The 140,651-nt window shown below is 36.5% G+C and overlaps 4 protein-coding genes across 5 annotated transcripts; 2 read left to right on the top strand and 2 right to left on the bottom strand.

The window, feature by feature from the left end:
• Positions 1-21,792: 21,792 nt before the first annotated feature.
• LOC133327960 (putative transcription factor SOX-15) lies at positions 21,793-69,955 on the top strand. Its single transcript, XM_061536506.1, has 4 exons — positions 21,793-21,967; positions 65,728-66,109; positions 66,215-66,701; positions 68,138-69,955. Exons 1-4 carry the CDS (start codon positions 21,867-21,869, stop codon positions 69,952-69,954), a joined length of 2,787 nt encoding a protein of 928 aa, XP_061392490.1. The 5' UTR covers positions 21,793-21,866; the 3' UTR covers position 69,955.
• Positions 69,956-78,051: 8,096 nt separating this feature from the next.
• Positions 78,052-84,885, top strand: LOC133327963 (vesicular inhibitory amino acid transporter). Of its 2 annotated transcripts, XM_061536510.1 has the most exons (4): positions 78,052-78,142; positions 79,069-79,212; positions 79,285-79,432; positions 83,579-84,885. In XM_061536510.1, the coding sequence occupies exons 2-4, from the start codon at positions 79,092-79,094 to the stop codon at positions 84,873-84,875; spliced, it is 1,566 nt and encodes a 521-aa protein (XP_061392494.1). In that variant the 5' UTR covers positions 78,052-78,142; positions 79,069-79,091; the 3' UTR covers positions 84,876-84,885. The 2 variants fall into 2 exon arrangements, with proteins under 2 accessions (XP_061392494.1, XP_061392493.1); XM_061536509.1 differs by lacking the exon at positions 78,052-78,142 and having other exon boundaries at positions 78,965-79,212.
• A 7,752-nt stretch (positions 84,886-92,637) lies between these two features.
• LOC133327959 (titin) lies at positions 92,638-113,508 on the bottom strand. The gene is made up of 10 exons (XM_061536505.1): positions 113,038-113,508; positions 103,583-103,858; positions 103,453-103,517; positions 103,316-103,383; positions 101,899-103,247; positions 100,683-101,811; positions 98,649-100,622; positions 98,214-98,561; positions 95,644-98,126; positions 92,638-95,472 (listed from the first exon to the last, which is right to left on the bottom strand). The coding sequence occupies exons 2-10, from the start codon at positions 103,700-103,702 to the stop codon at positions 92,638-92,640; spliced, it is 10,371 nt and encodes a 3,456-aa protein (XP_061392489.1). The 5' UTR covers positions 103,703-103,858; positions 113,038-113,508.
• Positions 113,509-113,522: 14 nt separating this feature from the next.
• On the bottom strand, positions 113,523-114,594 carry LOC133327958 (putative uncharacterized protein DDB_G0277255). Its single transcript, XM_061536504.1, has 2 exons — positions 113,577-114,594; positions 113,523-113,533 (listed from the first exon to the last, which is right to left on the bottom strand). Exons 1-2 carry the CDS (start codon positions 114,550-114,552, stop codon positions 113,523-113,525), a joined length of 987 nt encoding a protein of 328 aa, XP_061392488.1. The 5' UTR covers positions 114,553-114,594.
• Between the last annotated feature and the right edge of the window lie 26,057 nt (positions 114,595-140,651).

The raw sequence follows: 140,651 nt of genomic DNA, 5'->3' as shown, positions 1-140,651 counted from the left end.
AGGTCGGGTCTTTTTCCAGAAAGGAGAAGGGTGTCTGGCATTCTTTCATTGAAATTCAGAAGGTCGAACCTTCTTCCACGAAGGATCAGAAGATGTGGTCATATTCCTTAGAAGAGCAGAAGGTCTGGTCATCTTCCATAGAAGAAGGTCTGGTATTCTTCCATGGAAGAGCAGAAAGTCTGGCCTTCTTCCATAGAATAGCAGAATGGTGGCCTTCTATCGGAGAAGAAGAGCAGAAAGTCTGGCATTCTTCCATAGGGCTTCATCCATAATCCACAGTCTGGTCCTCTTCTTTAGGAGGCCTGGTCGTTTTCTATGGAATAACATATGGTCTGGTCTTCTTCCATGGATGATCAGAGGGTCCGGTATTCTTCTAGAGAAGAGCTGAAGTTCTGGCCTACTTCTATAGAGAAGCAAATGTTTTGATCTTCTTTCATAGAAGAGCAGAAGGTCGGGTCTTTTTCCAGAAAGGAGCAGGAGGTCTGACATTCTTTCATTGAAGATCAGAAGGTCGGACCTTCTTCCATAGAAGAGCAAAAAGTTGTGGTCTTCTTAAATTAAGGAGCAGAAGATGTGGCCATATTCCTTAGAAGAGCAGAACGTCTGGTCATATTGATTAGAAGAGCAGAAGGTCTGGTCATCTTCCATAGAAGAAGGTCTGGTATTCTTCAATAGAAGAGCAGAAAATCTGGCCTTCTTCCATAGAATAGCAGAATGTCTGGCATTCTTCCATAGGGATTCATCCATAATCAACTGTCTGGTCCTCTTCTTCAGGAGGCCTGGTCGTTTTCTATGGAATAACATATGGTCTGGTCTTCTTCCATGGATGATCAGAGGGTCTGGTTTTCTTCCACAGAAGAGCAGTAGTTCTGGCCTACTTCTATAGAAAAGCAAATGTTTTGGTCTTCTTTCATAGAAGAGCAGAAGGTCGGGTCTTCCAGAAGGAGCAGGAGGTCTGACATTCTGGTTCTGGTCTGGTTTTCTTCCACAGAAGAGCAGTAGTTCTGGCCTACTTCTATAGAGAAGCAAATGTTTTGGTCTTCTTTCATAGAAGAGCAGAAGGTCGGATCTTCCAGAAGGAGCAGGAGGTCTGACATTCTTTCATTGAAGATCAGAAGGTCGGACCTTCTTCCATAGAAGAGCAAAAGATCTGGTCTTCTTCCATTAAGGAGCAGAAGATGTGGCCATATTCCTTAGAAGAGCAGAACGTCTGGTCATATTCATCAGAAGAATAGAAGGTCTGGTTATCTTCAATAGAAGAAGGTCCGGTATTCTTCAAGAGAAGAGCAGAAAATTTGGCCTTCTTCCATAGAATAGCAGAATGGTGGACTTCTATCGGAGAAGAAGAGCAGAAAGTCTGGCCTTCTTCCATAGAATAGCAGAATGGTGGTCTTCTATCGGATAAGAGTAGAAGGTCTGGCATTTTTCTATAGAATATCAAAAGGCCTGGCCTGTATCCAGAGAAGAGCAGAAGGTCTGTCCTTATCTAGAGATGAACAGATGGCTTGGTCTTTTTCATAGGTCTATTCTATAGAAGAACAGAATGTTTTGTCTTCTACTATAGAAGGACCAAAGTTCTGGTATCTTCTATAGAAGAGTCAATGTCTTGGTCTTGTTGTATAGAATAGCTGAATGTCTGGTATTCTTTAATAGAGGATTGTCTTCTTTTGAAAAAGTGCTGACAATCTGGTATTCAGCCGTAGAAGAGATGAAGATCCAGCCTGGTCAAGGTTTGGTACTCATCAACAAAATCAAAAGGTCTGATCTTCTTCTATAAAATATCAGACTGTTCAAAAAGTCTGACCATTTTCTAGAAAACAAAAATTTCATTTTCTAGAAAAGAAAAATCTCCTCTTCTTATATAGAAGAGCAGAAGATCTGGTTTTTTTTCCTGACGAAAAAACGAAAGACATCATGTCCCTCAACAAAAGTAGTTCTGAAGATGTTTCTTTTCAAAAGCTGGCTAAACAAACATCCTTCCCAAAAAGTGTCAACACTCCGTTAAATCGATGCACCTCCACATAACAGAAATTGCAGCCTATAACAGCCTTGTATAGGTGTGGTGCTCCAGCACCATAAAAAGGCAGGAACCAAAAAGACAAAAATGATATGAATATTCATGATAAACCACTACAAACACAGCAATTGAACCCCCTGTATGTTAATATATGTGAGAGTGTGTATGTACTTATGGCTCCAACCAATTGGGAGCTGTTTGCTCTATACAAGTGCGATTGTAGACAAGCAACAACAACAACGGATATTTTCACAACAACCCGTTCTTCTTTACAAACAAACGGTTTGTGGGGTTATGGAAGGAGAGGTGAGCAGTTAACTTGTTTCACACTCATTGCACTAAATTGATTGTTGTTGTTGTTCTTGCAGTGGTGTTTTAGGTAGTGGGGAGCTTTGTGGGCACACCTAGCTAACTACACACACATGACAGTATCGAGATGTTGGGACTCTATTATTGGTTCCCGATTTATGAGTTATAAAATAGAGAAGACAACAAATGAGAAATAAGTGTTGAGGTGAGAGATTGAGAAAATTGAATAGTGTTATATTGGGAATACGGGTAGTGAGAGTGTAAATGAGAGATAGCATCAATAAGATTTACATCAAAATCCTTTGATTTGATGTAAATTAAAAAGGAGAAATAATATTAAATAATGTAAATGCAGGAAAAATATCGTACGTGATCAAATTTCATATGGATTAAGTAATATACATTTCATGTTTTACTCTAGGGAGTCCACAATGTTAAGGTACCAAATATTAAGTATTAATATATACCTTTCGTTAACACTGAAAAGTTTAATTGTGTAAAAGGTATCCCTTGTATGGAGGCTATGTGAAACCCTGGATGGACCTTTTGATTTTGTGATGTTGCTTGGCAGCCTTCTATCGTGCTGAACTGTCACTACTGATATAGTTGTATAAAATCAACTTATAATTCGAGAAATCACTGATTTATTCATGGAATATTTTTCCGATATCATATTCTGAGAAAAAATATTTTCACACTCACTAGTAAATAGCTGTTTTACAGTAGTACTGTATTTGTGTCTAGCCGTTTTTATATATTTTTTGGCAGTATTTGACTTAAAACTGAAATATAACAATTGAAAATTGTGTAGAAACCAAAAAAATAGTAATTATAACGGTAAAAATAACTAAAATTTTGAGCTCATCTGTTTGTACTTTAGTTTTGTCCAAGAAAAAATTAAGACAATTCCCAAGTTATGCGCATTTGTTAACCTTGCAATTTAAGTTGCTTTAGTTTTGGAAACCAGTGTATATACGCGATGCAAATTTAACAAAAATGTGTTTGGTCCATTTCACACTCTATATATTAACCGATTATCGTCACATGCAAAATTTCGAGACGGTTTGTTCTCTAAGACCTGTACTGTGTTTACAAATCAAAATGGACAGACGGGCGTACGAACGGACACACATGTCTAGATCGACTCAGCTAGTCGTGGTATGACGATCTTTATATGAAAAGGTGGGTCTAGAATCAATATTTCGCGGCGTTACAAACTATTGGGGCCACACAAAGCTGCAATACCTTTACAACATGAGGGACGGAGTGTGGTTGCTTCGCTGGTGCGATATGAACATTATTCGGACCTGGTTCCCTGCCTCCTTACATACATTTCCACAGCATGAACACAGAATGACTAATTAAAGCCTTTCAAAATGGAGTAAATTGGGCTGAACATTTATGTGGGACTATAACAATATATGAACCGATACCACTAATTATAGGAGTGATACCAATATACATATGTGCAAAATTGAAATATTTTTTATTTTAAAACTTTATGAACAAATGCGAAGATGAATAGTTTTTGGAACAAAAATTTTATTAATCATTTCTTAGCTTCCCAAAGAACCAAATTTACACTTACAACAGGATATTTATTTTGTTCATGGGCTATAGCATGAATTTGGGAATTTGTGGGAATTTTATGTTGACAAAAATTTTCCTCAAGGCTCTCCAAAAAAATTTCTGCAAAAAAAAAGAGATTTGTTGCGTAGGCGAAAATCTTTAATTGCAGCGAATATTTGCCACCCACTTCTATTTCTTCAGGTTTAGAAAGCAATATGTAGAAGAAATTTTGATTGTATAAGAAATTCAGTTGCATATCTTGTATTAGAATCTGTCGATGGTGAAGTTGTTTGCCGAGATCCGGCCAACCACCTCAATTTTATATTCAGATGGGTAGGTTCCAAGTGAAGTTGTCCCCAAGATCCGAACAATCACCTCAATTTGATATTTGGAAGGGCAGCTTTGGAAGCCGATTTTCGGGTAGTACGGACTTTCTTGAAAAATATGTATGGTTGTTATCACGAAATCGGCGGCAATATAAAAAACAATGGCGTTTCCGACCAGGATGGACATTTTTAAGGGCATTTATTTTCTATTTTCGATATAATTTTCTTTAATTGTACAACTTTTGTCAAAATAATTTATTTCTTTTTGTTTTTGTAAAATCCGACGAGGCGCACAAAATGGCAAAATGTTTTGTGTACGGCCGTATTACCCAAATACGTGGAATCCATATGTTTAAGCAAATAATGCAAACCGCAAAACAAAATTGAAAATGTATTAAATTAATCCACGTATTTTTAGTTTCGATTCGAAATTTAAAATTTCCAGAATGATTTGTTTTTGTTTTCAACAAAAGAAGAAAATGAAAAATACGTTCTGTCAAAGTTGAAATTGTTCAACATGAAATTTTGTACGTTCGACGTATTTCGGTAACATTCATATAAATCAGGCATGCTTACCCATATACGCTACCGTAACTGAGGGTCGATGGGTAAACACATTTTCTCTTTCTTTCTCCTTACGTCAGCCGTTCTAAATGGCGAATTCTCAGTTACGCTCGCACACACTTGCTCTCAATTTAATTTTGCCCAACACTGATATAAATGCATGTGTTCTACTATTGTGGTGAAAAACGTCGAACGAGCTAGTTGAATTTTAGGTAAGGCTGTAAAATGTTCGTTGTTGTAGCTGATGCATACACCTTATTAAATACACCTTGTTCTTTCGTATATAAAAAAACCAGGAAGCGGAGCAGTACACAACAAAATTGCCACTGAATTTCAACTTTCTGTGGATTATCAAATATTCCAAGCCTGGAAAATTTTGCGTCATATTTAAACCCTCTTCACCGATCAGAGGTCAAAAACTTCTCTGTTTTGAATCGTGTTTGTACAGAGTGAACGCCATAAGATTAAAATGTTGTTATTTTACACATACAAATATTGGTTCATTTGATCTTTATCAATGCTGTCATTCTAATTATTTGGCCAGATCCCATTCCGCGGGAAAAATTGTGTAATTGTAACGTTTATGCGACTTGAAAATCAGAATAGCATCCTATCATCACCGAAAATATAAGCCGTCATCCTTGACCTTAACCAGAACTTCATGTAATGGTAATACCAAACAATATCAGACCGGATAGACCCCGGTATATATTTACGATTTACATCCGAGTATATACACCAATATAATTTAAAGGTCAACCACTCCACTTGGATAGTCTGTCAACTTCTCCGGTATATGTCCTTAAGGAGTAAATATATGCGCCATTGAATGCAAAATTTGCATTTTTTTTAAAGGATCGGTCCATTTGACCCGATATGTATTGATCGGTTAACCTTCCCCGTACAAAATTTTGTGGTGGTTCGGCCATAAAGCGACCAGAAAAACAGATAAAAATATAGGTTTTTGGTCCATTTCATTTTAATATTTACGGATCATTACCAAAAACAATAGATCTTCTTCGGTCCGAACCGAACCTGCATTCAAAATTTTGTGATGAATGGTTCATAACTGCGACCTGTATCGGGTTTAGCGATTATACTGGATGCGATACAAACTCTTGGCCATCACAAAATATTACCAAAGTATAAGTTGTGGGCAAAAATAAAAGAAAGAAAATTACCAAAGTCCGAAAAAGTCTGCGAGAAAACATATAAAATGCAATAGGTTGGATCGAAAATGGTGGTAATTTTTTTTTAATAGTTGAATTAATACGGCATTTACATTAGAACTTTTTACCGGGTTAACCTACTTTATGAGGATTTATTTGACATATATTCAAAGGAATTGAAAATTTAAACCCACTCGGCTAACCAAATCTGGTTAAATGTAAACGACCTTTAATCGAATTATTTTTGAACAGATTACAAATGTGAAATCATATTCTGAAAATCAAATACAATGAAACCAAAATGGCGGATCAAACATATGAACAAAGTCAAATATTTTTTTTAACAGCATGAAATCGTTGATTTATGTATTATGAGCATAAATCTATGGCACAACTTAATTTCAAATAGTAACGATTTTGTTGAAAACCCTAATCAAAACTTACAAAGTACCGAATAATGGGTAGTCCGTTTATATGGTACCCGGAAACATAAGTCAATATTAATAGTTTTTGGTACGAAGATTTCACATCCAATGTGAATTCAAAATACTAATGAAAATATTGAAATATTGGTGGTACTTTTTTTGTGGGCTAACCTAAAAAATATACCAAAATTGATTATTTTTGTAGAAAGATTTCCTACCCAATAATAACCCAAAATACCAAATTACAACCAATTTGATTGAAGGAGAGAGTCTATTTTAAATATTTTTTTATTCAATTTTTACACGCAATTTTCAATGACTATTTTCATATTATCGGTAATAACTCTTAAGCTTATGAATGGTCGCAAATTCTAGACAGATTGGTGGCCTAACCATTGGTGCTCTAACCATCAGTTCATGATAATATTTTGACGCATGTCAATGTTATGTAACATTAAAAAAAATACAAAAATATGAATTTTTGACTTTGACGTCAGGTCAGTTGAAAACTGTGACGCACAACGTTATACAATTTTACTGGTGTCTCAAGACTTTAAATATACAACATTTTATCGGCTCTTGTTGTATTGGATTTTGGATTCCTGATCCAATTGATAGCTATCCGGCACAATTTGAAGAAATTGATGAAGTCGTTTTGTATTCTTAAGTAAATAATTGTAATTAAAACTATATTTTTGTATGATATCCTATACAAAAATACATTTTATATAATATTATTTAGTTACCTATAACACTAAATTTATGTCTATTTCGCATCCAATTAAAATAATTTACAATAGAAAAAAAAACACACACATATACAACTTGAAAATGCATTTAATTTGAATATTTGTTGCTGTTTCCTAATAGCAACAACAACAACAAAACTCAAAATAATTAATTTTTGTTGTCATTAATTAATGGCTTTAATTGTAATGCAAAATTGTTTGCTATGTAAATCTATTAACACAATCACACATACTTACATCACTGAGAGTTTTTTTTTTAATTTTGTTTTCAATATTGAACGCTGGTCGACTGGCATACCTTCCAAATCAGATCCATGTGATTTTGCTATGCCCCTTCTCACACGGTTTACATACGCACCGAATTGGTTTTTGTTGTTTCAATTCATTTGCCATGTGTATGTTTGCTAGTGATTTGTTTGTTTGCCGTTGATGTTGTTGTTATTACAAAAAAAAAAAAAAAATATTGTAACAACGGATTTCCCTTTTGGAAAACTGCAAACTACGCACGAACCGGAGAGGGGAACAAAGGTAAAGTTACTGTCAGTCACGCTTTAATGATCTCCAGTGGGGGTTCTTAACGTTTTTTCGGAGATTTTTTCAAGTTGAAAAGTTAAGTGCAAAATGTGAGTGGCAATGAGAAGAGAGGGAGGTCACAGATTTAGTGAGCAAGGGAGTACTCTCAGAGAAGTTCAATTGGAAAATATCAAGTTTATTAAAATTGAGTACTGAAATGAGAGAAGCAGATAGATGCAATGTGTGGGAAAATAGCAATCTTAATGGTTGCCAAATTGTTTTTTTTTGGAGTCGAACGAATACACGTGACAGATGTTTTTTACTTGAAAATTGAAAAACAACCGAAATCTGAAAACTTATCAGTAGAAACCCCCTAGCTGGGTTTGAATTATTAGCTAAGATTTTTGTTTCACCCTGGTTTTAAATTATTCAACTTGTGGTGGATTTTCAGACAATGTGTAAGAAATAACGTTGAATTATTTGGCAACGATCAAGGTCATTTAGACAGTGAACTAATTTTTTAAAACTTAATGATGCATTTATTCAGTATGGATCTGTTATAATACAGTCTGGTTTTGATGCGGGATCGCTGATTACGAATCTGTAAGAAACAAATATACATTCAATAGGGCGGATCGAAACTTTTTAAAAATTTAATTAATAAATTAAATTAATGAATATGTTTAGTGTAGCTATGGTCCCTGATTTTGAAAATCCTGTAAAATTAAACCAAAGTAGCGAATCAAACATAAGAAAAAAACTAAACATTTCATTTCATGGCAGTATTTAACATCAGAATAGCATTTTTATATCCTACACAACTATGTTGTCAGGGTATTATAGCTTTGTGCAGCCCCAAAAGTTTGTAATGCCGCGAAATATTGGTCCTGGACCCACCATTAAGTATACCGATCGTCATATCTCGATTAGCTGAGTCGATCTAGACATGTGTGTCCGTCCGTCCGTCTGTCCATTATAATTTGTAAACACGATACAGGCCACAGTTATGGACCAATCTTCACGAAATTTTGCATGTAGGATGGGCTCTGGCCAATGAAGACTCCTATTGTTTTTGGTAAGGATCGGTTAATATTTAGGGGATGAAATGTACCAAATACTAAATTTTTGTAGGTTTTTTCTGACCGCTTCAGAGGCCGCAGTTATGGTCCGAACATCGCGAAATTTTGCATGGAGAAGGGAATCGGGCCTAAGAATAAGCATGCCTGTTTTGATAAAGATCGGTCAATATTTAGCGGGTCAAATGGACCCTGACTTTTGTGTGAAAAATTAAAAAAATTTTATTCTGGAGAAGTTGATAGTATATCCAAGAGGAGTTGTTGACCTTCAAATTGATACCAATTATATGGCTGTATGTACTCTGATGCGGGAGTTATACGTAATTAGGTAAAGGTTACTATGTGCATAGTATTACTATTAATCCATTAGAGGACGGAAATGTCGAACTGATCGCTTTGAAATTGTACATGAATTTCCGATTATGGTCAAGGGCGACGCCTATAGTTTTTGGCGATGTTGAGATTTCATTCAGGGGGTGCAATGAACGGAAAACTTTAATTTTGTCAGATTTTCTAGTCGCTCTAGAGGCAATTATTAGTATATGCAGAACATCACATATTTTACAAGGTGAAGGGAATCTGACCAAATACTTAGAGCGACTGTTTAGATGATGATCGGTCAATTTTCCGAGGGTCAAATCAACCGAAACCTAAAGTGACCATATTTTTTTATGGCGTAAAAATTCACTTCAAGAAAAAACATTTTGGATGTGCGAATATTCTTCAAAAGTCCCACTTTAAAGATCCCACTTAATTTTTGTCCCTGGTTTCTAGCCTATTTTTGCAATCTTAGTGTCTGTGATATGATATTTAATTTTCTATGAGTATAAACACCCAACTAAAAGACTATTTACAATCTCATTATCTCCATATAAAGGTCCTCACTTTTTAAAGACAATTTTAATGCACACCACAAGGTGTTGTAAGGTGGTAAGTTCGGCTAGGCGGTAAAAAACTCCGAATTATCACGCCCTTACCCACCAACCCTATTATATATTAATCATACGGCCAATCTATCCGAAAGGAATATTTTTAAGTGGACCGCCCTACATTCTCGGTTTCAAACCAGTTAGGAAAGTAGTAAAGTCGGACGGGCCAACTATATGATACCCTTCACCACTTTGGGTATATTCAACAGATGAATTCTAACAGACGTCGAAATGGATGGATTTTGTAGCAAATGGGTTAACTTTGGGTCTTTGGTGCGCTTTTTATTTATAGTAACTTCAGTACGTAGTGCAAAATTTTGTGCCGACTGAACCTACCATTGTGAATCATTTATATCCAACTGCTAGGTTACACTAACTTCAGTACGATGTGCAAAATTTGTGTCAATTTTGAGTAAAATCGGATGAAAATGTATATGTGGAAGCTATATCAACTACAGTTCATTGTACAAAATTGTGTGGCAATCGGACAAACTTTGGGTCTTTATTGCACAATTTAAATAAAATCGTAAAAAATATATATAGGAGCTATATCTAAATCTGGACCGATTTTCGGGAAACTTAACACACATCATTCCAGACCTAATTCATTACGCTGTGCCAAATTTCTTTCAAATCAAAATATATATAGGGACTTTGGTACACCATTTACATTAAATCGGACGAAAATATAGCATATCGAAAGATATTGAGGGACTTTGGTACATCATTTACCTGAAATCGGACGAAAATATCTATGGGAGCTAAATCTAAATCTGGACCGATTTTCAGGAAACTTATTACACATAATTCTAGACCTAATTCAGTACGCTGTACTTAATTTCGTGCAAATCGAAAGATATTACATTAAATCGAAAGAAATTATATATGGGAGCTATATCTAAATCTGAACCGATTTTCAGAAAACTTATTACACATCATTCTAGACATAATTCAATACGCTGTGCCAAATTTCGTGCAAATCGAAAGATATATAGTGACTTTGGTACACCATTTACATTAAATCGGACGAAAATATATATGGGAGCTATATCTAAATCTGAAACGATTTTTCTCAATTTCAATAGGGTTCGTCCATGGGCCAAATAAGTGACCTATGCAAAATTTCATCCAATTCGGATCATAAATGCGACCTGTATTTTGTTTACAATTTAACATGGACAGACAGACGGACATGCATAAATCGAGTGATTTATGCATATTCTCAAAAGGAACCATGCGCCTTTCTCGTTTCCTTTTGCCTGTTACAAACATATGCACAAAGACATAATACCCTGTACAAAGTTGGGGGGTACCCTTATATGTGGGCTACCTGCAAAAATGGACCTATATTTATAATTTATAGAGGAGAGATTTGCTAACTAATAAGAACTCGTCGAACTAAATTACAGTCAATTCGGTCGAAAAATATGATCAGAACCCCCAAAATACCAAAAATTTGGGGGTACCGTTATATGGGGACTACCAGAAAAACTAGATCTATATTTATAATTGTTAGTGGTGTTACCCTTTGGCACCGATTGAATTGTTTTGTCTTCTTTGGGGCACTTCCTGCAGTTTCAGTGCATTGTTTGGATTGTTCATTTGTCTCTGGAGTATAGTGGTCCATTGGATCAATTAAATGTACAAATTCGAGAAAAACGTCCTGGCTTACAACACAAAAAAATAATTTTTCATCAGGACAATGCACCAGCGCACAAGAGAACTATAGTTGACCCTTTCTGGGGGAGAACTTGATTAAGCTTTCTATAGATAATAGATTGTGCAAAGTTTGGTTCAATCGGTTTGGTTTTAATCTGATAGTCTGTTGGCATGAAATTATAATTTAGACCATTTGATGGGAGAGGTACCTGAAGCAGTGGACCAATGGGTATCATCATCGGACTTGATCCAGGCTTGATAAAGATAATAAGTTGTGCAAGGTTTGGTTCAGATCCATTCTCCTGAAATTACGTTTATAAATATTGAAAAATTGCACCCTTTGTGGAAGAGGTACCAGAAGGATGGACCAATGGGTCCCACCATCCTACTTGATCTAGACTTGGTAAAGAGAATAGTTTGTACTAATCGGATACTCCGTTCGCATGAAATTATAAAATTAATTTTTGACCATTTTGTGGGGAGTCCCACCATCCTACAATGGGTCCCACCATCCTACTTGATCTAGACTTGGTAAAGAGAATAGTTTGTACTAATCGGATACTCCGTTCGCATGAAATTATAAAATTAATTTTTGACCATTTTGTGGGGAGGTACCAGAAGGAGTAACCTATATTCTCCATCTTCGAACTTAAGAACTAAGTTGAAAATAAATATTACGACGTGAAAAGTTTGGATGAGATTGGTTACTCCATTCGACAGTTGTCGTACGCACCAGTCAGCCAGACGGATATTTGTAAATCGACTCAAAATTTTCTGAAACGGATTCGGTCCAAAAAACATGTGGTCTATTACCAATATTTCGATGAGGCAAATTTTCACCGTATCAGAGTGTTTATACCATCATTAGTCATAAGGCTGAGAGTATAAAATCTCAACATTACCTCACCATTACCAATCAACACAAATCCTCTTCTATTATAATCTACACCACACTGTGGTACAGGTTATTATGTTACTCTTGAGGATATGCATAGAATCACTGAGTCGACTTATTCATGCCCGTATGTCCATATAAAATTGTAAACAAAGTAAACAAAAGTAAGATTTATAATCCGAATGGGATGTAGTATGGTAATGCTCATAGGGATTCGCCTGAGGACTATCCCTATTGAATTTGGAGAAAGTCGGTTCAGATTTAGATCTATCTCCCATATATAGTATAGTGCGAATTTTTTCACAGCCTTTAAAATTGAGTCTAGAATAACTTGTGTTAAGTTTTATTTAAATCGATCAAGTTTTAAATATAGCTCCCATATATATTTACGTCGTATTTTATGTAAACGATTGACCAAAGAGCCTATATTTGTCCGATTTACCATTCATTTTGCATATCGTATTGAATTGTGTTTAGAATATCGTGTGTGTAAGGTTTGTTGAAATCTGGTCAGATTTACATATATTTTTGGCCGATTTCACTTAAATAATGCTCTAAATATCCAACAATCGGTCAAATAACCAACGGTTCCTCCGATTTAATAAAATTGCGGACCCAATCAACTGAGGAGAACATTTTAAATACGTTCTAATTTTTGTACAAACCTCATTCCATTCTGTTATGAGAACACTATGTTTTGGCAACCCTATAACCCACCAAGTGTATTTACTGAGAATGGCTTTAAAAGAGACTTGATGTGGGAGAGTGAGAGAGGTCACATTTATTATTCCTACTTGTTGCCTCAAAAATTGTTGAGCCAAAAAGAGATTGTTTTTGGCCAAAACACTTGTGTGTGACTACATTGCCAACAATTGAACGCTTGTATGTGTGTGATACACACATACTGAAACATTAACCATGACTGTTTGTGCATGGGGTTGGTTGGTCGGTCGCTCGCTCGGTTGGTTTGATCGTTCGACCTCTGTGGATCAGTCAAGTCAAGTTAACCAAATGAGACGACTCTCTGTTATACGATGACGGTACGGTCGAACGGTCGTGTTTTTTAGAACATTGAGACGGATGAGTGCTAAAAATTGAATTTCGAAAAACGAAAATTATTCTCAAAAGTGAATTCGTTTATTTTGGTGTAATGAAAAAAACCCACCACCATCAATACCACTGATCCTACCATTAGAACAAAAGTAGAGCTGCATTAAAATTAACAACAACAAATTCCGTTTTTCTTAAAGACCTCGTATCTGAAGACAGAAAATAAGATAGAAAAAAACCTTAAAATTAAAATAAAAATTCAAAGTGTTGCATTGTTTATGGTTGAGGGTCTGTGTGTGTGTGGTTGTTGTTTTTCTTTTTTCATGCAAAGTTAGTGTTGTGTATGGGCTTTTTTCCCAAGAGTATAGAGATACTCGTGCTGGGCCGTTGGTTTGCTGCAACCACCACCACCAACAACAAAAATATTGTCAGCAGCAAGACAAGCGACCAGCAACACCAACCACCATCACCGCCAACAACAACCAAAAGGCAGGCATGTAAATTGCAGAGCCCTTGATTTTAAGCACCAGATACGTTCATTAAGTCTGTGCAAGACGTTCCGCAATCTGAAAACGCGTTTCTTAAAGTCGCGTCTGCCCCGATTGCTTGACTTTTTTGAAGTTTGTGTGTGTGTGTCTCTGATTTTTTCGTCAGTATCTCCATCATCGTATTCTTCAATCGATCGTTCGTTTTGTTCACTCGCTCGCTCGCAACACTCGCAGTGCATTGTCGGTTTTTGGTTTGTCTTCCAGTGCCGTTGTTGTCGTTGTCATTGTCGTCGTCGTCGTCGTGCCACCCAAAAAGTGATTTCGAAAATTCCGTCCAAATGGCAATAAAGTATTCAAATTAAAGGAAAATAAAAGATCAGATGAGATTGTTAAACGCAAATTGCTTTGCAAATTAAATTGCCTGACACGAAAAAAAAAAGAAAATAAAAATAAATAACATCAGCAAGAAATGTTAAGAAGATTCTATGCAATAATTGTGGTGAAAAAATAAAATTGTCATACAAAGGAGAGTGCATAAAATGTGTACAAGTGTGAACAAAAAATAATTAACAAACATCTACAACAAATTATACACCCCGAAAAAATGGTCCATTTCATATAAAGTGATATTGAAAAGAAAACGTATTTTACAATACCAAAATGTAAGAATAAATTTCGAAACAAAAATACTTACGGCTTCAGGCGATAATTGATCTAACTGATATATCAGATTTTTGGAATTGATAGGAGGAAGTAATTAATCCAGTGAAAAACATTTGAATTTTCCTGTATTCAAATACAAGGCAATGCAATTAAAGACTTAAGAAACAAACATTAAAAGTTGAAAACCATAGCTATGGTTTGTTTCCTAAGTCTTTTGTTTCCAATAACACACGATACAAATATGACATAGCGGAGTTATGCTTACATATATAAAAAAATAAAACGGAATAGATATTATTGATACAAAAATGGAAAGGAAATAACAAAATACAGATGTGAAAATTTTTTCAAAATGTTTATCCAATTGTTTAAATATTTGTTTCGATATTCTTAAGAAAGATTACGCGAATGTTTTCTTAGACCACTTCAAGAAATAGAATTGTAAATATTGAAATAAACGACTGAAAATGCAGCCACAAATGACATGGACCTAGCATATTCGAAGTATTGCGAACATATATCTTTTTTGTCCGGGGTCGGAGACGAGTAATTTTTTTTCCAAATCAGACATCGACCGATTATCATCAATTTCAAGAATGTTAGCCAAAAAAAATCAATTTTTGTAATTTTTTATACATACTTTTATTATTAAAGTAGTCTTTCCGTTTATAAAACCGCGAAATAATCGTCGGAGTCCACTTAAAGTATATTATATTCTGATCAGAAAAAAAATCCATGTCCGTCTGCCCAAAATTGAGCTCTGAAATTGCTTAGACGTTCAGACTTAGTATGTTTGATATTGTAGGATGTTTGATATTGTAAATGGGTTATATTGGTCCAATGCTGGCCACGTTGTTCAATGGAATTGGCTGTAATTTTCTGTTTTAGGTTCCGAAAGCTAAGCAAATTTCAATGTTGACCAAAGTCTCGAAGTAGTCCCCATATAACGGCGTTTCCGATATTTTCGTTATTTTTTTGGATTTTGGACAAAAAACAAAAAAATCGGTATTTTGGGCAAGTTGTTTTTAACGAAGTTTTTACTTATTTTCTAAAATATACATCGAAAAATCAAAATAAAACCAGTTAGCGTATCAGTATAGTCGGACACGGCCGACCATACGATATCCTACACAACTACCACAGAACTCTATCTCTCTTTTTGCGGATTTTTTTAGTGATACTTGCACCCTCTTGCCCGACAGACATATTTTGCAAATATTACCAATATTCAGTACAGCTCTTCTAATTACTTGTTCAGATTCCCTTCATCGTGGGTTGTGTTGTGATGTTCGGCTTATAATTGTGGCCTATAGATCGACTCGAAAAAAAACACATAAAAATTACGTTTTCGGTCCCCTTCATTCCAATATTATTATCTGATCACCACCGAAGATTATGGGCATAGTCCTTGACCCTAACTGGAACCTCAGGAAACGGTTCAAAGCAATCAGCGCTATATTTCCGCCCTCTAATGTGGTAATGGGTTACTAAATAATATCTGAATACGTAAGCACCTGTAAATATTTACGTATAACTGCCGCATCCGAGTACATAGAACAATATGATTATTATCAAGTTAAAGGTCAACCAATCCTCTTGGATATACTATCAACTTCTCGGGTATATGTCCTGCAGGGACAAATATATAGGCCATATAATAATAAGTTTGTTATTTTTCACACAAAAGTCTGGGGCCATTTGACTTAATATTGACCGATCTTTATCAAAGCAGGCATGCTTATTCTTTGCCCCAATCCCCTTATCCATGTAAAAATTAAGTATTTGGGCCATTTCATCCCCTAAATATTAACCGATCTTTACCAAATACAATATGGGTCTTCATTGGCCAGAACCCATCCTACATGTAAAATTTCGTGAAGAGTGGTCCATAACTGCGGCCTGTATCGTGTTTACAAATTATAATGGACGGACGGACGGACGGACACACATGTCTAGATCGACTCAGCTAGTCAAAATATGACGATCGGTATACTTAAAGGTGGGTCTATGACCAATATTTCGCGGCGTTGCAAACTTTTGGGGCTGCACAAAGCTATAATACCCTGACAACATAGTTGTGTAGGGTATAAAAAAAAAACATTTTTGTTGCGAATAAAATTTACACTAGTGTTACTCTTAACAAACATTTGCAACATATTATATGTATATATTCAATTCTGATTTATTATTTTATTTATATTTTTATTATAACTAATTTCATAAATCAGCGTATGGCGGAGTTTTTATATTATGGATGACAGAAGTCGTATTCGTATAGAGTAGGGTTTGGGGTCAGGAATTCCCGTCCCGGGTGTTCCCGGGATTTCTCGATTTTTTGACATCGATATTCCCGGGATTTCCCGATAGTATTTTCCGGGAAAATGGGAATTTACATTTCTAAATAAATATTAATTCGGAATTCAGTAGTGTTTGGCTGGTTATTTGGGATACCATTTGTATTTTGTTTTTGCAAAATAGTCAGGCATAATCACAGTTTGTTGTTTTTATAAAAAAAACAACTATTTATTAGTGGGGAATGTATGGCATTGTCCGCCGAGGGGTAAGGCAGGGAAGACTATAGTTTTGGATCTCGCCACTGATCCTCATCAGTTCCCTTAGTTTTTTGTTGGGATATTCTCCCCAGAAGCTATTAATAGCTTCTTTGCAAAAAACCTTTCAAACCCAAATGTCTCTTGTGACAATTCGAAGTTCTTATGTTACCAGCGATACGACCCCAATGAGAAGTTCGTTTCGTTGGCGCCTGACTTCGTGTGGACCACCCCCCCCACATCTAAGAAAATATGTCAATGCTGCCTTGATAAATGTTTTCCTAATTAGTGAAAACAAACATCAAACTTGGTTTTTAATAAATAATAGCAATTTTGAAAATGTAGTAGTAAAAAATGTAGCTCTCATTGTAAAAGTGTGTTTTTGAGCATGTTTTAGCACAATAGTCGAACGCTTTTGGAAAATAGTCGAAAACTTTGTTTTTCTCGAATATAAAGAAGTTATGTGGTTTTCTGGTTTTCTTTAATAAAAATATACGTTCACGCTGCAATTAAAATCGGTGATTTTTAATTTTTATTCATTTTTGAAGCCGATAATTATTTTTAAATAAAAATATTCAATGTCGGGTAATGTGGACCACTATAAAAATTGGGACCTTTACATGATGACGAGGTCGAAACATGGGCGCATTTAATATGCGAGGAGGTATTCTATGCTCTGAAAACTCGATATGCGAAATTTCCGGTGCTTCTCTTGGATAACGAAGCAAGGACCTTACAAATACAGGAAATGGGACGGTACCCTTAAACGGGGGCTATTTCAAAACATGATCCCATATATTTTTGCATTCATTGTTACCCAAGAGTGCAATAAATTGAAAGTTATCACAAACAATCCACAACCTACCTTTAACATACTGATCCTCATTACCAACACATGCTGGTCCACATTACCAGCCAAGTTATTTTTATACGCAGTTTAGAGTTTTTTGAAATATAATGCAATAACATGTTTATAGACAAATATATGTAATGTTTGACCTGGAATATGTTTAGACAACAAATCTACTATGTTGAGAAAACAATTTGTTTTTTATAAGTGTAAAAACTTTTTACGCCCACAATATCAAAAAAAGAAAATGGTGGTCCACATTACTCAAAGTTACTCTACAGTTGAGTACGAAATGGTACATCTCCATTTGATTTTCATTTTTAAGGGTGCCTAATTTTTCAATAGTAGTAATTATTAATATAGGTTCACATTCTGGTCCCAATTATTGCTAAATGTTGCTTGAAGATAAGTAAAAACCTTTTTAAGTTCCGTCGGACAGAACTTTTTATACCCTTCATCATGATATTAATCATTTGTTTTGTAGTAGTAGATGTGACACCAAAATAAAATAAAATATGAAATACGTTCCCAAACTCCCCAAAATACTGAAAATTGAACGGTACCGTTAAAAGGGAACTACTTTAAAAAGTTGGCCAATATTGATAGTTTTCAAAAACTACCTAAATACAGATACAAAATTACAACCAATACGATCGAACATATTGAATATTAGGGGTAGGTAAGATCTGATTACTGATTGTTCAGTATTGAAATTGTTTTATTTTAATTTCTGATCTTATTTGTCTTTAAAATTTAAAATTTCTTACAGAAATTTATTTCTCGAATAGTTATATTCCGGCTGAATCGTTGCGTCGAAAAACAAAATTCAGTTGGTTCCACTATAAAGGGAGTTATGCTGAAGCGTTGGTTAATATACCCAACACAACTATGTTGTAAGGGGATTAAAGCTATGTGTGGTTTCCAAAGATTGTAGCGCCGTGAAATATTGGCACCTCCACTAGCTGAGTCGATAATTTGTAAATTGAAAATTTTAACAGTAAAGGGCTCAGAGCATTGCATAAGCTGGGCTCTTTTCATGGTTTAAAACAGTTTTAATCGACCATAAAACTGTTTTAAACCATTTACAATTAACCAGAAACGGCTAGAATTGGCCAACAGGAGAGGTGTCATGTTCCACCAGGACAACGCTGGGCCAAACACATCTACCGTGACTCGCCAGAAACTTCAGGAGCTAGGTTGGGAAGTTTTAATGCATCCGCCATACAGTCCGGACTTGGCACCAAGCGATTATTCTTAAATGATAAAAAATTGGTGGCTAGGGAGGATTGTGAAAAATCGACTACTAGAGTTTTTTGCAAATAGAGAGCAGGACTTCGATGAGAGAGGCATTATGAAGTTACCTTTAAAATGGCAACAAATCATAAAAAACGGTGCATATTTGTCCTAAATCAGACATTCCGAAGCATGTTAAATAAAGTTCTATAGTTCATATAAAAATAATGAATTTCTTTTTCCCCAACCTAATATTTAGGAGTCATATGGAGTCAGACTTTTGTGTGAAAAATGGCAAAATTTGCATTCTATGGAGTATATATCTACTCCTGGAGGGCATAGATCCGAGAAGTTGATTGTATATCCAAGAGGAGTTATTGACCTTTAACTAAACTGAACCAAGTCTTTTGTGTGTAAAATAACTAAGTTTCAATCGTAAGGCGTTTAATCCCGACAAAATGATTTTGAAAATATGCCAGGGTAAGAAAGAGTAGCTGTTAACCTCTAATCGATTAGGAGGATGCAAATATCGTGGCCCAGACTCGGAATATAGAATATGGCCGGCCCCTTCCGACTGCTCCGCTCTCTGGTTATGAATAATAATAAGTGTGAACAACACATACAAGTATTGATTGTCAAACATAAGTCCTGATTTAGATTAGGCAAGTTTAATTGCGGCAATTTTTATCGTTCTCTTTTGAAATTGCTTCATGCGTCTATACAAGGCAATTCGGTTTCAAAACAATTTTTTTTTTGATATTTTGTGCATGTTTTGTTATGTTCGAAAATGTTTTGGATTGGTATTTCAAATTACTGACACTACAAACAAAATACACAAAACGAATTGCCAGAAAATTGTCGGTACGAGCAATTTTTTTCCATTTCTATTCCCCTTGCCCCTCTCTCCAGCAAACAAAAACTTGCCGCAAGTAAACTCGCCTAATCTAAATTGGGACTAACAATAATTCGGAAAACATTAGATTGTACAATTTTTTTATACATGGGAATTATTGGGAATAACGAATTATTGGCATGTTAACCAATCAATGGGTAGTTCTTTCCAATAACGTTTAACCTCCCCTTAAATATATTACAGATTCTCCATTTCCTGGTGTATTAAAAATTGCTATCTTAGTTATGGAAGCATTTTACAATTATGCAATTATGAAAACTTCTTTCATACCTTTGGTCTATATATGCAATTGTATATAATAATGATATACAAAACACATACATATGTTTAAAATCGTTAGAGTAAATATGTTAATTATATTGTGTTTCTACACATTTTTTATGTAACAAACCACAAAAGTATCTCGTTATACATTTGTAATAAAATTGGGTCAAAGAATATGTCGCTTAAAAAAAAAAGAAAATTAAATAAAATCGCTATTTGCATAGTTTTGAAATATTTATGACAGCTATATCTAAATCTGAAGCGATTCTTCCAAAAAATACAACTGCTCATGGGTCAAAGGGCAAGATTCCAATGATATGAGAATCCTTTGGTGCTACCTTATTGTCATGAGTGATGTTGAAGTTGGAATGAATTCAACATTTATTAAAAAATGCCAACCTTCTATTTAGTATATGTTTCAAATATACTTCATTATGGTGTCTCGGGATTACACATTTAATGTTTAAACATGTTTGCCCTAAATTAGATATCACCAAACAAAAGACTTAAGAAACAAACACAAAAGATAAATCCCAGCAAATTTAAAAAATTATCTAAATTAAAACTAAAATTTTCATTTCAAATTAAAAAAATGTTTAATTTAGCGAATTAGTCATGCACAGGAAACCGTTTAAAATAATACATGACACACATTGTACGCTGGCAGCAAGCCAGTCTGTGCGCCAGCCAAACCCTACAATGGGGGTTTTTAGTCAGTAAACAAATTTTCATCATTGCCTGTGGCCGTAATTGTGTAGTAAAAAAAAACTTAATAACTGAGAAAATCTCAACTACCAAAAAAATAAAAAAAAGAAATAACCTACAAAAATAAAAATAAGTTATAATTTTGTTGTTTTGTTCCAGTTAAGAAAATTTGAAAACACAGTGCAACAGTAGCAGTAAGAAAAGGGAAAAATAAAAGTAAAAAAAAAACTAATTTTAAGAAATCTCATAAAAAAGTGTTTGCGTGTACCTACATATGTATATAAAAAGTGGGTGTGTGTTAGTGTGTGAGAAAATAAAAACTAACAAGAAAAATTTTAAGAAAAACAGAAACGCTCGTTTTGCTGATGAAGGGAAAATCTAACGGAAAAATGCAACATTGAACAAAATGCTTTTGGCCCTAAAGCAACAGCAACAACATCAAGTACTACTTTGGCCACCACCACCACCATCACAATTTTCATCATCGTCATTATTATTATTATTACTATCATCATCATCATCATCATCGGCATTAACATCATTATTAGTGGCATTAGTAAGGCAACCAAGTTCCAACAACAACCACAACAAACACCAACAGCAGCTACAGCAGCTACCACAACAACAACAAATACATTTTAGCAAAGAAAATTTAATTTTAAAAACACAAAGTTTTCATAGTGATCTTAAAGTTGCTGTTGTTGTTATTGTTTTATTACCGTCGCTGTTGCCGTGTCCACATTGCCACCGCTTCCACCACCACCATCGCCACTATCACAACGGACTTTGTTGCTTCCACCACCACCACCGCCACCACGATCACCACCTGTAGTAGTACTGCTATACCTCAAACCTCCACCTCCACCTCAGCGTGTTGCAAAGTCAAAGCCGCCAAATAAAGTGACGAAGACCAACAACGAAATCTACGGTGACGACGTCGACCAACGTAAAATGGAACCCTCATATGATCACGAACATCAACATCATTCTCATCAACAGTCGCAGCCCCAGCCGCAGCAGCAACAACAACAACATCTACTAACAAATTACAAGTAATACAATATTTACATTTTTCCCATGACAAAGTTTTTTTTTCCCTTTATTTTCTACTTTAAGTTTTTTCTTTTGTTTTTCTTTATTTTTATTCTCCTTCATTATTATTACTTATTTTTACTCTCCCGTACTTAACTATTAAACTTGCATACATGCACGCACACATACGGCGTTGAAGCATGCATACCCCCCACATGGTGTGTATGTATGTAAGATGGTATTAACGGGGACTGCCTATTTGTGGATTTATTTAGAAACCTTTGAATGTGAAGTACCTTTGAATCTGATAATTGCATTAATATACTGAAGATGTACTGTGGGCCTAGTTGGTGGTGCCTATTTGTAAGTTTTATAGTTCAAAATAGTGTACATGTAACATAATAGTAAGGTGGCATGCGTTCAAAATTTTGTTCTATTATTATACCCTTCACCATATTATGGCACAGGGTAGTATGTCTTTGTGCATAGGAATCGAGATAGACCCATGGTTCGTTTTGAGAATATGCATAGAATCACTTTCTGAGTCGATTTATGCATTTCCGTCCGACCCTCTGTCCATGTATTTTTGTGAACAAAGTACAGGTCGCATTTCGAACCCTATTGAATGTTTTCCGATTGAGACAAACTTTTGCATACCGTATTACTACAGGTTGACATCCGTAAAGTTTTGTTGAAATAGGTTCAGATTTAAATATTGCTCTTATATATATTTTCGTCCGATTTTTGTTCTATATTCACGAAATTTCGAGGGTATGGTATTTATTCTAGAATGCTTTGGTTAAGTTTTGTCCGATTTTATGGTGCAAATGGTGGAGCCTATGTCTGTTCGCTTTACGTGAAATATTGCATATCGTATTGGATTGAAGTCGTTTTAGGTTTAGATATAGCTTCCATATATATATATATATATTCATCCGATTTAATGTACCAAGTAACAAAAGTGTGGTCGGATTGGGCCCTTCCCTACCCTTCACCACTTTGCGTATATTCTACATATGTACCCTAACAGACGACGCGTTTTTGTTATATATCTATATCTGAACCGATTTCAGGAAAACTTCCCAGAAACTAATATATATTACTTCAGTACCTTGTGTCCATCGACCTAGCTATGGATCTTTTCACGAAGCTTGCCAACATCATTCTACACTTAATTCAGTATCCATACCAAAATCCGTGCAAATCGAAAAATATATAGGGACTTTGGTGCACCAGTTTCATAAAATCGGACAAAAATATGTATGGAAGCTATATCTAAATCTGAACCGATTTTCACTAAACTAACTTAGCACACGTCATTCTAGCCTTAATTCAGTACGCTATGCCGAAATTCGTGCAAATGAAAAGATTTCCAGGGACTTTGGTGCATCAGTTACCTAAAATCGGGCGAAACTATATATGGAAGCTATATCTAAATCTGAACCGATTTCCATGAAACCTAGCACACATAATAATAGACGCAAATCAGTACGCTATGCCGAATTTCGTGCAAATCGAAAGATAAATAGGGTCTTTGGTGCACCAATTACCTTAAATCGGATGAAAATATATATGGGAGCTATATCTAAATCTGAACCGATTGTCACGAAACTTTGCACACATCATTCTAGACCTTATTCTTTACACTGTGCCAAATTTCGTGCAAATCGAAAGATATATATGGACTTTGGTACACAATTTACCTTAAATCTAACGAAGATGTATATGGGACCTATATCTTAATCTGAACCGATTTTCATGAAACTTAGCACACATCATTTTAGACTTAATTTAGTACGATATGCCAAATTTCGTACAAATCAAAAGATATATATGGACGTTGGTACACAATATACCTTAAATCGGACGAATATGGGAGCTATATCTAAATCTGAACCGATTTTCACGAAACTTGGCAGACACCGTTCTAAACCTTATTCATTACGCTGTGCCAAATTTCGTGCAAATCGAAAGATATATAGGGACTTTAGTGGACTATATTCATTAAATCGGACTAAAATATATATAGGAGCTATATCTAAATCTGAACCGATTTTTCCCAATTTCAATAGAGTTCGTCCTTGGGCCAAACAAATGAGCTGTGCCAAATTTCATCCAATTCGGATCATAAATGCAACCTGTACTTTGTTTGCAATTTAACACCAATAGACGGACGGACATGCATAAATCGACTCAGAAAGTGATTTTATACATATTCTCAAAAGGAACCATGGGTCTATCTCGATTATTTTTGCCTGTTACAAACATAGGCACAAAGACATAATACCCTGTACCACAGTGTGGTGAAGGGTATAAAAAGCTTATAACATGGCCAACAATTTGATTTTTTTTATATTTTTCTTTTGATATGTGTCGTCCATAATCTGGTCTTAACATATGCAATCCAAATAATATACATCTACTAGCTACGTATTAAAAATAAGCTCTAAAACATTTTATGCCTGTGGGCAACATTGGGCCACAAAGGGTTAAGTAAAACCAAAAGTTTGCCCCAAAATTTTGCACCACGTACTGAAGTTAGTTCAGTACTACTTAAAGTGGTGAAGGGTCGAAGCCAACTTCGACATATTTTGGTGTATGTTTGCGGAGTTTGCGGGAGTCAAAAATCAGGGTTTTATAATGGCCAATACAAGATATCAGATATTTACCCTATATGAAAATATTTTGAGTATCATGGATTACAAAATCAAAAGAGTTTCACAAACAAACAGACATAACCTCTTCTAAAGGTTCGGGATGTAATCGACAGCATAGTAATCGACAGCATAACCAATATTTTTCATTACGTCAGCACACCTACGTGGCATTGAATCATATTCTATGGAAAACTAAATTGACCCAATTTTTGCTTGGTCAAAACTAAAGCAACTTTTTGATTTGTTCTTATAAATAAGTAAATATTGCTAGTAATTCAAAGCGCAACCATTATTTTTGATTACGGCAATACTCCTACGCGGCAATAAAGCTATAAGATTTGATCCTTGGGTATACTACTCTTCGAATCCTAAACCGGTGGGAAGAGATTATGTGTGTTTCTTTGTGAATCTCTTTTGATTTTCCTATCTATGATACTACAAAAATGTTTCTAAACGGTGGAGATCTGATGATTGTGATGGCCATTGTAAAAGCCTGATTTTTGACTCCCGCAACCAATCGTTGACCTGTTTCGATGTATGTTCGAAGTGATTGCCATGCTGAGATATCCAGTGATATATTTTCTTCAGCGAAGGGGACTGTAGCGTTTTCAAACCCATTTGTATAAACTATCCGATCCATTATAACACAAATCTCGTAAGTATATCGAACTTTTTAAATTGAAAAAATCCCATACTATTGTTGAACCAAGAACCCTTGCAATACTGTGGCTTGAGCCTTTAATTATTTTATCTTCTCACGTTAATTGTGTTCATGTCTGAGTCTCTAAGATTTAATTTTAATTCATCCGAAAAAAATAATATTTCTCCACTTAGTCGGATTCCAATTAATATGAGGTAATCTAGCATTCCGATTTTAGCAAAAATAATATGGCTTTCTTGATCGTTTCCGGGCATGTAACCTGCTACCATAGCTCGTCCACGCTTTGTTCTTGAGGTTATATCCAACGATAACCCTCTCACCAATTCCGTTGGAGTCTTAAATATGGCAAACTGTTGATCAGTACGAACTGATGTTATTTTGCTGCCTTCCATCGTGATGAACGTTCATTACCGATTTAGCTGCATAAACCCGACTTATAAATCAAGAAATTACGGATTTATTTATTGAATACTTCACCAAAATATATTTTGAGATACAATTTTTACATTATTTTTTGGCAGTAAGTCAAAATTGAAATCCAGACACATTTTATTGTAATAAAATCCATATAAAAATGATCTATAAGAATCGCAATAGGTGTAGAAACCGAAACAAGGTAGTTATTTCGCCGTTATAAATAACTAAATTTTTAGAGATAATCTGTTTGTACTGTGGAGTTGCTTTAGTTTTGTCCAAGCAAAAATTGAGACAATTCCGTTATTCGTAAATTATAATTTATTTCATAATGAATAAAGTATTCGATTTAAAAGTGAAAAAAAACAACACTTTTAAAAAGGTTATGTGGCATATATTAACCTTGCAATTTGAGTTGCTTTAGTTTTGGTCACAAGTGTATGTGACCATACACCGATTTCAACAAAACTCAATATACGTCATTCTAGGCTAAATTCGGCTCATCATGAAACCTGATACAACTGAACTATATTCAAATCTGAACCCATTTCAATAGGGTTCGTCCTTATATATGAGCTGTGCCAAATTTCATATCATTCGGATAATAAATGCGATCATAACTTTGTTTATAATAATATATGAATAGCAGACGGGAGGACGGACGGAATGCATACACTGCTATATTGCGATAACTAGCTTGATTTTAACAGAAAATTGGACATGGCTACATCAACATACAATTTTATTATGATCAAGAATATATCTCCTATATGAGTTATCCGACATTGCAAACTGAATGACATTTATATAATATTCAAGGCGTATTTATACCCTTCAGAACACTGTTGTTCAGGGTATTATGTCTTTGTGCATATGTTTGTAACAGGCAAAAGGAAACGAGATAGAAACGTGGTTCCTTTTGAGAATATGCATAGAATCACTTTGTGAGTCGTTTACGCATGTCCGTTCGTCCGTCTGCCTGTCCATGTTAAATTGATTCGCATTGCATTTTGATTCGAATTGGATGGCATTTTGCACAGCTCATTTATTTGGGCCAAGGACGAAACTCAGATTTAGATATCGCTTCGATTTGCACGAAATTTGGCATAGCGTACTGAATTAGGTCTAGAAAGATGTTTGTTAAATTTCGTAAAAATCGGTTCAAATTTAGATATAGCTCCCATATATATTTTCGTCCGATTTTAGGTAAATGGTGCACCACAGTCACTATATATCCTTTGGTTTGCACGAAATTTGGCAAAGCGTACTGAAATGAGTCTAGAAATATGTGTGTTTTTCTTTGACAAAAGCGAAAATACAAGCCAACCGGCTAAAACTGTGAATGGTATTTATGGTTCCGAATCTGTAACAGTCAATTATGTGCAATTTAGGTTTCGCAGATTCCGTCCAGAAAATGTTGATGTTAAGCATGCTCCTCGCACAGGTAGTGAGCGGAGCCGTATAGTCGGACGGGGCCGACCATATGGTACCCTACACAACTACCACTTAACTCTAACTTTCTGCGGATGTGTATTCCGAGCTTGGGCAATATATCGTGATATTTGCTCCCTCTACCCCGATTAGAGGTCAACAGCACCTCTTCCTTACACTGAAATATTTTCCGAATATCACTCATATTCAGTACAGGGCTTCTAGTTAATTTCCCTGATTCCCTTCACCGTGGGTTGTGTTGTGATTTTTGGCTTATTACTGGCATCGACTCGAAAAAACACAAAAAAAAAAATTAAGTATTCGGTCCACTTCATAAGTATAATCTGACCTTCACCAAAAGTTATATGCGTTGTCCTTGACCATAACTAGAACATCATGGGAAATTGCAAAGCGATCAGCGCTATATTTCCGCCCTCTAATGTTGTAATGGGTTACTAAATAATATCTGAATACGTAAGCACCTGTAAATATTTACGTGTAAGTCCCACATCCGAGTACGTACGACAATATAATTGGTATCAATTTAAAGGTCAACCACTCCTCTTGGATATAGTATCAACTTCTCGGGTCTATGTCCTTCAGGGGTAAATATATACGCCATAGAATACAAATTTTGTAATTTTTCACACAAAAGTCAGGGTCCATTTGACCCGCTAAATATTGGCCGATCTCTATCAAAGTAGGCATATTTATTCTTTAGCCCGATTCCCTTCTCCATGTAAAATTTCGGACTATAATTGCGGCCTCTAGAGCGACCAGCAAAACCGACAAAAATTAAGTATTTGGTCCATTTCATCCCCTAAATATTAACCGATCTTTACCAAAAACAATAGGGGTCTTCATTGGCCAGAACCCATCCTACATGCAAAATTTCATGAAGATTGATCCATAACTGTGGCCTGTATCGTGTTTACAAATTATAATGGACAGACGGACAGACACACATGTCTAGATCGACTCAGCTAGTCGAGATATGACGATCGGTATACTTAAAGGACCAATATTTCGCGGCGTTACAAACTTTTGGGACTGCACAAAGCTATAATACCTTGACAACATAGTTGTGTAGGGTATAAAAATCATTTTTTATACCCTTCACCACACTGTAGTACAGGGTATTATGTCTTTGTGCATATGTTTGTAACAGGCAAAAGGAAACGAGATAGACACATGGTTCCTTTTGAGAATATGCATAGAATCACTTTTTAAGTCGATTTATGCATGTCTGTCCGTCCGTCTGTCTGTCCATTGTAAATTGTAAACAAAGTACAGGTCGCATATATGATCCGAATTGGATGAAATTTTTCATAGGTGACTTATTAGGCCCAAGAACAAACCCTATTGAAATTGAGAAAAATCGGTTCAAATTTAGATATAGCTCCCATATATATTTTCGTCCGATTTAACGTAAATGGTGTACCAAAGTCCCTATATATCTTTCGATTTGCACGAAATTTGACATTGCGTAATGAATTAGGTCTAGACTGATGTGTGTCAAGTTTCCTGAAAATCGGTTCAGATTTAGATATAGCTCCCATATATATTTTCGTCCGATTTAATGTAAATGGCGTACCAAAGTCCATATATATCTTTCGATTTGCACGAAATTTGTCATAGCGTAATGAATTAGGTCTAGAATGATATGTGTAGAGTTTCCTGAATATCGGTCCAGATTTAGATATAGCTCCCATATATATTTTCGTCCGATTTAATGTAAATGGTGTACCAAAGTTCCTATATATATTTCGATTTGCACGAAATTTAGAATAGCGTAATGAATTAGGTCTAGACTGATGTGTATTAAGTTTCCTGAATATCAGTCCAGATTTAGATATAGCTCCCATATATATTTTCGTCCGATTTAATGTAAATGGTGTACCAAAGTTCCTATATATATTTCGATTTGCACGAAATTTGGCATAGCGTAGTGAATTAGGTCTAGACTGGTTAGTGTCAAGTTTTCTGAATATCAGTCCATATTTAGATATAGCTCCCATATATATTTTCGTCCGATTTAATGTAAATCGTGTATCAAAGTTCCTATATATCTTTCGATTTGCACGAAATTTGGCATAGCGTAATGAATTATGTCTAGACTGATGTGTGTCAAGTTTCCTGAAAATCGGTCCACATTTAGATATAGCTCCCATATATATTTTCGTCCGATTTAAGGTAAATGGTGTACCAAAGTCTCTATATATCTTTCGATTTGCACGAAATTTGGCATAGCGTAATGAATTAGGTCCAGACTAATGTGTGTCAAGTTTCCTGAAAATCGGTTCAGATATAGATATAGCTCCTATATATATTTTCTTCCGATTTTATGTAAATTGTGCACTAAAGACCCAAAGTTTGTCACACAATTTTGTACAATGAACTGTAGTTAATATAAGTTAATCTCTGGCAAGTCGCATTGAAATCGGTTCATATTATGTATATATACTATATCTATAGCAACTCTATATCTGACCAAATGAAAAATTTAATATAGGTTGCAGAATGTCATGTTTATGGATCCACTTTTGTGTTTATGGTCCTTCAACGTCTGTTAGGATACATATTTTTGTTGAATATATAAAAAGTGGTGAAGGGTATCATATAGTCGGCCCCGTCCGACTTTACTACTTTCCTTACTGGTTTTGTAAATTGTTAGTGACAATCCACACCTTTTTTCCTATAAAATATTTTTTAGAGGTCATTTAAAAGGTGTACTTTTAACAAAGAAGTATTTTTGTTTTGACCAACCCTAATATATTCCATTCCTGGCATTGACAATTTTTTTTTCATATCAACTATGTTGTTTTTGTAAAACAAATGCAAAATTTACATTCCGACTGCAACCGTTTCTTCTAAACTTTAATGAATCAATCTGTCAGTTATTCGTCACTCTTAATTTTTATTGAATAGATTAATAATCACGGTGCACAGTGTTTACATTTTTTATATAAAAAAAATGAATTTCTATATTTGTAACTTTATTTTTAAATTTATAGTAAAAATTATCTTAACTTATTATAGTAGTTGTTGTTGTGTAGATACAATTTATTTTGTTGCTATTTTTCTGCTTGCGGCCGTTTGATGACGTTGTTGTTGTTGTTGTTGCAGTTTTTTTATCGTTGTTTGTCTTTTTAATTATATCCAAGTGAAGCGTAGATACATATCTTTTAGATAATAACCATAATAAATAGAGGTGTACAGGCGTAGTAGCTATATATGTGTGTGTGTATGTATTCGATCTTACTATGGCTAAGCAAGATCTCTGTTATGTGTGAGTGTGTGTTTGTCGGTGTACGACAACTTGTAGATGTTTTTTCCCAATGCAACTGCAATGGCAACAACGACAACAGCTGCAACTGCAGCAAAACAACAACAACAGCCGAGTGTTTCCGATTTATTCGTTATGCCGTTACCTTTACTTAAGTTGTGTATGTATGTATGTCTGTTTGTATGTACAATTTTACATTTTCAAGTAATTACTGACTTACAGAGAGACACTTGACGTTATGCAGATTTTTATATTTAGAATTTCAGTTAAGTTCACTTGCTTGGTTGTTGTTATTGTTGTTAGAAATAGTATTTTTTGTCATAGCACAGTTCTATTCGGTCCGAATGAGAACGAGTGCAAGTTGCTTTTGTGTCAAAAGTAACCTTTCCAAAGACCGTAACACCGCATGACTCAACATGTTTATTGAATTTGATTTTTGCCTTTTATCATTTTGTTATGGTGTTTTAGTTTTTTTTTATAAATTGAATTATACACTATGTACCCGGGGGAATAGAAGCACATATGTTGATGAATAAATATTGACGAATACACTTCCTTGAAATAATACATAAAGTGCATTATTGGAATACTAGTAGATTTAAAATATCTACTCTGAGTTAGATGATGATAGACAGATGACGTTTATAATATAAAACAAGTGAAAAAGCGTTAAGTTCGGCCGGGCCGATCTTTGGATGCCCTCCACCATAGATATACTGATAGGTACTTGAAATGAAAATATAGGGAAAATACCAAAAAAGGTGGACTCATACCGATATTTCTACAAACCGATTATGTAAACCATGATACAATTTTCAGAAATTTTTAATGTATAATTATACCTTCAGTCATATGGCTAATGAGGGTGTATACACTTTGACACGGCTAAAATGAGCCTCATCGAAATATTGGTTCTAGGGGTTTCTTTGGACCATTTTTTTTTCAGAAAATTTTGATTTCATCCAAACTTTGCCCATCTTATTATTTCTTCCAAACTTAGTTCAAGTTCGAAGATGGGGAATATCGGTTCACTCCATTTGGTACCTCCTACAGAGGGGCTAGGCCTAAATGCGGGTTATAGTTCATATATAGTTCATATATAGTTCATTCTCGAACCTTACGTTCCAATTTTTTATCTCGATATCCTCAGCAGGTAAAATTATTGCATCAGTGTCTTAGAAACAAACCCAAAACGCGGAACAAATTAGATAACTATTTTAATATATAATAATTCCTCCAGAAGATAGCGTGATTACAACAGACGAACAGACCGACGGACATGGCTAGGTTGGGTCGGAAATGATGATTAAATAATTTTTGGTGTAGAGATTTGTTACCATATACGACTACAAGATAACAAGCAACAGCAAATTTGGATAAAAAACGCGCTCAAGCTCCCCAAAATACCGAAAATTGGGGGTACCCTTATATATGGGCTATCCGAGCTATCGGTTCAACCACAATTCAAATTGTACTAAATTTAGTACATAGCAGTACCAATTTCGAAAAATTTCTACATACCCCAATCCTACACCTTCACAGTAATGCAAAAAATTCAGGATTCCGACTCTATCGGTTCACCCATAATTTAAATTGTACCAAATTTAGTACACATTATTACAAATTTCTAAAACTTCGTACATATCTCAATCTTACACCTCCACAGTGATCCTGACTCCACATATCATGATTCCAACTCTATCGGTTCGCACACAATTCAAAATTTGGTACACAGTAGTACAAATTGTACTAAATTTGGTACATAGCAGTACCAATTTCCAAAATATTTCTACATACTCCAATCCTACACCTTCACAGTAATCCAGAAATTTCAGGATTCCGACATTATCGGTTCACCCACAATTTAAATTGTACAAATTTAGTACACATTATTACAAATTTCTAAAACTTCGTACATATCTCAATCTTACACCTCCACAGTGATCCTGAATCCACATATCATGATTCCATCTCTATCGGTTCGCCCACAATTCAAATTGTACCAAATTTAGTACACAGTAGTACGATACACTATATGATACACTACACAACTACCACGGAACTCTAACTTTCTGCGGATGTTTATTCCGAGCCTGGGCAATATTTCGTGATATTTGCACCCTCTTGCCCGATTAGAGGTCAACAGCACCTCTTTGTTATATTGCCATATTTTCCGAATATTACTAATATACAGTACAGCTCAATACGACTGACTATGTCGATGTCCGCGTATAAATTGTAAAGCTCATGGTTCATTCGACGCCGATATTCACCGTCGACGCAGATCGGCCTGTAGATCTTTCGGAGAATTTTTCTTTCAAACACCCCAAGAGCTGCCTCAAGCTGCCTTGCGCAAGTATCCATGCTTCTGATCCATATAATAATCAGCGTCTTGTAAAGTGTGAGTTTGGTCTGGCGGGAGTTGGCCTTGTTTCTAAACTGCTTACTTAGACCATAGTAGCATCTGTTGGCCATCACAATCCTTCTCCGAATTTCAAAACTGATGTCATTCGTTTTATTTATGGCTGTACCAAGGTATATAAAGTCTTTAACTACCTCGAAGCTGTAGTTCTCTAGTTCCACAGTTGGTCCGAGTCTACTGACGTCTTGCGCGTTGATACCATCGGCTCCTTGGCAGACTCCTTTTCAATTTGTTCAAAGGTGGCTGTTACAGCTCGCAATATTCGACCCATTATATCGATGTCATCGGCGTAGGCGAGTAAAATGTGGTGTTTGGTGTACAGAGTGTCATTTCTGTTCACATTTGCGTCTCGTATAACCTTTTCCAGCAGGATGTTAAGAAGATCGCACTACAAACTGTCACCTTGTCTGAATCCTCGTTCGGTATTGAAGGGCTTCGATAGGTCCTTTCCTACTTTAACTGCTGACCTTGTGCCACTTAAAGTTATCCTGCATAGCCGTATTAATTTTGCAGGACTGCCGAACGTAGACATGGCTTTAAACACCCCTGAACGGATAGGGCTGTCGAAAGTGGCTTTATAGAGGACAAATTGGAACCTCAGCCAAATTGTACTAATCAGCTGGTGCATGCTCCTGACCAGCATCTGGCCACCAGTCTTGAATAGTTCGGCTGGTCAACCATCTGCTGCTTTGTTGTTCTTGAGCCGATTAATTGCTTTTATCATCTCATCTTGGCTAGGTGGTATACACTCTATACCATCATCTCTTATTGGTTCTGGGGTATCTTCTTCAACGCCACTATTTCATACCAGAAGTTTTTCAAACTGCTCCTTCCAGATCCTGAGCACGCTGTCTGTATCTGTCACCAGGTTTCCTTCTTCATCTCTACAGGAGGATGTGCCTGCACCAAAGCCTTCGGTTTGGTGTTTTAATCGTTGGTAAAATTCCCGGACTTCATTCTGACTCCTGTACATCTCGATTTGCTCACGTTCACGTTTTTCTTGTTCTTTCTTTTTTTCTGAAAACACGTTTTTCCTCTCTCCTTTTCTCCCGATAATTCTCCATCACGTTACGTGTTGCTACTGTCTGCAGGTTTGCCCTATACGCTGCATTTTTCACATCAGTAGCATTACGACACTCCTGATAGTACCATGGGTTTCTTGGTGGCGGTTTTTGGTACCTAAGTGATGCTTTTGCTGCAGTTTGTAGGGAGTGGGCAATTCGTTGCCATTGTGCTTCTATACTATTATCGGGACCAGAAGTGCTTTCTTCAAGCAGATGGATAAGTTGGGCGTAGTAGGCCTCGGTTACCTGTTGTGTTTGCAGCTTTTTGACGTCGAGTTTCCGTGTTGTGTTAGATCGGACGGGTGCCTACTTTGGCTGCCACAAGATAATGGTCCGAATCGATATTCGCTCCTCGGATCGATCGGACGTCTAAAATACTGGATGAATGCCTTCCGTCTATCACAACATGATCAATTTGATTTCTCGTCTTTGTACTTCTTGAGTACATCCGTCAAAGCGAATGCGCCTGTTCTGTACAACGTGCGCACATTCCAAGTGCAGATTCGCAGATCGTGGTCCTTTATACGTTTGCGGGGGTCGTCAACATTAGTGGGGTTTGGTTTTCTTTTTCTTAGCTTTTTCATAGTAGGTTGGGTTTTCCGAGAGTGGGCAACTAAACCGACGCCTCAACCCTTTTTTTCTAGTTCTTATGGGTGAACTCGCGGCACATATTAGCTCACTATTTCATCGGGTGATGAGAATAGCTCCCCAGGTAGCACAGCGGGAAGGTCAGTGTCCACAATTGAGATGAAAGAGCCTGGACCAAGCCAAGATAAGCCTGGACCAAGCCAAGATAAGCCTGGACTTCGCCATGTTAAAGTCAATTAGAGCCGTTGCTTGGTATCTATCATCCCCTACGCCACCCACAAAAATTGGTTAATCAAATTATGGCCAAATATGGGTTATCAGGCCCATAGAGCATCATTGCTATATTGCGACGTATGAGTAATGTGAAATATTTACAATTGATATATTATTCATACTTATGGATGTTGTTACGTTAAAATGATCCCTAATTATCTTAATACAAATGTTCAGAAATTGAAACTTGGGTCAATATAATATGCTATACAATGAGAACCCAAAATTCCAAATGAGAACCCAAAAATTCCCAATTTAGTTGAATAACGTATCCAAAATGGCCAAAATTCCGAATATTGTGAGTATCGTTATGTGGGTAGCCGTTATCAGGGTAGCCCTGAAACATTGATCTATATTGTTCATTTTAGTTAGGTACGGAGTTGTGTTATACAATGTGAACCCAAAATACCAAATTACAGCCATTTCGGTTAAAACCCGTATTTAAAATCCGCAAAATTCGGTTCACGATATGACTGAAACGTTGCAATTTTTATTTGGACAATCTATATATGTATATAAAATAAAAAAAAATTGTTTGTTTGTTTGTTACCGATAGACGCCAAAACCGCTGAACAGATCTAAATGAGATTTACACTGTACGTCGGGGCATGTCCTGAAAGTAACATAGGCTATATAAACTTTTAACATTCCGCGTGGATGCAGAGTTATAGCATCAATAGTAAACATACCTCAAATTTTCTGAACATCTAATATGCGTTTATCTTAAAAACGGTTACAGATAACGCCTTCAAAATTTATCTGTATATCGTATGTGTGAATAAACATTAATCATAAAAAATGAGCGAGATAAGATCGGTGGAAATGCACTCTCTGTTACACTTAAATAATCTACATGTAGGAAATAAAAAATGTTTGGTTTCTGGACACAAAACCGTTGAACAGATTTTACTGAGATTTTTACCGCACATCATGCCATCCGAGGGAAATAATATTGGCTTTATAAACTTCCAAAATTTCCCGTGGATGTAGAGTTATCGCATCGAAAGTAATTGTACATCTGAACTAATATTCATTTTCTAAGCTTATATCTTAAGAAGGGTTATAGATTCCCACTTCAAAATTTGTCTGAGTACCTTGGTAGCAAATACGCATCATCCCTATAAAAATTGGCGTGGTACAATAGAGGAAAATGGACTCCTCACTGCATTTATTTAATCCAAATGGAGAAAATGGAAACTCTTTTTTTTTTGACACAAAAACCGCTAAATAGATTTTACTGAAATTTTCGCAGTAAGTCATGCCAACACATGTAAGTAAGATAGGCAATATAAACTTTGAAAATTCCGAGATGACGAAGAATTATAGCATCAACAGTAATCATAACTCTGGACTAATATTAATTTTCTATGGATATATTTGAATATCTTAAATAAATAGGCCCATACAAATTTGTATGATACGCAGATAGCTACATACTAATCTTAAGTGACCAGGAATTAACAAAATTGGTCCAAATCGATAATGTTCGACTCATCATTTTTGGTGCTTTTATGTTATTATCAGTAATGATAAAAACCACCAGATCAGTTATTCCGCTAACGTCTGCTGTTTTTCATCTCTCCATTTCTACATATTGGAATAAAATTTGTGTAAAATGAAAAATTTTTGACATTCTAATTTTTACATTTTGTCAATTTGTGAAAAAAATAAAATTTTGGATTTTTTAATTTTAAAAATTGAACTACCATTGAAGAAAAAGACTATGAATTCAATATGGGAGATATCCAAAAGAGAAATGCTGATTGTGGAATAAAATTTATAAAAGTCCGAAATCTGTGGTGGCTTATCATTATAGCTGATATATTTCGAGGAAGTATAGAGGAAATGACTAACTCAAATGTCACAAATCCTATCTTCGGACTTGATCCTGGTTTCTTAAGAATAACAAAACTTTATCTAGGTTCGGTAAAAATATTATGATGAGATAATGCATTATTGAGAATTTTTGTTGGCAATGAAACAATTAAAAATACACAACTCAAACTTAACCAGGATCATACGTCAGGCATCTAAGCGATATTAATCGGAGTGAGAAAGGGATCCCAATCATATCAAGGTTAAATAGTTGAGAATACAGACATAAAAAATTGCTGTAATGTAAATGAAAGTTTGTAGTTGTCTTGGAACGAATAATGAAAAACATGTAAATATTGGAGAGAATATATTTGTGTATGGCAGAGATGACCTGTCAGAAACAGTGACGTAAATGACATACATTTCCGACGTATAATACATACGTCGGAAACCTACCTAAATCCATTAGGTTTTTGACAAAATAGCTATTTACATTAATCAATTTGGGAATTACGCATGCTTTACTCAAATCGATATAAAATTTCAAAATTTTCATCTCAAAAAAATTTAGAAATTTTTATCAGTTCTAGCTGGGAATAGTCAGATATATGTAAAAATAATATATATTCTTGAAAATAACTGTATATGCTGATAATATTGATATAAATGACGTTTATTACATTTTATACAGGTATATGACGTTTTCGACGTTTACACCTTTTTGAAAGTCGAAAACCTAAACATTCGTCACACGGACCATCCCTGGTGTATGGTACTATTACAACTGATTAGAAAAGTCAAGCTAAATTTGTTTTTAAAATTACCACCGTTTTTCAAAGATTATTTATTTTTTTTATAAAAACAACAAACTGGGTTTCAGCCTGACTATTTTGCAAAAAAAAAAGATTATTTAAAAATGTATTTGTAATCTATTGAATAGAATCAAATATACTAATACATAGACCGGCTGATACAAAATTATTACTAATACACTACGAAAAACCTACAAATAGTTTTCGACGTTAACTATCCAACGTTAATAACTTTAGTAGGGGCAGCGAAGCGCCACGGGTTCAGCTAGTCTTATATAATTTAAGAACAAATTTATTTTTCTGCATCTTTGAAATGAGAAAAAATAATAGATTAATCACATTTTTTCTCATATAATTTTTAAATATTTTGTACGAAATTTGTGGAACTTGATATCAGTTTTACTAAATTATCCACAATTTTTTGTTGCGCGAAAAAAAACATCACAGCAAACGGCATAGTGACCTAATAAAGATGATTTATGTTTTTGGCCACTTATAAATTTTGTTTTGGTGCCAATGCTGCTAGTGTCATTATTTTTATTTTTTATTTTTGCTATTTTAAAAATTTCCTTGAAATTATTTTTAGAAACAAAATAATTAATTCACTTGGTCTGATCTTAATGATGTCTCTTTCGACTCCAAAAGAACTTCAATTTTCATTGTAAAGAGGATTTTATGTTGAAGAATTTATGTATTTTTTTGTGTGGTGAAAGTATTAAAACGTCTGGCGGGTCTGAAAAGAGAGTTGGAGGAGATGTTGGATTATTCGCTTAGCCCAAATATGAATGAAAATAAAGCAGCAGCAACGGCAAGAGTAACCCTCAGTCAGACAGAAATGTCTAAAGCGTGATGATTTATTTACGTTTTTGGTTTCATTTTTTTCTCCGGCTTCTTCTTGGGGTTAGGGTGGAGGTTTTCATCATCATAACATCATTTCGTCGGGTACAAATTTGGAACGTCAATTCATCTGTACATATTTGGATGGAATTTTTTTGTTTTGTCTGTAGACCGCCAGCCAGCCAGCCAGCCAGTATGTAGGTCTACTGCTGTTAGTCCATACTAATGTTTTTAGTATGCACTACATACTTACATAAAACTTAAGTATGTACTTAAATACATATTCATGCTTAGATGTGGAGGTGAAACAAAACACAGCAGGCAGTCGTATGACAGGCCAAAGTGTGTGTATGTGTGTCTATTTGTGTATGGCTATATGCTGCTGTGCATACATATTTATAAGCGTATGTATGTCATGGTTCGTGTAGTAAATGATAAATACATTAATTTAGTATTTCATGATCTGAACTACAGCAAGTGGTTGTTGTTGTTGCTGCTGTTGCTTTGGCTGTGGTGGCTGGCTATATTCACTTGCCACAGCTTGCTGCTGGGTCTTTTGCCAAAGTTGGCAAAGCCAAGCGCGCGCGTTTTACTTTTCTATGTCGCTGGCTTGTGACTGCTTAGTTGGAGTGTGGTGTGGTGTATTTTCTAGGCAAGCTGTTATTTCGCTTCTATTTTTTATGATCATTTTCTTGTTGTTGATGTTGTTGTTGCTGCTGCTGTTGTTTTTCCAAGATTTTCCAAGATCTTAAATATGCGACTAAGCATGGTGCTGTGAGAATTAGGTCTACTGCGTTGCCATTAACTGAAAGAAATATTACAGAAAAGCACAACACAGCAAAGCACAGCAATCAACGGACACAGAAAAACACACAGCCACACACACACATACACGAACATATCTGGCTATTTGGCTACTAAACAAGCGACAGTCTGCACATCACCCACAAAAGAGAAAATATATATTCATGAGAAACGCAACAAGAAACAACAACTAACAACAGCAGCAATAACAACATCATGTCATGTATCCTCGATAAATAAACTAAAAAGAAAACAACAAAAACAACGGCAGCAACAATAAACAACCATATAAGAAGGCCCTCATGAACAAACCAAAACCATAACAACAACAACAAACTAAATGAACCAACAAAACTGCTTCATGTGGCCAAGAAACGACTGAACGAACAAACGAACGAATGAGAAATCACAACAATTGCCTTCGTCCCCATATGCGAACGCTGTATTGGCTCAATTACGCACACACATTTTCACATAACTCACACACAGCATCCCAGCATGATGAACGCATTGCGTCGTTGTTCATTGATTGTGAATTCTCTTGATCTCCATCTCTCTCTCTATCTCGTGCTCTTTTAATTATCTTAATTACTGTGGGGATGCTTTGGTTGGTTAATTCACACTCACTAACACTCTCATCAAAGATGTGTTAACTGAGATTTCGTCTCCTTCGTAAAGAACAAGAAAGACTTAAAATTGTTGTTGGTTGCTTACGGATGCTGTAGTTGGATGTGGATTCTTATTGGTTGATTTTAATTTGATGAAGGTAACAACAACGATATGTAGTACAAGAACAACTAAGGCTAGAAATAAAATGGTTTCACTTTATGGGGATTTAAGAGCACAGTGTTGTGAAGCTGTTTATTTGATGAAATTAATTTGTTTGTATTTACAATAAGTTAGATATCTCTTGTCAATTATCCTTTCTTGTTGGTACGTAACATGTTATGGTTAAATTTTGAACACAATGTGGACCTACATTGCCAAATGATTAAGATGTTACAAATTTGATTAAAATCGAAATATCAAACTAAAATTAGCCTAAAAAACATATCTCTCACAATACTGGTGAAAATACTCACATAAAGTTGATGTTTATATACTTTTAACTGATAGTACGTTTACATTGTACGGGATTTTGTTAACCCAGTGGGTTTCAATTGTCAATTCCATTGTATTTATGTCAAATTAATCCTCACAAAAAGGATTAATTCTCATTAAATATTTGAGAATTATAGCTCATAACACATAAGGGGCGTAATTTCAATTTATTAAAACAAAAAATCGTTTGTTCAACCTGATTTTTTACCCTCCCCATGCTATGAAGGGTATATAAATTTTTTCCGTTTGTAAGTCATCTAGCCGTCCTAGAGATGGTATTTACCGGGTATATACACGAGGGTGGGTAAATACCCATTTGCGGTTATTTATTTAGGTATTTACTATATCGAACACTATATCTGGTTCAACTCAAATGATTGTGAATTGGTCAATACTTTGAAACTGCTTTTGCGGACGACTTCAGAAAAAACTTTATTTAAATACAAGGAATCCAAACTCTGTCTATGATTTTGAGCCACAAATAAAAAATGGAAAAAACATTTCTAATAAACTGATTCAGTGGGGTCTAAGTTTCAATGTCAAGAAGGATTGCTACGTAAACTTACAGGTGAAGGTCTTATAACGCAAAATGACGTTCTCTTTGTAAACTTTTTACTCGAGAGATTTGGTCGAGTGAAAATGGTAAACAGGAATGCCTACTTCTGATTGGCTGTTATGTTGATTTTGAAGTATTGCCATCATCGTTCCGTCTCTACTTGTGACATCAGTCAATCCAAGAAATGGGAATCAAAAAATATAAAATTACAGCCAACTTGTTTAAAAAACGTGCCCAAACGTCCCTTAATACCGAAATTTCGGAGGTTATAAAGTTGACCAATATCGATAGTTTCTGGTAGGAAGATTTGCTACCAAATTAAAACCTAAAATTTGGTGAAGCTAGCATGTTGGGATATATTTTATGCCGCTAAAATCGCGATTTCAGCCATAGTGCAATGGGACAAAATTATGAAAAACAAATTTAAAGCAAATATCAATCGGAAACCCGTTGATTATTTGAATAGATATCTGAAAATATCTGTGCAAAATTTTGTGCCAATCGGACCCACCTGGGGAGTTTGGTGCAGCATTCATATCTAACTTCTAGGTTATACTAACTTCAGTACGTTGTGCAAAATTTTGTGTAAAATCGGACGAAACTATATACGTAGAAGCTATATCTAAATCTGAAGCGATTTCAACGAGACTTGCCAGAAATGAATTTATATTAACTCCAGTTCATTGTGTGGCAATTGGACAAACTTTGGGTCTTTAGTGCACAATTTATATAAAATCGTAGAACATATATATAGGAGATATATCTAAGTCTGAACCGTTTTTCACGAACACATCATTCCAGACTTAATTCAGTGGGCTATGCCAAATTGTGTGCAAATCGAAAAATATGTAGGGACTTTGGTACACCATTTACATTAAATCGGACGAACAAAACTTAACAAACACCATTCTAGACCTATTTAAGTACACTATGCTAAATTTCTAAATCTGAACCGATTTTTCCCAATTTCAAAAGGGTTCGTCCTTGGGCGAAATGAGTGACATATGCCAAATTTCATATAATTCGGATCATAAATGTGACCTGTACAATTTAAAATAGACAGACAGACGGATGGACGGACATTCTCAAAAGGAGCCATGTGTCTGTCTCGTTTCCTTTAAATAATAATAATTTCCTTTAAATAATAATTTTTAATTACTTTTATAAAAATATGATTTCTAATTAACTACTGCCTTAAAGGGACCCCCCATTCTCGGTTTCAAAAAATTTAATTTTGTATTTTGATTTAATTCGAACCTACACTAATTCAAGAATGTCCCTATAAATTTTCAAGAGAAAATCTCAACAATTTTTGAAGATATAGCCGATTTATTTTGATGGCATCAAGTGACGGCAAGAGGGCTTTCAAACTTAAAACGCATTTTTCTTCAAACAGCGTTTTTGCGAATGGCTAAACTAATAATTCGATCGATTCCAAATTTTGGGACATTTCTCTGTGAGTGTAGCTATCGTATGAACTAGGATAAAGCCAGTCGGCGAAGATCTTCCTTATTATACCGTACACAACAATGTTGCCATGGTATTATAGCTTTGTGCAGCCCCAAGAGTTTTAATGCCGCGAAATATTGGTCCTAGACCCACTTTTAAGTATACTGATCATCATATCTCGAGTAGCTGAGTCGATCTAGATATGTGTGTCCGTCCGTCAGTCTGTCCATTATGATTTGAAACACGATACAGGCCACAAGTATGGACCAATCGTCACGAAATTTTTGATGTAGGGTACTGGCCAATGAAGACCCCTATTGGTGAAAATTGTTTAATATTTAGGTGATGAAATGGACCAAATACTTAATTTTTGTAGGTTTTTCTGGTCGCTCCAGAGGAAGGGGATTGTGGCAAAGAATAAGCATGTCAGTTTTGATAAAGATCGGTCGATATTAAGCGGGTCAAATGAACCCAGACTTTTGTGTGAAAAATGAAAAATTTTATATTCCCGAGATGTTGATAATATATCCAAGAGGTGTTGTGGACCTTTAAATTGATACAATTTATCTTGCCGTATATACCCGGATGTGGGAGTTACACTTAAGTATTTACAGGTACTTAAGTATTCATATATTATTTAGTAACCCATTACCACGCTAAAGGGCGAAAATAAAGCGCTGATCGTTTTGAAAATTTCCATGAGGATTCAGGTATGGTCAAGGACAAAGCCTATTATTTTCGGTGATGATCGGACAATTATTTGGAGATGAAGTGGTCCGGAAACTTATTATTTTTGTGTTTTACGAGTCGAGTCACAACTCAACCTACGGTAAAGGGAATCTGGAGAAGTAATAAGAAGGGCTGTACTGAATATTCGGAAAATATGTCAGTGTAAAACGAGGTGATGTTAACCCCTAATCTGACAAAAGGCTGCCAATTTTATGAAATATTGCCCAGGCTTGGTATATACATCCGCAGAATGTTAGAGTTCCGTGGTAGTTGTGTAGGGTATCATATGGTCGGCCCCGTCCGACTATACTGCTCCGCTCACTGGTTTTTTAACTTAGATTGTGGTCAAAAATAGGCGATTTTCCAAAAGCTATTTGATACGTGTTTTGGGGTTGTTCCCATATGTGTTTGTGGGCATGTTAAGTTCAATATCGATCCACATTTCTATATATCTACCCAAAATTTGAATGTTCTAGCAACATTTCCCAAACTACTTTCTGTAATTTGTTTAATCGAAATTGATGCAACTTTAGAAAATCCCCCAAATATATATTTTCCCTAGCCGTTGCCACTAGTCCCTCTTTAAAGAAACACATAGGAGACTCTTTATATTATGTACAGACATGTTGACAATATATCGGTACAGTCTATGACACATCTGTTCCTTGATAGGCGAAAATAGGAGTATGTTATAAAATGCAGATAAGTTCTTCGAAAAATATAGTGGCAGTTGTATATTACCCATTGAGAACTGTAAATTTTAAAATGTAGTTAGGACCCTGAATCAGTTTGAAATTGTTTATTATAATAAAGACTATGTGGAAACGGCAACCTATTGTAATTTGATGAAAGAATTACTACAAACATGGAAACTGAATTTTCCTATTACAGCAAAGATGGATTGAAAACGTAAAATGTATATCAAATAGAGAGCTATCGTCTTATAAGGGGTTTTACGACAATGTGTACCTGTATAGAAGGTTATTATGTCTTTGTGCATATGTTTGTAACAGGCAAAAGGAATCGAGATAGACCCATGGTTCCTTTTGAGAATATGCATAGAACCACTTTCTGAGTCGATTTATGCATATCCGTCCGTCTGTCTGTTGATGTTAAATTGTAAACAAAGTACAGGTCGCATTTATGATCCGATTTGGATGAAATTTGGCACAGCTCACTTATTTGGCCCAAGGACGAACCCTATTGAAATTTGTAAAAATCGGTTCAGATTTAGATATAGCTCCCATATACATTTTCGTCCGATTTAAGTTAAATTGTGTACCAAAGTCCTCACATATCTTTCGATTTGCACGAAATTTGGCATAGCCTACTGAATTAGGTCTAGAATAATGTGTGCTAAGTTTCGTGAAAATCGGTTCAGATTTAGATATAGCTCCCATATATATTTTTGTCCGATTTACGGACTATAGTCCCTGCAAATCATTCGATTTACAAGAACTTTTGCATAGCGTACTGAATTAAGTCTAGAATGATATGTGCTAAGTTTCGTGAAAATCGGTTCAGATTTAGATATAGCTCCCATATATAGTTTCGCCCGATATTAGGAAAATGGAGCACTAAAGTCCCCGAAAATCTTTCGATTTGCACGAATTTTAGCATAGCGTACAGAATTAAGTCCAGAAAGACGTGTGCTAAGTTTTGTGAAAATCGGTTCAGATTTAGATATAGCTCCCATATACATTTTCGTCCGATTTAAGTTAAATTGTGTACCAAAGTCCTCACATATCTTTCGATTTGCACGAAATTTGGCATAGCCTACTGAATTAGGTCTAGAATAATGTGTGCTAAGTTTCGTGAAAATCGGTTCAGATTTAGATATAGCTCCTATATATAGGTTCCCTCCCTTAAAATCTTTCGATTTACACGAATTTTGGTATAGCGTACTGAATTTAGTCTAGAATAATGTGTGCTAAGTTTCGTGAAAATCGGTTCAGATTTACATACAACTCTATATTTCCATCCGATTTTAAGTAAATGGTGCACTAAAGATCCATAGCTAGGCCGATTGACACAACGTAATGAAGTTAATATAAATTAATCTCTGATAAGTTTCCTTGAAATCAGTTCAGATATAGATATAGCATAGCTTCCATATAATTTCGGCTTTAGGATACATATGCTGAATATACCCAAAGTGGTGAAGGGTATCATATAGTCGGTCCAGTCCGACTTTACTACTTTCCTTACTGATTATATATAGAGATTGAGACACGACACATTTGGCGGGACAGCACTAACAGTTAATTTATTCAACTGAAATATTTGTTAAAGAATTATTTTGAGATGATTTTTTTCCTTAATTTTTATAAACCATTCTCGTAGTTAAGGACAAATATTTTTAAATGGAAAATGAAACCAAAAGGGCAACATTGAATCCCGGCACATGCACGTGCATAAGTATGTCCATATAAAGGAAATATTGGCTCATTGCTGGTATATAACCATATTGCCGGGCGTGTAGCAACATATGGCCAAATGAACATAACCATTGAATATATCTCTATATAAACAAAATCCCATATATGTATGTAGTTATTCATGTATGGGTGCTAATGGACAATGGACACTCGTGTTCAATTCTCCATATTTACTGTGGCATTTGGTAAACCCAAAAACAACACCAACTCCATATTAGCTCCAATCGAGTAATATGTGTTGGCTGTTGGGTGGCTAGTTTTGTGGTAATGTGAGTGTGTGTGTGTGATCCAACCAGCCAGCCGCAAAACACCACATACCAGATTGACTGGTTTTGAGGTTTTGTTTGGTTTTACAGATTTGTGTGTGAGTGTGTGTGTGTGTGTCGATATGTAAACAATGCTTAAAGAGCCACTCTCCAAGTCAATTTAAAAATAACACTCTGTGCGAGGTGAGCATTTGTAAGCCAGAGGCCTCCATCGAGGGGCAACCAATGATGTGCAACTCTAGAATCACAGTTTGCTCTTCGATTATTGGTTGGACACACCCCCTACCAGAAAGGCAAATAAAAACCAAAATGGTTTCCGTTATGTGAGCGAAAAGAAAGACAACAAAGGCGACGATGATGATGATAATGCCGTTGATCGTCATGATGATGACGATGATGGTGGTGGTGGCGGCGAAGTGTGATGGTAATCGATATTCTCGTTACAAATCCCCCATAAGCCATATCTATCAATATACATAGTAGATATGGATATACAGGCATACCTACACATATATGTGGGTAGCTGTATGTAAAAAGTATTACAACAATAACAATACTCGCCGTTGAACGTGATTCACTGCCACCAGCATTCAACACCACCAACAACGCGGCATCATCACCTTGTTTTAACATTTTTTTCAATTGTTTTTATTTTTTTCGGTTTCCTCGTTGTTGTCGTTGTTATTGTTTGTGCCCCAGCAGAGGTCTAAACTGTTTTTGTTGCTTCTGTAGTTGTTGTTGTTATTATTGCAGTACGTAGTTACTGGCGCTGCCTGAGAGTATAACAAAACAAATTGCAAGACAAATTGTTGTAAATTTCATATTTGTCAGCCACCCGGCCGGCCAGTCAACTAACCAACCAACCAGCCAGGCGGGCAGTGATTGTTTAGCTGCTTTCAAGTATTGATTGTTTAGTTCGTTTGTCTTCTTTTGTTATTGCCATTGTTGCTGCTGTTGTTGTCGTTGCATTTGGTAGTGAAATTTTCAATTGAATTTCAATAGGAGGAATTGTCATACGGCTGTAAGTAGTCAGTATGTAACTCATATTAGAATAGAGAATTGGTGAAGTAAATTTGTTTCGAATATTGAATTTTAGATGAGGAGAAGAGCAGGCAGGAAGGAAATCAATGGAGCACCCATTTAAATGGGCGAATGTGTGAAGTGTTCGCTGCCCTCAATAGAGGAAGTTGCAAACATAACAAAATGCGGTAGTTAAGCGGCCATTAACATAAATTAGACCATGTTCGAAAATCGTGATTTGTATTGTCAAGGTTAATAGTCTGACTTCACCTTAATATATCACAAACATAACTGGAAAATGAAAAGGTTAAACTGTTTGCCATAAGACACATATGTAGTATATGATAGTGAATTATAGTTTCTATCTGTTTCATATATGCGGAGCTTAATACTCTTAAAATTAATTTTGAATAAATTTTTATAAAAAATTGCTCCTATTCAAATTTATGTATCGGGGTAATTCCCAAAAGACCTCATAAATGGGAGGAAGGGGCGTCCCCTTATATTTGATATGTATGCTCTAATTCTGGCCCACAGTGAGTCATCGTAAAACTCTTTAAAAATCGATCACTTAATACTGTTTAAAAATTCCACCTTTATTAAAAGACTCTCAGGACGACTTGTAGGTGATTTTTTAATAATATTTAAAAGTAAAGTGTGTATTTGTGTGTGAATTTTAAGGAGAAGATTGAAGGACTTGTATGTATATGTTTAAAGAGTTTTTTTAAAGGAGTAACTATGTTGGTTCCTAAAAAAAAGCTATGGAAGGATCCAGACGTATACAATTTAAACAGTTTCAAGTGTAAGATTTTTAAAGAGTTTTAGAAGAGCTGTGATCCACACTTTTGTTCTGCCGACATCAGAATCTGATTAAAGAAATAAAGTCCATCAACACCATAAAATACATAGGTATATACTGTCTACCTAAATCTCAAAAAATCAAATCCTCTGCATAATTTCGATATATTTCTTACGATAATGTTTGTATTCGATACGTTGTTATTGCCTTCCAAAGCATTACAATTGACCACATTAGTTGGCCGATCTTAGGAACCCAATGTGGAAATCTTCTTTGCACATTTTCCAGGAGCCATTTTCGCCTAGTTCGGAAATGTAGCCCATTTGGGTATTATTCCGTCCCCTTAAACTATTTAATTTATTTAAAAAAATCCACATGTAGTTTAAAATTGACTTTTTATTTCCCCTCACAATTCTTTGAAAATCCACGTTTTTGCTGTTTGTATTATTAAAAAGACTTAAGCTACAAACTTTTTCTTACTTTAAAGAGGGAGAGAGAGAGATTGAAGCGATGCTCTTGTGTCTTAAGTCTTTTGTTTATTTTTTATCACAGAAAATTTAAATTTTGTTAGTATTCATGGAATTTGAAGTTTTTGAAGCCCCCTTAACTCCGAATTGAATGAATGATTTTAATTCCAATACGGAATTTTGCATAGAGAACTAAATGAAGCAATAATTTGCCCATCTTTGAATACTAAATAGAATATTTCGATTCAAAAAATATATCTGAAAAAAAAATCTGTCTAATTGTTTTCAATAAAAGAGGAAAAGGTAATTAAAAGCAGTGAGCGGAGCAGTAAAGTCGGACGGGACCGACCATACGATACCCTACACAACTACCACGAAAAGCACACTTTCGGTGGTTCTATATTCTGAGCCTGGGCAATATTTCGTGATATTTGCACCCTTTTTACCGATTATAGATCAACAACTCCTCTTTCGAAGTCTTGCATATTTTCCAAAATGTTTTTTCTTGAAGTGAATTTTTACGCAATAAAATAAAAAAAATGGTCACTTTAGGTTTTGGTTGATTTGACCCTCGGAAAATTGACCGATCATCATCTAAACAGCCGCTCTAAGTATTTGGTCAGACCCCTTTCTATGTGATATCTGATGTTCTGCATATAATAATTGCCCCTAGAGCGACTAAAAAATCTGACAAAATTAAAGTTTTCGGTTCATTGCACCCCCTGAATGAAATCTCAACTTCATCGAAAACTACAAGCGTCGTCCTTGACCATAATCGTAACTTCATGTACAATTTCAAAGCGATCAGCGCGACATTTCCGTCCTCTAATGGAGTAATAGTAATAATATGCATATAGTCACCTTTACTTAATTATGTATAACTCCCGCATCGGAGTACATACAGCCATATAATTGGTATCAATTTGAAGGTCAACAACTCATCTTGGACAAACTATCAACATCTCGCGTATATGTCCTTCAGAATAAAAATTTAGCCCTAGAATAAAATTTTTGTAATATTTCACACAAAAGTCAGGGTCCATTTGACCCGCTAAATATTGACCGATCTTTATCAAAACAGGCAAAACAGGATCTTAGGTCCGATCCCCTTCTCCATGTAAAATTTCGCGATGTTCGGACCATAATTGCGGCATCTAGAGCGACCAGAAAAACCGACAAAAAATAAGTATTTGGTCCATGTCATCCTCTAAATATTAACCGATCTTTATCAAAAACAATAGGGGCCTTCATTGGCCAGAACCCATCCTACATGCAAAATTTCGTGAAGATTGGTCCATAACTGTGGCCTATATCGTGTTTACAAATTGTAATGGACAGACGAACGGACGGACACACATGTCCAGATCGATTCAGCTATTCGAGATATGACGATCGGTATACTTAAAGGTTGGTCTCGGACCAATACTTCGCGGCTTTACAAACTCGTGGGGCTGCACAAAGCTATAATACCCTGACAACATAATTGTGTAGGGTATAATAAAATTTAAAAAAATGTTGTAAAAATGTTTTTTTATACCCTACACAACTATGTTGTCAGGGTATTATAGCTTTGTGCAGCCCCAAAAGTTTGTAAAGCCGCGAAATATTGGTCCTAGACCCACCTTTAAGTATACCAATCGTCATATCTTGACTAGCTGAGTCGATCTAGACATGTGTGTCCGTCCGTCCGTCTGTCCATTATAATTTGTAAACACAGTTATGGACCAATCTTCACGAATTTTTGCATGTGGGATGGGTTCTGGCCAATGAAGGCCCCTATTGTTTTTGATAAAGATCGGTTAATATTAAGGGGATGAAATGGACCAAATACTAAATTTTTGTCGGTTTTTCTGGTCGCTCCAGAGGCCGCAGTTATGGTCTGAAATTTTACATGGAGAAGGGGATCGGGGCTAAGAATAAGCATGCCTGTTTTGATAAAGATTGGTCAATATTTAGCGGGTCAAATGGACCCTGACTTTTGTGTGAAAAATTACAAAATTTTTATTCTGTCCAATATGAGTTGTTGACCTTCAAATTGATACCAATTATATGGCTGTATGTACTCCGACGCGGGAGTTATACGTAATTAAGTAAAGGTGACTATGTGCATATTATTACTATTACTCCATTAGAGGACGGAAATGTAGCGCTGACCGCTTTGAAATTGTACATGAAGTTCCGATTATGGTCAAGGACAACGCCTATAGTTTTCGGTGAAGGTTAGATTTCATTCAGGGGGTGCAATGAACCGAAAACTTTAATTTTGTCAGATTTTATAGTCGCTTTAGAGGCAATTATTATATACAGAACATCATATTTTTTACAAGGTGAAGGGGATCTGACCAAATACTTAGAGCGGCTGTTTAGATGATGATCGGTCAATTTTCCGAGGGTCAAATCAACCAAAACCTAAAGTGACAAATTTTTTATTGTATGGCGTAAAAATTCTCTTCAAGAAAAAAACATTTTGGAAAATATGCAGGACTTAGAAATAGGAGTTGTTGATCTATAATCGGTAAAAAGGTTGCAAATATCACGAAATATTGCCCAGGCTCGGAATATAGAACCGCCGAAAGTGTGCTTTTCGTATCATATGGTCGGCCTCGTCCGACTAAAGTGCTCCGCTCACTGGTTTTTTCTTTAATTTGTTGATGCAAATTGGGAAAAATCGGTTCAGACTTAGATCTAGCTTTCATATATATATATATATATTCGTCCGATTTAATGTATATGGTGTACCAAAGTCCCTATATTTTTTCCATTTGCACGAAATTTGACACAGCGTACTGAATTAGGTCTAGAATGATGTGTGTTAAGTTTCCTGAAAATTGGTCCAGATTTATATATAGCTCCCATATATATTTTCGTCCGATTTTATGTAAATGGTATACAAAAGTCCCTATATTTCTTTCGATTTGCACGAAATTTGGCATAGCGTAATGAATTAGCTCTAGAATGATGTGTGTTAAGTTTCCTGAAAATCGATCCAGATTTAGATATAGCTCCCAAATTTTTTTTCGTCCGATTTAATGTAAATGGTGTACCAAAGTCCCTATATAACTTGCGATTTGCACGAAATTTGGCACAGCGTACTAAATTATGTCTAGAATGATCTGTATTAGGTTTCGTGAAAATCGGTCCAGATTTAGATATAGCTCCCATATATATTTTCCTTGTGATTCTCTTCACCACTAGGGGTATATTAAAAATATGCATCCTAAATCTGAACCGATTTTCACGAAACTTAACCCACATCGTTCTAGGGTTTATTCGATGGATATATAGGGACGCCATTTACATTAAATCGGTCAAACATATATATGGGATCTGAACCGATTTTCAAAAAAAATTACACACATCATTCTAGTCTCAATTCAGTGCACTTGCCAAATGTCATTGAAATCGAAAGATATATGGGGACTTTGGTGAACCATTTACATTAAATTAGTCGAACATATATATGGGAGCTATATCTGTATCTGAACCGATTTTCAAGAAAATTTACACACATCATTATAGTCTCAATTCGGTACGCTATGCCAAATTTCGTGGAGCTATATCTAAATCTGAACCGATTTTCCCAATTTCAATATGGTTCGTCTTTGGGCCAAATAGACGAGCTGTGCCAAATTTCATCCAATTCGGATCATAAATGCGACCTGTACTTTGTTTACATTTTTACAAAAGGAACCATGTGTCTATTTCGTTTCCATTTGTCTGTTACAAACATATGCACAAAGACATAATACCCTGTACCACAGTGTGGTGAAGGGTATTAATATACGAAAAAAATCATTTCAAATTATTCTCTGTATTCTGTTTTAAAAGAATCAAAAATAATTCTGATGACAGAATTCGTACATTTCGGATACGAAGCAATTTAAATAATTTGGACTGTATACACAAATTAGTACTGTACACATTTTTGCCCTCTTCTTTATATTGAAAAGCTGATAACTTTACCAAAAATTGGAATTTTTTAAATTTTTCTCTTGATATGTGTCGTCCATAATCAGGTCTTGACGTATGAAATCCAAAAAATATTTATATCTACTAGCTACGTATTAAATATAAGCTCCAAAACAATTTGTTGCCTGTGGGCAATATTGGGCCACAAAGGGTTAAATATTTTCTAATGAGGCTCACTTCGTAAATCTAATGTTATACCAAGCATTTATTATTTTTACGATGGGGCTTATTGGCCCGGCCCTTCTAGTATTTCCCCTAAAAGTCAAAATTCGAAGAAATTACAAATATCGTGTGAAACAAATGAAATGTCCAATTCGATTCATAATTTTACCAAACCTAGTTCAAGTCTGAAGATGAGGTCCATCGGCTTATTTATGTATTTCCCTCATTAATAAAAATTTTGAAAATTTGCAAATCCAATATCAACCAAATGGAGCGTTCGAGTTGATCCAAACCTTGATACATCCAAATATGATACGAAAGGAGTATCAGCTTTACTTCACATTAGTCATAAATTAATTACAACTATCGGCTATAAGGCCCATTATGAACACCACCAACTGACACTTTCTTACTTGTTGAAATATCTTTATTCGGAGTATATTGTTTTTTTTTTTCGCCCAGAGCTTTGGTGGTCAGTTTTTATTGTACAGAATATATTTGCCCTCTTATTTTCATTAGTTCAAAAACGTATCTCCTCAAAGTACATAAGCAAAGTAAGTCAATTCTTACGAATCGCGCTATTTGTTTCTATAATTATTTGAACACTTTTGCAATGTCATCGATATATGCATGTATCGTACATAGTATGTGTGGTTGTGGGTTCGCTCGCATTAATATTTATAAGTCCATTTGGACGTTTTTATCATATTTTGCCAAGAAACGAATCGTTCCAATTATTGAAATTTATTTATACTCTCCTGAAAATAATGACAAAAAACGTATCGTTACAAAAATGCCATTATTGGCGGTGATATAAATCTCTTTTGCCACTGTGTGTTTGTTTGTTCGTTTGTTGGTTTTGGGCTATGACAACGAAGACGAGGAGATCCGCATAAAGTAAACAAAACGAATGCAACCCAGCAACAAAAACAACTACAACAGCAGCACCAACATCAGCCGAAGACGTAAATGACGATGTTCTTCTACTGTGCTCTGTTTCTGGTTGTAGTTGGGAGATATATGATCCAGGTTAAGAAGCAGCCGCCACAACCGAAAAAAAACAGCAACAATAACAACAACGTCAACATGAACAACACCGCCACCACGAGTATCACCCCAATACTAGTTAGGCCCAACAACACTGCAGTATCTCTCCGCCAATAACACCAACATCGGCACAAAGATGCAAAGCCAGAGCAACAAGAATTAATCCTCCTAGTGTTCGTTCGAGCATGGATGCTGGGATATGGCGGGCTGTCTTCTCGGGCTGACTGGCTGGCTGAATGAGTTTTTTTTCTTTTTTACTAACGAATCGGAAAGTAAAAAGGGACGTGTTAAAGCCACTTCTCATGAAATATGCTAAAGCCTTGACACTTTTCTACCGGTTTTCCATACCAGCGAACATACGGCATACGGTGTGGAGGATGGCTTGCTTGCATACGTTTTTTGTTTGTATTTCTTGGCCATAAACAAAATCCATTTTATACGGGACGATATTGTTGTTGTTGTTGTCGTTGTTGGTGATATGATGACATTGCTGTTGTTGTTGTTATTTTACCATAAAGTGTGGCATCTTGATGTCTCCAACCAATAATTTTAAATGTTTTGTATGAATTTTCGGTTGCACCAAAAACTTTACGTTTTTGCTAGCAACAAAGTCAGAACAAGAACATAAAGCAACAAAACAACAACAACAACTATAATCATTACAAAATCATAAAACGAAGAAAAACTTAATTTTGACTGCAAAATATGAATCATAAAAAATAGTACATATGATTCACATAATGAAAAAAAATCAAAACTTTCATGATGTTAAAGCTCTTATTTGAGATTATATGTAGAAACTAGTAGCGGTGGACTGTAATTGACATTACGGTGGCGAAACAGAATTTTCAAAACAGCAAATTCTCGATAATTCGGATTATTTGGTAATCCGGGCTGCATTTCACAACTCATTGCGCATTCTATAATCCTGATGTAGAATTCGATGTAGAATAATTTTGTCTTTGACGAAATATTCTTAAAATATAGTCTTATTGCAGGTTTTTTATACATTTCTGCAAGGTGTTTACTAAAGCCAAAAAATAATTTATTCCCAAAATCGTTAATTTTATTCTGTAAATTTCCAAATATATATATATATTGAATTGAAATATAGTTTGTTTTGAGACTCATATGCCATGTACAGACGAACGTTGTCCACACTCACATTCGTTGTTCGACCCTTAATTATGAAGTAATTACTTAATTCCCCATACAACATTTTCTGAGCGAACACCAACTTTTGTACATTGTTCAATTCGAATCACTCTCTGAATAACCAAGAAATTTGTCCCATCCCTAACAATTGAGAGTATTTATCGAAAATATATTAATTTTGACAGCATGAAAATATTTATAAAATTTTAAAAATGTTTCTGTAGAAAAAAGTAAAATATTGTCTAGTTTTTATATGCAGAAGGACGTAAAATTTGTTATCTACATAATGCAATATGCATTACTTTCCCTTTGGATCTAGTTAGTGTACAAAACAAGAAATAAACGTGTAGAAACCCAAACAAAAATTCTAAAATTGTTTATAGGTGACATTTGAATTGAGAAAATATAAAAATGTATTCAAAATAACAATATTTTCAGAAAAATAATACGTTTACATTGTAGAGGATTTTGTTAACCCGGTGTAGCGGATTTAGTTAACCCTTACCAAATATATGCTTCAAATGACATGTCGTTTAAAATGAGTTTTAATATTTTGACGTTTAGGCTGATTTTCTAGTTTTGGTCTATAGTTAAACTTTATGGCCGAGTTTACAATCATTCCTGGAATAAGAGGTCGATATGGTCCCTTCAGATAGTCGACTGAGCTGTATTAGACAAAAATATACCTCGCATTTATATCAGTAATATTGTCAAATACACCATATATTTAAACTGCAAGGATGATTTGTCGAAACATAATCCGAATATTTTCAAATGTCTTGGAAATGAGAAATATTGCCCCTCGTTTTTAGGTAACATCCCGATGTAAACCTTCAAAATACCGACTCACGTAATTTTCTGGAATTACGCGATAATTATCAAAAAATTGACATTTGGTGAACAGCGTTATAAAAGTAAATGTTTTCTTTATCAGTGTAAAAATTGTACCTTTTATTTATTAATAAAATAATACAAATATAGTAATAAAAATGTAAACCAAATTAAAAACATCGATAATTCGAATTAGGGTCTGCAATTAATTGCCTGGATTTTAATTTTCTGGACCTTCTGATTCCTCATATTATTGTAGCTGACAAAGTTTTGACCCATTCATACCCAAAGACATTTTCCGAGGTATTTGTAGAAAAATTGAAACAGGAGCAATGTGTTAAGTTCGTTCTCATTTTATTTTTATTTTGTATGTTCTAAAGGGCTTCTAAAGCAATAGTACTGATACTGATAACATTTAATAAAAAGACCCATACACATGTTTATACTACTTTCTCTTAAATAATTATGCTGGGTCTGAAAAACTGTATGACTAGAAATATTCAGCCTATTCTGAATTTAGTATGCTATTTTGGGATCTAGGGGATATGCCTCTATTGTCTAGTGATGGTATTATAAGATTATGTACCGTTTATGTACCCGTTTAATAGTCGGCATAGTTTATTATGGCTTTGTGCATATGTTTGTAACAGGCAAAAGGAAACGAAATAGACACATGGTTCCTTTTGAGAATATGCATAGAATCACTTTCTGGGTCGATTTACGCATGTTCGTCCATGTATTTTTGTGAACAAAGTACAGGTTGATTTTATGATCCGATTTGGATGCAATTTAGCATAGGTCACTTATTTGGCCGGTTCAGATTTATATATAGCTCCCATATATATTTTCGTCCGCTTTAATGTAATTGGTGCACCAAATATATCTTTCGATTTGCACGAAATTTGGTCTAGAATGATGTGTGTTAAGTTTCCTGAAAATCGGTTCAGATTTAGATATAGCTTCTATATCTGACCAAATGAAAAATTTATTATCGGTTGCAGAATGACATGTTAATTGTTGAAATTTCATTTTACTGGTTCTTTACAAATGCGACGTCTGTTAGGATTCATCTGTTGAATATACCCAAAGTGGTGAAGGGTATCATCCGGTATCGGCCCCGTCCGACTTTACAACTTCCCTTACTGGTTTTTCATATATTGTAGGTCTGTCGGTCGCACTTCTGGCAAGTATATTTCCCATATTGTTTCCTATTATTCTTATATGCCCATATGATCGTATGAGACCATGCCGCGAAAAATTATTTATGGTTTTTATACAATGCAATGAGGTTATAGTTTTTTATGGCTTGTTTACTGTCTGTCAGAGGCACTCCGTTATAGCCTGAACCTCCGCCGGTAAGATCATATTGTGATCTGGTCGGCAAAATCAGATTTCGATTCTCAGATCTTCTATGAATAATCCCATTTCCGACTTCCTAGCTAGTTGGGAGCCATCTGTGTAGTTAAGTTGCCAGGGGTCATGGTAACTAGTGTTCCACTATCCCATTAATCCCTGTCTGGTATCATAGTTTCACATGATGTGACTATTCTTATTTCTGGTATTCGGTCCGACTCAAAATTACAAATTGAGGATCCGATCATATATTTTGATGCGGTCTATTGCGTCCGATGTCGATCCACTCGTTCCTAGCCTTTACTCTTAAAGCTGCGTCCACCGCTTCATATCTTATTTGGATGTTAAATGGATGTATATATAATAAAGTTTCTTGTCGGTCTTGTCCTCTTTGCCCCGCATATACCTAGGCAGCATGTTCTCTGGACTTTCTTGACAATTTTACATTAATTTTTTCCAATGTTCCTTAGACCCATTCTTGGTAGAATAGATACCGATTATCATCTTCTGCAGAAGGACCAGCATCCATGGGATTTATCTACCCGGTCCTCTATGTGGTATTTTCATTTCTTTCGCCCAATGTTTTGAATATTCATAGTTTATTCATATTCGAAAAAAATGATTCCCAATTGGAGAAGCTGGTTTAAATTTCCAAAACTAAAAAAATAAGACCAAACCTCGCAAAATATAAACAGGCCGGCCAATGGACAGACAGACCGACAAGCAAGACATGCTAGTTAAGGTAATGTTTTTGGTGTGGTGCTGTTGTTGTATATTAAACAGTCACCAAAGCAACAACAAAAACAACAAACAAACAGCCAAGGCAGAGTAACATGCTGCCGCATTGACTGCTGTTGGACCAGATTTTAGAATATGCAACATTTCTTAAAGATGTTGACATTTTACAGCTCAGCAAAAATATACCGACTTTGTTCGGCAGTTTGATTGTCTTTGTTCTTTTCTTGTTGCTTTAGTCAAATGTTGGTTGCACCAACAGACAGACAACTTCAGCCAATGTTATGAGTGCTGACTGAGTACAACATTGGCTGGCGGTTTGTCTCCAAAAATTTAGTTTGCGAATTTTTGATACTTCACTACTGTTTTGTGTTTTTCCAAGCGCAGACTAGAGTAGAAGCAAGGTCTCCTTATTGTTGTTCGTGGATGTTTGAAGTGATCACAGATCCATAATCCATACATTCGACGATGTGTAGACGTTTGAAATATTCAGTTGCGGCGTACCTACCCACATCTATTCAAAGAAACATTTTAATGTATGGCTAAGTTTTAAATAAGAATGTTTATGTATGCAATAATGTACACTGCAGGACATTTTAATAAGTTACAAATATACATCGGTTCTAATGTAATGATATCATGTTGAAAATCTAATTCAGCTGGGCAAAATTGAAATTTTCCTTTATAAAATATAATTCAGCAGTGCGGAACTAAAATTTTTTTGATAGAAAATATATTTCAGCAGAATTAGTTTTTTTATAGAAAATTTCTTGTTCAGCTGCGCGGAATTGAAATTTTCCTCTAAAAAATTTAATACAGCTGCTCGGATTTGAAATTTTCGTATAGGCAGAATTAAAATTATCCTATAAAAATATAATTTAGCTGGGCAGAATTAGAATTTTCCTATAGAATATATAATTCAGGAGGGCGGAATGGAAATTTTCCTATAGAAAATATAATTCAGGTGGGCGGAATGGAAATTTTCCTAGAGAAAAGATAGTTCAGCGGGGCTGAATTTAAGTTTTGCTTTAGGAAACCAAATTCCTATAGGCTGAATTAAAGTTTTCCTATAGGAAACCAAATTCCTATAGGCTGAATTAAAGTTTTCCTTTAGGAAACACAATTCAGCGTGGCTGAATTTAAGTTTTCCTATAGAAAACACAATTCAGCATGGCTGAATTAAAGTTTTCCTATAGAAAACACAATTCAGCGTGGCTGAATTTAGGTTTTCCTATAGGAAACACAATTCAGTGTGGCTGAATTAAAGTTTTCCTATAGGAAACACAATTCAGCGTAGCTGAATTAAAGTTTTCCTATAGAAAACAAAATTCCATTAAGCCGACTAAAGGTTTTTCTTAAAAAAAAAAAAAAAAAATAATGCAGCTGTGGTTAACTTGATTGTTGACTTGATGCTGCTATATTCATATTACCCACACTGTAGTTTGTCAATGACGTTTTGGTTCTTGTTGTTTCTTCTTACATAGCATATGTGAAATATGTCTGTATGTATGTCACATTATGCGCGGTAGCTCGTTGCCCTATTTTAAATCAGACACAAAGTACCCCAGTAAAAGAGTTTCTCAAATAAGGAGCCCATTGGCATTGCCGAATTCATTTCAGAATAACTGCCGGCAATGCCGTCACGGTGATCAGCACATAGCCGCATATATTTGCAGCACCAACACCAATAAATATGAGTTCTGTTACGGTCACTATGGACTGTGACACTGTTGTTTTTCGGCCGTGGTTTATTTTTTGCAATATCTGAGGCCTGCATTATGCCAAGTAATGCTGAATAAAGCTAAGAACTTACCACATAAATAAATATATTCTTTATCATATGTAATGCAACGGGAGAACAGTGGTTTGCAATAATTCAGCTGGGCTGAATTGAATTTTTCCTTTAGAAAACATAATTCAGCTGGGCTGAATTGAAGTTTTCCAGTGGACAATTTTATTTAGCTGGGTTGAACTAAAGTTTTCCTATTGAAATCATAATTCAGCTGGGCTGATTTGAAATTTTCCTATGAAAACATAATTTAGTTGGGCTGAATTGAAGTTTTCCTATAGAAAACCCAATTTAACTGGGCTGAATTAAATTTTTCCTATGAGAACCATAATTCAGCTGGGCTGAATTAAAGTTTTCCTATAGAAAACATAATTCAGCTGGGCTGAATTAAAGTTTTCCTATAGAAGACATAATTCAGCTGGGCTGAATTAAAGTTTTCCTATGGAATACATAATTCAGCAGGGCTGAATTGCAGTTTTCCTTTGGAAACCATAATTCAGCTAGGCTGAATTGGAGTTTTCCTATGGAAAACATAACTTAGCTGGGCTGACTTAAAGTTTTCCTATAGAATACATAATTCAGCAGGGCTGAATTGAAGTTTTCCTTTGGAAACCATAATTCAGCTAGGCTGAATTGGAGTTTTCATATGGAAAACGTAATTCAGCTAGGATGAGTTGAAGTTTTTCTGTGAAAACCACAATTCAGCTGGTTTGAATTTAATTTTTCTTTTTGCAAACACAATTTAGCTGAACCTTATATAAAGATTTCCGAAGAAATATTTAGCTTCCTATGGAAAACACAATCCAGCTGGGCTAAATTTAAGGAAAAGGTTATTGAGTGAACTTGTCATATTCAGCTAAGTTGAATGGCTTTTTATGTAGAAGTGTCTGCATAACCACTGTGTTTTAGTTCACAAATCCCCTTCAACAAATCATCGATACCCTTCCAATAAAATGTCACAAAGTCTTCAATAAATTATCCGAATCTGGCTCATATCCTTCTGCGTCGAATAGCTTTTCAATAGTTGCCCTTAAGAATCCCTTTTTCTGGTTTGTTAGAACAGTTACCAAAGCCAACAACAACAATAACCATAGCTTATCTCCTCGAATTCAGCAACAAATAAATGACAGCTTCTTCAAAACAAAAAACTCCCAAACAATAGGCGAAAATCCCCAAAGGCAATGTGTCAATTCTAAGACGAGTCCTAGTTTCATATTTCGTAATAGATTTCCGAAACAACAACAACAACTACAAGAACACCCCGAACAATAAATGGCAGTTTTATTTCATTGTCGATCTGTAAAAATTCTTCAACTAAAAAGAAATGTGTTGAAAGGACATACCAACGGGAATGCCAATCGTCGTGTCTGTCACAACCGAAAACTATCCCATAAATACCGTATTAGCCATGTGGGACATAGCCGGCTAGCCGCCTAGCAGTGGCCGAGTGTCATCGTCACATTGCGCATTTCACATTTTCGGTGCTATGAATTCGCTCCGACAGTCACATTGGCGTATTCGAGGACGAGTATTTGCAGATTTGGAATTGCGGCTACATTTTATTTTGGCAAATTCCAAGAAGGCCGAATTTACTACGAAATGTGTCGCAAAAGGCAAACAAGAAGAGAAGAAGGAGGACAGTACGAAAGAAGGCTAAGGCCGAAGTAGAAGAAGAAGAAGATGTGTCGCATAAATGTTGATGCCGCCACCGCTGCTAGTAACTGCTGTGGATGCCGGCTATTCAAATGCTTTTGAATTCAGAAAAAAAAATAAAAATAAAAAATAAACCAGCACCCTCCCTGTTCAATTCAAATACACTTAGAAACTAGGGAATTGGATAACTTCAATTCCGCCTGGCTGAATAGAGTTTTCAATAGGAAAACTTCATATTCAGCCTGGCTGAATAGTGTTTTCAATAGGAAAACTTCATATTCAGCCTGGCTGAATAGTGTTTTCAATAGGAAAACTTCATATTCAGCCTGGCTGAATAGTGTTTTCTATAGGAAAACTTCATATTCAGCCTGGCTGAATAGTGTTTTCTATAGGAAAACTTCATATTCAGCCTGGCTGAATAGTGTTTTCTATAGGAAAACTTCATATTCAGCCTGGCTGAATAGTGTTTTCTATAGGAAAACTTCATATTCAGCCTGGCTGAATAGTGTTTTCTATAGGAAAACTTCATATTCAGCCTGGCTGAATAGTGTTTTCTATAGGAAAACTTCATATTCAGCCTGGCTGAATAGTGTTTTCTATAGGAAAACTTCATATTCAGCCTGGCTGAATAGTGTTTTCTATAGGAAAACTTCATATTCAGCCTGGCTGAATAGTGTTTTCTATAGGAAAACTTCATATTCAGCCCGGCTGAATAGTGTTTTTTATAGGAAAACTTCATATTCAGCCTGGCTGAATAGTGTTTTCTATAGGAAAACTTCATATTCAGCCTGGCTGAATAGTGTTTTCTATAGGAAAACTTCATATTCAGCCTGGCTGAATAGTGTTTTCTATAGGAAAACTTCATATTCAGCCTGGCTGAATAGTGTTTTCTATAGGAAAACTTCATATTCAGCCTGGCTGAATAGTGTTTTCTATAGGAAAACTTCATATTCAGCCTGGCTGAATAGTGTTTTCTATAGGAAAACTTCATATTCAGCCTGGCTGAATAGTGTTTTCTATAGGAAAACTTCATATTCAGCCTGGCTGAATAGTGTTTTCTATAGGAAATACTTCATATTCAGCCTGGCTGAATAGTGTTTTCTATAGGAAATACTTCATATTCAGCCTGGCTGAATAGTGTTTTCTATAGGAAATACTTCATATTCAGCCTGGCTGAATAGTGTTTTCTATAGGAAATACTTCATATTCAGCCTGGCTGAATAGTGTTTTCTATAGGAAATACTTCATATTTAGCCTGGCTGAATAGTGTTTTCTATAGGAAATACTTCATATTCAGCCTGGCTGAATAGTGTTTTCTATAGGAAAACTTCATATTCAGCCTGGCTGAATAGTGTTTTCTATAGGAAAACTTCATATTCAGCCTGGCAGAATAGTGTTTTCTATAGGAAAACTTCATATTCAGCCTGGCTGAATAGTGTTTTCTATAGGAAAACTTCATATTCAGCCTGGCTGAATAGTGTTTTCTATAGGAAAACTTCATATTCAGCCTGGCTGAATAGTGTTTTCTGTAGGAAAACTTAATTTTCAGCCTGGTTGAATAGTGTTTTCTTTAGGAAAACTTCATATTCAGCCTGGCTGAATAGTGTTTTCTATAGGAAAACTTCATATTCAGCCTGGCTGAATAGAGTTTTCGATAGGAAAACTTCATATTCAGCCTGGCTGAATAGAGTTTTCGATAGGAAAACTTCATATTCAGCCTGGCTGAATAGTGTTTTCTATAAGAAAACATCATTTTTAGCCTGGCTGAATAGTGTTTTGTATAGGAACACTTCATATTCAGCCTGGCTGAATGGTGTTTTCTGTAGGAAAACTTAAATTCAGGCTGGCTAAATACAGTTTTCTTTATTAAAACTTCAATTCAGCCTGGCTGAATAAGGTTTTTTTATAGGAAAAATTCAAATCAATTTAATTTTTTTCTCTCACTGTCGACCATTCTGCATACGAGGTTTATCCCATCATCATTGGTTGCTTTATGTTTCTTTCATTTCCACCGTAGATCCGTTTATCCGCTTGGCAGTATGTCTGTCTGTCCGTCCTTCCTTATCCCAACCAACCAGCCGTCTGTCCATTCATTGAACGTCTGTCCTTTTGTGTTTTGTTTGTTCGTTTTTTTTTTTGTTTCATCTGAAAGGAGTTTAGTTTTTTGGAGAAGTATGTGTTGATCGGCAAATACCGTTGCGGTATCCACTTTGATGATGACAATAGCTGCACGCGCCCAATTTACATTTACGAGTATGTCTACCGAAAACCAATGTTAAGCGAATTTTTCATTGAGCTGGGTAATATATATTTTTGTTAGCTGACTGGCTGTTCGGCCGGCTGACTGGCTGTTCGGATGGTTGGTTGGTTTGTTGGTTAGCAGCATAACAAGAACAACATGACCAGAACACAACAACAATCAATGGATATTTTTCTGGAGGATTTTTCTTTTAAACTGGGCAATCAAAACAGTCAACAAAAGTTATGCTGTTGGTGTTGTTGTTGCTGTAAACAAAACTAAACGACCAACAACAAAAATCGTCAACCTACCATTTCGTAGCCAAATATCAAGCAGTAGCCACCTTAGTACCATGAAAAAGTGATGCAGTACTGTGATGTTAAACTTAAACGTTTTGCTAGTACTTGCGACTGCTGTTAAGCTGTTGTTGTTGTTGGTGGTGGTGCTGCTGCTGATGGTGGCGGTTGTGGTCTGGGTGACCAAAAGAGCCCAGTTAAAGCACGACACTTGAATTTGTTTCTGGGTTTTTTTTGGCATGGGGTACCTTTTGCTTTGCATTGTCTCTCTGTCCGTCCGTCCGCCTGTTCGGCTGACTGGCTGGGTGACTGTGTTGGGGGGAATTTTTCTCGTTCAATTTCAATATTTAAGGATAAACTGTCAATATGTCTACTTTAAATACATATATTTAGTGAACCTATAAATCGTTAACTGTCGTCAGTTGCCACGGTTTTTAGATTCTTTCTTCTGTGTGTGCCGTTTTTTTTACCAACTACCTACCTACTTTTTTCGGTGGCATTGGCGTAGTCGTTTTTTTTCGTAGAGGAATTTAGTTTGTTTTTTGTTTGATTTGATGGGGATTCCAGTCAATGTGTATCGAATATTTGCATATTTTGTTTGGCATAAACCAGTAAGCGGAGCAGTATAGTCGGATGTGGCCGACCATATGATACCCTATACAACTACCACTGAACTCTTTTCGTTCGGTACAGCTGTCGCTGGGTTGACAATCCCTGGCCGAGTCGAACCCGGAGCGTAGATCCGATTGTCGTGGGAACGCAGGAACCACCTGAACGGACCATTGTGAAATAGGCCTTAAATATATCGGTTTGATAGGGTCGATCATTCCGAGCTAATATCCGAAATCAGAAATTCTACCCTTCCGAGTGATATCAAGCGTTGACTTGCCAAGGTAGTTGGCAAGCCTTCGTTGAGTTCCGTGGCTCAAAAAACCAAACATCTCAAGATCAAAACGGGAGTAACGCAAGGCGGTGTCATATCTCACATTTCTTGCGAAACTCCGCATTCCTCCACCAGATGTTTCTGTGGTGTCGTACAGTTATTTCGTCCAACGTTAACATTGTCGACGTAAGTGCAAAAATTGCCAACTCTTTAACCACCATTACCAACTTCATCCGGGAGCGCAATCGAAAATTATCCACTGCAAAGTCTACTGTGTCACTTTTCACTTCAGGACGTGAGAAGTCAATTTAGAACTCGGCATTTCCCCACCGTCCATTATCCGAAAATCCTTGGGGGTGGTATTCGATAATCTCCTTCATTTCTCCTCGCATTCTAACTACATCGACCACAAGGTAAAAGCTGGGAATAAAGTACTGAAAGCTTTGGCTAGCACCTCCTGGGGCAAGGATAAAGAAACTTTGGAAACGGCATTGAAGGCCATTGGTCGTTCCATCCTTAAATAGACTATCCCAGTCTGGACTTCTTCCATCCTTAATTATGCAGCCCCAGTCTGGCGGCACACAATGGAGATCCTTGCAAACAGCACAAAATAATGCACTCCGAATTGCAAACGACTGTGTCCAGATGTCGAGCGTCGATCACCACTATGAGTAAACAACCACTATGAGTAGACCTAGTGACACACAGTTATGGCAGATACACCTCCGCGACACATCCATCAGGACTTGAGCGCTATTGTCATTCCATCGGACGTCAACAGATTGTTGATAGCGAACGCGATGAAATCCGTGCGTCAACTGGTGGTCTCCGAAGCCATTTTACCCTCTTGATATTAACCGGTCATTATCAAAACGAACACTCTAATAAGTTGGCCCTATCCCCGTGTAAAAGCTTATAATAGTGGTCTCTAAAGCGACTAGAAAACCAGACAAAAATAAAGTTTTCATTTCACCTTCTAAGTATATCTGCCACAACCACTCCACTTGGATATCCTGCCAACTTCTCCGGTCTATGTCCTATAGAAGTAAATATATATGCCATAGAATGCTCATTTTGCCATTTTCCTCACAAAAGTCTGGGTTCGTTTGATCCGCTAAATATTGACTGATTATCATGAAAAGAGACATGTTTGTTTCTTGGTCAGATCCTCTTTCCTATGTAAAATTTCATGAGGTTCAGGTCATAACTTTGATCTATAGAGCGATCAGGAATACAGGAAAAAAATTTGCTACATTTTCTCTCTAAATATTACTGAACTTTACTCCTAATGCAAAATTCCGTGATGATTCGTCCATAACTGTAGCCTGTATCGTGTTTAAAAGTTATAATGGACAGACGGACGGATGGACACATATGTCGGTATATTTGAAGGTGGATCTGGAAGCAATATTTCTCGACGTAACAAACTCTTAGGGACACACAAAGCTACAATACCTTTACAAAAATAGATTTAAAACTTACCGCTTGTTCCATTACTCTTTATTCACATTTGTCCATCACTTTTAACCCCAACCTGTCTACGGCTCTGTCCATTAGTGGAAAAAAACGTTCTACATTGCTCTTCTGTCTGCCAAAGCGACATTTACTAAATTTATATTTAAAACTTAAGAAACACACTTTCCTCATGCACTGTCAACCATCTACCGACGACCGAAGTTAACTTCAACTCCTGTACTTACCGCTTTGTTTTGTTATACTTGTTGTTGTTGTTGCTATTTAAAACTGAACTCTTTTTCGTCTTCTTCTTTCTATTTTTAGTTCGAAAAAATACAATTCACCCATAAATCGTACCCCCGAATACAACAACAGCAGCAGCAACACGGTCACTACCGGTGGCAGCGGTAATGGCGCTGAACTTCACGAAACAACAACAACAGCGGCGACAACACTGCTTGCCGACGGTCGTTTAAGTTCGCTACATGAAACGAACGCTGGCAATAATAGCTCCGACATTGCCTATCAATATCGGCATGGTAGTGAACATTCCTCGTCTAGCCTACACTCACCGGTAGTACATCATCATTCCACCTCAAGGTCTACACCTACGCACAATAACAGTTATGATGGTGATCCTCACAATGCCGGAGATCCAAATGTGGTAGCTGTGTCCTTACCTTTGACCTCACAGTGTCATAATTCGGTAATCATGTCCAATTCGTATATGGTAGCATCAACACCTTCGCCAGTTTCACATACACATCAACAGCACCTACAACAACAACAACAGCAGCATCACCAACAACATCAGCAGCAACAACAACATCACAATTCATCACAGCATTTAATTGGTTCCAGCATACCCTCGATGTTGTCCAATGCGAATTCTGCATCCTCTGCCACAATGTTGAATAAATATTTAACACATCCGAATATGATGTCGATTGCAATGTCTTCGGATACCGAAGATTATGCCGGGCATATGGGTACGGCTGCCGCATCATCTGTGGGCGTTGGTGGTAATGTTGTTTCGGGTACAATAATGGATAGCCCAATGTGGGCCTACGATTACAAGGGTGAATTGTGTGCCGCCAATGCCAGCTATCTGGATCAACGACACAAATTAGTCAACGAAGTTAAGTTTCGTGCTGTTGCCAACAGCCAGTCTAAATGTGCCAAAGAAGCTAGAATCCGAAGACCGATGAATGCGTTTATGGTCTGGGCGAAAATCGAACGTAAAAAATTGGCCGATGAAAATCCGGATTTGCATAATGCGGATTTGAGTAAAATGTTGGGTAAGTTTTTGGCTGAATAATGTTCTTATAAGAACTTACACCTAAGGCTCTGATAGTCCTTCAAATGATTTCCTTAAAAAAACTCACGCCTGAAGATCTGATAGTCCTTCAAATAATTTCTTAAAAAAATCACGCCTGAAGATCTGATAGTCTTTCAAATAATTTCTTGAAAACCCACGCCTGAAGATCTGATAGTCCTTCAAATAAATTTTATAAAACCCCAGACCTAAGACCATGATAGTCCTTCGAATAATTTTTTTAGAAAACTCATGCCTAAGGCTCTGATAGTCCTGCAAATAAATTTCTTAAAAAATCTACGCCCAAGGTTCTGAAAGTCCTTCAAGTAATTTTCTTAAAAACCCCACACCTGAGGATCTGATAGTCCTTCAAATATTTTCCTTAAAAAACCTGATAGTCCTTCAAATAATTTCCTTAAGAAACCCTCGCCTTAGGATCTGAAAGTCCTTCAAATAATTTAAAAACTCCAAGCCTAAGGCTCTGATAGTCCTTCAAATAGTTTTCTATATAAACCTACGCCTTAAAAAAATCGCGCCTGAAGATCTGATAGTCCTTCAAATAGTTTTCTATATAAACCTACGCCTTAAAAAAATCGCGCCTGAAGATCTGATAGTCCTTCAAATAGTTTTCTATATAAACCTACGCCTTAAAAAAATCGCGCCTGAAGATCTGATAGTCCTTAAAATAGTTTTCTATATAAACCTACGCCTTAAAAAAATCGCGCCTGAAGATCTGATAGACCCTCAAAAATTCTTCTTAAAAAACCCACGCCTAAGGCTCTGATAGACCTTCAAATAATTTCCTTAAAAAACCACGCCTATGGCTCTGATAGTCCTTCAAATAATTTTCTTAAAAACTCCAAGCCTAAGGCTCTGATAGTCCTTCAAATAGTTTTCTATATAAACCTACGCCTTAAAAAAATCGCGCCTGAAGATCTGATAGTCCCTCAAAATTTTTTCTTAAAAACCCACGCCTAAGGCTCTGACACACCTTCAAATAATTTTCTGAAAAAACCACGACTAAGGCTTTGATAGACCTTCAAATAATTTTCATAAAATACCTACGACCCACACCTTAGGCTCTGATAGTCCTTCAAATAATGTTCTTAAAACCCCACACCTAAGGCCATGATATTCCTTCAAATATTTTTTTTAACTCATGCCTAAGGCCTAATTATAGTCCTTCAAATAATTTCCTTTAAAAAAACACCCCTAAGGGTTTGATAATTCTTCAAATAATTTCACTAAAAACCACTTCAAATAAGGTTCTGATAGACCTTCTAAAAATATTCTTTAAAAACCCACGCCTAAAGCTCTGATAGTCCTTCAAAATCTCTTATACTCCTTCTTTAAAAACTCTGATAATATTCTTTTTGTCGTTATTAAAAATATCCACATGTTTGTTGTTTCTCTGTACAGGTAAAAAATGGCGATCGCTAACACCTCAAGATCGACGACCCTATGTCGAAGAAGCTGAACGTCTCAGGGTTATACATATGACCGAACATCCCAATTATAAATATCGACCCCGACGAAGGAAACAATCAAAAATGCGTTCGCTACAAACAAATGGAGTGGCAAAGGAGGCGAATGGCTCCGCCACAGCCGGCAATCAATCTCCGAATAAAACTGCAAATAATCAACAAAAATCCGCCGGAACACCACCCTCAAATTCAATGTCTTCGGGGACGTATGAAACAAATTCAAATCAAAGAAATTCAACACCACAAATACAATTGCCACCGACAAGTGGTGCTGTCACGAGCAGTCTTTATGAACAGACCTTGAGATCGAATTATTCGCCCAGCTCGTTAGATTGTTACAGTAATCCCGATTTGACAAGCGGAGATAATGGGGAATATTTGAATTGTGCCGCTTCATCGGGCGCCACGCAGACTATTGAAATGAGTTCCGTCAGAACAGGAAGTAATTACGGCATAGAAGAATCTAATGTGAATGGTACAGCATCTCCCAATTCTACAGCGGCATATAAGAAAATTGGTTCCCGCAACTCGAGCATTGTGGGGACACCGAAGAGCCACAGCAGAAATCGTTCAGTAACCAATTCTACGCAAAAACACACAAAAGAGTCACAGAAACAAAGTAAAGAAAGCGACGCTGCTGTCGCATCCCACACATATCCCCTCAGTGCCACCTCAATGTCAGTGGTGGCAGGACGTGGCATGTATGTGACCTGTACAAATCGTGGTCTCTTAGATCATGGGCATTCGGTTAAGGGCACATTTTATCCACCAGTCTCAAGCCTGGATGAGGATAAACATCACTTGAGTAGCCATACAACGGCAATGAGCCATGCCAATCACTCCGCCGGCAGTGGTGGCATGCATTTGGGGTATGGGTCACAACATTTGCATCAGAGCGATATTAATTTTTCCGCCCTGGACTCATCACGTTTGGCTCAGACAGGAGTGACATCTTCAGGAGATTATCTTGTGGCCTCCAATGCCTACAACGTTAGTCCCAATGTTACCTATGAGGACTATTTGCGATACACGTCCAGTGCCCATGCTGCCGCTGCCCATGGTTCGCAATTTGTGGACAGTGATTATGTTTCAGCCTCAAGTGAAAATAATGCCGCCACAATTGAAGATGACACCCTGAAAAGTATTAACGCCCTGAAGCAAGCCAAGTATCCGGATACCAATCACAATTACGATAGCTATGAGACCTTTAATCCCATGGTAGTATCTACCTCAAGTGGTAGTTATTATAGTCAGTTACCTTACTCCTTGGCTGGACAATCTTTCCCTCTCCAATTGGCCTTACCTTTGCAGCAAAGTTCCCTGGCAGGAGGAGTATACGGCCAGGTGGCATCACAACATCAAAATCAAAGTTATCTCCACTATAATCACTACAGTCCCCAGATATCGTCACAAATGTCTCACATTGCCGATAGTGGTAATAATTCACCCTCCCACCTTAGTTCCACCGGACTCAATATGACACAAACAACATCGAGTGCTGCAACAACGCCCTCTTTACCCACCAGCCTTGTACAGTCATCCACCACGTCTTCCTATGCCAGCCATCCGCACAATCATCATCACCACCACCACCACCATCATCATCCTCCACCTCATGCCCCCGTATTTGGAGCGGTACCAAATTCCGCCGGCTCTGTTTTGGGGGTGGGAGAAATGCTGATCGAATCGAGGCGTGATGAAGAAATTAGTAATATTTTAGCTGGTGTACGTAAAACCTGCTACAGTAATTAACTGTATTGAGGCCGAGGGGGGAGTTACCATCCCCCATAAATATTCGTTGGACCACAATATCCCGCGTTATATATATACATTTTTTTATCATATTCTACTTTTATTTACTTTTCTTCTTTTTTATTTATAAATTCAATAATTCATTTATTTTTCTCATGTGTAGTAGTACCAATAGTAGTTGTAGTTGTATTATTTTTTGTATGTGTGTAGCAAGTTTTGTTTGTACCATTCCACTCGTTCATCAGATATCCATCCCAGTATTGCATCTTGTTAAAAAAAACATTTTATTATTGATAAATTAAATTTTGTAAATAAAATCAAATGAAATTGAAAAAGTAAAGAAATTGTGAATTTTTTATTTGCACAGGAAGGAAACTACGAAAACCACTCAGGGAAACTCAAAATTTCTGGAAATATAAAAAATGTATGGAGTGTAATTATATTTCAGTCTGAAGTGAAAACAAGTGAAAAAGCGTTAAGTTCGGCCGGGCCGAACTTTGGATACCCAGCACCATATAGATATACTGACAGGTAATAGAAATGAAAATATAGGGAGCATACCAAAAAGTGGACCTATACCGACATTTCTAACAACGGATTATGTAAACCATAATACAAATTTGAGAAATTTTTAATGGATAATTATACCTTCAGCCTTATGGCGAATAAGAGTGTATACACTTTAACACGGTGAAAATGTGTCTCATCGAAATATTGGTTCTAGACCCCATGTTCATCTTTGGACCAAATCCGTTTCAGAAAATTAAGATTTCATCCAAACTTTGTCCATATTATTATTTCTTCCAAACCTAGTTCAAATTCGAAGATGGGGAATATCGGTCCACTCCTTCTGGAACCCCCACACAGGGGCTAGGTCTAAATGCAGCTATAGTTCATTATCGAACCTTTCGTTACAATATTTTATGTCGCTATCCTCCGCAGGTGAAATGATTACAACAGAGTCTTAGAACAAAACTCAAAACGCGGAACAAATCAAATAACTATTTTAATCTCTATATATATAAAAATTACGTGTATGTTCGTGATCGATAAACTCAAAAACTACTGCACCGATTTGGACCAAATTGTATGTACACGCTCTATGGGACGTGAGGAGTGTTTCTGTGTAGTTTGAAGTTCATCCGACAGATGGCGCAATATTTAGTTTTTTTTTGGTTTTTTACTATAATTCAAGAACTAATGCACCGATTTTGACCAAACTTTACGTATATGTCCTTTGGGGCGTGAGTAGTGTTTTTGTGTTTAATTTTAAGTTCGTCCGACAGATGGCGCGATATATAGCTTCTTTGTGTTTTGCCCGATTAGAGCTTGGGTGCTTAATCGGTGTGTGCTGACGCTAAGTATTCCGACACCGACTCATACATAACCTGTTTTCGTGAAAAACGCGAAAAATGAATAACTTATCAAATTGAGGTAAAATTAATTTAAATCTAATTATAAAAATGATTTCAAACCGTATAGTAACTCATCAATTGAGAACGCCGGCAACGTTTTGACTCAAAATTTCTTTCACTTGCCAGTAATTGAAGAGGGGAGGCTTTTATGCAAGAACATTTTGAGAAAAATCTGCGAAAATTTTGCAAAAAATATTTCGAAGAAACGGCTGGACCGATATGCCTGCCATTATGTGGGAAATACCATAAAGTGATACTATACCGACAATTTACTGAGAAGTTCCTTATCCTACATGAAATACCGAATAAAAGGCAATGTATACGGTATTTGTTACTACGTTCAAAGTACATAAAATAGTACTATGCCAAAATATGGACAAATATAATTAAACCTCATTACTATAATTGTGAGCCAATTTTTTAACTTATAAAACCAACACATGACATATATCCCACACTATATCTGAATCATTGGCTGAAACTTGAACGTATTCTAAATAGGAAAAAACCGGCTTTATTTGTGAAAAATGTCAATACGTATACATAGGATATACCAAAATGTCCATTACAAATACCTCAACAATTTAGCTAGATATGGAAGGTATTATTGTCAATTTATTATATTCAGGAAGTATATATATAAATATGAATCCTACATGGAGACAACTGCGCATTAGATGCTCTAGGTGTCTATCTTATATGTGTCTTTATGGTCCCTCAAATGTATTATTCATGATGTGATTGTTCTTCGATTGTTTTTAATTGCATTGGGAAGAGTTTTACCAAAGAAAAATTTGAGAAAAACATAAAAAGTCGGAGATTGGAGTAATTGAACACACACCTTTTATAGGATTTATTAATCGAATGTGATCAAAATAGGAATAGTAATTATCTTTTGTGATAAGAGTAGTTGGATCAAAACTTAACCTTCTACTTAAAAATGTTTGGTGGCATAAATTCGATCAATTGATAAACTGAAATACCACATATACTGACATTATTTAACACTAGAACGCCGAAGGCCGTCATTTTGACCGCTTTCCAATTTCAAGTACAAAAGCAACTGTGCATTTAATGACACTTTTTTTAAATATGGTGACTTTTTATACCTCATAGAATTACGTTTATTATAAAAAATTCACCAAATTTAAAAAAAAGTGTCATTAAATGCACAGTTGCTTTTGTACTTGAAATTGGAAAGCGGTCAAAATGACCGCCTTCGGCGTTCTAGTGTTAATATTTAACAATAACAATATTACTTAATATACTGGAGTATCAGTAAATGAAGGTTTACCGTCATGAGGAAACAAATATGCATAATATTTTTTGATTGTGGAAATTTGACGTACAATTTTGGTAAAGAGGGTCTGAAATATATTTTCCATGAATTCTTTAATTTTGACCAACCCCATATTGATGCAATTCTGATAAGGCAAAACAACGTTTGCCGGGTCTGCTAGTATAAAATATAAAAAGGGGGTTATATGGGGACTACCCCAAAAAGGGGGCGAATATTAACAATTTTTGGTAAGGAGATTTGTTTTCATATACGACTACAAAATACCAAATTGCAGCGACTTCGGATGAAAAACGCGCTCAAGAACCCTAAAATACCGAATATTGGGGATACCCTTATATGGAGGCTACCCGAAAAAATTGACCTATATTCATAATTTTTTGTTGAGAAATTCGGTACCTATTAAGAACTCAAAATACTAAATTACAGCCAATTCGGTGGAAAAATACGATCAAAACCCCCAAAATACTAAAAATTAGGAGGTACCGTTATATGGGGCTACCAGAAAAAGTAGACCTATATTTATAATTTTTTGTGGAGACATTTAGTACCCAATAAGAACCCAATGTTGCAAATTTCAGCGAATTCGGTTGAAAAATGCGCTCAAGAACCCCAAAATACCGAAAATTGGGGGGTACTGCTATATGGGAGCTATGCTTAAACGTGGACCTATATACCCCATCTTCGAACTTGACCTGCCTGCAGACAAAAGACAACACCCTATCTCAATTCCTTCAGAAGATAGCGTGATTACAACAGACGGACGGACATGGCTAGATCGTCTTAGAATTTTACCCTGATAAAGAATATATATACTTTAAGGGGTCGAAAATGAATATTTCGATGAGTTACAAACGGAATGACAAAATTAATATACCCTCCATACTATGGTGGAGGGTATAACCAGTAAGGAAAATTCAAAAGTCGGACGGGGCCGACTATATGATATCCTTCACCACTTCGGATACATACAAGAGATGCTAATATATACAGTATCCTGTAGATAGTACAGACATCTAATCTTTAGAGGACCATTGAAATGGAATGGGGCGAAACTAAATGTGTGATCTACATCGATATGTGAACCAAGAAAAAAACTCAATGCACATACCATTCGGAAATCTATGAAAAATTGTATGTCAATCGGATTTTTTTATGTACCATTTGTATGAAATCTGGGAAAATAATGTATTTGGAGCTATATGCAAACCGTTGCATATACCTTTGGTATGATGCAGCACAGAGCGCTGTTCACAATTTTATCTCGTGTATAAGGAACAGACGTAGGCTCCTCTGTGCATCATTTACCAAAAATCGGAAGAAGCTATAAATGGGAGCCTTATCTAAATCTGAACCGATTTTCACAAAACGTCGTATACATTAATAAGAACCTATCTCAATATGTTGTGCACAATTTTGTATCAATCAGACAAAACTTGGGAGTTTGGTGGACCATTTACCAAAAAAATCGGTATAGGGGAGATATGTCCAAATATGAACCGATTTTCCCAAAACTCCTTTTACAACAATGTGGACCTATTTCAATACGCTCTGCCAAATTTTGTCTCAATCGGAAAAATTATGGAAAGTTTGGTGCACCATTTACCTGATTGATGGTAACAGCATGGCCATTTTCATTATGGAAGAAAAACGGCCCAATGACCGTCTTCGCACTAACGCCGCACCAAACTGTGACTTTTTCGTCATAAAGAGACACTTCTTGAATCTCCTGAGGATTTTCAGTGGCGTAAAAACGGCAATTTTGCTTATTTACGGTCCCATTCAATGTCCGCAGGCAACATTCTTTGCGTCAATTGAATTTTGTATGGGAACAAATGCAAATCAATGCGAATAATCCGTTGTAAAGTGGACCGAGCCATGCCCAACTGCTGAGAACGGCGTTTTTGGTATGTTCTTGGGGACCTCTCAACACTGGCTCGTACGGCAGCAATATTCTCGGCCGATCGCCTTGGTCGACTTTTATATGGCCTCTTCGGATTAGAAAAAGCCTTATCAGTCGAAAATTTTTCGTATAAACGCTTAATGGTGTTCTTAGAAGGCGCACATCTCACATTTTTTAATGTGTCAAAAGCACGTTGAGTTTTCACAATTGACTTCTTCTGTTGAATGTAAATTTCGACTATTTCAGAGCGCTCGCGTGGCGTGTATTGGTTCATGGTAAAAATCTGCTTGGACTGACGCTTCAAACGCGGTATGTCATTAAGCGATGTGACATCTCTGCAAAAGTTATGGCGTTGCCAGATGGGTCCGACGAATATGGGCAACCCTGTAAATGGTGCACCAAAATTTAAATATTTTTCCGATTGGGGCAAAATTTTGCTCAGCCTACTGAATTAGGTCCTGTTTGATATTTATGAAGTTTTGTTGAAATCGTTTCAGATTTAGATATAGCTTTCATATATAGTTTCGTCCGATTTTTGGTATCGCAACATGATGACCAATTTTGTGATGCCAATTATTCGTCGAAAGCGTATGAGGCAGTTCTGGTTTCAACAAGACGGCGTTCCACCGCACAAAGTCGCATAACAATCGATTTTCTGAAGAATTTGTTTTCGGGCCGTTTGATGTCTAAAAGTGGTGATTTGGACTTTCCATAGCGTTCGCCCGATTTGACGCCGCCTGACTTCTTCTTGTGGGGATATTTGAAGTCAAAGGTTTACGTTAACAAGCCAAGGACCGTAGAAGAGCTCAAGAACAACATTCGTGAAGAAATAGCAGCTATTCCGGCCGAAATGTTGGCAAAAACGATGGAAAATGCAGCAAAAAGGGCACAATACGTCATCAACGCCAGAGGCGGCCATTTGAGAGATATCATATTCAAAAATTGATGTAAACAAATCTACTTGGAACAAATTTTTATTTTTTTCTTTGATTTTTAAGAAAAAAACATGGTTCCGTCGAATATGGGCAACCCTGTACATAAAATCGGACGAAACTATATACGGGAGCTATATCTAAATCTGAACCGATTTTCTTCAATCTCAATAATGTTCGTCCTTGAGCCAAACAAATGGGCTGAGCCAAATTTCATCCAATTCGGATCATAAATGCGACCTGTACTTTGTGTACAATTTAACATGGACAGACGGACATGCATAAATCGACTTAGAAAGTGATTCTATGCATATTCTCAAAAGGAACCATGGATCTATCTCGATTCCTTTTGTCTGTTACAAACATATGCACAAAGACATATACTCTGTACCACAGTGTGGTGAAGGGTATACAAATGCTAGGAAAAATCTTATCCTATGATGTAATTTAGTTTAGAGGGAAAATTGAAGTTCCGACCCTATAAAATATATATAATCAGCGTAAAATTCTATGACGATATAGCCATGTCCGTCTGTCTGTTGTAATCACCCTAGCTTCTAAACGAATTGAGATAGATCGCCAACATTTTGCATAGAATCGTCTTTTGTCTGCAGTCAAGTTCGAAGATGGGCTTTATGGTCCACGTTTAGGCATAGCTCCCACATAAGGGTACCCCCAAATTGTCGGTATTTTGGGGTTCTTGGGCGCGTTTTTCAACCTAAAAATCTTCCGATTTGCACGAAATTTGACACAGCGTACTGAAGGCATCCTAGACTGATGTGTGCAAAGTTTCGTAAAAATCGGTTCAGATTTAGATATAGTTCACATATATGTTATCGTCCGATTTAAGTTAAATGGTACACCGAAGTTCCTTCGATTTACACGATATTTGTCACAGCGTACTAAATTCAGCCCAGACCGATGTGTGCAAGTTTAATAAAAATCGATTCAGATTTAGATATAGCTCCCATATATATTTTCGTCCGATTTAATGTAAACTGTGCAACAAGCCTAGAATGATATGATCTAAGTTTCGTGAAAATCGGTTGAGATTTAGATATAGCTCCTGTATATATTTTCGTCCGATTTAAGGTAAATGGTGCACCAAAGTCCCTAAATTTCTTTCGATTTGCACGAAATTTGGCATAGCGTACTGAATTAAGCCTACAATGATTTGTGCTAAGTTTTTTGAAAATCGGTTCAGATTTAGGTATAGCTCCCATATATATTTTCGTCCGATTTAAGATAAACGGTGTACCAAAATCCCTATATATCTTTGGATTTGCACGAAATTTGGCATAGCATTATGAATTTGGTCAAGAACGATGTGTGTTAAGGTTCCTGAAAATCGGTTCAGATTTAGATATAGCTCCCATATATATTTTCATCCGATTTAATGTAAATGGTGCACAAAAGTCCCTATATATCCTTCGACTTGCACGAAATTTGGCAGAGGGTACTGAAATAAGCCTACAATAATGTGTGCTAAGTTTTTTGAAAATCGGTTGAGATTTAGATATAGCTCTTGTATATATTTTCGTCCGATTTAATGTAAATGGTGCATCAAAGTCGATATATATCTATCGATTTGCACGAAATTTGGCACAGCGTTATGAATTTGGTCAAGAACGATGTGTGTTAAGGTTCCTGAAAATCGGTTCAGATTTAGGTATAGCTCCCATATATATTTTCGTCCGATTTAATGTAAATGGTGCACCAAAGTCCCTATATATCCTTCGACTTGCAGGAAATTTGGCACAGCATACTAAAATAAGTCTAGAATAATGTGTGAAAAGTCTCGTGAAAATTGGTACAGATTTAGATATAGCTCCCATATATATTTTCATCTGATTTTAGGTAATTGGTGCACCAAGGTCTCTGCAAATCATTCGATTTGCACGAAACTTGTCATAGCATACTGAATTAAGACTCGAATGACGTGTGCTAAGTTTCGTGAAAATTAGTTCAGATTTAGATATAGCTCCCATATATATTTTCGTCCGATTTTATGTAATTGGTGCACCAAAGTCCCTATATATCTTTCGATTTGCACGTATTTTGCTTAGGCTACTGAATTTAGTCTAGAATGATGTTGCTAAGCTTCGTGTTGCTAGGTCGTGTCAATCGACCTAGATATGTATCTGATCTGTACTGATGTAATATAAATTAGTCTCTGGCAAGATTCTCTGAAATCGGTTCAGATATAAATATATAACAAAAACGCATCGTCTGTTAGGATACATATGTAGAATATACCCAAAGTGGTGAAGGGTATCATAGAGTCGACCCAGTCTGATTTTACTATTTTCCTTACTGTTGTTTTTTTTCATATTACCACCAACGTATATAATTCACCACCACCACTTCACATCCTTATTCACCACCACCACAACCATCATTGTAACGGAATTTCACGAATCATTCAAAATACTTATACATCCCTGTTGACAAACACTATTGTGAATGATGTATCCTGAATGTCAACATAAGGGATGTTCAAAACGGAATATCAGGAGCATGCGTCCTCGGGAGACTGTGAAAATTTTTTGGCAGTGTAAAGCAAAACGAAGAAAAGAAATCCACATTTTACACTAAATTTTTGTTGGCGTTAGTTACTTGTTATAACGTTACATAAAAAAGAGTAAATATTCCATTGAAATTTTAAACATTTTCTTGCAATTACATCATAAATAAGTAGTTCAAGTTGTTAGCTTTTTAGAGGATATTAAATAATTTGTGTAGAATTCCTATTAAAGCTGTAATTTTTATCAAATGAAAAATCCAAAATTTTGCTACCATTTCAGTTTTTAGTGTGTTAACCAAAAATCGAAGAAAAAAGCGAAAAGATTTTATAATTTGTATCGATCGGATTGACTGACTGACTGTTCCCATCATATATTGCTTTATTTTTCCTACGATGCTACGATGGACTCTGTGTTTGAAGAACAAATTTCGTTTTTATTAATGGACCAAATGTAGAAGGCAGAAAGAACGAAAGAAAAAAGTGGATCAACGACATTGCAAGCAGGAAAAAAATTTATAACATTAGAAAAAAGTTCAGCAAGATTTTCGTAATCCAGAAAATCTATGAAATCTCAAAATTATAATTGAACAAATACTCTAAAGAAGGGTATCCACTCTGTTTTCCAAAAAAACAGCAACATTAAAGCCATAAGAAAATTACTTGAATAATTTCTTTTTGGAAATCCCCCACCCACAATTTGGTCCCCCATCTCGAAAGACTTATTCAACGCAACACAGTTGTCAGCATCGTAGTGGTAGTAGTAGCAGTAGTGTAGAGCCAGCAGTCAAACGCCAAACGAACGAAAGCAAACAAAAAGACGCACACATAAAAACAGCCAACCAAAGCCACCTTCACCTACCCCCATATCAATCTACCCCGCTTACTGCCCTGCCCGCCTATATCCTTTCATTGTACTACATCGCATCGTCGCTGTTCATCCAACCATTTCGACTTCGCCCAGTATTGGAATTATTTAATCATGGCATTTTTAAATAAATTGAAATCCGCACCCTTACCACCTCTCAAAAATATCCTCAATGTAGCCGTTCAGACTGCTCGCCAACATATGCCCGATAAGAAGGACTATGAACAACCAGGTGGTGGTGGTGGTAGACCGACAATGCCACAACAGCCCGATAGCACACAGGCCATGTTCCATGGTGATGAGAATACCTATGGAACTACCGGTAAGTTTTTTTTTGTTTTTGCTGGAATTTTGGAATTTATTTTGGATTTTGATTAATTTATTATTTTTATAGATGATAGACCGACAGAATTGAATCCCTTTCGCAATCCAAATGGTTGGATGGACGAGGGCGAAGGCGGTGGTGATGCAAAGGGTGAAGGCTATCAAACGACCTCATTCAATGAATACGATGGAAGGTATCAGCAAGCCGATGCTATACGGTAAGTAATGTTATATAAATTAAAATTTTTTTTGTATTTTTTCGAACTTCTTGATTTTCATAACAACTCTTTCACTTATTATATAAATTAAATGATCTTGTTTGTTCCAGTTTAAATCTGATGGGGTCGATTGTAACTAAGTAGAGAATTTATAAAACATGTTCTAGTCTATTATTTTGTTTGACATACTTTTATTAGAAATATGTCATGTACCATATCAAAATTCAATTTTTATACCCTCCACCATAGTATGGAGGATATATTAATTTTGTCATTCCCTTTGTAACTCATCGAAATTTTCATTTCCGACCCTATAAAGTATATATATTCTTGATCAGGGTAAAATTCTAAGACGATCTAGCCATGTCCGTCCGTCTATCGGATAGACAGACGGTCGCTATCTTCTGAAGGAATAGAGATAGGGTGCTGGAATTTTGCATAGGTTTGTCTTTTATCTGCAGGCAAGTCAAGTTCGAAGATGGGATATATGGCTCCACGTTTAGGCATAGCTCACATATAACAGTACCCCCAATTTTCCGTATTTTAGGATTCTTGAGCGCGTTTTCAACCGAATATTTGGTACATTGAGTTCTTATTGGGTACTAAATGTCTCCACAAAAAATATAAATATAGGTCCACTTTTTCTGGTAAGCCCCATATAGCGGTACCTCCTAAATATCAGTATTTTGGGGGTTGTTATCGTATTTTTTCACCTAATTGGCTGTAATTTAGTATTTTGAATTCGTAATAGGTTCAAAATTTCTCCACAAAAAATTATAAATATAGGTCCATTTTTTCGGATAGCTCCCATATAAGGGTACCCCCAATTTTCGGTATTTTGGGGTTCTTGACTCGTTTTTCAACCAAATTGGCTGCAATTTGGTATTTTGTAGTCGTATATGGTAACAAATCTCCCTACCTTTTGGGGGTCGTCCCCAAAGGGGGCGACCACACTGTGGTACAGGGTATTATGTCTTTGTGCATATGTTTGTAACAGGCAAAAGGAAACGAGATATACACATGGTTCCTTTTGAGAATATGCATAGAATCACTTTTTAAGTCGATTTATGCATGTCCGTCCGTCCGTCTGTTAAATTGTAAACAAAGTACTGGTCGCATTTATTATCCGATTTGGATGAAATTTGGCACAGCTCACTTATTTGGCCCAAGGACGAACCCTATTGAAATTGGTTTCGTTATGGGAGCTATATCTAAATCGGTTTCGATTTAGATATAGCTCCCATATATATTTTCGTCCGATTTTATGTAAATGATGCATCAAAGCCCCTATATATCATTCGATTTGCACGGAATTTGACACAGCATACTGAATTAGGTCTAGAATGATGTGTGTTAAGTTTCCTAAAAATTGGACCAGATTTAGATATAGCTCCCATATATATTTTCGTCCGATTCAATGTAAATTGTGTACCAAAGTCCCTATATATCTTTCGATTTGCACGAAATTTGGCAAAGCGTAATGAATTAGGTCTACACTGATATGTGTTGAGTTTCCTGAATATCGGTCCAGATTTAGATATATCTCCCATATATATTTTCGTCCGATTTATTGTAAATGATGTACCAAAGTCCCTATATATCTTTCGATTTGCCCGAAATTTGGCATATCGTAATGAATTATGTCTAGAATGATGTGTATTAAGTTTCCTGAAAATCGGTCCAGATCTAGATATAGCTCCCATATATAATCGGTTTAGGTATATATATATATATATATATATACTTTATCTGTAGCAACTCTATATCTGACCAAATGAAAAAATTAGTAAAGGTTGCAGAATGACATGTTTATGGATCCATTTCCGTATTTGTGGTCCTTCAACGTCTGTTACGATTCATCTGTTGAATATACCCAAAGTGGTGAAGGGTATCATATAGTCGGCCCCGTCCGACTTTACTACTTTCCTTTCTGGTTTATTTTAAAACAGTTATATGATTTGTTCCGTGTTTGGGTTTGGTTCTGAGACTATGTTGTAATCATTTCATCTCATCAAAAAAAAACTAGAACATAAGATATCGATAATATTCATCTATATGAACTGTAACCGGCATTTAGGCCTAGCCCCTGTGTGGAAGGTACCAGAAGGAGTGGACCGATATTCCCCATGTTCGAACTTAAACTAAAGTTGGAAGAAATAATAAGATGGACAAAGTTTAGATGAAATTAAAATTTTTGAAACAAATTTCGTGCAACGAAACATGGGGTCTAGGACCAATATGTAGAACCATAATCGGTTTGTGGAATTGTCGGTATATGTACACTTTTTGGTATGTTCCCTATATTTTCATTTCTAGTACCTGTCAGTATATCTATGGTGGAGGCTATACAAAGTTCGGCCCGACCGAACTTAACGCTTTTTTACTTGTTTTTAATTCAGATGGAGTTAGTAATTGCCTTCGAATTTTTGTAGGAATATTTAATGCAATTAAATATATCGTGTCACGTCTGGGGTGTGGAAAATTCCTTATGGAGATTAAAACCTTTAGCGAGTCTGTTAGGAATTCAGAAGTAAATAAATTTATGGAAATTATTTTTGACGAATCCGAAAAACCTTATCTATTACCCGAGATAGAAGAAGATATATATATATATATACCCTCAGGCTATTGTTTGCGAAGGTCTACGGAATTTAACACAGAATTTATTAATCGCTTTATATAAGGTATTTTTACCAAAGAATTCACCATTTGTGGAGATGTACCAGAAGGGGTTGTTATATAGTCCCCATCTTCGGATTTGAAATAGGTTTTTACAAACAATATATGAAATCGGTTATTCAATTTAAAACCAGTGAGCGGAGCAGTATAGTCGGGCGGGGCCGATCATACGATACCCTACACAACTACCACGGAACTCAAATTTTCTGCGGATGTATATTCCGAGCCTGGGCAATATTTCGTGATATTTGCACCCTCTTGCCCGATTAGAGGTAAACAGCACCTCTTCCTCACACTGACATATTTTCCGAATATTACGAGTATTCAGTACAGCTATTGTCCAGATTCCCTTCACCGTGGGTTGTGTTGTGATGTCCGGCTTTCATTTGTGGTCTATAGATCGACTCGAAAAAAACACAAAAAATTAAGTTTACGGTCCACTTCATTCCAAAATTATTATCTGATCATCACCGAAAATTGTAGGCGTTGTCCTTGACCATAACTGGAACCTCATGGAACATTTTAAAGCGATCAGCGCTATAGCTCCGCTCTATAGAGTGATAATGGGTTACTAAATAATATACGAATACGGAGATACCTGTAAATATTTAGGTGTAACTCCCACATCCGATCACATACAACAATATAATTGGTATTAATTTAAAGGTCAACCACACCTCTTGGATATAATATAAACTTCTCGGGTCTATGTCCTTCAGGAGTAAATATATACGAAATAGAATACAAATTTTGTAATTTTTCACACAAAATTCAGAGTCCATTTGATTTAAATATTGACCAATCTTTATCAAAATATTCTTTGGCTCAATCCCCTTCTCCCTGTAAAAATTCGAGATGTTAGAGACCAGAAAAACCGACAAAAATTAAGTATTTGGTTCATTTCATCCCATTAATATTAACCGATCTTTATCAAAAACAATAGGGGTCTTCATTGGGCCGAACCCATCCTACATGTAAAATTTTGTGAAGATTGGTCCATAACTGTGGCTGGTATCGTGTTTACAAATTATAATGGACAGACGTACGGACGGACGGACACACATGTCTAGATCGACTCAGCTAGTCGAGATAAGATCGGTATACTTAAAGGTGAGTCTAGGACCTATATTTCAAGGCGTTACAAATTCTTGGGCCTGCACAAAGCTACAATACCCTGACAGCATAGTTGTGTAGGGTATAAAAATTAATTATGCAGTACTTACTATCCAACTGCACTACTATTTTATAGAACACATCTGTAGATCCCATATATATATTTTCGTTCGATTAAAGTAATTCGTCCATCCGTTTGACACGAAACTTACATGGGATAATGAACTGAGAATCGAAAGACTTGTATTCGATATATGTCCGATTTCGATATGGGTACTTGATTTCACTTACCATATTTATATTGATATTTATTTATTCATATTAATATTATTATAAACATATTCTCCTTTCCAGACAAGGCAGCATCGCTTCCGAAGGCAGTTCTTTCGTGTGCGAAGGTGAAGGTGGCGGTGGTTCGAAAATCGATGAAATGCAAGCCGCCTGGAACGTTACGAATGCTATACAGGGTATGTTTATTGTATCGCTGCCATTTGCCGTACTCCATGGCGGCTACTGGGCCATTATCGCCATGGTGGGCATTGCCTACATTTGCTGTTACACGGGAAAAGTGTTAGTGCAATGCCTCTACGAACCGGATCCAACTACGGGACAATTGGTGCGGGTACGTGATAGTTATGTATCGATTGCCAAGGTGTGCTTCGGACCCCAGTTGGGTGCAAAAGCAGTGAGTATGGCTCAATTGATTGAGCTGTTGATGACGTGCATTTTGTATGTGGTAGTGTGTGGCGATTTGTTGGCGGGCACATATCCCCAGGGATCGTTGGATTCGCGATCCTGGATGATGTTAGTTGGTATCTTTCTACTGCCAATGGGTTTCTTAAAATCTCTAAAGATGGTGTCACTGCTCTCCTTCTGGTGCACCATGTCGCATATTGTTATTAATGTGGTCATTTTGGGATATTGTATTCTGCAGATTGGTGATTGGGGTTGGTCCAAGGTCCGTTGGAGTATTGATTTTGAAAATTTCCCCATATCGTTGGGTGTCATTGTATTCTCGTACACATCACAGATATTCTTGCCCACACTGGAGGGCAACATGATTGATCGTTCCAAATTCAATTGGATGTTGGATTGGTCTCACATTGCCGCGGCCGCCTTTAAGGCCGGTTTTGGTTACATTTGTTTCTTGACCTTCCAAAATGATACACAACAGGTTATTACCAATAATCTGCACTCGCAGGGTTTTAAGGGTTTGGTTAATTTCTTTTTGGTCATCAAAGCCATTTTGAGTTATCCCCTACCCTATTATGCGGCCTGTGAGTTGTTGGAACGTAACTTCTTCCGTGGTCCACCAAAAACGAAATTTCCCACCATTTGGCATTTAGATGGGGAGTTGAAAGTTTGGGGTTTAGGTTTTCGTGTGGGTGTTATTGTTTCGACCATAATGATGGCCTGTTTTATACCTCACTTTTCGATTCTGATGGGTTTCATTGGCAGTTTCACGGGTACCATGTTAAGTTTCATTTGGCCATGTTATTTCCATTTGAAAATCAAGGGTCATCTATTGGATCAAAAGGAAATGGCCAAGGATTATATTATTATTGGGTTGGGGGTATTGTTTGGTGTTATTGGCATTTATGATTCGGGTAATGCTCTGATAAATGCCTTTGAAATTGGTCTTCCATTTTAAAGACGAGGAAGAAGAAGAAGTAGAAGAATAACAGATACAAAAATCACACAAATCTCAATTACAAAAATAATGTTAGTTTTTAAATTCGAACAAAAAAACAAATAATAAGAGAATTAAATATTATTATCATTTATAGCGAAATATATACATAAAGCATATATAAGAAAAAAAAAACACTATACAAATTATAGAACAAAATTATAACAAAAAAAAAAACTAATGCAACAAATGTCTTCCAACAAGAAATCAAAAAACAAAACAAACAGAATACTAATAATAATTAAACTTAAAAAGAAAATCGAAAATTGTCTTCCAAACAAAAACTCTAGTAAAAAATTAAGTAATTTTAAGTACGAAACATTTAATAAAAAATATATATATTTAACATAACAAAACTATATGCAGATAAATCAAGTCTTCCAAAACAATATTAATTGTAATTGTATTTATCTAATTAAACTATACAAATATTTATATAAAACAAAACTAACACACAAAATTTAACATAAAAAATGTATAACAAAAAACTTATCAAACCATAATAAACATTAATATTTTCTTAATTTTATTTTAAAATTAAAAAAAAATACGATAATATCCATGTCTTCCATTAAATAAAAAAATTGTTTTTTTTTTATTTTTTCTATTCGCCATTTTCCATAAAATTAAAAATGAATGTTTTTTTATTTATAACAAAAAATCATAGTTAGTTAGTTCTCCTTATTAACACAAATGATAATTTGCTAATTTTTATCAAAACAAATATACGATTATTGAAAGTTTCAAAAAAAACTCAAATTGTTTTATTTCATTTGCTAGGTATATATTCCTGCAGTTTTTTTCTCCTAATATATTCATCAATAAATATAATTAACTCAATCAATTATTAAAGAAATCCATTATTTAAATTTGCTATGTGATTTTAAATTAATAATTGAATAATTAATTCTTTGCGTTCAATTTCAATTTTTTTTTATTCAAAAACTATTTAAAACAGAATCCAGTACAGAATCTAGTACAGAATCCAAGTAATTATCTTATTCCAATTTTCCTTGAAGCATTTGAATGTGTGTTGTTTAGAAAGTGCCTAAAAGTATGCTATACATTGTCAATGTAATGTTCCCTGTTATTAGCAGAGATGTAAACAATAGTAGTGTTACTAACAACGACTACACAAACAACGAGCAAACACACACAAGCAAGCATGGCGTATGTTCAGTGTTGCCAATGACGACGTTTTATCAGCAATTAGATGATTTTTGATATTTCAACTTTAATACACTTTATAGATTCTATAATATAGAACCACCAATATCAAATAGAATATATTGTTTTCGGATTTATATTTGGAGTTATCTGTAAATCATATACTTTTAATTTAAATCACCTATAAACATACTAAATTGATTCAAATTCATTGGGGATTTTTTAGAAGAAAGAAAGAAAAATAAATTAAACACAAAATCTACTTAAAAAAATATTCTATGGAAAACTAAATTGACCCACTTTTTGCATATTTATCTTATAAATAATTTTCTTATAAATGATAATTTCTAGTAATCAGCAATATGTTTCAATTTTCAGCAATTTCAGCAATTTGTTTCAATTATGTTTCATTACAGCACCTAGGAGGCATTGAATCAATAAAAAGCTCAATTTGATCCTTGAGTATACAATTCCTTGCACCCTGCACTTTTGGGAAAAGGTGAATTATCAAACCGGGATTTTTGACGGTATATTTATTTCCGCGAAGGGAACTATAGCGTTTTTCTATACATATTTTGAAACAATCCGATCCATTACTTCATAAATCTCGTAAATATATCGAACTACATACAAAGAAAAACTGTCCAATACCATTTTTGATCCTCCACCATGCCTCCCAGTAATCTTGCAAGTCCAAAAATGAAAGGCATGTGCCTTTCATGTCTGAGTCTTTAATATTTAACTTTAATTTATCCGAGAGCAAAATATTTCTCCACAGAGTCGGATTCAAATTAATATGAGTTTCTGCGGAAGGAAATCTGGCATTCCGATTCTTTGCGCAATAAATGAACTTTCTTGATAGTTTCCGGACATGTTGGTCTGCTATCATAACTCGTTCCCGCTCTGTTCTTGAGGTTATAAAACGATTATTTAAAACGTTTATTACTCATCGATATAATCACCCTATAAAGTATATATATTTTTGATCAGCGTAAAATTCTATGATGATATTGCCATGTCCGTCTGTCTGTCTATTGTTATCACTCTAGCGTCTAAACGAATTGAGATAGATCGCCAACATTTTGCATAGAGTCGTCTTTTGTCTACAGGCAGGTCATGTTCGAAGATTGGCTTTATCGGTCTACGTTTGGGCATAGCTCCCATATAAGGGTACCCCCCAATTTTCGGTATTTTGGGGTTCTTGAGCGCGTTTTTCAACCGAATTCGCTGGAATTTTATACATTGGGTTCTTATTGGGTACCAAATATCTCCACTAAAAATTATAAATATCGGTCCATTTTTTCTGGTACCCCCCATATAACGGTACCTCCTAATTTTCTGTATTATGGGGGTTTTGATCGATTTTTTTTCGCCGAATTGGATGTAATTTAGTATTTTGAATTCTTAATAGGTAGCAAATCTCTCCACCAAAAATTATGAATATAGGTCAATTTTTTCGGATAGCCCCCATATAAGGGTACCCCCAATTTTCGGTAGTTTGGGGTTCTTGAGTGAGTTTTTCAACCGAATTTTCTGCAGTTTAGTATTTTGTATTCGTATATGGTAACAAATCTCCCCACCAAAAATTATTAATATTCGGCCCCTTTTAGGGGTAGTCCCCATATAACCCCCTTTTTTATATTGGAATAGTTATGCGATTTTTCCGCGCTTTTAGGCCTAGGCCTAGGGCATAAACGCTTTAACTGACGAGCCACTTCATATAGGCGGCCAAAATTTGTCTCACATGGTTTTGAATGTCAAAGCGAATAGTAGTATGGTCGATAAACGTTTGCATGGATATTTGGTACCCTATAGAGAACACTCCGTGCCAATTACGGCCAATATGATCGTAAAATGTGTCTAATAGACAATAAATACCTTAAATCGGGAGGTTCGGTTATATGGGGGCTATATCAACCCATTTCCAATACCAGTAGTTGTATTGACAGAAAAACCATCTGAGGCAAATTTTGGCAGCGTATGTCAAGTTGTTCGCCAGATAATATATTTATAATACAATTTATGGGTAAATACTCGGGTATTTACCCACGTCTTTACAGTTCTGTAAAACTATCCATTTTAAATCGATTTGATAACAGAAATCGGGAAATAGATTGAAAGATGTTGTATTACCGATTAAATATAGTTAACACCCAAATAAATATCCACAAATGTGTATTTACCCACTGCCTATCTCTAATAATGGGTCGAAAATGAACAAATTAAGAAGGAGTCTGCCAAAGTGGGTCTGGTTGTTGTTGTAACAGGTTGGCTGTTGATGAAAGTTCTTTCCTGAAAAATGTTGATAGAAAAAGAAAACGGAAGAAGGAAAAGGAAAATATATTAATTAATTATTATGAATTCGGATTTGAAGAGGATAGCCGGAGAAATTGTGCCACCTCTATTGGCTTTAGCCATAAGTCTACGGACAATAGACTGGTAGGCTCGGTCGGACAATTGAATTGAATTGTGTGTCGTGAGGGATTTGCTGGCAGGAGGGACACCTGTTTAGGGTTCCGGGGACAATGCGCTCTCGATACGAGTTAAGTACATTGCGGTATCCGGACCTTAGTTGTGCCAGAATTGAACGGGTTTGCCTAGGAAAAAACCTCTCACTCTCCGAAATTGCAGGAGAATGTTGTTGTAGGAATTTATTGCATCTGTTGCCATTTATGGCTTCGGAGACCACCAGTTGATGCACGGATTTCATCGCGTTCACTATCGACAATTTGTTGACGTCCGATGGAATGAAGTCTTGGATGTCATCACGATAGCGCCTCAAGTCCTGGCGGATGTGTCGCAGAGGTGGATCTACCATCACTATGTGATGGTTAGCATGCCAGCAAGAACTGTCTAGTCAACACATTATGTTGCTTGACTGACAGCATCCTGGTCACCTCATGGAGGTGATCGACGCTCGTCATCTAGACACAGCCGGTTGTAATTCGGAGTGCATTATTTTGGGTTGTTTGCAAGGATCTCCATTGTGTGTCGCTAAGGAAAGAAGTTCAGACTGGGGCAGCATAATTCAGGATGGAACGACCTATAGCCTTATAAGTCGTTACCAACGTTTCTTTATCCTTGCCCCAGGAGGTGCCAGCCAAAGCTTTCAGAACTTTATTCCTAGCTTTCACCTTCCGGTTGATGTTATTGGAATGCGAGGAGAAATGAAGGAGGCTATCGAAGACCACCCCAAGGATGGATGGTGGGAATGCGCCTACCTTCAATGGAAATGTCAAGTTCTAGATTGACCCTCGCGTCCAGGAAGTCGAAAAGTGACACAGTATACTTTGCAGTGGATAATTTTAGATTGCGCTCCCGGAAGAAGTTGGTGATGGTGGCTAAATAGTTGGAAATTCTTGCACTTACGTCATCAGTGCTAACGCCGGACGAAATAATTGTACAGTCATCGGCGTACGACACCACTGAAACATCTGGTGGAGGAATGGGGGGTTTCGCAAGGTACATGTTGAACAAAATGGGAGATAGAGAATTGCCTTGCGGTACTCCCATTTTGATCTTGCGATATTTCTTGCAAAGCCGTTGTTGTGCTATATGATTCCCTGAAACCGTGTTGGTGGGGAGCAAGAACGAAATTCTGTTTCAGGGACGAAAGCAATAGAGACCCTAAAACCTTGGCTACTGGTGACAGAAGAGAAATCGGGCGGTAGCATTCCCCATTAGTAGCGGATTTATCAGGTTTTAGGATTGGAATAAACCGGGTCACTTTCCAAATGTCAGGAATTACCAACTGTGACATCGATAACTCGAGGACTTTGGTCAGATAGCCCAGCCCATTGCTCCAAGCTTCTTTAACATAAACATAGATATGCCGTCTGGACCAAGGGCTTTGGATGGCTTGGACTTAATGATAGTGGCTGGATGTAAATGATAGTGGCTGTAAGTCTCTTTTTAGATTCTTGGATCTCCGGATAACTGCTAGCTTAGTCCTGTTCTGCGAATATGGATGCTCAATGAATTGGCGGCAGAACTGCAATGCACATTTTTTGGCATCAGAATGTTGAATGTTATGGAAGGAAATAGCAGGGAGATTTTTATTTCATTTGTAATCAGATAGACTCTTAATTGAGGACCATAGCTGCTTGAAATTTATATTGCAGTAGTTAAGGAATTCTAACAATTTAAAGCGCATGTGCTCAAGGACTAGAGCATCTATTTCAGCGCTAAGCTGCGGAGTTGGTCGCGTTCCTGTGCCAATCTGGATGCCCTGGATGAATAATTTGGTCTCATTAGAGGAATTCTGCCCGCCTTTAGAATAATTTCTCGGAAAATCTTCTCACCCTTTCTGGCACATACGGGTGGCGACATAGGACTTAAGGAGTCCTCAAGGAATTTTGTGACGCCGTGCCAGTTGGCTTTATTATAATTTCTCTACCATGGCCAGGATGGGAATATGGTCTGAATTTAAAGCGACCTTGGTTTGTCAGGAAGTGTATGGAAGGAGCGATGGACTGACAATGGAAATGTCCGGAGAGTTCGAACACCTGGCAGTGACTCTGGTAGAGGATTCCTCATCGATGGAAGCGAAATCGGACTCGTCTATTTATTTAAGTCTCTTTTAAGATTTTTGGATCTCCGGATAACTGCTAGCTTGGTCCTGTTCTGCGAATATGGATGCTCAATGAATTGGCGACAGAACTGCAATGCACATTTTTTGGCATCAGAATGTTGAATGTTATCGAAGGATAGCAGGGAGATTTTTATTTCTTTTGTAATCAGATAGACTCTTAATTGTGGACCATAGCTGCTTGGAATTTATATTGCAGTAGTTAAGGGGTTCTAACAATTTAAAGCGCCTGTGCTCAAGGACTAGAGCATCTAGAGCGTTGCTGTGCCAATCTGGATGCCCTGGATGAATAATTTGGTCTCATTAGAGGAATTCTGACCACTTTTAGAATAATTTCTCGGAAATCTTCTCCCCCTTTCTGGCACATACGGGTGGCGGCATAGGACTTAAGGAGTCCTCAAGGAATTTTGTGAAGCCGTGCCAGTTGGCTTTATTATAATTTCTCTACCGTGACCAGGATGGAAATATGGTCTGAATTTAAAGCGACCTTGGTTTGTCAGGAAGTGTATGGAAGGAGCGATGGACTGACAATGGAAATGTCCAGAGAACTCGAACACCTGGCAGTGACTCTGGTAGAGGATTCCTAATTGATGGAAGCGAAATCGGACTCGTCTATCTGGTTTGCAATAAGAACACCGCGAGGATCATTTGGATGTTGAGAATACCATATCTCATGATGAGCGTTGAAATCACAAGAAAAATTTTATTATATCCCAGCAGCAGATGGATGATGCTTGGATGATAACTAGCCCCAATGCTGTTGACGGGCAGAATATATACATTGACAATTCCAATTTCAGAATCATCGGAATGAACTGAAATGCTTAAAACCTCCAGGAAAGGATCAGACTGGGAAGGAGACGGAGGGGTAGTCAGGGTATATCTGACATCTCGCTGGATGATGAATGCGAGACCCCCACCATAGTCTCTATCTGTGTCTCGCTGAATGATGTTGTAATTCCCGGAGGTGGATAAGGAACAACTGCTGGTCAGCTTCGTTTCTTGAAAGCCAGCAATGAGGATGTTGTTTTCATGCATAAAGTTTGTGATCTCAATTACCTTATTCCTAAGACCTTTACAATTAAATTGCATGATTAGGAATGAGGTATTTGGATCAATCCCCTGCATGGACTGCTGCTGTAGAGGCAGGCGGGTGGAGTTATTCGGCGAACGGAAAAACTGCCTGTAACGCTGTTGTCTGGATGGGAAGTTTTGAGCATTCGTTGTTGGAATAGGATGACTAGAAGGAGTGCTAGTCGGAACACTAGAATGAATTCTACTCGATGAACAATTCAAATTAAAACACAACATTTTTGTTTATTTTCACATTTCAAAAAAATAGTTATTGTTATTTATTTTCGAGCAGTGTTGGTTTTTGTTTTTTGTTCATTATAATTAATACATAATAATTGTTGTTGGTTTCTTTATGAATGTATAAAAATATGTATGTAGTAAAATTTATATAGATATATTAAAAAAATGTAGTTGTATTATGCGTTTGTTTGTCGATTAGTACAATACGGAAATAATTGAGAAAAATTATTAAAGAAAAAAAAACAATATTTGTTGCTGTGTGTATACATGTATATAAAAAATTATAACAATTAAAAAAATAATAATATGGATTGTATTATCATCAACATTAAAAAAAAGTATTGATTTTTATTTCGCTTCGCTTTATGGAATGGCTCATATATTGTAAACATATGAGAGTGGAAAAACATTAACAATTTGAAATCTTAAACCCCGTAGATAATTAATATATCCATTGGCTTTATTGCCTTTTTCTTATAATGTTTCCTGATGGCGATTTTTTTTTTTTTGAGGTTTAAGAGTTATCATCAGCCTAAAATATATTTATATACTTGTTGTTGTATTATGTTAATATATTATGTTACACATACTTATATAATTACAGATTATTTCTTTTTTATTATTTAGTATTAGTTGTTGTTATTGTTTTTGTTTTTACTTGGTAGTTTTGAAAAATTTATTCTCTTGAGTATCCCTAGATTGTTGGAATGCACCTTGTGTTATTTTATGCACAGCACAGGAGGAGATGGCGGATTTGGAGGTGGTGGTTGTGACCGGAATTGTTTTATATTCCATTTTATAATTACTGGAAATCGACGACGATGAACCCGAATCACCTAACGAAAATGACGACTGATTACCACGATGCCGTGTCACCACCCGCTCGGTTGTCCTATACGAGGGGAAATCTGCAGCACTTGTGGTCGTGTGGTGATGATGATGCAAGGCGGACGTATTGGAGGCGCTCTTATTACTCTGTTGAATTTCCTTTGTTTCACGATGTATGGCAGTGTGACTACGACGTTCGCCGGCATTGTGCACAACACACGAACTATTACCACCCTCAGCTTCGACCTTCTGACGATGTAAACTGCTATAGCTTTGTCTCTCACTGGGGAACCATGAACTCGAGGGCTGTTCATTTAGATTCAGGATACTCTTACGATGTATCTTGGCATTGGAAGAGAGGCTACCAATTTGCTGGGATTCCTGGGGTGTCGCTTTACGCTGGAGAATGCTATTCGCGACATTCGATTCGGAGGAGAATTCCGTTTTGCGATGATGGAATTGTTTACTGCTTGACATGGTGGAGGAAGAGGTGGTGGCATTACTACTCTGTGTAATGTTGGAACTGATATTGGACTTTGAGGAAGAGGTCTGTAAAACGTGGCCATTTTCTCCACCATTTCTGGTTATTTTGGAGCTGACATTATAGCTATCATTGGTTCCACCTCCACCACTAATCAAACTCTTCATATCGGAGCCACTGCCATTACGTTGATTAACATTTGTAACCCGACGTGTTGTGGTCATGGTGGAACCTTCGGTGTGGGTTTTACTACTCGATGAGGTTATCTTGCTGGCCAAGCATGTCGACTCCTTGTCGGTGTGTTGGGTAACAGTTGAGGTCACAGTGCGGCTGCCACCACCCTTAATTATGGTACTGCCATTAACACCGTTCTGGTGGCTACTAACCTCACTGCTAATATGTTTGCCCTCACTATTGGCTGCAGTGCTGGTGATGGTACTATTTTTATTTATTTGTTGTTGTTGTAGCAAATTCCTTTGCACCACTGGGCAAGTTTCATTATGTACAATATTCCGATGGACATGGGTATGGTTACCACTCTCATCATGATGATGATGGTGGTGGTGATGATGATGTTGATGCTGACGATTCGTAACATCGCTCTGTATAACATTTCGGTTAACAACATTTGTGCTACTAACATCGTTGATATCCTGCTGTTGGATACTCTTCCTGGCGGTGCTAATACGATTCTGTGTCATCGACACCTCTTCATTGTGGATATTTTCCACATTTTTAATATTCTTCATCGTGGTGGATTTCTCCACATTTTCAATAACATTAACCTTGCCCTGACGTCGCACGTACTGGGTTTCTGGTTCCTTCTTATTTTTGCTGCCAATAACAGTCGTGACTCTCTTCGTGGAGACAATAACCATACCATCAGCCGGTTTTTGAGTATTCAAATCTGCCACAGGCACAGCATTTTTACCCGAAGCATAGCTAATTTGATTTGTGGTCTTCAGGATCGATGTGTCCGAACCCAGGCTAATCGATGAACTGTTGTGTACCACCTTCTTGGTTTGACGTACAGTTGTGGCCGTGTGATCGGTCTTGGTTTGATTCTTGCGCGTAATTTCCATAGTTCCCTCCATTTTCAGGTTATCCACTGGTCTCTTGGGTGTTACGCGATCCACAACATCCTTGGGACCCGCATCCTTCTCCTTCTTATAGAATTCACCCTCAGGCTTAAGATTGTCACTGGGTTTGATTGGTGTCGGCCTCTTGACATATTGATAGGTGTCCTTTTGCTCAAAGGTCATTTCACCCTCGGTACGCAAATTATCCTTGCGCACAATGCGCTGCACCCTTTCGGCCGGTTTGTAGCCAGGTTTTTCTGGTGTCACAAATTCTCCTTCAGGTTTCAAATTATCAACCGGTTTCTTGGCCACAGGACGTTCGCCAGGTTTGAAACCTTGCTTCTCGGGCGTGTAGAAATCACCTTCCGGCTTAAGATTGTCCGAGGGTTTCTTAGCTACAGGTCGTTCGCCAGGTTTGAAGCCAGGCTTCTCGGGCGTGTAGAAATCACCTTCAGGCTTAAGATTATCCTCATGGCGCACCTGTTTGGGTCTTTCACCAGCCACATATTTGGTTTTCTCCACAAAGGTCATTTCACCCTCGGTACGTAAATTATCCTTGCGTATCACCTTTGTCGTCCTTTCGGCTGGTTTATAACCTGGTTTCTCCGGTACGGTGAATTCTCCCTCAGGTTTCAAATTGTCCTGAGGTTTCTTCTGCACCGGTCTCTCAGCAGGTTTGTAACCTGGTTTTTCTGGGGCATAAAATTCTCCTTCCGGCTTGAGATTATCCTTGAACTTAACGGGTTCTGGACGTTTGACATGTTTGTATTCTTCTTTCTCCACAAATGTCATTTCACCCTCGGTACGCAAGTTATCCTTTTGTATAATTTTTTTCGTACGTTCGCCAGGTTTGTAGCCTGGTTTCTCGGGAGTATAGAAATCACCTTCTGGTTTCAGATTATCCTTGGGCTTCTTAACCAACGGTTTTTCGGCAGGTTTGAAACCTGGTTTCTCGGGTGTATAGAAGTCACCTTCGGGTTTCAAATTATCCTCCGGTTTCTTTTGCACAGGTCTCTCGGCAGGTTTGTAACCTGGTTTCTCCGGCGTAAAGAAATCGCCTTCAGGTTTCAAATTATCCTCAGGTTTAACAGGTTGTGGCCTCTTAACATATTTATATTCCTCCTTCTCAACAAAGGTCATCTCACCCTCGGTGCGTAAATTGTCCTTGCGAATAATACGTTCTGTTTTCTCGGCTGGTTTGAATTGTGTCTTTTCTGGGCGAACAAAATCACCCTCGGTTTTGAGATTATCCTTAGGTTTCTTTGGAACCACCTTTTCGGCAGGTTTATAACCTGGTTTTTCTGGAGAATAAAATTCTCCTTCCGGTTTCAAATTATCCTCAGGGCGTACTTGTGATGGCCTTTCGCCAGGACGGAACTTTGGTTTTTCCGGAGCATAGAATTCGCCCTCTGGTTTCAGATTATCCGTTTGTTTGACCGGTTCTGGACGTTTGACATATTTGTATTCCTCCTTTTCGACAAATGTCATTTCACCCTCGGTGCGCAAATTATCCTTGCGAATGACCTTCTGAGTCCGTTCAGCTGGTTTATAGCCTGTTTTTTCTGGGGTATAGAATTCACCTTCAGGTTTCAAGTTGTCTTCGGGTTTCTTCTGTACGGGTCTTTCAGCTGGTTTATAGCCAGGCTTCTCTGGTGCATAGAAATCGCCTTCTGGTTTAAGATTATCTTCAGGTTTCTTTTGTACAGGCCTTTCAGCTGGTTTATAACCAGGCTTCTCTGGAGCATAGAAATCGCCTTCTGGTTTTAAGTTGTCCTCTGGTTTCTTCTGCACTGGTCTCTCCGCCGGTTTATATCCAGGCTTTTCAGGTGTATAGAAATCGCCTTCTGGTTTGAGATTATCCTCAGGTTTCTTCTGCACTGGTCTTTCAGCTGGTCGATATCCAGGTTTCTCTGGCGTATAGAAATCACCCTCAGGTTTAAGATTATCCTCATGACGAATTTGACTAGGCCTTTGGCCGGGCTGGAATTTTGGTTTCTCAGGAGAATAGAAATCACCTTCAGGTTTAAGATTATCCTCAGGCTTCTTCTGCACAGGTCTTTCAGCTGGACGATATCCAGGCTTTTCGGGAGCATAGAAATCACCCTCAGGTTTAAGATTATCCTCGGGTTTCTTTTGTACAGGTCTTTCGGCTGGACGATAGCCAGGCTTCTCAGGAGTATAGAAATCACCTTCGGGTTTCAAATTGTCCTCAGGTTTTTTCTGTACCGGCCTTTCTGCAGGCTTGAAGCCAGGTTTCTCTGGGGTATAGAACTCGCCTTCAGGTCTGAGATTATCTTCAGGACGTACTTGTTCCGGTCTCTTAACATAGGTATATTCGTCCTTTTCCACAAATGTCATTTCACCCTCGGTGCGAAGATTATCCTTGCGAATAATTCTTTCCACCTTTTCGGCAGGTTTATATGATGGTTTGTCCGGCACAGTGAATTCACCCTCGGGTCTCAAATTATCTTCTGGTTTCTTAGCAACCGGCCTTTCGGCAGGTTTATAACCAGGCTTTTCAGGAGTATAGAAATCACCTTCCGGCTTCAAATTATCTTCTGGTTTCTTTTGAACGGGTCTTTCAGCAGGACGATATCCGGGTTTTTCGGGAGTGTAGAAATCACCCTCAGGCTTAAGATTATCTTCAGGACGAACTTGACTGGGTCTTTCTCCCGGTTGATATCTGGGTTTCTCTGGGGTGTAGAAGTCACCTTCTGGTTTAAGGTTATCTTCTGGTCTGACCTGAGATGGTCGCTCGCCAGGCAAGAATTTGGGTTTTTCGGGAGCATAAAATTCACCTTCGGGCTTCAAGTTGTCACCGGGTTTAACAGGCTCAGGCCGTTTAACATATCTATATTCCTCCTTCTCGACAAATGTCATCTCACCCTCGGTACGCAGATTATCTTTCCTAATAATAACTTCTGTTCTTTCAGCTGGACGATAGCCTGGCTTTTCTGGAGTGTAAAAGTCACCTTCAGGTTTGAGATTATCCTCTGGTTTCTTCTGCACAGGCCTTTCAGCTGGCCTATATTCAGGTTTGTCTGGCACTGTGAACTCACCCTCTGGCCTTAGATTATCTTCCGGACGAACTTGAGATGGTCTTTCACCTGGCCTGTATTTTGGTTTCTCTGGAGTATAGAAATCACCTTCTGGCTTCAGATTATCTTCAGGTTTCTTCTGTACCGGTCTCTCGGCAGGTTTATATCCTGGTTTTTCTGGAGTATAGAAATCACCCTCAGGTTTGAGATTATCTTCAGGCTTCTTCTGAACTGGTCTTTCGGCTGGACGATAGCCAGGCTTCTCAGGAGTATAGAAATCACCCTCAGGTTTGAGATTATCCTCAGGTTTCTTCTGTACAGGTCTTTCAGCTGGCCTGAAACCTGGTTTTTCCGGGGTGTAGAATTCTCCTTCTGGTTTCAAATTGTCCTCAGGTTTCTTCTGTACTGGTCTTTCTGCTGGTCTGAACCCGGGTTTCTCTGGGGTATAGAATTCTCCCTCAGGTTTCAGATTATCCTCCGGACGAACTTGAGATGGACGTTCTCCAGGCATATATTTAATCTGTTCGGGAACATAGAAACTTCCTTCTGGCTTCAGATTGTCCTCAGGCTTCTTCTGAACTGGTCTCTCGGCAGGTCTATATTCCGGTTTATCTGGTACTGTAAATTCGCCCTCTGGCCGAAGATTATCTTCTGGGCGAACCTGTGATGGCCTTTCACCTGGCATAAATTTAGGCTTCTCGGGTGCGTAGAATTCTCCTTCGGGTCTCAAATTATCCTCAGGCTTCTTTTGAATTGGTCGTTCTGCTGGTCTATAACCAGGTTTCTCAGGAGTGTAGAAATCGCCTTCTGGTTTCAGATTGTCTTCTGGACGGACTTGTTCCGGTCTCTTGACATACGTGTATTCTTCCTTTTCGACAAATGTCATTTCACCTTCGGTTCGGAGATTATCCTTTCTTACTATGCGTTCAATCTTCTCAGCTGGTCTGAACTCTTGCTTCTCAGGTGCGTAGAATTCACCCTCAGGCTTAAGATTGTCTTCAGGTTTCTTCTGAACCGGTCTCTCAGCTGGTCTGTAACCAGGTTTTTCTGGAGTATAGAATTCACCTTCTGGTCTTAGATTATCTTCGGGACGAACTTGGCTGGGCCTTTCACCAGGCATAAATTTCATTTGTTCAGGGACATAGAAATCACCTTCAGGTTTCAGATTGTCTTCCGGTCTCTTTTGAACAGGTCTTTCAGCAGGTCTGTAACCAGGCTTCTCAGGAGTATAGAAATCACCTTCGGGTTTCAGATTGTCCTCAGGTCTCTTCTGTACAGGCCTTTCAGCTGGCCTATACTCAGGCTTGTCAGGTACAGTAAATTCACCCTCAGGTCTGAGATTATCTTCGGGGCGAACTTGAGATGGTCTTTCACCTGGCATGAACTTGGGTTTCTCTGGAGTATAGAATTCACCTTCTGGTTTCAGGTTATCTTCAGGTTTCTTTTGAACAGGTCTCTCAGCTGGTTTGTAGCCAGGCTTTTCTGGAGTATAGAAATCACCTTCTGGCTTGAGATTATCTTCAGGTTTCTTCTGAACAGGCCTTTCAGCTGGACGATAGCCTGGTTTTTCAGGAGTATAGAAATCACCTTCGGGTTTCAGATTGTCCTCAGGTTTCTTCTGTACAGGTCTTTCAGCTGGCCTATACTCAGGCTTGTCAGGCACAGTAAACTCACCCTCTGGTCTGAGATTATCTTCTGGGCGAACTTGAGATGGTCTTTCACCTGGCATAAATTTAGGTTTCTCTGGAGCGTAGAAATCACCCTCCGGTTTGAGATTATCTTCAGGTTTCTTCTGTACTGGTCTCTCGGCAGGTCTATATTCAGGTTTGTCGGGCACAGTAAATTCACCCTCTGGACGGAGATTGTCTTCCGGACGGACTTGAGATGGTCTTTCGCCTGGCAAGAATTTTGGCTTCTCTGGAGTGTAAAACTCTCCTTCGGGTTTCAGATTATCTTCCGGTTTCTTCTGAACAGGTCTTTCAGCAGGTCTGTAGCCAGGCTTTTCCGGCGCATAGAAATCACCCTCAGGTTTGAGATTATCTTCTGGTTTCTTTTGAACAGGTCTCTCAGCTGGTCTATAGCCTTGTTTTTCCGGTGCATAGAAGTCACCCTCGGGTTTCAGATTATCTTCGGGGCGTATTTGTTCTGGCCTCTTTACATATGTGTATTCTTCCTTTTCGACAAATGTCATTTCACCTTCGGTGCGCAAATTATCCTTTCGTATAATACGTTCAGTCTTTTCCGCAGGTCTATATCCAGGTTTTTCGGGTGTGTAGAATTCACCTTCGGGTTTAAGATTATCCTCTGGTTTCTTTTGCAGCGGCCTTTCGGCTGGTCTGAATTCGGGTTTTTCGGGAGCATAGAATTCACCTTCCGGTTTAAGGTTGTCCTCCGGTTTCTTTTGTTGTGGCCTCTCTGCTGGACGATAGCCCGGTTTTTCCGGTGTGTAGAAATCACCTTCAGGTTTCAGATTATCCTCGGGTCGCACTTGATCTGGTCTGCGCACATATTGGTATTCTTCCTTTTCAACAAACGTCATTTCACCTTCAGTGCGCAAGTTGTCTTTACGAATAATGACTTCTGTCCTTTCAGCAGGCTTGTATGTTGGCTTATCGGGAACAGTGAATTCACCCTCCGGTTTAAGATTGTCCTGTGGCTTCTTCTGTTCTGGTCTTTCTGCTGGTCTATAACCAGGTTTCTCAGGAGTGTAAAATTCGCCTTCTGGCCTTAAATTATCCTCTGGTCGTACTTGACTGGGCCTTTCTCCTGCCATATATTTTGGCTTCTCCGGAGCATAAAAGTCGCCTTCAGGCTTGAGATTATCCTCGGGTTTCTTTTGAACCGGTCTTTCTGCTGGTTTGTAACCTGGTTTCTCTGGGGTATAGAAGTCACCTTCAGGTTTCAGATTATCCTCTGGCTTCTTTTGAACTGGACGTTCAGCAGGACGATATCCAGGTTTCTCGGGAGTGTAGAAATCGCCTTCAGGTTTGAGATTATCTTCTGGTTTCTTTTGAACTGGACGTTCAGCAGGACGATATCCAGGTTTCTCGGGAGTGTAGAAATCACCTTCGGGCTTAAGATTATCCTCAGGTTTCTTTTGAACTGGACGTTCAGCAGGACGGTATCCCGGTTTCTCGGGGGTGTAGAACTCACCTTCAGGTTTGAGATTATCTTCTGGACGAACTTGTTCTGGTCTCCTGACATAGGTGTACTCTTCCTTTTCTACAAATGTCATTTCACCCTCTGTCCGTAGATTATCCTGCCGAATAATACGTTCGGTCTTTTCAGCAGGTCTATATGTGGGTTTGTCTGGAACAGTGAATTCTCCCTCTGGTCTTAAGTTATCCTCCGGTCGTTTGGCAACGGGCCGCTCAGCAGGACGATATCCAGGCTTCTCAGGAGTATAGAAATCTCCCTCAGGTCTTAAATTATCCTCTGGTCGTACTTGACTGGGTCTTTCTCCTGCCATATATGTTGGCTTCTCGGGAGCATAAAAGTCGCCTTCAGGCTTGAGATTATCCTCGGGTTTCTTTTGAACAGGCCTTTCTGCTGGTTTGTAACCTGGTTTCTCCGGAGTATAGAAGTCACCTTCGGGCTTCAAATTATCCTCTGGCTTCTTCTGAACGGGTCTTTCGGCTGGACGATATCCAGGCTTCTCTGGAGTATAGAAGTCACCTTCAGGTTTCAAATTATCTTCAGGCTTCTTCTGAACAGGTCTTTCTGCTGGACGATAACCAGGTTTCTCTGGGGTGTAGAAATCTCCCTCTGGTCTTAAATTATCCTCAGGACGAACCTGTTGTGGCCTTACGACATACTGATATTCTTCTTTCTCCACAAAAGTCATTTCACCCTCAGATCGAAGATTATCTTTGTGAATAATTCTTTCAGTTCTTTCAGCCGGGCGATACTGAGGCTTCTCGGGTGTTGTAAATTCTCCTTCTGGCTTGAGATTATCTTGAGGCCTTTTTTGAACGGGTCTTTCGGCCGGTCTAAAGCCAGGCTTTTCTGGTGCGTAAAACTCACCCTCAGGACGAAGATTGTCCTCTGGCCGAACCTGTGTTGGTCTCTCGCCGGGCTTGTATTTTGGTTTTTCTGGAGCATAGAAGTCACCTTCTGGTCTGAGATTATCCTCTGGTCGCTTTTGTTCCGGTCTCTCGGCTGGACGATAACCAGGTTTCTCGGGGGTATAAAATTCTCCTTCAGGGTGAAGATTGTCCTCAGGACGCACCTGAGATGGCCTTTCACCTGGTTTGTATTTAGGTTTTTCTGGTGCATAGAACTCACCCTCAGGGCGAAGATTGTCCTCAGGTCTCTTTTGCTCGGGTCTTTCAGCGGGACGATAACCCGGCTTTTCAGGTGTATAGAAATCACCTTCAGGACGAAGATTGTCTTCAGGTCTCTTCTGTTGTGGCCGTTCAGCTGGTCTGTAGCCGGGCTTTTCGGGAGTATAAAACTCTCCCTCTGGGCGTAAGTTATCTTCATGGCGTACCTGAGTTGGTCTTTCACCCGGCTTGTAGTGGGGTTTCTCTGGAGCATAGAACTCTCCCTCTGGACGTAAATTGTCTTCCGGCCTCTTTTGTTGTGGTCGTTCAGCTGGGCGGTATCCCGGTTTTTCGGGTGTATAGAAATCACCTTCAGGTTTCAAATTGTCTTCGGGTTTCTTTTGCTGAGGTCTTTCGGCAGGTCTGAAGCCTGGTTTTTCGGGGGTGTAGAAATCACCTTCCGGCTTGAGATTGTCTTCGGGTTTCTTTTGTTGAGGTCTTTCAGCTGGACGGAATCCTGGTTTTTCTGGCGTATAAAATTCACCTTCAGGCCTTAGATTATCCTCAGGACGAACTTGACTTGGGCGTTCTCCTGGTTTATACTGCAGTTTTTCGGGGGTATAGAAATCACCTTCTGGTTTGAGATTGTCTTCGGGTCTCTTCTGCTGTGGCCTTTCCGCAGGTCTGAAACCAGGTTTTTCGGGAGTATAGAAATCACCTTCTGGCTTGAGATTATCCTCTGGCTTCTTTTGGACAGGTCTTTCGGCTGGTCTAAAACCAGGCTTTTCAGGCGCATAGAAATCCCCTTCTGGTTTCAAATTATCCTCAGGTTTCTTTTGAACAGGTCTCTCAGCTGGGCGATAACCAGGCTTCTCTGGGGTGTAGAAATCTCCTTCCGGTTTCAAATTATCTTCTGGTCGTTTTTGTTGAGGTCTTTCGGCCGGTTTGTAGCCTGGCTTTTCTGGTGTGTAGAATTCACCCTCGGGTTTCAAATTATCCGGCCGCAAAACTGGTTCTGGCCTTGATACATATTTGTATTCCTCCTTTTCGACAAAAGTCATTTCTCCCTCGGTACGAAGATTGTCGGTATGTATTACCCGTTCAACACGTTCCGCAGGACGATAACCTGGTTTGTCGGGTGCATAAAATTCTCCCTCTGGCTTGAGATTATCTTCGGGTTTCTTTTGTTGTGGCCTCTCGGCTGGACGATAACCTGGTTTTTCAGGTGTATAGAATTCACCTTCGGGACGTAAATTATCGCCCGGCTTAATGGGTACTGGTCTTTCGGATGGACGATATTCCTCCTTTTCCGGCTTATAGAATTCACCTTCAGGCTTCAGATTGTCATAGGGTCGCACTGGTTTAGTTCTAACGATATATTCGTATTCTTCATTCTCAAGAATAGTCGTATCCTGGGTAAAACGATCCGTATAGCGATCGTTGGGACCTTCTGGCAGTGGTTTGGTGGGAGAGTCCTTGGGACCTTTTCTGATTGTGGTTAGAGATTCATTTTTCTCATAGTCATCTTTGGACCATGTATTGGTGCGTATTCTAGTCTCAACATTGTCAACCATATCTGTAGAATGGCGAGAGAGAGAGAGAGTAATTAGACTTTGTTTTCAAGAGCAAGAGTTTTGATCTTACCCAACGATTCTGTTAGGGAATCCGTTTTAGTTGTGGTTGTTGTGTCACTGGTTGTACAATGATGACGCCTAAAATTGAAAACAAATTAATTTTACAGATTTCTGTAATAAAGTGCTGTTCTATATCTTGCAACCTACCCACAAGTACAGATCTCACAGATACACATTTCAGTGTGTGTGCTTTTCCACTTGTCGACTCCATCCTAAGAGAGAAACATATGATTAATATGATTACATATTTAGTGACATGGCAGCTGCTGCCACTTACTTTTCGTGAATCGATTGTTTTCTTATTCTTATTGACGATCTGTAGCCTCTCGTCCGTTTCATCGTAGATATTTTCCGTTATATCCTTACGCTTGGAGGTCTTATTCAAATTGTATTCCATATTTTCATTTTCCTCCAGAATTTTGGAATTCTTTTCGATTTCCACAAACTCATCGATGTAAACGGTCTTTTTCGGTGTCTCGACAATCTTTTCAATGACATCGGTGCGTGTCTTCTCATCCAAAACGCGCCAGTCATTAATACTTGCATCGTAAATCTGAAAAAAGAGAGGCGATGATTGTTGTTACTGAATGAAGTATAAAGTAAAGTTTCCCAAACTTAAAAAAATAGGTAGCTAGCTAATATTGTGGCTCCAGGTATTGTAGGATTCGAACCCTGGAGTTGCTATACGAACTTCTAAAAAATCGCTTATTTATATCATAAAACCAATCGGGTAATACAAATTGTTCTATATCTCAGTATCCTGAGGACAAACTTAATTTCATAATATTCGAAAATTACATTACTGAATTAGCTAATTCTGAATCGAATTGAAATTCGACTTTAAACATGACTTTAGCGGCTTGGCCTTTTGGTACAGGTCCTTGTTTATGTATAGCCCTCATATGACAAAACCTTCCGATTTTTGGTAATTTTAATGTTTTGGACGCTTTTTTCAAACGACGAGATTATATTTTGACATTTGGGTTCCCTATCCAGAATTATCGATAATCATCCAATCTTAGTTATAGCCTTCTACCAATATTCGGTACTTTTTATTCCTTTGGATACAAATGGGCTAGTATTTAATATTTTTGATTCTCATTTGGGCAGAAAATCTCCCCAAAAACAATAACCAATATTAGTCCACCTTTAGGTATATCCCCATATTAGCGATATTCTGAATTTTGAAATGAAATGAATAAAATCTATAAAATGTTCCATGGATTTTGGTTTTTTAGGGCCAGAGAATTAGCATAGCCTAGTTCCAAATTGGCTAATTTCAGAGATATTGTTTCGAATTTCTTACAAGGAATAAAATACCTTTTAACTAGCAAAAAAGTGTCAGTCGGTGTTGCCGACAGATATATACCCCCAGCCTATGGTTTGCAGAGGTTTTCGGAATTACACACAGATTTTATTATTAGCTTTATATAAGAAATATATTTTATCAAAAAGTTTTCGGACTTAATGTTGATAAAATTTTATAAAATACTGACCACTTGTGAGGGATGCAGCTGAAGGAGTGGACTACTGGGTCCCATTTTCGGACTTGATATAGGGCTGTTAAAGATAATAGGTTGTGCAAGGCTTGGTTGAAATATGACATTCCATTCGCCTGATATTGCATTTATAAATATTGAAAATGTTGACCATTCGTGGAGGAGGTACCAGAAGGAGTCGACGAATGGGTCCCATCTTTGGACTTAATCTAGACTTCGTAATGATAATGGGTTGTGTAAATTTTAGTTCACATCGGACATTCCATACGCCTGATATTGGATTTACAAATATTGAAATTTTTGACCGTTTGTGGGGGAGGTACCAGAAGGAGTGGACCAATGGGTCCCATCTTCAGACTTGATCAAGACTTGGTAAAGATAATAGGTTATACAAAGTTTCATTAACATCGAATAGTCCGTTTGCATGTTATTTTAAAATAATTTTTAGCACAATTTTGACCATATTGTGGGAGAGGTACCAGAAAGAGTGGACCAATGGGTCCCATTTTCAAACTAGATCTAGGCTTAGTAAAGGTAATAGGTTGTGCAAGGTTTGGTTCAAAACGGAATTCCATTAGCTTGATATTGGTATTATAAATATTGAAAATTTTGACCCTCTGTGGGGGAGGTACCAGAAAGAGTGGACCAATGGGTCCCATCTTCAAACTTATTCTAGGCTTGATAAAGATAGTAGGTTGTACACAGTTTTTGGATAGTCCGTTTGCATGTTTTTATAAAATTAATTTTTAACACAATTTTGAACAATTTTCGGGGGAAGTACCAGAAAGAGTGGACCGATATTCCCCATCTTGGAACTTAAACTAAGTTTGGAAGAAACATTAAGATATACAAAGTTTGAATGAAATCGGTTGCTGCCTTCAAAAGTTATCATGCGCACCAGCCAGCCAGACAGGCGGACGGACGGACAAGGCTAAATCTACCCCAAATTTTCTGAAACAGATTTGGTCCAAAGACACATTTCACTATATCAAAGTGTATATACCATCATTAGCCATAGGGCTGAGGATATAAGAAGAACAAACAAATTTAGACACAGCTCCCAAATTAAAGCAAATGGCGCCCAACTTTTGTGCAAATGACACAAAATCACATTTTGCCAGAGTTGGGTAGTTCCGAAACCAACTAGTTCATTGGAACTATTCCGAGAAAGGACCAACCCACTGAGAAAAGGTTGAAATTTAGACACAGCTCCCAAATTAAAGCAAATGGTGCCCAATTTTGTGCAAATTACACGAACTAGTTCATTGGAACTATTCCGAGAAAGGAACGATCGGAACTAGTTCCAGCTCTGTAATTAATATAGTTCCTTTTTCTGATCTTGTTCCTTTTTGATCTCGTTCTTTTGTCTTTTCCTTTCTTTCCTCGTTCTTTTTTTCGGATTTCGTTTTTTTCTGATCTCGTTCCTTTATTCCCATATTCTTCATTCTTTCGTATTTCAAATTGTGTAAATAGTTACATTTTATTATTTTTTTTAATATTTTTATTTATTTATAAAAAAATATTTTGTGCTTATCGTCCTGCAGTTGAATTCTTTAGCTTCATTTCATTTTTTTTCAATTTTTGCATTTATTAACAAATCAACACGGAACTATGTGAGCGAAAAAAAACAAAAAGAACGATGAAAGAGAGATATTCAAAGGAACTATGTAGGAGTCGGAACTATATGGAGCAAAGGAACTATATGGATCAAAGGAACTATATGGAGCAAAGGAACTATATGGAGCAAATTAACTATATGAAAAAAAATGAAAATAAAAACAAAAAGAACGATGAAAGAGATAGAGAGATTCAAAGGAACTATGAAGGAGTCGGAACTATATGGAGCAAAGGAACAACATTAAGGAACTAGTTCCTTAAAAGAAAAAACGAACTAGAAATATCGATTCGCTAAGTGAACTAGATTGCCCAAGCCCTACATTTTGCATAGCGTATTGAATTAAGTCTAGAATGCCGTACGTTTGTTAGAATGGTGATTGTCAAATTTACCCTATGTCGGTTAAAATTGAAATATAGTTTCCATTATAATGAGAACAGTTTGAGATTTAAATAAAGCGTCCATATATACTGCCCAATTTTAAGCAAATGGCGCCCAACTTTTGTGCGAATGACACGAACATATAACATACCGTATTGAACCGAATCCAAAAATAAATACTTGATTCGAAAATGTATATGTATGGATCTGGTATGATCTAGGATTATTAACATCGCACAAAAATTAACAAAATGACAGACCTTACATGGAAAGTGGGAACAATCTTAACCGATTTAAATTTTCCTTGTTCATACGTGTTAAAATTGGGAACGGATTGGATTATTTAAAGAACTGTTTAAAGAAGAACACGTTTAAAGTTTGAGAAGCACTCAGATCGTCGCTTGATGCTGACACATTAAATCGGCTATATCTTCAAGAGATGTTGTATTTTAATGACACATTATAGGGGTAATGTGGGGTCCCTTAAATCGATATGTATACCATCCATATAGCATATCTTGTGATGTAGGGTATCATATAGTAGGCGCGTTCTGACTTTGGTTCAACCATTACTGCTTATTATTTTATATTCCTTACTATAAAGCCCTTAGGGACAAATTTCAGAGAGGTTGATTCGGATTTCCAAACTGGAATAAATTATATACAGACAGTTCGAACGAATATGATCTTATTCCCATCCAGCAAGAATTAACTATCTATTTATACCCTACACAACTATGTTACCAGGGTATTATAGCTTTGTGCAGTCAAGAGTTTGTAACGCCGCGAAATATTGGTCCTAGACACACCTTTAACCAATCTTCACGAAATTTTGCATGTAGGGTGGGTTCTGGCCAATGAAGACCCCTATTGCTTTTGGTAAAGATCGGTTAATATTTAGGGGATGAAATGGACCAAAAACTTAATTTTTGTCGGTTTTTCTGGTCGCTCCAGAGGCCACAATTATGGCTCAAACACCGCGAATTTTTGCCTCGAGAAGTGGATCGGGCCAAAGAATAAGCATGCCTGTTTGATTGGTAAATATTTAGCGGGTCAAACAGACCCTGACTTTTGTGTGAAAAATTACAAAATTTGTAGTCTATAGCGTATATATGTACCCTTGAAGGACATAGACTCGAGAAGTTGATAGTATACCCAAGATGAGTTGTTGACCTTTAAATTGATACCAATTTTATTGTCGTGTGCACTCGGATGTGGGAGTTACACTTAAATATTTACAGGTTTATTTCACTAATGTTATTTAGTAACCCATTACCATTTATTTAAAATATAGCGCTCATCGCTTTGAAATTTTTCATTAGTATCCAGGTAGGGCAAGGGCCAACGCCTATCATTTTCGTTGATGATCAGATAATGATATTGGGATGAAGTGGACCGAAAACTTTTTTTTTTTTGTTCTTTCGAGTCGATCCACAGGCGACAATTGTAAGCCGAACATCACAAACCAACCCACGTTGGGAATCTGGACAAGTAATTAGGACTGTACTGAATATTAGTAATATTTGTAGGGTACAAACATCGCGAAATATTGCCCAAGCTCAGGATGTAGTACCACAGAAAGTTAGATGTTCATGGAGGTTGTGTAGGGTATCATATGGTCGGCCCCGTCCGACTATACTGCTCCGCTCACTGGTTTTCTTTTATAAATTTGAAAAATACTGCAATTTTTTCGTTTTTTTTTTTGCACAAACTTTGAATACATTTTTATTTAAAAAAATATTTCTATATCAATACAATTTTTTTTCCAATATTAAAATTTTTTATCATTTGAAATATTTGATTTATTTAATTAAAATTACTGAATTGAATTATATATTGCTTTCTCCATAACAAAATTTATTATTATTTTGATTCGTGTGTCTAACATTGTTTTTTAATTCGCATCAATTTATCATTTTTGTTTATTTCACTATGCAAGTGAAATATTTATTTAAATTACCGAAACTTTGTTTATCAATATTCAATTGAAAATAATTGTACAAATGCCAAAAGAATATTTTTATGGACCGTTCTTCATTGTTTACGCTAATTGCGCTACAAAATACAAGCGCAAGTTTTTCGAGGTACAGACATTGGAAAAATATTACAAATAATTTTTTTCTATAAATACAGAAACTTTGGACATGTCTTCAGTCCAATGGAATGAGGTTTTCTTTTAAGTCAGTTTTCCCCTTTTCTAGTCGAATTTAATGATCGAAGTTTTGCAATTTTTGTTTTAGCGTTGGATAATTAATCCACAATGGTGGTTGCCTAGGTTCTTCTCCTGGATTTAATTTTCATTGGAAAACTCCCATAATTAAACTCGAGTCGAAAAAGAAAACAAACAGACTTAAAAACATATTGAAACGATCATCGCCATTAAAATTTCAAATAAATAAAAATGTTTTCTTTTTAATATATCCCACTTATAACTTTTTTGTCCTATTCGTATATTCATTGTCCTTTTCCACATTTAGCCTTGCTCTGAAACCCTATTGGAATGTAAATTTCATATAAATTACGGAGATTTCGTAGATTATGAAGAACTGCCGGATTCATCTGAATTTTTTACCATAAATATATCTCACTATGATAAGAATATTAATAGCATGTATAGATACATGAACCGAATTTTCAGATGAAAGAACCGACGAAACACAATAATTTTTGGAAGAGCTAAGAAATTGGTGAGCATTTATTGGGAAATTCGAAATTTATAGTTTTTCAGGGCAAAATAACACAATAAAATATTTTTACGACTGCATAAAGAATATTGGTATATATTATTTTTGTCGCGGAAAAAATTGTCATTCTTTTTTTTTTTTTTTTGTTAAAATTGAAATTTGTTGGCTTTAACAGTTAGTTCATCATTTTTTTAAGTGGATATTTTAAAATCCATTATTGGGATCTTAATGATCCACATAAAATATATGAATATCGGTTTATTCTTTTTTTGAGTAAATATATAGTAAAAACAGTGTTTCATAGACCTTTGAAATAATCATATAAAATATATATATATATATATATATATTTATTCTTAATCAGCGTAAAATTCTATGACGATATAGCCATGCCCGTCTGTCTGTCCGTCTGTCTTTCTGTTGTAATCACTCTAGCGTCTAAACGAATTGAGATAGTTCGCCAACATTTTGCATAGAGTCGTCTTTTGTCTGCAGGCGTTTAGGCATAGCTCCCATATAAGGGTACCCCCAAATTTTCGGTATTTTGGGGTTCTTTAACGCGTTTTTCAACCGAATTCACTGAAATTTGCAACATTGTGTTCGTATTGGGTACTTAATGTCTCCACAAAAAAATTATAAATATAGGTCCACTTTTTTGTAATCATTTCACCTGCGGAGGATAGCAAGATAAAACCAGTAAGGAAAGTAGTAAAGTCGGACGGGGCCGACTATATGATACCCTTCACCACTATGGATATATTAAACAGGACTATTAACATGAAATTGGATGAAATAAAATATGTGATATTTATCTAAATGTGAATCTACCTATATATCCATAAGTTATATAAATCGACTTCAATCAAATATAAATAGGTTATCTGTTGGGCTATGTCTGTACTTCTAGAAAACGCAACTACGTAATTCTATGCTCAATTTTGTACGTTGTGCAAAATTTGATGTCAACCTGACTAGCATGAAGAGTTTGATGTCCAATTTACTTAAAATTGGGCGAAAATATATATGGAAGCTCTATCCAAATATATCGAAGGATATATAGGGACTTTGGTGCACCATTTACATGAAATCGGACGAAACTATATCTGAATCTGGGCCGATTTTCTCGAAACTGGGCAGACATCATTCTAGGCTCAATTCAGTACGTTATGCCAAATTTCCTGCAAATCGAAAGATATATAGGGACTTTGGGGCACCATTAACATGAAATCGGACGAAACTATATATGGAAGCTATATCTAAATCTGGACCGATTTTCGCGAAACTAGGCAGACATCATTCTAGCCTCAATTCAGTACGTTATGCCAAATTTCATGCAAATCGAAAGATATATAAGGACTTTGGTACACCATTTACCTCAAATCGGAGGAAGATATATACGGGAGCTATATCTAAATCTGAACCGATTTTCACGAAACTTTGCACACATCATTCTAGACTTAATTCAGTGCGCTATGCGAAATTTCGTGCAAATCGAAAGATATATAGGGACTTTGGTACGCCATTTACCAAAAATCGGCCGAAACTATATATGGGAGCTATATCTAAATCTGAACCGATTTTCACGAAACTTGGCACACATCTTTTGTGGCTCAATTCAGTACGCTATGCCAAATTTCGTGCAAATCGAAAGATTTTCAGGGTCTAAAGTCCGTAAATCGGGCAAAAATATATATGGGAGCTATATCTAAATCTGAACCGATTTTTCCCAATTTCAATGGGGTTCGTCCTTGGGCCAAACAAATGAGCTGTGCCAAATTTCATCCAAATCGGATCATAAATGCGACCTGTACTTTGTTTACAATTTAACATGGACAGACACACGGACATGCATAAATCGATTCAGAAAGTGATTCTATGCATATTCTCAAAAGGAACCATGGGTCTATCTCGATTATTTTTGCCTGTTACAAACATATGCACAAAGACATAATACCCTGTACCACAGTGTGGTGAAGGGTATAAAAATTAGTACGTAAGGTTCGATAATGAACTATAGTCGCTAGGTCTAGCCTCTGTGTGGAGGTTCCAGAAGGGATGAAATCATCATTTTCTGAAACAGATTTGGTCCAAAGAAACAAGGGTCTCATTCGCCATAAGGCTGAGGGTATAATTATCCATTAAAAATTTCTGAAATTTGTATTATGGTTTACATTCTGGATTCCATAATCCGTTTTTAGAAATGTCGGTATAGGTCCACTTTTTGGTATGTTCCCTATATTTTCATTTCTATTACCTGTCAGTCGGCTTGGCCGAACCTAACGCTTTTTCACTTGTTTGTATTACAAATTGTCTGTGAGAATGTTTACCATCCTCTGAAAATAAAACGAAATACTAACTTACAGACACTAAGGTTGCAAGAATTGCCGTTCAATATATCATTCAATAAGTTAATCTGACAACGTTTTAGTGTTTGTTCAAAAACTCAAAATTCAGATAATAAAACCGAAATTTGTCCGGTATGTTTGGTAGCATTCTAATGATATGCATATAAGATATTACAACCGGTAGAAAACGAAATACCAAACTAAAGATACTAAGCTTAGACTGAGACCTTGAATATACCATTGAAACAGATTGAAAGAGATATTTGGAATCCTAAAAATACCTAATTTTAAATATTGATTGATTTCAATAGAGGGATAGACAGCCGACCCCATAAAGTATATATATTCTGATCAAAAATATATATACTTTATGAGGTCTCCGACAAATACTTCGAGGTGTTGCAAACGGAGAGACAAATTTAATATACCCTCCACTTTATTGTGGAGGGTAGAACAATTAAGAACGTGGTTAGGTTCGAACGAGCCAAATTTCTCCTGAGAAAAATGAAATACCAAATTACAGTAATTCAGGTTTACCATCCCGAAAATACCATATCAAAACATGGGACTATATGAAAAAATGTTCAACCAGATTCACATTTATCACTACAGATTTTTCGGTTGGAAAATGCGACTAGAACAATAAAAGTAACAAAAATGATGTTTTCTCGTTAAATGGGGACTACGCCATTTTCAGTATTTATCAATATCTCAACGGAAAGGCATAAATAAGTATAGAATTTTATTCTGAACAAAAATATTTGCTGTCTATATTATAGACAGATGAAAATCTCTAATGGAATTGAAACATATTTTATATACAAATAAATGTCGTTTCTTATTCAAAAAAGTGGGCAGACTCTTTTTACTTTCAAAAAATACCCAAACTATATGCTTTTATTTCTAAAAAAAATTCTAAATAAAAATTATTTAAGAAACATTAGAAATATATTTTTTACTTTCTCTGTATATTTTAAATTATTAAACCATCTTTTAGTATTCCACTTTCTTTTAATCTGCCTTTTGTATTTATTTTAAAATTTCCATCAAATTTTCCCACTGTGCCGGTATTTCATTTTCCCTAATTGAAATGATTTATTACTCTTCATTCAATTTTTTTAATAACTCTTTAATTTTCAAACCACTCTTACGCTACTAAAACTCTCTTCACATCTCTTCACATCCATCCCAAAAAACACAACACTCACCTTTGTGATCTCTGTCGTTGTCGTAATATTGGCAACATCTGTATTATCTTTTTCAATTTCACGAACAATATCTTTCGGCACATAAGCTTTGCTATCCACAAACGACTTCTCGTCGACTACCTTCCACTGGCCGAGCTTAGAGTCGTAAACTTTCGTTGTGTATGTGGTACGCGTTGTATTTATGACATCATCGGCTATTTCAGGAAAACCAGTATCGTGAGCATTGTCAACAGTTTTCTCTTCGACGATACGCCATCTGTTGTTGCGTTGATCGTAGATTTTCTTCTTGTAGGTGACTTTACAGGTGCCATCCTGGCCGTGGCTAACGAAACGCTCATATGATGGTTGTTTCTTGTTGATGCCGGCCGTACTCAGATCATCACTTATTTCAGTCCATGTCTTGGTTTTGATATCGTAAATCTCTTTCTTATTAACCGAGGTGCTCTTTTTGCTGACACTCTCTTGGGTGGTAGATTCTTGTTCGCTTATTTGTTTGCTGGTTGAGGTGGAGGATTTTGTTGATTTCTTGTTATTGTTGCTGGTGGTGGTGGAGGTGTTGGTGGAAATGGTGGTGTTGTTGGTATTGTTGCTGTTGCTGTTATTGCTTATCAGTCCCTTGTTGCTGCTGTTGGTAATGTTTTGAGTAGTTGTGTTATTGTCATGTTGATTGTTGTTGTTGCTACTGCTGCTGAGGTTTATTTGATGATCAATTATGTTGCTACTGCTTGTAATATTGCTGCTGCTGGTAAATTCATTTATGGAAGACTTGGTTGTGCTTTGTTGATTTTGTAAATCATGTTGACTTATCTTGGAATCCGAGGTAGTGGGTGTTATGGGCATGGTTACCTGATATGGTTGTCCCGCTGTGGGTGAATTCAAGAGCATTGTATTGTCGCCACCGACAACACCACCATCCCCCATTACCATTGACATTTTATTGTAGTTCGGTGTGGAATATGAGGAATATTCTGTGTTGGAGTGATCTTGTTCATTTATGGTCTGTCCATTCACCGACTCGTTGGCCTTAAACTGGCTTGACAACATCGATGATGATGTCATTTCGGTAGCACCATTTATTGTTTTGGCAATTGACTGGTAAGCTTGTTTTGTGGCCATTGATTCATCTTTGATGATCACCGTTTCGGGTTGGAATTCAACCTCAACAATTTGCCCACCACCATCACCGGAGAGTATGGCCTTTGTGGAGGATGAAGATATGGATGATTTCATCTGTTGAGATTTGGAGGTTGAAGAGGACATCATCGATTTGGAGGAGCTGGATAACATTTGCTGTTTGGTATTGGCCGCAGCTGTGTTACTGATCTCCACCACATCTATGGGCACGGAGAATATGGGCTCTTGAATGGCACTTTCACTAACCAAATCAATGGAAGAGATAATTTTGCCACTTGTTGAGGAAAATTCATCCATGGCCTCGGCATGATATTGTGAGGAGGAAAAGGATGATGATTGGGTAAGTCCAGATTCATTGATGACACTGGTTTCACTGGTCATGGCTGAGGATTTTTTACTCGAAGAGGCCTTGTACTGTTTGGTGGCTGATACTTCGTAAAAATCCCCAGCCGTGGATGCTTGCAAATCCTTGTGTGTGGGCTTTACAGCCTTGGAGGTGGAAGAGCCAGGTTTACCACTGCTGGAAGTTTGGGCAGTTGTCGTGGCAGATGATGATGTTGCTGATGTGGATGAGGAGCCATTGGTTTGTTGTTTCTTTTTGGCGTTTTTTGAGACCATTTTGTTGTAAATTTTCTTTTCAAAACTTTTTTTTCCAAATTGGCAATTTCTTTTTCCTTAGTATTTTTTTATTATTCTCTTTTTTAATATTTATTGTTAATTATTATTTTTTCAATACTTTCTTTTTTTATTATTGAATTAATTTTCTTACACTTTCTTATTTTTTTAATTGCATTAAAATTTTTATTTCTTTCTTTTTTTTAAAAAAAATATCACTTTTTTGTTCGTTTAAAGTTCGTTTAACATAAAAAAAAACTTTTTCTTTTCGTTTAATTCTCTAAAGAATTTCGTTGAATATGAAATAGAAAAAAAAATAACAGACACAAAAAAATAAATTAATTTATTTCAATATTCTTAAATGCTTAGCTATTCGTTGGCCTGATGTTGCCTTTTGTCGTTTGAAGGTTTGTTTCAAAAAACAATTTCTTTTTATTGATTACTTTAGGTGGTGGCAGAATAAAAAAAAACAACACGCGAAAAAAATAACACAGCCAAATGTCGGAATGCTTTATTTTTAAAATATTATTCACTAGAGTCACAGCCGAACCGTACAAACCGAGAAAATCACACACAAACATACACGCATTCAAATGATACACATCATCACATACGACGAAAACCGACGACAGAACAGAAAAAAATCAAACGCTTTGCGAACGGTCGGTCGGTTGGTTGGTTGCTTGTTTGGAACCAAAACGCTATCAAGGTACAAAATACACTAATAATTTGGTTTTGTTAACTTAACAATCAAGCGAGCGAGGCAAGTGACGAGACCACGACAACAACATCGAAAAATAAAAGAAAAATCACACACAAACCCACAAACACATAATAACAACAATAAAAGCTACAACAACAACAATGAGAAACATACCACACACAAATGCTAACTAATATCACACACAAACAAAAACAACAACAGCAACAAACAAAAATAATTCTCTCAAAATTCTCTTTAAGTTAGGCCAATTAGACAATGTTAGCAGTTTGGTTTTCTTTTTACGCGAATTTGTTCACTCTTTTCTAATTTTCTCTCTCTTGTAAGCTCTCTCGGAAATTTTGTCATTAATACTCTTTAAATTTAGTGCTGTTGTTTTTTTTCTTCCTTTTTTTTTATTTTACAAAAGGGGTCATTAATTATAACTTGATTTTGTTTTTTTTCTAATTCTCTTTCACTTCTTCCCCTTCTTCTTCGTTATTTTTTTTTTTTCAAATAAATTAGAATTCTGTTTTTTCTTGTTTTTCTTTTTTTACTTTTCTTTTATATTTACTTTAATATTCGGAAGAATAATCGACCGTCGCGTACCAGCACTAAAATTCAACTGATCATTTTTGTTTAGCTGGAGCTATTTTCAACCTGTATGCTGGGTACGCTGTAGCTGGAACCGCAGCCGAAGCCAAAGCTGAAGCAGCAACAGCAGCTAACGTCACTGCTTCAAATTTGGCGACTTCATTTGCTAACTTGTTAACGGTGTACAAGTGGGTTTTAATTTCGAAGCAGCTCAGCTCAATCCTCCTACTCTTCTCTGGAAGCTAACAAAAACAAAAAAAAGCATCGTCGTCGTCATCATCATCACATCAGCAGCAGCCACAGCCACAGCAAGTCTGTATAGAATAAGCGCCGGAATAATTACTATCGACTAGATAGAAGAGCGCGTGAGCGTTTAAGCTAGCTTAAAATAGTTTGTAGTTCGGAGGGAAGTCTAATAATGTGTTTTTTGGTGGGTAAATGGCCAACAAATAGTTCCACAAATCAATTTTGTGGAATCCTGGTGATCCACGGCCTAAAAAATCTTCAAATAAATTATTCATATCCATATACTATGGTGCGTATGATCAACATATTGTTATTCCTTAAATAGGCTCAGGCTATCGTGACGTATGAGTAATAAAATCCTACATAATATTCATACGCCCTATGCACAAGTAAGCTTCGGCTTACTTGAAGATTTAAAAGAAAACCAGTGAGCGGAGCAGTATAGTCGGACGGGGCGACCATACGATACCCTACACAACTACCACAGAACTTAAATTTTCTGCGGATGTTTATTTCGAGCCTGGGCAATATTTCGTGATATTTTCACTCTCTTGCCCGATTAGAGGTAAACAGCTCCTCTTCCTCACACTGACATATTACGAGTATTCAGTACATCTATTGTCCAGATTCCCTTCACCGTGGGTTGTTTTGTGCGATTCGGCTTTCATTTGTGGTCTATAGATCGACTAGAAAATAACACAAAAAATTAAGTTTTTCCTTGACCATAACTGGAACCTCATGGAACATTTTAAAGCGATTAGCGATATAGTTCCGCTCTCTAGAGTGATAATGGGTTATTAAATAATATACGAATACGGAGATACCTGTAAATATTTAGATGTAACTCCCACATCCGAGCACATACAACAATATAATTGGTATTAATTTAAAGGTCACCCACTTCTCTTGGATATAATATCAACTTCTCAGGTCTATGTCCTTCAGGGGTAAATATATACGCTATAGAATACAAATTTTGTAATTTTTCACACAAAAGTCAGGGTCCATTTGACCCGCTAAATATTGACCGATCTTTATCAAAACAGGCATGCCTTTTCTTTGGCCCGATCCCCTTCTCCATGCAAAATTTCACGATGTTCGGAACATTATTGTGGCCTCTAGAGCGCCCAGAAAAACCGACAAAAATTTAGTATTTGGTCCATTTTATCCCCTAAATATTAACCGATAGGGGTCTTTATTGGCCAGAACCTATCCTACATGCAAAATTTCGTGAAGATTGGTCCATAACTGTGGCCTGTATCGTGTTTACAACTTATAATGGACAGACGGACGGACACACGACTCAGCTAGTCGAGATATGACGATCGGTATACTTAAAGGTGGGTCTAGGACCGATATTTCGCGGCGTTACAAACTTTTGGGCCTGCACAAAGCTATAATACCCTGACAACATAGTTGTGTAGGGTATAATGAACAAAAAAATACAATTGTTGTTGTTTTGTTGTATTTTTTGTGGTTAAAGAAAAATCCTTATTTTTGATTGCGGGCATGAACGTCGGAAAACAAAAATTCCAACGGCGTTAGAAAGATCACAGGTTTGGCTCTCGTATGAACAAGGATTATTGACTACGCTAAAAAAATAGCAAAATGGCGGACTTTGATTTTTTTAAATCGTATATTTTTGACCAATAACTAAGTTTAAAAATAAGAAAGATCTACACCGATTGGACAAATAAAAATCCCACATTTTTATACCCTGGGCTACATATTGCTACGGTAATAATCGACTTCATCAAAATTTCCGTTCCATACAATGTGCAGTGAATTTGAAAATGTCCGCCCGTGGTTGCAGACGATAACTCTCAAAAGGAGAAACCAATTTCATACAAAGTTTACACATTGTAATATTTCTTTAAAACTTAAATTATTTTCGGAGAATATCGATATATTCCTGGTGGTACCTCCCCCACAAAATGTTCAAAATTTTGCTGAAAATTATTTAAATAATTTTAAGCAAAATTTTATTATGCGAACGAACTTTTCACAAACTTATATTTCAACCAAATCTTTACAATGTTGGATATGATATTGCATACGCTATAGCATATCGTAATATTTTAACCAAACGTAGATTAAGATCGATGATGAGTCGCATCGGGCCACTCCATTTGGTAACTAATTCACAAAATGGCAATAGCGAATAGAGTATCCGGTTTGGTCATTGATTGTACATCATAATATTTTACCAAACCTACATTAAATTCGAAGATGGTCTATAAGGCAATTTTTTCTGTTACCTCCCCACAGATGGTCAACTCTTTGATAAAAAAAAAGTATTCCTTATATAAAGCGAATTCTGTGAGGTCTAAAAGTGGCATACATTAATATTTTTACTACATATATACTTAAATCAATCATCTCTGGTACCTATCCTGCAAACTGCGCCATTTTTGAAAAAAATTAAAATTTTAATAAAAATGTTCCACCTCGATACTAGACAGTAATCCTGTAGACATCCTCCAACCATAGGCTGAGGGTACATATCTATCGGTAACACCGACTGACACTTTTAATTTGTTTTATTTAACATACTTTCTTTTCAGGACACTATGGACCAGAGATCCCATTTTTGGCCATAATTACAACAGTGAATTTAGGAAATGAAATAAATTAATCTACACGTTTTGTAGAGCTATGGTCACTGATTACAAATTTTAAATAAGATTTCAACATCAAATAAAATGAATGCAAAATGGCGGATAAACAATGAGAAAAAAATAAATGTTTCATTTCTTAGCAGTCTTTAATAACAAAATTGGAAGAAATCTTTCTTTATGTAATATAAGTATAAAACTACCTAAGTTAAATTTGAAATATAGCCGATTTGGTTGAAAAAAATTAAAATTCCACATGTACGAAAAAATGTGGAGTCCGTTTATATGGTCCCCAAACTTTATTTAGTATTGTTTTTTGGTACGAAGATTTCACACCCAATGAGAATTCAAATACAGCTAAATGGATTGAAACCCGCGCACAAAATCCCAAAAATACCTAAATTAGGGAAATAACGTTATATGGGGCAACCCTAAAATATGGCCCACAATTTTGGTAAGAAACTACACCCAATTTGGTTGAAAGGTGAGACTTGTACCTTCCAATTTTATTATCGGAATATGGTATTAAAAGTCAGTTCTATTTTTATACCCTGCACAACTATGTTGTCAGGGTATTATAGCTTTGTGCAGCCCCAAATGTTTGTAACGCAGCGAAATATTGGTCCTAGACCCACCTTTAAGTATACCGATCGTCATATCTCGACTAGCTGAGTCGATCTAGACATGTGTGTCCGTCCGTCCGTCCGTCTGTCCATAATAATTTGTAAACACGATACAGGCCACAGTTATGGACCAATTTTCACGAAATTTTGCATATAGGATGGGTTCTGGCCAATGAAGACCCCTATTTTTGGGAAAGATCGGTTAATATTTAGGGGATGAAATGGACCAAATACTAATTTTTTCGGTTTTTCTGGTCGCTCCAGAGGCCGTAATAATGGCCCGAACTTCGTGAAATTTTGCATGGAGAAGGGCCAAAGAATAAACATGCCTGTTTTGATAAAGATCGGTCAATATTTAGCGGGTCAAATGTACCCTGACTTTTGTGTGAAAAAGTACAAAATTTGTATTCTATAGCATATATATTTACCACTGAAGGACATAGACCCGAGAAGTTGATATTATATCCAAGAGGAGTGGTTGACCTTTAAATTAAGACCAATTATATTGTTGTATGTGCTCGGATGTGGGAGTTACAACTAAATATTTACAGGTATCTCCGTATTCGTATATTATTTAGTAACGATTATCACTCTAGAGAGCGGAACTATAACGCTGATCGCTTTGAAATGTTCCATGAGGTTCCGGGTATGGTCAAGAACAACGCCTATCATTTTCGGTGATGATCTGATAATAATTTTGGAATGAAGTGGACCGAAAACCTAATTACGAAATATTGTCCAGGCTCCAAATAAACATCCGCAGAAAATTTGAGTTCCGTGGTAGTTGTGTAGGGTATTGTATGGTCGGCCCCGTCCGACTATACTGCTCCGCTCACTGGTTTTTTATTAAATTTTTAAAATCAAATTTAAACAATTTTTTTTTTTATTATTGACAATAGGTTATGTTGAAATGAGGGGTGGATAATACCTCCGCCTGTTGTGTGCTCTAGAAATGCAGAGAAAAATAGAATAAGTGAAAGGTTTAATCCCCCTTATGATTCTAGGAATTCTGTATTTTCTGAGAACTCTTTCAGTCTTCTGCATTCAACCCCCTTTAGATCGGTTAGTCCGTCAAAAGTGTCATTTACCAAGAATTGTTTCCGAAGGCATATAAATCCTGGCAATAGTCGGCTTGTTTCTTTTTTGTTTAGCGTTTGAATTAGCTTAGTTTTGTCTTCATTTCGGACCTATTTTCAGGAAACTTAACACACGTCATTCTAGAGCTAATTCATTTCGCTATGCCAAATTTCGTGCAAATCGAAAGATATATAGGGACTATGGTACACCATTTACATAAAATCGGACGAAAATATATATGGGGCTATATCTAAATTTGGACCGATTTTCAGGAAACTTAACATTCATCATTCTAGAGCTAATTCATTACGCTATGCCAAATGTCGTGCAAATCGAAAGATATATAGGGACTTTGGTATACCATTTATATAAAATCGAACGAAAATATATATGGGAGCTATATATAAATCTGGACCGATTTTTAGGAAACTTAACACACATCATTCTAGACCTAATTCAGTACGCTGTGCCAAATTTCGTGGAAATCGAAAGATGTATAGGGACTTTGGTGTACCATTTACATTAAATCGGACGAAAATATATATGGAAGCTATATCTAAACCTGAACTGATTTTTCCCAATTTCAATAGGGTTCGTCCTTGGGTCAAACAAATGAGCTGTGCCAAATTTCATCCAATTCGTACTTTGTTCAAAATTTAACATGGACAGACAGATAGACGAACGGACGGACATGCATAGATCGTCTTAAAAAGTGATTCTATGCATATTCACATGTGTCTATCTCGTTTCCTTTTGCCTGTTACAAACATATGCACAATGACATAATACCCTGTACTACATAGTGGTGAAGGGTATAAAAAGTAGGTCAATATTGAAAATACAAAATTACTACCACTTTGGACAAATCCGTGCTTATATATATATATATATATATACGGACACATTCAAGAGATATTTTATTTTCCAAAGTAACCATTAAATTAAACAACTACAGTGAATTTAAGTGCATATAACGATTTTATAGTATAGAAAGTTACTTCTTCAGGGTATTTTGGTATGGTAGGTATTCTAAAACGTGGACCAACAGCTAAATTGCAATACTTATTACTGTATTCGTCCAAATTTATAGTAAACTGTACATTTCCATCGAATATTTTATATACCAAATATTGGTCCGATCTATCCAGTTTTTTGTCAGTTCCTTATAGACATAAGTAGATGTAAATTGTCAATTTTCATTGGATTTGGTTAAATATTAACCATTTTATAGGCTAAAAAGTGTGATATTCTCAAGATCCATTATATAGGAGGTATACCAAATTTTGGCCCGATCTATCCAATTTTTTTTTTAACTTGCTCATTAGGTCAATAATAATCATTTGTACCAAATTTCATCTACCTACCATAACTCATTCTATTTTTGGCCGCTATTAATATGAACATTACATAATGCAGCGTTCTGAATTAAGTACAGGTTGACTTTTGCGAAGTTTTGTATAAATCCGTTCAGATTTACATATATCACCCATATACATTTTCGTCCGATTTTCTGCAAATGGTGCAGTAACCTCCAATGGTTTGCCCGATTCCAATGAAAATTGAAATAACGTACTGTCTTGAGTCTAAAGTAACTTCTGTTAAGTTAGTATAACCAAACGTGTGGCAAGTCACCTTGAAATTGGTTCAGATATAGGTATAGCTTATATATGTATATATATATATATATATACAGATTTAATATACCCAAAGTGGTGAAGGTTCTCATATAGCCTGCTCCATTCGACTTTAATACTTTCCGTACTGTTCTTTTAATTTCAGTTTTTGCCAGAATGATTGCCATTGTATGACTTTTTTAGTTAGTTTCGAGTCGAGTTTTGCAAAGTAAACGAAACCCAGAGAGAGAGAGAGATAGCGAGGGAGAGAGCCGACGCACCCACCATTATGTGATTCGTTCCGACTTTGTATCAAGGGACGACAGGCATATTGAGCTATGTGGCTTAACAATGGTCGTATGTTGAAAACTTGTATTTATATCGAAGTTATTTGGAAGTCTGCGAATTAAATTCAAATTGATCAAGGTTCGACAATTGCATTCACTCCAGAAGTAGATCTTTTCAAAATAAAATGTTATTGTTGCGTTGGATACCATCTACAGATGGTATACACATGTTTTTGTGCAACCTTCAGGAATCTAGGTTATAATCATAGCCGTTTTCAACTTTAATAATTTTTATTTAAGTTCTTTCGTGTATGATAGTTTTTCTCTTTTGAGTCCAGACATTTTGCAATGAACTGTAATAACGGACATATATAGTCAGTAATTTTGATTGATCCCGACAATACAATCGAACTTATCAAACCTGAAAGAAAACTAAACGCTAAGATAAATTTATACTACTGAGGGTATATATCTTTTGGCAACATCGAATTTTTCTAGTTGTAGTAGGATTTGTCATTTGCTTCAAAAAGTTTCGACGAAAATTTCTTCTAACCAGGAATTTTTCAAATCTTAGAATCGAGAATATGATGGAAGGAATTCACACTCCAAATCATGCCAATTGAATTTACGGTGCGTTGGTAAAGCAGAACTTTCATTTCTCAATGGATAAAAATGCAGGAATCTTCAGAGGCGAGCTGACGGGCAGTTTAGAAAAACAATTTAAAGGGAATTTTTATAGATGAGCTGAAGCCAGAGTATTTCCTATGATCACGGCTAGGTAGTTTTTATGACAAACTAAAACAAGAAGTCTTTATTGGCGAGCCAAGGCGACCAACAAGTCTTTAAAATTCACATACCCTAGACGGGTTTGTTCCATTTTCAAACCAACGTAATTATAGTGTGGCATTTTGGGGTCTCAGCGAATGGAAGACCTCTCGGCAGAAAATATGCAATATCGGTCGATGTTATTAGCATTTTTCGCACCAGCATTTTTAAAGCGATGTGGAGAGAACTTCAAATTTCATTAAAATGAACGCCGTATTACTTTCCAAACACTGCGTTTGAAATTCAGAGATATATTTGCGGTATTGTGAATGTTTAAAGACGTTTTTACTAATTTTGCATTATAGTTATTAAATATTAGTAGTTATTAAATATTAATCCGGTTTCTAATCTTAAAAATTGATATAAACAACGTGGACCAATCATTCATTTTCATGTCCGACCTAAATATAAGTTTAATAGAAATATTACATTGTAAGACATTTAGACCAAATCGGAGTATACGATTTCAAACTCTTCCAACCATTAATAACATCTGACACCCTAACAACTTTCAAATCATCACCGGCACTTATCATACCAAAACCAAAAATAACACTTCAACGCAACCACTCAGTCAGACAGTCGCACACACGCTCACTCACTTATATGTTAAAAAATACGCCAACAAAAACAACAATGATACAAAACTTGTTTCAAACTTTAAAAGGCGAAAGAAAAAAAAACAGAAAGAATACATCAATAACAAATTTGAAAACCGAATGTACCGAATAAACAATTTTCGTGTGTAGGTATTAGACAGAGCAATGCGTAGGAAACACACAAAAATCGCAAAAGTCAAGCCAAACCAAACGACGCGACACTCTAATGACGACCAGACAACAAAGCTGAGCTTTATGTGGTGGTGCTGATGATGTTGGACGTCAACGTTGGCAGAGGCAAACGCAGAGAAAAGAAAAAAACAAAACAACATTTATCTCAAACTGGAGATTAAACAGCATTCCTCTTGCCCGTTACGCCGGTGATACACCGGTGTTGGTCAATCGACCGACCGACCAACCAACCGACTAATGCATTAGATACAGGTATCAAATGCTGTTGGGCAAGGGGCGGCAGAAAACAGTATGGCAAACAAAATCTAAAACTAAAATTCACTGCAGTATTCAAATCGACCAAAAAAAAATTTTAATTATGGCTACCAAAAAGAACGCAGTCATCAAGCTGGGGTTTTCGATCTGTATCCGTCGCTCAAAAATGAAAACATTTATGGGAACTAAAATTAAGTTCAAAACATCCGTGACACAGCTTTTTTGGCTTTGTCTCTACTTTTCTACTATTTTGACCCCATTTAAAATTTGAAAACCAATTTTATTGTTGTTCTCCGAACTGACTATTGTATGATAATTAAATGTACGCAGCTACGCCATTCCGAAAAGTCGCGGATGTAAACCGGACAGTATATTAGAAAAACAAAATAGATATGTATATGGGTTTTTGTTTGTTTGAATTTAATTTTTTTTTAATTTTAATTTGAATTTTTGCATGAATTTATTTAATTAATAAAAATCTAAGACACGTTTACTTTCACTTTGATATCAAACTTTTTGCAAAAACATCGACTGGAAATTAAAGCCCACACTCGTCATTTCGTTATTTTGTACAATTTTGGCAAATTTTGTTGCTTTCGTGAGGTTATCGATCGGAATAAAAGACGTGAATAAGAATCGATGAGTTAAGAGAGTCTTTTGTGACAATCGGAGTTTTTATTGACGAACCGAAACGTCTCTGAGACGAACATGAAGGAAAATCTCTATAGATTTTTTAATTTGTCCTTATATAGTCCCTTATGTCCTTATATAGTCTCCTATAGTCCCTATTAACCAGCTCAAGGAGGATCTAAAAGATCGACTCCTTAGAAACGAGCTGAAGGGTATTTTTACAGAAGAGCTGAAAATAATCTCTATAAACGAGTTGAAACGGGTCTCTACAGCTGAAGAGCAGGGAATCTTCATAGTCTATGGACGAGCCGAATGCAGGGAGTCTGCATAAACGAGCTAAAGAGGGTCTCTATGACGAGCTGAAGGAAATATCTATAGACGACCTGAAGAAGTCTGTATAGGCGAGCTGAAAGGGGTCTCTATATATAACATGAAGGTCTTTTAGACAACCCGAAGGAAGTCTCTTTAGACGACCTGAGAGGAGTCTCTATAGACGAGCTGAAGGGAGTCTCTAAAGATGAGCTGAAGGGAGTCTCTATAGATGAGCTAAAGAGAGCCTCTATAGAAGAGCTAAAGAGAGTCTCTATAGACGATCTGAAGGGAGTCTCTCTATAGACGAGCTGAAGCGGGTCTCTCTATAGACGAGCTGAAGCGGGTCTCTCTATAGACGAGCTGAAGCGGGTCTCTCTATAGACGAGCTGAAGCGGGTCTCTCTATAGACGAGCTGAAAGGAGTCCCTCTATAGACGGGTTGAAGGGAGTCTCTCTATAGACGAGCTGAAGTGAGTCTCTCTATAGACGAGCTGAAGGGAGTCTCTCCATAGACGAGCTGAAGCGGGTCTCTCTATAGACGAGCTGAAGCGGGTCTCTCTATAGACGAGCTGAAGCGGGTCTCTCTATAGACGAGCTGAAGCGGGTCTCTCTATAGACGAGCTGAAGCGGGTCTCTCCATAGACGAGCTGAAGGGAGTCTCTCTATAGACGAGCTGAAGGGAGTCTCTCTATAGACGAGCTGAAGGGAGTCTCTCTATAGACGAGCTGAAGGGAGTCTCTCTATACACGAGTTGAAGGGAGTCTCTCTATAGACGAGCTGAAGGGAGTCTCTCTATAGACGAGCTGAAGGGAGTCTCTCTATAGACGAGCTGAAGGGAGTCTCTCTATAGACGAGCTGAAGGGAGTCTCTCTATAGACGAGCTGAAGGGAGTCTCTCTATAGACGAGCTGAAGGGTCTCTCTCTTTAGACAAGCTAAAGGAAGTCTCTATATAGACGAGCTGAAGGGAGTCTCTATAGACGAGCTAATGGGAGTCTCTGGACTTGGTAAAAATAATATATTGTACAAAATTCGCCTTGATATTGAATTTAAAAATATTGCAAATTTTGACAATTTGTGTGGGATGTACCAGAAGGAGTGGACCAATCGGTCACATCTTCAGAATTGATCTAGGCTTTGTAAAGATAAGAGATTGTAAAAAGTTTGTTTCAAATTGGACATACGAATCGCCTGATATTATATTTATAAATATTGCAAATTTTGACCATTTGTGGGGGAGTTACCAGAAAGAGTGGACCATGGGTCCCTTCTTCCGACTTGATCTATGCTTGGTAATTATAATAGATTTTGCAAAGTTTGGATCAAATCCGACCTTCCATTCGCCTGTTAATGGATTTATAAATACTGAGAATTTTGAAAATTCTCATAAAAATTGCCGTTTCGATTGGAAACTGCGACTAAATTCTCAAAATACCGAAAGTTGGGGGTTGACATAACCCTTATATAAGGTATGGGGGCTTCGTCGAAATATGAACATATATTCATAATTTTCTTCAAAAACCCAGAGTGCCAAATAATATAGGCTGGGATTATGAAACTATAAAATAGAACGAAAATGGGGCGGTAACTTTATATGGGTGTTATGTTAAAACATAGACGTATAATCCAAAATTCCGCACTAATGTATGCCAGCGTCCAGAACCCAGAAATGCCAAAATTAAAGCCTTTTCGATAAAAAGCAGGCTGGAGGACGATATCAAAACATGGACCCATTTTCATAATTGTCTACATAAAGAAAATGTCCGCTTCCAAAATCCCGAATTGCCAAATTTAGTGCCTTTGGTAGGCAATTGCGGTCATAAAAATACCGAAAATGCGATAGGGTCTTAATATGGGTGTTATGTCAAAACCTAGGCCACAGTTATGGACTGAATCTTCACGAAATTTTGCATTTAGGATGGGTTCTGGCCAATGAAGACCCCTATTGTTTTTGGGAAAGATCGGTTAATATTTAGGGTATGAAATGGACCAAAAACATTATTTTTGTCGGTTTTTCTGGTCGCTCCAGAGGCCGCAATAATGGCCCGAACATCGTGAGAAGGGGATCGGGCCAGTGAATAAGCATGTCTGTTTTGATAAAGATCGGCCAATATTTAGCGGATCAAATGGACCCTGACTTTTGTGTGAAAAATGACAAAATTTGTATTCTATAACGTATATATTTACCCCTGAAGGACATATACCCGAGAAGTTGGTATTATATCCAAGAGGAGTGGTTGACCTTTAAATTAATACCAATATATTATTGTATGTGCTCGGATGTGGGATTTACACCTAATTATTTACAGGTATCTCCGTATTCGTATATTATTTAGTAACCCATTATCACTCTAAAGAGCGGAACTATAACGCTGACCGCTTTGAAATTTTCCATGAGGTTCCAGTTATGGTCAAGGACAACGCCTATAATTTTCGGTGATGATCCGATAATAATTTTGAAATGAAGTGGACCGAAAACTTAATTTTGTGTGTTATTTTCGAGTCATCTATAGACCACAAATGAAAACCGAACATCACAACACTACCCACGGTGAAGGGAATCTGGACAATAGATGTACTGAATACTCGAAATATTCGGAAAATATGTCAGTGTGAGGAAGAGGTGCTGTTTACCTCTAATCGGGCAAGAGGGTGCTAATATCACTAAATATTGCCCAGAATCGGAATAAACATCGCCAGAAAATTTGAGTTCCGTGGTAGTTGTGTAGGATATCGTATGGTCGGCCCCGTCCGACTATACTGCTCCGCTCACTAGACATGTGTGTCCGTCCGACCGTCTGTCTGTCCGTCTGTCCCTTATAATTTGTAAACACAATTTTTTTTGTAAAGATCGGTTAATATTTAGGGGATGAAATTGTCCAAGCTCAGAATATACAATCACATAAAGTTAGATTTTCGTGGAAGTTGTGTAGGGTATCATATGGTCTATACTGCTCCGCTCACTGGTTCTCTATATAGAAATTTGTCGGCTTCAAAAAAAAAAACGTACTACCAAATTATAGACCCTTTGGTAGGCAATAAAAATATTGAAAATGGAGCGGGACCTTTTTATTAAAGATATTTCAAAATATGGACCTATAATAAATATTTTCTGCGCAGATGTATGTCGGTCTACAAAACACAAAATTAGAGCCTTTTCGGAAAATATGTCTAAAATTGGTCGTGACGTTTGTATGAGGACATAATTCTTTATTCATAATTGTCTAAAAAATTCGTATAAATCCATGGAATACCGAAAATTGTGGGTCCTTTATATGCGAGCTATGTCAAAACATGGACCTGTATTGATCATTTTCTTCATAGATATATGTCAGCATCCAAAACCTTAAAATTCACTTTAGTGACAAAATGCTTTGGAAAACCTTCATATTTCCGAAAATAGTGCGGCACCGTCATTGGAGGCTATTTCAAAACATCGATCTTTATTGATAATTTTCTTTATAGAAATATGTCTGCTTACGATGCTCCGGAATACCAAATTATAGCACCTTTGATGGGAAAATGCGGCCATAAAAAATGACGGTTATTTTAAATCATTGACGAAAAATTTTAATTTCCAGCTTCCAAAACCCCAAAATGCTATATTATAGTCTTTTCAATTGATTCGGCGAAAACCTTTCAAATTACTGAAAATCTGTCGAAATTTTTATATGTGCAGCTTTACTAAAACGCTATGCAAAATTTCAGCCACTGCGCCTAAACCCTTGAAATTATCGAATATCGTCGAAAATATCGACGAATCTTTCGAAGTGTTGCTAATGGAATGACAAATTAAATATACACCCTGGAAAATTTCCTTGCTTTCATATTATTTTGTATTCGTCTCCTTCACCTCTGATAGTCCTTAAAAACATGAAATCTAACCTCAAAAATATTTTAAATAAAATCTTCGCTTTTTACGAATATTTTGGAACCACAAAAGGCATCATCATAAATTTTCCAAGGTTCAACATTTCAAATAAATAAAAAAAATCATTCAACAATCTCCGGTAATTGCGCTCATAATAATATTATTTCATGGCACTTACCTTTATTGTCAACTGACTTTTATTTAACCTTATAAACAATTTTGTGGACGTGCGACTTCAAGTCAACAGGATGACATCATGCACACACACACGAAATTTTGACCTTCCCACACACAGAATATGCGGTCAGGAAGCATTTTTTTCCCCGAAAATAAAAACAAGGACTTGCCATGAGATGCCGATGACGCCATCAGCCACCTACAAAGTTGCCCTGTCGCACCAGAGCATTTACGACATGTTCAATGGCTTTGGAGTAGCTCAAGATCAGTTACACTGCCAATTACACCAAAAAGGTTGTCTTGGCCATAACAATGTAGAGCTGTAAGTTTTTGGGCATTGTAAATATTTGTCAACCAAACAAAAATGCATTTCCATGAATTGGCACCCAAAGACCAAAACGAAAAAAGCCGATCGAGCCAAAAATGTCCAACACTTGACAGATTGAAGTTGTGAACAAAAATGCAATAAAAATACAACAATTAAATTGAATCGAATTGCCATCGTATTCGAATTGATAAAGATTTGGAAATGAGCACCGCAGTGAAATACAAAATAAATCACATTCAGATTCGGAGAAGTCGAAAAAATTCAGATATGACGTAATGTTATATTTTCACTTGCATGCAGGCAAAGCAAATCAAGCTAGCAATCCGATCAGCTCCACAGCTTGATGAATTGAAACTGTAGATGATGAGTGTGTGTGTGTGTGTCTGTTTGTGCACTCGCCAAATGAACGCCAACATCGTAGAGACTGACTGCAGACAGCAGCGACGCTAAATTCATGAATTTTAATTTCAAGAAATATTGTCTCAATTCAAAGGTCTCCTTCAACACAACAGCCAACCAACGATCTTCTCATTAAATAAATAACAAAAAATAATTACAAAAATGACGAAATATTCATAAACCAAATTGTCACAGACAATATGTGCACGCACACAATCTCAAATGTCTATCCAAGACTGAAGGCAAAGACAACAAAAAACAAATGAAATGAAATGACGTTATCCCCCTCAAATTTTCTCAGCATTTAATTCAATTGACATTTAAGGGTAATTTATGTGTGTCAATTTTATTTTGGGCCGAACTCGCACACACACACACTCTCATTCACACACACGCTCATTCACACACATCTGTTTTGAAAATCTTTTCTTTGAATAATTCTTAGAAACCCCCTCCAACAAGATTGATTAGCAGTAGTCATCATTTGGTTATGGTCAAATGGTCCAAATCTTCTGATTCGGTATTGCAAAACATTTTATATCACATTGATAGTCTCTCAACTGGAAAAAAGGCGTCTGTGATTTTTTTGTTAGCCATTTGGAAACTGTCACCGTCGCGCCGGCTTATAGACGACACATTCATCATAGACCAGTTGATGTGGCCAATATCAAATGATCGATTTTTTCTAGACCACAGACATTCAGACGGACAGATAGACCCAAACTATAAAACAAATAAACAGACTGAGTGATGTTTCATTTGATGATGTTGTTGTTGTTATGTTATTATTTTGAAATATAATTTACAATTAGTGTTGGATGGTGGACAGTGGTTTAAAATGCATATATAAAAATATGAATATATTATAATAATCGCAAAAAAGTTGCACATACTCGCGATATATGAGAGAATAATAAAATTATAGGAAATTGTGTCAATATTTTCATTATATTAATGACATACACACACCTAAAAAATAATTTAAAAATATCTACATAATCTAAACATAATGATGAATCAAATGATTTCAAAATCACACAAGTCCGTATAGCGGCTTGTTAATTACAGCGACAACAAAACAAGATATTGAGGAAAAATATATGTTTTTGGTTCGAGGAAATAATGTCATCATATTTATTATTTTTTAATTTTATACAAGCAATTTCAGAAAAAAAGTTATTCTTTTTTTACCCGAATTTCGCCGAAAAATTGGCATATGTATATAAAAATAATCTCTTTTTGTGTATAAGTATACACTTTGAAGATTATAGCAAGACCTTTCCGATAAATCTTGGGGTTCTATAAGTAGAAATAAATCTTAAAATAAATTTATATTATGAAATATACATTCGAAATTGCGTCTAAATCGCGTAATTCTCAAAATCATTTGATGCGCATGCGGTTTCCAGGAAGTACTGAAGTTTATCTTCCAATCCAGGTATATTTTGCAAAATTTCATTTGACGGCTAAGATGTCCTACATGTTGCATTGAAGTAAAAAATTTGCCCCGAAAAAAAGTTTTTTTTTTAGAAATTTGATCGCACAAATTTTTCACCCTCGGATGAATATTACTCTGAAGCTGTGTATACTACATACTCAAAATATATATATATATATATATATATATATATATATAAAGACCAATGGTCTCCTGTGGTCTCTATATAGACCAATTGGTCTCTATAAAGAACTGTGGTCTCTATATAGACCAGTTGGTCTCTATAAAGACCTGTGGTCTCTATATAGACCAATTGGTCTCTATAAAGACCTGTGGTCTCTATATAGACCAATTGGTCTCTATAAAGACCTGTGGTCTCTATATAGACCAATTGGTCTCTATAAAGACCTGTGGTCTCTATATAGACCAATTGGTCTCTATAAAGACCTGTGGTCTCTATATAGACCAATTGGTCTCTATAAAGACCTGTGGTCTCTATATAGACCAATTGGTCTCTATAAAGACCTGTGGTCTCTATATAGACCAATTGGTCTCTATAAAGACCTGTGGTCTCTATATAGACCAATTGGTCTCTATAAAGACCTGTGGTCTCTATATAGACTAATTGGTCTCTATAAAGACCTGTGGTCTCTATATAAACCAATTGGTCTCTATAAAGACCTGTGGTCTCTATAAAGACCTGTGGTCTCTATATAGACCAATTGGTCTCTATAAAGACCTGTGGTCTCTATATAGACCAATTGGCCTCTATAAAGACCTGTGGTCTCTATATAGACCAATTGGTCTCTATAAAGACCTGTGGTCTCTATATAGACCAATTGGTCTCTATAAAGACCTGTGGTCTCTATATAGACCAATTGGTCTCTATATAGACCAATTGGTCTCTATATAGACCAATTGGTCTCTATATAGACCAATTGGTCTCTATAAAGACCTGTGGTCTCTATATAGACCAATTGGCCTCTATAAAGACCTGTGGTCTCTATACCGGCCAATTGGCCTCTATAAAGACCTGTGGTCTCTATACCGGCCAATTGGCCTCTATAAAGTCCTGGGATCTATATACAGCCCAATTGGTCTCTATAAAGACCTGTGGTCTCTATACCGGCCAATTGGCCTCTATAAAGTCATGTGGTCTCTATACCGGCCAATTGGCCTCTATAAAGACCTGTGGTCTCTATATAGACCAATTGGTCTCTATATAGACCAATTGGTCTCTATATAGACCAATAGGTCTCTATAAAGACCAGGTCTCTATATAGACCAATTTGTCCACAGGTATCTATATAGACCACAGGTCTCTATATAGACAAATTGGTCTCTATAAAGACCTGTGGTCTCTATATAGACCAATTGGTCTCTATAAATACCTGTGGTCTCTATATAGACCAATTGGTCTCTATAAATACCTGTGGTCTCTATATAGACCAATTGGTCTCTATATAGACCAATTGGTCTCTATATAGACCAATTGGTCTCTATATAGACCAATTGGTCTCTATAAAGACCTGTGGTCTCTTTATAGACCAATTGGTCTCTATATAGACCAATTGGTCTCTATAAAGACCTGTGGTCTCTATATAGACCAATTGGTCTCTATAAAGACCTGTGGTCTCTATATAGACCAATTGGTCTCTATAAAGACCTGTGGTCTCTATAAAAAACTGTGGCCGCTATACAGACCAATTGGTCTCTATAAAGACCTGTGGTCTCTATATAGACCAATTGGTCTTTATAAAGGCCTGTAGTCTCTATGTCGACCAGTTGGTCTTTATAAAGACCTGTGGTGTCTATATAGACCAACTGGTCTTTTGGTAGCTCTATACACCAATTGGTCTTTAAAAATACCTGAATGTGAAATCTGTTCTCTTATCTATGACATGATGGGCTATCTAAAAATTATCTCATAAAAATTTGTGCTCTACAACAATTTTTTTCCATATTTGTGTCTGTCATTATTTTTCTTTATTGAATATTAATTATAGATCACGATTAGAGTTTTTTTGCCTTATTTTGGTCAAAGGAATTGCCGATACTAAAGTGAAGATAAAATCCAATTATAAATAACCACTTGCCAAACAACTATCTAAGAAAATTGGATTTTATTAATTTAAATGCTTGTACGATCCGATGGTCTATTATTAAGATAATACATCAATGATCGGTTGTCCGAACAATCGATAAAAATATTGTAGATTGGACAACAGGTTGACTAGTTTCAAGAATTATAGTCTTACATATTAGATTACTCTCTATAAGAGAATACGAACAAATGTAAATATCTATGGTATGACATTAAAACATTGCTAGGAGATTTTTTTTCTTGTGGGAAATACAGACAGCGTATTGAGGATCTGGAAGGAGCATTTTGCAAAGCTTTTTTTGAACGACTGAAGCCAATGGTCAATGACATCATTGGATCATACAAATGTGGCTCTAGACCTGGCAAATACACCATAGCTCAGATTTTCTTATAGATACCAAAATTGGTCTATATAAATACCAGAGGCCTTTATAGAGACCACAATTGGTCTATATAGAGACCACAGGTCTTTATAAAGACCAATTGGTCTATATAGAGACCACAGGTCTTTATAAACACCAAAAAGACTTTATAAAGACCAATTGGTCTATATAGAGATCACAGTTCTTCATAAGGACCAATTGGTTTATATAAAGACCAATTGGTCTATATAGAGATCACAGGTCTTTCTTCGTCTCACCACTGTGCACTGTGCCTCAACTAATAGACAGGCGGCGCCCACGTACCTACTTACGTGTCTAAAGCCGGTTTCAAACTATTTTTTTTTTCTAACTGTGAGTGAATTTGTTCGCTTTGCTGTTAACAATATCAGCGGCGTGTGTGTTTTTAACCATTTTTGTTATTTTCATTGTACAAGTCATTAGAAACTTTGCATATTCAATTCGAAAATGAAAAATAAAATGGGAATGAAAAATAAAAAAAAAAACGAGTGTTCACAGCAACACACGTTCATAGATATGAATATACCTGTATTTATTACTGCAAACAATGACTAATGTTATTGTTTTTCGGTTGGCAGTTTAGCATTTATTTAAATTAATCATTTGTTTGAAGTCATGAAAAATTTTTGGTTTTGGCACTAATGCGATCGAGAAACGAAGGGGGCGAAGAGTCTACATTGTGTCTAACAAACCAAAAAAAAAAACTTCTAAAAAGATAGAAACTCAAAAATGAATATCGAAACATTTGAACCCAGTTAAGTGAAAAAGAAACGAATTGAAACTTTACACCACACAGCTGTGCAACGGCGTAATGAACGCGGGTGTGCGCCACAAAACGCGCATGTGTGTGGGCCGTCACCACTCAGCCTCCCACTCAGAATTTCAGTTTCACAATAATTTTTCAAGTTTTATTTCTCAATGTTATAATTGGAAATGTCTACAACAATGAATGAAATATTAAATTGATTTCGATTCTAAAGAAAATTTTACAATTTTTGGTTAAATTGAAGAAAAGTTTTTTTTTTTAAATTTATTAAATTAAACGGTATTCTATATTTAGACAAATGATTCATAGCTTTGTTTACTTTATTTTCATATTCACAACGATAATAATCACAGGTTTTAAAAATAGTTTTGTTATTATAAACCGGAAATTGCCATTGCATTAAAAATAATTTACATAAATAAAAAAAATCTAGACAAAGCTACAGGAAATGCAAATCATTTTGAGAATATGCATAGAATCACTTTCTGAGTCGATTTATGCATGTCCGTCCGTCTGTTGATGTTAAATTGTAAACAAAGTACAGGTCGCATTTATGATCCAATTTGGATGAAATTTGGCACAGCTCACTTATTTGCCCCAGGGACGAACCCTATTGAAATTGGGAAAAATCGTTTCACATTTAGATATAGCTCCCATATATATTTTCGTCCGATTTAATGTAAATGGTGCACCAAAGTCCCTATATATCTTTTGATTTGCAAGAAATTTGTCACATCGCAATGAATTAGGCCTAGAATGATGTGTGTTAAGTTTCCTGAAAATCGGTTCAGATTCAAATATAGCTTCAATATCTGACCAAATGAAAAATTTCGTATCGGTTACAGAATGACATGTTTATGGATCCAATTTCATTTTACTGGGCCTTTAAAAATGCAACGTCTATTAGGATTCATCTCTTGAATATACCCAAAGTGGTGAAGGGTATCATATAGTCGGCCCCGTCCGCCTTTACTACTTTCCTTAATTCTGAAAAGATAATTTCGACCTTTTTTGTGCGAAACACATTTTCGAGTGACGTAGAGGAACGCCTCTGATTGGCTTTAACATGGCAAAGCGAGTTCACCCATACGAACTGTAAAAACTGGGTTGAGGCGCCGGGTTAGTGTTTAAAGTCATGTCTGCGTTCGGCATTCATGCAAAATTAATACGTCTATGCGCGATAACTTTAACTGGCACATGATCAGCAGTTTAAATCGGAAAGGATTTAAGGGAGACCGAACGAGGATTCAGACAAGGTGACAGTTTGTCGTGTGATATTTTTAACATCCTTCATATTTTACTCGTCTACGTCGATGATATCGACCTTCGAACGAATTGAAAATGAGTCTGCCAAAGGGGGTCTGGCAGTAAATGGCGAAAGGACAAAGCTGATGGTATCAACGCGCAAGACGTCCAGTAGACTTGGACCAACTGTGGTCTGAGTATGCAACTCAAAAACAAAGACACCTCTCGCCAGACCAAACTCGCCTTGTACAAGACGCTGATATTATCCGTGCTGTTGTATGGATCTGACACATGAGTACTTGCGCAAGCAGATGTGGCAGCTCTACTACTATAGAGAAAATCGGTTGAGATTTAGATGTAGCTCCTATATATATTTTTGTGTAAATGGTGCACCAAATTCGTAACTATGGCCCGATTGAGACAAGATTTTGCACAAAGTACTGAATTAGGTCCTGATTGATATCTGTGAAGTTTCGTTGTAATCGATTTTGATTCAGATATAGCTCCCATATATAGTTTCGTCCGATTTTATGTAAATGGTGCACCAAACTCCCAATATTTGTCGTATTGAGGCATGATTTTGCTCAGTGTACTGAATTTACTCCATTTTGACGACGGTGAAGTTTTTTTTTAATCGGTTAAGATTTAGATAAGTCTCCCATATATATTTTCGTCCGATTTTATGTAAATTGTGCTCCATACTGCCAATATTTGTCCGATTGAGACAAAATTTTGCACAGACTATTGGATTAGGCCCTGATTGATTTTGCTCGAATCGGTTCAGATCTAAATGTAGCTCCCATATATAGTTTCGCCCGATTTTATTTAAATGGTAAAGAGGAGCCTATGTTTGTTCTATATTCACATATATAGTTTCGAGGCCTAGCCTATGTTTGTTCTATATTCATGAAATTTAGCAGCGGGAATTTAGTCTATAAAGGCTTTTGTTAAGTTTGAAATTGGTCCAGATTTAAAAATAGCTCATATATATATAGAACGCCGTTGATCCTATTCTATGTGCACGATATTTTGTTGTTGAAATCGCTTCAGATATAGCCCCCACATATATTTTTCCGATTTTATGATTGACATTAAATTTTTCATTTTTTTTTCAATTTAAGATGTGTATTGGTTGTTTTTAGTTCAAATATCTATGTACGATTCCATTTCAATGATCCTCCAAATATTCTATGACTATTATGAATTTACATTAGGTAGTAAATCTTCATGCCAAAATAGCCGCATATAGCCCTACACAACTATTATTCGGGATTTCGGGGATAATGTTTGATTTTAATTGGGTATTAAATCTCCATACCAAAAATTTTGACTTGGTTTATATATTTATATAAATCTGAAGTCCAATATTGCGAACCAGTCTCTCTATGTCTTCTAATTTTTTCTTTTTTTTTTTTTTTGGTACAAGTTATTGACCTTTTTATAAAATCCATTTTATAAATAAAACTGTATTTGTATACCAAAATCATAGCAGATGACCACATCCATTTCGGTTTATTTACTCCATAGATTAACGCTTAAAAGGTGTTTATCCACAAAACAAAACAAGAAACAGTAAAATCTACTCAGTATCCAATCAGTAAAACAAACAAATGCATTTTTATTTTAAACTGAAATCGGAAGTCTCTATATGAACAGTGACTCAGATCAGAGTTTGTTTTTGAAATGTTATATATCTAATATTTATTTACTTTACAAATTAAATTGCAATAAAACGCATTGATTGGCAAAATTTTAGTTGTTTATTTTCACTTTACTTTCCCACTGATTACAAAACTTCGATAATTTTCAAGTTATTAAACTTATTGATTTTTGTTTCAACTCGCTAAAATGTATTACCTTTTCGTGTCAACACTTCCAGTCGTTCATGGATTGTTGCTCCCTCATGTGAAATCAACCATAAATTCTCAATGAAATTTCAAATTCGAACAACGACATGTTCGATAATAGGTCACGACACAATTGGGAGTATTCTAATCTATATATAAATATATTACAACTACATATACTTAGTCATAAAAAAATGTATATCAGTCTGTGTGAAATATAATTTATTTTTTGTAAATAATAATAATAATCTGAATTTGTTACCCCAAATTTGTTATGGCCCCCAACGACAACAACAGCAACAAAACTACACAAACAAGTCATTACAACTTGTATGTCATTGGCTCAAAGGAGAAGTAACAAAAAAACGGTAACCCAATACTGTTGTGTACGTATTTTCAACCCACAACTATCACGACAAGGTCATTGCTTTATTTAGTGTTATTATGTACATATGTATATATGAATGTATGGATGTACGTTGTTATATACAATTGTATTTATTTCCAAAATAAAATTTATGTCATTACCTGCATGATACTACCAAATTAACCCTCGTAGCTGAGAACCCATGGGAAAATGTTGCTCAAGGCCGTCCGAGGGGAGAAATAATGACAAATAGTTTTCAACAAATATTTAATTTTCGAAATTAACAAAGATTACTAGAGAAGAAGACTTAATAATTTTTTTTATTCAAAGGAGGTCGGTATTGCGTCCTATAAAACGAATTATATTTATATAAGTCTGTAAGGGGATCTGCTATTAAGGGGACACCTTTCTCGTAATATTAAGGGGCGTAATTCGAAACTTTAGTCAATACTGATCGTTTTTGGTTAAATCCAAAAGGCAAACATGCACAAAATTTGGCTGAAAAACTTGCCAAATTTAGAAGATTTCCTCACGGAACTTTCTCTCTAATAAACTAGTTGATAATTCTGCTTTCCAGCATTCTATCAATCCAATCCGTTAAGAGGGAGGCGATACCTGAACTATCGAGAGCAGAATGGATAGCACCAATGCCCCAATATTGACAATTTTTATACCCTTCACCACACTGTGGTACAGGGTATTATGTCTTTGTGCATATGTTTGTAACAGGCAAAAGGAAACGAGATAGACACATGGTTCCTTTTGAGAATATGCATAGAATCAATTTCTAAGTCGATTTATGCATGTCCGCCCGTACTCATGTTGCTCGTATCTAGTATTTATATCGAAATAATTTGGAAAATACATATGCGAATTTTATAACAGCAATGCAGTGTTATAAAAACCCACAATGGAGTAGGTTTACAAAAGGAATTTGTTAGTGAAGAGGAACAATAGCCAAATACACGGTTACAAAACTAACAACTAAGTGAGGGGAGACAGATTGTCTATGCCAAAACAAATACATTCGAGGGAATAGAAAAAAACCAAAAAACTGAGCGTAAATAGAGGCGAATAAATACAATAAGTTTGATATTAATAAAATTTTGCATAAGAAATTAAGATTATAAGAAATTTTACTTATATTTTAAGTAAGGAATTATACAAATATTTATTACATTAATTTTCTGTGTAGATGTCGTTCGTGCACTGATATATATCCTTGGGCTTTTCTTCCACCAGGTTGAGACCTTTATGTGACATGGCCATACCCATTTTAGGTATTTTTGAATGATCATACACGCTTTGCCAAACAAACAAATCTCGTAGAAGAGGAAATACAAATTTGCCGGAGCCGAAAGAAACCCGAACATTATGAAATTTTAAACGGGGAGGGGCATCTGCTCAACCATTAAATGGACCAAGACCTTTGTGTGAAAAATATCTAATGATATAGACAAAGAAGTTGGCAGTATATCTAAGAGGAGTGTTTGACCTTTAATTTGAATCAAATGAACCAAAATCATTTTTTTGCATTATTTTCAATTAAATTTTATCGTATTTATTATATTTATCATTTGGAAAAATTCTAAAATGTTTTCGTATGACCAGTTAAATTGGACCTTCGGCAATATTAGCTTCCATCAATCCATAAAATACAAGTACATGTAATTTCGAAATTGCCAAGGTCCACATCTCGACAAGCATTGACATCCCCCACAAAAACCATATATTTACGTGATCATGAAGACTGGACCTACTTGCGTAAATGTGCCGAGCTAAGCTTCTTCTTCTTCTCAATAAAGCATTTTTCAGATTTGTATACCCTCCAACATAATTTGTCATTTCGTTTGCAACACTTCGAAATATTCACCGGACATCCCACAAATATTTATATATTTATATTCTTGTTTAGGATAAAATTCTGTCTCGATTGCAAATGAGCTATATAGTGATACCCCGGTATTTTGGGAGATATTTGACACGTTTTTCAACTGAATTACCTGTAATTTGGTACTGCAATAACCACCATATATAGGTCCCGATTGATTTTACGTATGTATGAAGTATGTTTTTATGTCCAGCTTGTTTTGTTCTGTCCATTTTTTTGTGAATCGGAATTTGACAAACCTAGAATGAAAACCTAAATTATCCAACTATAACCAATTGGGTTGTCAGAATTATTAAGGGTTTGGTTAAATGGGGCCTAATTCGAAACTTAAGTCAATACTGATCATTTTTGGTTAAATCCAAAAGGCAAACATGCAGTAAATTTGGCTGAAAAACTTGCCAAATTTAGGAGATAACTTCATAGTGGGGCTAGTATAAAAAAATTGAACCAGGTTAGCTTAGGCTCA

The sequence above is a fragment of the Musca vetustissima genome, unplaced genomic scaffold (assembly GCF_032173495.1).
Source record: "Musca vetustissima isolate MV318-11 ecotype Yass unplaced genomic scaffold, APGP_CSIRO_Mvet_v1 utg3170, whole genome shotgun sequence".
Taxonomy (NCBI): domain Eukaryota; kingdom Metazoa; phylum Arthropoda; class Insecta; order Diptera; family Muscidae; genus Musca; species Musca vetustissima.
Note: the sequence above shows the minus strand (reverse complement) of the source record. Positions and strands in the feature narration are given on the sequence as shown.

Coding starts and splice junctions, on each gene's coding strand:
- LOC133327963 (XM_061536509.1), top strand. CDS start 79,005: ATGGCATTTTTAAATAAATTGAAATCCGCACCCTTACCACCTCTCAAA. Junction 79,213..79,284: donor GAATACCTATGGAACTACCG/GTAAGTTTTTTT, acceptor TTATTTTTATAG/ATGATAGACCGACAGAATTG. Junction 79,433..83,578: donor CAGCAAGCCGATGCTATACG/GTAAGTAATGTT, acceptor TCTCCTTTCCAG/ACAAGGCAGCATCGCTTCCG.
- LOC133327959 (XM_061536505.1), bottom strand. CDS start 103,702: ATGGAATACAATTTGAATAAGACCTCCAAGCGTAAGGATATAACGGAA. Junction 103,518..103,582: donor AAACAATCGATTCACGAAAA/GTAAGTGGCAGC, acceptor TTTCTCTCTTAG/GATGGAGTCGACAAGTGGAA. Junction 103,248..103,315: donor TTCCCTAACAGAATCGTTGG/GTAAGATCAAAA, acceptor GCCATTCTACAG/ATATGGTTGACAATGTTGAG.
- LOC133327958 (XM_061536504.1), bottom strand. CDS start 114,552: ATGACCAGTGAAACCAGTGTCATCAATGAATCTGGACTTACCCAATCA.
- LOC133327960 (XM_061536506.1), top strand. CDS start 21,867: ATGGAACCCTCATATGATCACGAACATCAACATCATTCTCATCAACAG. Junction 21,968..65,727: donor CATCTACTAACAAATTACAA/GTAATACAATAT, acceptor TTCTATTTTTAG/TTCGAAAAAATACAATTCAC. Junction 66,110..66,214: donor CCTCACAGTGTCATAATTCG/GTAATCATGTCC, acceptor CACCAACAACAT/CAGCAGCAACAACAACATCA.